The sequence below is a fragment of the Mauremys mutica genome, chromosome 2, assembly GCF_020497125.1.
Source record: "Mauremys mutica isolate MM-2020 ecotype Southern chromosome 2, ASM2049712v1, whole genome shotgun sequence".
NCBI classification, from domain to species: Eukaryota; Metazoa; Chordata; order Testudines; family Geoemydidae; genus Mauremys; species Mauremys mutica.
The window spans coordinates 104,699,957-104,844,135 of record NC_059073.1 but is presented as its reverse complement, the minus strand read 5'-3'; the positions used below and the strand labels follow the sequence as shown (position 1 = coordinate 104,844,135).

Genomic DNA, 144,179 nt, shown 5'->3' with positions numbered 1-144,179 from the left:
ATACAATCCTGCCCTGATATTTCTATCACCTCCAGAGAAAGGGAAGAGCCTAGAAGATGTAAAAGGAAACTTAGTTTGATCGCATCCTGTCTGGCAAGAACTCACTTATCAATAGACAAAGCTGGAAAACCCTTATGTCTGTATAGATGTAGTTGTAAAATCCTCACTTCTGTATTGTTTTGTATGTTTATTTGCATGGTCTCTGTCTGGTTCTGTAATTGTTTCTGTCTACTGTATAATTAATTTTGTTGGGTGTAAACCAATTAAGGTGGTGGGGTATAATTGGTTAAATAACCATGTTACAGTATGTTAGAATTGGTTAGTTAAATTTCAGTAAAATGATTAGTTAAGGTATAGCTAAGCAGAATTCAAGTTTTACTATATAGTCTGCAGTCAATCAGGAAGTAGGGGGGGGAATGGGAACAGGGACTGGGGATGGGGGAATTGGGATCATGTTTTGCTAAAGGGGGAAATGGGAACAGGGGATGGGAACAGGAACAGGGACACAGGCAAGGCTCTGTGGTGTCAGAGCTGGGAAGGGGGACTGTCATAAACAGATAGTTAAGGGTTAAGGTCTCTTTTACCTGTAAAGGGTTAACATGCAGTACCTGATGACCACCTGACCAGAGGTCCAATCAGAAACAAGATAATTTCAAATCTCTGTGGAGGGAAGCCTTTGTCTGTGTTCCTTGTTTGCTCAGAGCTCTCTTTGGATCTAAGAGAGGTCAGTCATGTCTCCAAGTTCTCCTGGAGTAGTTTCTACTATTTAATAGTGAGTATTAATTAGAAAGGCGGATTAGTCTTTTGAGTTGCTTTCTATATTTGCAATTGTGTGTTTGCTAAAGGAAATTCTTTATTCCTGTTTGCTGTTACTTTGCTTTCACTGAGAAAGAAAGGGGGAGGGGGAATTCTCTCCAGAGATTGATAAATTTAGACCCTGTATGGTTCTATCTTGGATTACAGAGACAAGTTACTTTCTTTTTATTCTTTAATAAATTCTTTTCTATTAAGGACTTGGTTGGTCTTTCCTTGGGTGGATTCTCAGGGAAAGAGGAGGGGGAGGTATCCCTCTGTAGTTAGATCCCGGTGTCTCTCCTAGGAAAAAGGAGGGGGGAGGAAGCAGGGGGGAATGGTTTATTTCTCCTGGGTGTAAGAACTCCATGGATTTGGGGCTCTTGGAATCCCCTAAGATTTTGGGGAAGGACTGTGTCTCAATCCACATACCTGATTGAGTGGTGGCAGCTTTTACTAGATCTAAATTAGGATTTTAGTGTAGAGGGAAACCAGTGCAGGTCCCCACATTGGAACCCAACAGCTCTAAGTGGGGGTGAGACCTATGACAGGGACACTAAGGAAGGAAACTGGAATCATGCTTGCTGGAAGTTCACCCCAATAAACATCGAATTGTTTGCGCCTTTGGACTTCGGATATTATTTCTCTCTGTTCATGCGAGAAGGACCAGGGAAGTGAAAGGGTGAAGGAATAAGCCCCCTAACAACAGTGTTGCCTATTCTTGTGATTTTGTCACAAATCTTATAATATATTGTGTTTTTCCATAATCCACAGATCTTGAACAAATATAATTCTGTGAGGATCTCAGCTTTCTTTTAATTGGGGGAGTGCAGGTGAGGGAGGAAGAGAAAGAGGGAAAAAAGCAAGATTCGAGCCCTTAGTGTTGCAAAGAAAAGCTTGAAAATGTGCCACAAGTCCACCCTATAGATTTAAATACCACAAAGAAAATAAAAAGAACTTAATCCTTATTTAAAAACAAAAAAAAATGATTTCTAAGCATGATTTTGAGGGCCTGATTTATGATTTTTTCAATGTTTGGAGTTGGAAGTGTTGAACAAAGCATCTGTTTTAGACACGTGTATCTGTGATTTAGCATTGTCCAGAGATGGACTCAAATCAGAACCACAGATCTGAAACCCCTATGGCTTGTTTTAGTCTTCATTGAACCAGCTACAATTAGAGAAGTAAAAAGAGTGAATGGGAAACAGTTAACAAATTTTAGCATGAAATGGAAGAAACAGCTGAGAAGAAATAAATCTTTCCATTATTTTCTGATTGGCATAGCATAAATGAGATGACCACTTTAATGGAAATGTTCCAAAGAGGGGAGATTAGCCTTAGCAACTGTACCAGTTAAATAGGACAATATTCCTAAAAAATCATTCAGTCAGTGTCAAGGTATCAAATGTAACTAGGTTTAAAAGGGATCTTACAAGTCTAAGACCTACTCTTCCAAAGTGGTAGAAAGGGCCTAAAATCTGGATCTACTGTATCCCAGCCATCAGGTAGTCTCTTTCCTGCTTTGCCCTGGGCAAGAAGGTGGCCCTGTAACCAATTACCTGTTCCCGCTAGGACAGATCTGAGTTTTTCCTCTGGAATAGCATGCTCATCCTCCAATGGGATTAGGCCTGGCAGCAGGGAGTCAGAGGTGGGATTTCCTACCACCCCTCTAAACACCATGAATCTAGAAGGTGGAGAGGCAAACCTCTCCTCTCTGCCTGCCCCCAACATGAGACAGAGTCAGCCCTTTCACAGCACTGCTGCTAATGTGCTAAACTGCTCCACTAATGGGAAACTCTTCTGATTTAAGATCTAGGCAGAAATTTTCAAAGGAGTTTATAGGAGTTTGGTCTTCCAAATCTTATTGAATTTCAGGAGGATTTGGGGCATTTTGCTCCCTTAGGATCTTCTGAAAATCCTACTCTTTGTAATTTATACTAGCTGTATGTTACAATAGTAACCAGTGGTATTTCTCCCATAACAGTCTATTCTTTCCTTAATGAAAAGGCCTTGGCTTGGCAAAATAAATAAATGTAAGCAGAGTCAGGATGAGCCCTACCCTGACATCTGGTGGTACATTATGAGGAGTGGGCAAAGGAATTTTAGGAATGTGCATTTGCATTGGTAAACCCACTCCACTTAGCATAACACACAGCAGCATGGGAAGGTTATTTTCACACTGTGGAATCCCCAATTTCTTTGTTATTGGGGCAGGAAGGAAAAAAAAGGGGCTGTTACCTTAATTATGTGAATGAGGAACTATGAGACTGCTTTATGACAGAAATGACTCAACCTACATTAAATAGTACTTGCTAGACAAGGGACAGGGGTTCCAAAACCCAGTGAAGGGAGAGAGGTTGGGGACTGGTGCGTGTACCTGATGGTATGGGCCCCTTTTGAGGGCCTGGAACACCAATTGCACTTCCTCCTCTCTCCACTGTTAAAGAGCAGAGCTAATTTTGAATCCTTTAGGAGTCCATCTAGAGGTTGCTGACCTGAATTCACGTTGGGCCATGTGGCACTGGGGCTCTCCTACTACAAGTTGAAATCACTAAGAGCTGAGAACACTGAGTGCTGTGTTAAGTAGTGGGAGAGCCTGAAGATCTATCACCAAGCAGCTGGCAGAGCGGAGCAGTCTGCAGCACATTGGAGCAGCCCATGGAACAGTGAGCAGTGTGGAGCGGTTTGCGGGGACGGCTGACGTGGTCCACGGGTCTGCTGAAGGAGCGGCACAGCTGGTGGAGTGGAGCCAGTCGTGGTGAAGGCTGCAGCAGAACTCCACGGAGAAGCGGGGCAGTCGGCCCTGGCCCACGTAAGGTGTCCCTTAGCACCTTGTGTGCGTGACCCCCCCCCCATTTCCACCCAGGCTGGGGGGGGTAAAACTCTGTAGATAAACTTTTTAACTCTGGGGTGGCACTGACCAGAGACTGAGACTTTTGGGTTGTTGGACTTTGGGGTGATTGGACTTAAGACCCTAAGGACAGTGCCAAATGTACTTGGAGGTGGGTTTTGCTTATGGTGTGTGTATAGTCCTGTTTGTGGTGTCTCTCCAACGTGATGCCGCATTGTTTCCCTCCTTTATTAAAAGGATTTTGCTACACTCAGACTTCGTGCTTGCGAGTGGGGAAGTATTGCCTCCTAGAGGCGCCCGGGGGGGTGGTAGGTAATTGTCCCAGGTCACTGGGTGGGGGCTCGAGCCGGTTTTGCATTGCGTTATTGAAACGGAACCCCTGGATACTGAACCCGGCCCTTGTTGCTGCCAACTTAGAGGGGCAGAAGGGTTACATAAATAAATAAATAAAAATAATAAAAGTTAATCATGTAGTGGTCTAAAAACACATTTACAATAATACCATAGAAAATGAGGAAAACCTAATCTGTTTTTTCTTTTGCTGCTAACAAATGTGTGTTTAGAGAAAAAAAGACCATTATAACAGGGTTCAAAAAGGAACTACATAAGTTCATGGAGCATAGGTCCATCGGTTGCTATAATCCAGGATGGGCAGGGATGCAAAACCATGCTCTGAAGTGTCCCTAGCCTCTGTTTGCCAGAAGCTGGGAATGAGCGATGGATCACTTGATGATCACCTGTTCTGTTCATTTCCTCTGAAGCATCTGGCATTAGCCACTGTCCGAAGACAGGATACTGGGCTAGATGGACCTTTGGTCTGACCCAGTATGGCCATTCTTATGGTTTCATTTTCCCCATATTAGCCTCAAATGCTTCTTTGCCCCTTGCACAATAACTTTCAGAAAGTGATGAACTGGTATAATGAACAGCTCACAGGAGTTGAAATTATATTTATTGTCAGGAATGACCATATGTGGTCTTGCTGCAGTTTTTATATATGCATTAAAGTACAGTTAACTAGAATATTCTGAATTCCATAAACAAGGATCTGCCAAAGGAATGCTTTCCTTCCCTGTACACCCACCCCACCCCCATGTTAAATACATATTGTTAGTAGTGAAAGGAAAATTTCCAAGGCAAGCTGTGTCAGGTTTATGGTAAAAGGACTAATGCAATCCTTGGATGTGAAGAGGGAAGTGATTTTAACTTTGTATACAAAGTGAAAACGACTCTGAAAGACTATGCCCAGTTCCAGTATCCACATTTTTTAAAGGATATGGAAAAATTGAGAGGGTTTAGAGAAGAGTCACAAAAATGATCTGGGGGGCAGGGAAAAAGCCTTACATTGAAATATTTAAGGAGATTATGACTGACAGATTATTGATTACAGTGTATACCTGCTTTCAGGTGGAGAAAACACATGGTATTAAAGGGTTCTTTAATCAAGAGGAGAAAGGCATAACAAGAACTAATGTCTGGAGGTTAAAACCAGACAAATTCAAATAAGAATCAGTATTAATCAGTACATAATTAACAGTAAGGGTGATTACCCATGGGAACAAACTATTGAGGGAAATGGTGGATTCTCCAACTCTTGCAGTCTTTGTAGCAAGACTGGATGCCTTTCTGGAAAATATGGTTTAACTAAACAGAAATTATTAGGCTCAGTACAGATGTAACTGGGTAAAATTCATGGGTGTGTGTTATGGAGGACAGACAAGATGATCAAATGGTCCCTTCTGGACTTAAAATCTTCGCTATGAAAAACTAAGTCAAAGCTTTTATTGATAACAGTTTTTAGAATCTGTAATTATCATCTAGGTTTCAAAAGTTGGGTTGTTAGAGGATGCTGCATAATAAGTTTCTTTTTAAAGAGAATATAAGTTTATTTAAAATATTCCTCTTGGTCTCTCTGGAAGTACATACTGGCCAGCTCTGTGTGTAACGTGTGACATAAGCATATGCTTGAAGTTAAGCATATGCTTAAGTGCTTTGCTGAATCAGGATCTAAAGCACTTTCTTTCTTTCTTTCTTTCTTTCTTTCTTTCTTTCTTTCTTTCTTTCTTTCTTTCTTTCTTTAAAAGAAAGGCATGAGGACAGTGTGAAACTAAAAGAATACATGATGGTTGCCATGAACTGGACACTAAGTTATCCCCAATTTAAAAACTGAATCATATTAGAATAGCTGTTTAAAGGGTACATGAAACATACAGTTCATCATACTGTATTGACCACAGTGTTAAGACAAGTAATGAGGACACCAAAAATCACAATACAACCAGCAAATGTTTCAATTTAAATAACGTTCAAGTATTTCAATCAATATTATAGAAGGCTATTTATCGGAAGTGTCCAGAAGTTTTCCAAATGTGGACAGTAAAAAACAACAAAATCAGTTAAAACAAAATAAATATATATATATTAAGCAGAAATGGTCACCAGCTAACAGTGAGTAATAGAAAACCAATAGTTTCTGATAAGAGAAGAATACCTGTTGAGAATGTTACAGCAAAGCACTTTGCTGTGAGTTAATTGAAACATTTTTTGTGACTTTCTGAAGGAACATTCACTTTTTTCATTTGAAATCAATAAGGAAGAGAGAAACCTTTCACTGGCAATCTTGACTTTGCAAGGATAGTACCAGAATGTAGTAATAATGCAGAAAATTAGTAACATCACTCAGGAATTGGGGGACAATGCCATGAGAGATAGCTGCTAAATACAAACCACCAAAATAGGGATATGGACCATTGATTGAAGGCACAGCTATCCTAAACTGACCAAGACCACACATTTGTACGTGAACTAAACTAACAGAATATGTGTTCTGTCTCTGAACAAGTGAGTCCAAAGGTTTTTGAAGGCTTTACCAAATTTTGAAAATTTTGAATTGCAGGTTAAAATTAGCAAAACTCTTCTCATCTCAGTCTTATGAGACACATACACTCACCAAACTAGGAAAATCTCAGATGCAGCTTTCACACTATCATTTACTCTAGCCTTTTTGTTACCAGGCACTGAACCAGAGCAGAGAGAGCGAGAAAGAGATTAAAATAAAATTGTTCCAGGCTTAGCCCACTAAGCCACATTGCCCTTCACACTGTTGTGCCAGCAGCCACATTGGCAGTTTAGCTGTTATAATTAAAAACTCTGAAAAAGAGGGCATTGTCAAGGACTTCTGTAATGCCAACCAAAATAAAGGCTTAGATAATCTTCACTTAGCAAATGTGTCTATATGGTAGTGTTTTTACAGTGTTGCCAACTCACAATTTCTTGGCAAGTCATGAGAGTTTGGTGAGAGCTAGAGCCACTCTAATGATAATGCCAGAAGCTTCAGCCTTCTTAGGAATGTCAGCTCTGTTGTGGGGAAAAAAACAGATTGTCTGTCTTCCCCACTATCCTGCCTCATGGGAAAGAGCACCCAGTCAGGACTGCTGCAGGAGGCAGACAGAGATCTCCTCCCTCCCCTCAGTAGATCTCAAATCACTTTACAAAGGAGGTCAGTATCATTCTCCCCATTTTACAGATAGGGAAACTAAGGCACAGGGAGGGGAAGTGACTTTCCGAAGGTCACACTGCAGGCCAATGACAAGGAACTGACCATCCAGGTCTCCTGAGTCCCAGTCCAGTGTCCTAGCTACTAGGCCACACTGCAAAAATATGCAGTTGTGCACTTGGTGGTGCTCATTTCATACCTGTTGCACTGGGAGCTTTGGTTATTTTGTGTGTTTTCAGAGAAGTTTCTCTACAAATTTAGTTTTTTACTTGAAAGGAAAATAAAAAGTAATCTATAGAACTATGTATCCTTTCTTCAGATACCAGTAGATAGCAACGTAAGCTACTAGCAGCCACAGTAGGTATTGTAATGTAAGGCTAAAACTAACTGATATTTGCATTTGGCCTGGGTGTTCTGGTTTCATTGATGTAAAAGTCTGTTTGAGTTTATTCCTTTTGAAGTAGAGTTTATGGAGGGATAGCTCAGCTTTGCACTGTCAAACATAGATATCAAAGGCTAGATTCTGCACTGGACAGCCAGAGCTTTGCAAAAGGGTTGGAAGGGACCTCAGGAGGTCATCTAGTCCAACCCCCCTGCTCAAAGCAGGACCAATCCCCAGACAGATTTGTGCCCCCTAAAGGATTGAGCTTACAACACTGGGTTTAGCAGGCCAATGTTCAAACCACTGAACTATCCCTGAGATCTTCTGATGAAAAGTGCTAGGTAAGAGCTAGGTATTATTGATTATTATTATTTTTAAAGGAATGTGCCAGTCTTGAGGCTGGTCTCAATGAGATAATTCCTGCTGCCCTCTCCTCTGCAACCAAGGGCTCCTGTAGAGATAAGTCAGCGTAGTCCTACTGTGCAGGGCTGGTGGGTAGGATGGGGGAGCCTGGGTAGATAGTGCAGACCCTCTGCACACTGTTGCGCTCAATCCACAGAGGCTCCCTGTGGGCACACACAGGAGAGATTTGGGCAGAGAGTCCAAGAGGCTGTAGCCCTGCTACCTGTGTGAGAGAAAGCTATTTATAATGTGGCTTCTTAATTATAGTAATTGAAAAGCTGACTGTGTTATTAGTGTCCTCCAGTTAATAGCTGTGCCTTAAAGCATCACAGGGAGGATGAAATATCATGGAACTGACACCATTCTTGCTTTCTGTTGTAATTTTTTAAATCTCACCCCCATGACTAGAGACTAAATTACACCTTTCATTAATTACTAGTGAAGTAACAGGGATAGGATGTGTGGACAGAGAAATAAGGTGATTACGGAAGTGTCAATAGGGACAGCAGTGGTATCTCATTGACTCTGATTTAACGGCTTGATAATCACTGTTGGCATTATTCTTGCTTAAGACCCAACAGGTTATTAAAGCTCACAACAGGACATGAGATTCTATAGCCATATTCATCTCCTATGGAAGTCACAGAAGCATTGCAGACTCAGAGTAATTTTACTGTTTCTTACAAATGAATTGTCAAAGCAAACCCTTTGTACAATTTCTCAGTGCTTGCAGTCCACACACTGTGCAGAGTTAAATGTTTGAATACCTCACCGTGAACTATTCTTACTTTTTTCTAAAGATTACCTAACTCCTGCAGTTTCTTTGATAGATAAAATTATGTTTTCCCCCCATTTTCATCTGTGGTTTTGCTTCTTTCCAAAGGCATGTCTCTGAATTTTTCTGGAGTCATTCTCTTAATAATCATGTTTGTCTAAAAATGTAGATGTCATCCTGAGGGGCTGAAATTCTGCTTTCAGTAACACCAATGTAACTGAAAGCAGAATTTGGGCTACGCTGCTTTATGCAACTCTAAAGAATTCTTCTCATTCTTCGGTGTTTGTTTACAATCTTCCGATGTTCGCCTCTATAATAAAAGAGGGTACAGTGGGACACAAGAAGGAAATAGATTGCTAAGTCTGGACTGATACTGTTTATGGCTCTGGCTTGGTTCCTGCCATCTGCCTCATCCTCATAAAACCCATCTAAGACTTCATCTGGGGCCAGGCTTAGGTACAACTACTGCCCAAATAACAGAAAGAGTGTAGCTGGCTGCCATTTACTACAGCCACAGATGCTCCTTCTTATAATCCAATAGAAGTCTCCAGGGGAAGAACAATGCTAATACTGTTTGGGCAGTACCATATGTTGACCTGCCTCCTTCAGTTCCAGTAAATGTAACCAGCCCATGTTTATTCCTGTTTTCTTCTACAACATCTTCAGAAAGTGGAGATGCCTCTGGGAGGCAAATGTCCTCTGCCTCACTCTGTCTTCCACTATCAATCACAAAAAAAGGGAGTGTGTCTGATGCTGTTTTTCTACAGGTATAAAAGACAGAGCACTTCAATCTCTGTTTAAATTCCTGTCTTTGGCACTTGATGACATATTTTTATGTATCTGGCATTTTCTTGCCCATTTGTACTTACCCTTTCTGGATCAGATTCAGCATTCATTACTCATCCAGTTTGACTGTCACCTCCACAGCAAGACTGTAGAATTCAGACTCTTCATTGTATCCAGCTCTTTCATTTACCTTGTGAATTCTACTGATTTAAGGCACAGAAATCTTATCTCCCTAGGCAACTGTTTTCATTACTTGCCCTTGGTTTCACTACCCATAGCTTTTCTGAGGCAGAGATAGACGGGACTCCTTTGGATGCTTCTAGAACCCTCAGAATTATTATTACCTGTATTACAGTAGTTGCCAGAATCACCAACCAAGATCAGGGCTCCACTATGCTAGATGCCATACAAATTTTAAGAGAAATTCCCTGCCTCAAAGAGCTTACCATCTAAATAGACAGCCTAGACAAACTTTGGGAAGGGAAACAGAGTCACAAATAGGTGAATTGACTATCCTAAAGCACACAAAAGGTCACCAGCCAAGCCAGGGATAGAATGCAAGTCTCCTATGTTCCAATCCAGTAGGCCACACCACCTCTCAGACCATGCTGCCTCTTGGTTATTATCTCTCTGATTCATATCTCACCATCACTACCCCTCATGAAGCTGCCTTCTTAGGGAGTACTGTTAGTTGATATTCTCCTCAGAGTTCTGTATCATCACGCTGCTGTCAGCCACAAGAGAGAATGCACCACTATGTAAGATACTCCCTCAAAGGGCTAAGTGCATTTTCTCTACAATGCTGTCAGTGTGTGCTGTCCTGGGAACCAAAGTCCAGTCACAGTAATTGACCCCAGCACAGACATTTGTGGGAGACATGGACCAACAACTTATTGACATACAATATGTTAGTGGGAACGGTCCTAGGCTTTTAATACCTAAATATGATATATTTTAAATACAGTAGAACCTTAGAGTTATGGACACCTCAGGAATGGAGGTTGTCCATAACTCTGAAATGTTTGTAACTCTCCACAAAATGCAGTTCCGGCTCCAGCAGTTCACACTTCAGGCCAGGTTTCAAAGGCAGCTAGGCAGCTTCCTTGCAGGCAACTTCTTTCCTGGCAAGCCTGTTCCCCTTCCAACTGGAGGTGGGGGGGAAGAAACAGAGTGTCTCCCTCCCAGCGGGATATGTGTGTGTGAAAACAGTGTCCCTCTCCTGGCCAGGAGGGTGGGGGTGTGAAAACAGCACCCACTGCTTACAGGAAAGCAGAGCAAACTCCAATGCTGCCCCTGCTCCGGCTGCCTTGGGCTGGCAGCAGAGGCTCACAGCTTTGCCTGCGAAGCTAAGTGCAAAGCTCAGTGCCTTCAACTCCTAGCTGTAAGTGCGTGCCCCACGCATGGGGATGGTGTTGGGGGTAGGGGTGGGGACAGACAGGCTACATGTGCCTACCTTTAAGATGCAATACTGGCACAGTACAGTATTTGCTATTTTTTCCTGCTCCGCTGCTGACTGACTGGTTACTTCCAGTTTCACATGGTGTCCAGTTGACCGGTCAGTCCATAACTCTGGTGTTCGTATCTTTGAGATTCTGCTGTAAGTTAAAGAGAAATAGAAAAGACACGAATGGAACACAGTTTCCATGACTACTTGTCAACAGCTGGTACCTCTAGACACAGCTGCAGACTTATTCTTATGATTTCAGGAAAGAGCCTGTTAAATAAATGCTACTGCTAGACATTGTGGTCTTATGATTCCTGGGGGAGGAATGCAAAGAGTATATAACGTTTAGGTAAAAAAGCAAAAACACACACTCCCCAATTCACTTTATTACTTAATAAAACATAATGAAGTGGGAAAATTTAGCTTTAACAGATTATTATTTAAAAATCTACTGATAACTAAAAATAACTCTACTGTGTAGCAAATTCTATAAACAGATCATGCTGTTTGTGGTGGAAGTTTTTAATACCAAGCCTATAAATCTTTCAGATACTTTGCTGCATCACGTATTTTTACTATACATAGGGTTCTGTTCTTCCATCATTTTATGTGTGTAACTTCCACAGAAAATAATGGGAGTTACATGCATTCTAGTGACTAGAGCAGGGGACTAGGAGCCAGGAAATGTAGGCTCTATTCCTTGATGTGTCACTGACTTTGACCCAGCACAAATCCTATGCACTACTTAACTTCCATGTTAGCCTTCAAAATGAGATTTAATGCTAGCTTAGTCAAGAAGTCTATGTAAAGAGTCTCCCTTCCTGTGCATAATATTGTGTATGGGAGGTGGTGGGAGGCAGAGTGTGTTATGAAAAATGCATGGGAGCTGTGTAGCTGACAAAGCTCTCTGGCAAACTTTCAACAGCTCAGGTCCCATTCATAGCTTTTTGCCACTATTTTCCACATACGTTTCTGAATTATCTCAGACAAAACAGCATTGTATCTAAGATGAAGGGTGAAGAGGGGAACCATAAGAATTTCAAACTGTAATTAATATCTATTTTATTCTGTGTCTCATATGTTTAAAAAAAGAGCATGTCTGAATACAATACAATACAAGAACTAGGGGTCACCAAATGAAATTAATAGGCAGCAGGTTTAAAACAAATAAAAGGAAGTTCTTCTTCACGCAGCGCACAGTCAACTTGTGGAACTCCTTACCTGAGGAGGTTGTGAAGGCTAGGACTATAACAATGTTTAAAAGGGGACTGGATAAATTCATGGTGGCTAAGTCCATAAATGGCTATTAGCCAGGATGGGTAAGAATGCTGTCCCTAGCCTCTGTTCGTCAGAGGATGGAGATGGATGGCAGGAGAGAGATCACTTGATCATTGCCTGTTAGGTTCACTCCCTCAGGGACACCTGGCATTGGCCACTGTCGGTAGATAGATACTGGGCTAGATGGACCTTTGGTCTGACCCGGTACGGCCTTTCTTATGTTCTTATGTAATAACTTCAGGCCAAAATGGCATCTGCTGGCCACAGACTATAAATGCAAATCTTAAGCAGAAAGGCCTTTCACTGGGGCTTTCAGTGTAGATGTGCCAATCAGATTGATAAGAGAAAACAAGGTTCATCTTGAAAGAGACACCATCAACTTAACTTTGGCCCTAAATTTTGTAAAAATTTTTATAAAGCCTGAAGCCAACAGAAATATTTCCATGTTGTTGTTTTTTAAAATTACAACAAAAATGGGTTTCTTAAAAGGTAAATGGTCCCATTTGAAATTAAAATATGGCACCAATGAAAATTGAAAGCGAAATTGACAGTGAACAAAATGAAATTGAATTTATGGATTTTCATTGTCCAATGGGAACAGCACAAAGCGAAATAAAAGTAGACAAAATGAAGAACACGGGCTTGTGTTCTAAGCAACAAACCACGCAAAAGATCCTTCCTTCAACAGGACCCCTAGGATGACCAGATGTCCCGATTTTATAGGGCGAGTCCCAATTTTGGGGTCTTTTTCTTATATAGGCTCCTATTACCCCCAACCCCTTTCTCGATTTTTCACATTTGCTAGCTGGTCACCATACCCCTTGCAGGGGCAGTGTCACAAACCCTAGCACTGGAGCCAGTTCTCAGCATGCTGCATTTCAATACTGAGGGGATATTGGTGAAGAAAAGGGATACTCCCCTCCACCTAGTTACAAACAGACACTGAACCACCTCTTATCTTGCTTCAGGAGATGCACTCCACAACTGACATGCAATTTTCAGTTCCAGGCTACACTGCCATACCTCATCACCACCACAAGCATTATGGGATGGCATCTTACATTATAGAAGGCCTGTCTGCTGTCACTGTATTGACCCATTGTCCAAATGACATCGTAGAATGGCAGGCAATAAAGGTGAATGACCTTATGCTGATTAATGCCTATAAGCCTTGATCAGTGAACTGACCCCCGCTCTGCCCACCTTTCCAGGTCCTTCCATCTACTGTGGCGATTTCAGTTCCCACCATGTCAACTCGGTATGCCCTGAGAACACTGTAGATGGAGACATTCTAGTGGAGTGGGCATCAGCCACTGATCTACGACTCATCTATGACCCAAAGCAAATACCAAGCTTTCACAGTAACAGATGGGCAAGAGACTCTAGCTGACATCACCTTTTCACCTTACGAGCAATTGCCATCAGTGCTCCTAGACTGGAAGGTTCTTGATGTCTCAGCACTGACTGTCTTTGATCAACACGGGCCTGCAGATAACAAATAACTTACAGAAGGCCCAGTGGAAGATGTTTCAAGCAGAACTAGAGATGTCTGTAAGCAAACTGGCAGTGTTGGACTTGACATGTCCAGCCAATATAAATTAGTTCAGGTAGCTGCTAAGAAATTGATCCCCAGAGACTATCATTGACAGTATATCCCTGGGTGGTCATCAGAGGCAATTAAGCTTGACCAGGAATTCAGATCTGCTGAACAAACAGGAGACCATTAATAAGAGCAGAGAACTCATTCAACTGCTGGATCAAACCAGGTGCAATTGATGGAGAGAGACAGTCACAAAGATAGGCTTGGCTCATTCTAGCCAGAAAGCATGATGCACCATCAAAAGACTTTCTGGAGATTCCAGCCTCAGCAAAAGGAAGTTTCCAGTCACCACAAATGCTGTTGCATTCCCACTAGTGCCTAATGGCCATATATAGAACTTGGATAAGTTTCTCATCCATGGGGTCAAAAATGAGGTTACAAAGAGGTGGCAGGTCCTTAATGTGGATTCAAATTTCATGGCTCTTTTTTCAGACAAAGATTTGGACCAACCCATAAAGCTTATGAAAAAAGGAAAGACCTCCAGGCCTGCATTATATCCATAGGAAGTTCTTATTTCATCTAGGCCCAAAAGCCAAAAGCTGGCTTTTTTCAGTTCTTCAACTAATGTTTACAGGTGCAGCTTCATCCCAAAAATCTGACAGAGGGCAAAGAGCATAGCCATGCCAAAACCAGAAGATCCCAAGAGCTCTCTCCTGTGTGTCACATATAAGCTTATGGAAAGACTGATTCTGATGTGCATCAACAAGGTTATTGAACTACAACTGCCCTTTGTTCAGGCTGGCTTCAGACATTGACAGTGTGCCTAAGATCAAGTCATTTGCCTAATACAAGACATTGAAGATGCCTTAAAAAAGGGCAAGAAAGTTGGCGCCATTCAGGTGAATCTGTCAGCTGCATATGACACTGTCTGCCAAGTTGTTTCAGACTATTCCCAGGAAGCCCATCACATGGTTCATCATGGAAGTGATAATGAATGGGAGCTTCATCTTTCAAGATGGAGACAAAGTCAGCAGGGTTAGGCATCTCTGTAACAGACTCACACAAGGATCTGTCCTAGCTCTTCTCTTTTTCAACATATATACTTAAGATCTACAACAGCAAAAGGCCAGTAAGTACTTACATGCAGACGACATCTGTGTCACTGATGTTGGTAATGGCTATTAGCCAGGACGGGTAAGGAATGGTGTCCCTAGCCTCTGTTTGTCAGAGGATGGAGATAGATGGCAGGAGAGAGATCACTTGATCATTGCCTGTTAGGATCACTCCCTCTGGGGCACCTGGCATTGGCCACTGTCGGTAGACAGATACTGGGCTAGATGGACCTTTGGACTGACCCGGTACAGCCGTTCTTATGTTCTTAATGATCTACACAATAGTGACGAGTCACTTGGCTAGGACACGAATGCTCTGGCCACTTACCTTTGTCAGTGGAGACTCGCATTACATGAGTTTAAGATGATGGCCCCAAACTTCCATCTGAATAATTGCCTGGCCAGTATGTGTTGAGGAACATTCACTCCCTTTACAGTCATCATCATCATCATCATCATGTTCACATTACGCCTCTGGCATTTAGGGCAGCAACGAAGCTCCTCCACTGCTGTCTGTATCTGGCAGGCCTTTCAATGGTTCCCCAGCTGTGCCCCAGGTTTTTCAGATCAACTTCCACAGCTCTTCACCATGTTGTTTTCGGGCGGCCTCATTTTCACTTGCCTTCATGTGTCCATCTTATTGCTATTCTGGGGATGGAATCAGTTTCCATCTGAAGCACATGGCGAATCCATCTTCAATGCCTCACGGCAATTATGGTGCTCATATCTTCTTGGTGTCCTCTGGTATCTGTGCCTTGCCGTGATGGGTCACTTTGCATACTCTAATGAACCCCACAGTCTGTGTTGGCGGGGGCTTTTTGCTCCTGGCAGGTTCAACCATGACAGATTGGTCTGTGGGGGAGGGGCCAGACAAAACAGACACCCTGGTCCTCTAGATTGGGGGTTAGGCATGGGGCTAACAACCCTGTCCCGTAAAAAACAAAATATGTTATGGAAATAGCAATGGAGAAATTGACCATTACTGTGTGTGATGGCCTTCAGGAGACAATGACTCTTTACAATCAGTTGTTGCTTATTTAGGAGTCAAACTGGACTACCATCTAACATACTTGTCCCATCTAGAACACTTAAAGAAAAAGATCACCGCCTTCACTTTTGATTCAGAAGCTATCAGGGTGCCAGGAACATCCTGGGGAGCAGAGGCAAATGTTTTACAAACTTCAATTCTGGCACTGCTATTTGTTCCAATGGAATATTGTGCAACAGTTTGGGGCAGAAGTCAGCATAAGCATCTCATTGATGCAGAGCTAAATACAGCCACCTGTATCTTTAGTGGTTGCCTTAATCACACATTAACATCTAATTTATATGTGTTGGCTCATATAGCACCCCCAAAACTTGGATGAGATGCCATCACCCTTAAAGCTGCATGGAAGGCTATGACAAATAAAAACAGCCCACTGCACACAAGGCTGACAATGGTTCCAAAAGATGAAAATAAGCAACACGCATTTCCTACAGGAAAATCTATCCCCTTCAGAAGAACACACCTTCAGTTCCTGCTGACTTGCCACATCTGGCTTTGAAATATTCTTGTGCAGTGGCCATTCATGCATTCATCTCCAGTGCTGCCAGCCCAGTGCCAATCTCAAATGAACAGCAGCATATCATGGCTGACAGCTATGTCTCTACACAGTGGCAACTCTGGGATAGACAGATAGGCATGCTGCTGAACTTCAGGAGCCCAAACTAACTATTGCCACCTGGGATGCAGATTCTGGACTAGGCTTAATAGGCTGCTGACTGGAACTGCCACAATGAAGAAATTTGGCTTAGCCTAATTTTTGCAGTATGACTGGGGAGCAGTGATGCAGATGGTCAGATGTGGGGGATGAGGGCACAGTTACCATCAATGACACAGCAGTCATGTAACCCTTCTGCCTGACTGAGTTGGCAGCAACAAGGGCTGGGTTCAGTATCTAGGAGTTCCGTTTCAATAACACAATGCAATACCGGCTCGAGCCCCCACCCAGTGACCTGGGACAATTACATACCACCCCCTGGGCACCTCTAGGAGGCAATACTTCCCCTCTCGCAAGCCCGGAGACTGAGTGTAGCAAAATCCTTTTAATAAAGGAGGGAAACAATGCGGCATTATGTTGGGGAAACACCACAAACAGGATTCATAACACCAACCATGAGCAAAAGACTCACCCCCAAGCTAGCTTAGCAGACCCTCAGGGTCTTAAGTCCAACCACCCAAAAGATCACCCCAAAATTCCAAAGTTCGACACCCCAAGAGTCCCTTGAGTCCAGCAACCCAAAAATCCCCCCAAAAGTCCAACAACCCAAAAGTCTCTGTCCCTGGTCATTGCAGCCCCAGAGTTCAAAAGTTTATCTGCGGAGTTCAACACCCACCCCTAGCTGGGTGGAAATGGCGGGTGGGGGGAAGAAAAGGGGCACACAGAGTGTTAAGAGGCACCTTTCATGGTCCAAGGCCGACTGCCCCGCCTCTCTGTGGGGTTCTGCTGCAGCCTTCACCACGAGCCACTCCACTCCACTAGCCGTACTGTGAGCTGCTCCTGCCGTCACACAAACAGCTCCGCTCCGCTCGCTGTCCCATGGGCCACTCCAACTGGCCTGCAAACTGCTCTGCTCTGCCAGCTGCTTAGCAATATATCTTCAGGCTTCCCCACTAGTCAACATAGCACTTAGTGATCTCATGCCCAGCAAGCTTAGCGCTTTAGTGATTTCAGCTCTTAGTGATTTCTGCTTGTAGTAGGGGAGCCCCAGTGCTGGTGCACCATTGGCTCAAAGTGAATTCAGCATAGCAGCCTGTAACTAGACCCTTAATGGAATCAAAATTAGCTCTGGAAAAAATATCCAACAATTTTGTAATGTCCTATTTCCACCTTTTCAGAATGAAAAGTTTTGCGTTTTCAATTTGAAACAACTTTTTGTTTTAAAATTTTTAAATTTTGTATTGTATATTATAATATTGTTCAAAATGTTTCACTTAGATTTGTAAATTTTCAAAATTATGAACAGCTTGAAACATTTTTTCAGAATTTTCCTTCATGTAGAATTTTGAAATGTTCAGGTTTCTGTGCAATTCGGAATGAAGACAAATTTGAAAATTCTTTGTGAAACTGCTCTAGTTTTTATTCAACTACGCAGCAAGGGGGATAGCCATTATAAACACAGACAATATATATCCTGGAGAAAGGCTACAGTCTACAAAATGTAATTTAATTACCACTGAAATTAAAAAGAGGGAAAGACTCTACATCTATCTCCTGAACCCAATTTCTTCTTCTTCTTCTTCTTCTTCTTCTTCATTCTGATTGATTTGGATAAGTCTTCCCATTTCCAAAACTGCCTAGATACCTATGTTGACCCAACTTAATAGCATCTGAACAAATCAGATTTAATCACGAATATAACTAACAGCAGCCTTGGGAGGTAAGAAAGTATTATTATTACCCCTGCTTTACAAGGAGGAAATTAAGGCACAGAAAGTGCATGCAGGAAGATTGAAGTTCATTTCCAAGCACCAGCCCAGTACCTTAGAAGAAGGGTGGCCTTGGTTATCTGCCTTTCTAGCTAATATTTGTGGATATGATTCTTCTTACCTCACTGTCTGGAAGTTTCTTTGGTTATAGGGAATGACTCTTGCATAAGGGGAGAAAGGGGAGAAGGGATTGGAGTTCCACAGAACATAAGTCAAGGGGAAGACCCATAATAGTGTCACATTTGAAACAGAAAATGTGGAGTGACAGTCAGTAGCCTCTGCTGAGACCTGACATCAGTGCAGAAACTTCTATCCCCTCTATTTTCCCAAAACTCTGGTACTGGTCATTGTCAGAAACAAGATACTGGGCTACATGGGCCAATGGTCTGACCTTGTATGGCAGTTCTTATTCCCCTGAAGATACTTGATACTTAGGGGAAGATCCCTCAGCTTCTGCTCACAATCCTGCTACCACTGGAAAGGGCAGGTAGCATGTAATGCCCCTAGACCATCATGCTGCATAGGGATGGGTGAAGAGGGCCTCATGCTACCACTGGAAGGTTGCAAGAGAAATGCCAATCCCATCTCAAAGCTCTAGGTGGCATCAGTTTGAGGGAGAAGACCGTATCATTCCAGAATTTCTGCTGTCGCTATCATTGCACAAGTCATCAACATGAGCATACTTAAAGCATGGGTATAGCAACCAAAAGATCTGCATACAAAAAGCATTTTTTGGTTCCAGAACTATTGTATTTCAGTGATGTGGAAACTCATTGTGGGATGGGAAAGTCAAGTTGTGCTGTTACTGGCTCATGAATCACCACCAGTAAGTAATCAGACACAGCGTGTTGAACTTATCTACTGATGCTATATGAATCAGAACAGAATCCAACTCCATTTCCAAGTGCTCTGTTGTCTCTGCAGCAGTAACAGGAGTAAAAAGCAGTAGAAGCTTGTTTTTATCATGAAAGCAAGCAAATGTGCTACTTACAGAAGGTGAAATCCTGACCCCACTAAAGTCAGTGGAAGTTTTGTCATTGACTTCTTTCAGGCTAGAATTTGACTCAGAGTAGATCTGATCAGAATGAAGATGTCAGCAGTATATGACAACTTATATGCCTACAGTTAATCACCAAAAAAGGATGATGAAATTCTGACTACTGATGATCTTGAGTGGAAAAACACATTCTAATAGGACTTTTCTGCTACTGCAATTGATATGACTTATGACCCATCTTTTTCCTTTCTCTTCAATGAAGATTTTGAGCCTCTAAAGAGGTAGGTGGTTATATCTCAGCAACATTTTATGTCCTGTTTTAAGTTTGGAATTATACTTCCTAGAAGATTTTTATCCACAGAAGGAAGCTCTGGTTTAGAGCGATATGCTATTGCATTATATTGAAAAAGCAGGCATGCAATGTTTGACCTTAGTCGTTTTACCTGTCCTTTGTTATCTGACCCAACAGAGATCTACAGCGCAAAGAAGTCCTTTTTGGCATGGTTCTCTAAGTCAGGGGTTCTCAACTTTTTTTTCTTTCTGAGACCACCCCATCATGCAATAAAAATTCCATGGCCTTCCTGTGCCACAACAACTGTTTTTCTGCATATAAAAGCCAGGGCTGGCGTTAGGGAGTAGCAAGCAGGGCAACTGCCTGGGGCCCCATGCCACAGGGGCCCCCCCACAAAGCTAAGTTGCTCAGGCTTCAGCTTCAGCTCCGAGTGGCGGGGCTCTGGGCCCCAGGCTTTAGCCCTGCATGGCAGGGCTTCAGCTTTCTGCCCTGGGCCCCAGGGAGTCTAATGCCGGCCCTGCTTGGGGGATCCCCTGAAACCTACTCATGGATACCCAGAGGACCCCAAACTCCCCGTTCAGAACTGCTGCTCTACGTGACAAACACTCAAACAAATTGGATAATAGACATCTCGAAATCTCTGCAACATGCAGTTAGGTTTAAACAACCTGATATGCCAACACCTCTTTCGATTATGCTAGATTCTATTAAAATGTTTCATGTAACAAAAAAATGACAGTTTAACTCAAGCATGTCCAGGTGAATATATATGCTGAACTTTTAAAATGAGGGAAACATTTGATTTACATCGACTGTAGTTCAATTATTAAAGATATAAACAGAAGAACGTTCATAACAAATATATGTCCTCTCTAGAAAATAGATAAAGTTAAGTCCACTCCAGGATATGTAGTATACCACAATATGATATACTCTCCTAAAGCAGAACAATACATTTTATTTGATGCCAGACATTTCAAATATAAAACGTATGCCAAAAATAAAGAGAACAGTTAAGCCTTATAAAGACATGACACTGTAGCTTTGAACTCAGCCACCCTGGAAAAGTTTGTAAATTATTAAAGTCAATAAGACACAATTCTAACTAGCTTTAATCACCTATTGGTTCATAAAACCAAACATGGGTGGAATGAAATGGGAAAGAAGGGTTGACAGGGACAAGTTTGGCTTAAGTACATGTTGATTAATTGGAGCATTTAAAATGCCAACCCTTTTCTAACACTGCTGTTTCACAACTATCCTGGCTTTCCACAATTCAGGAGAGCATTTGATTGACTTCAGTGGGCTTTAAGCAAGCACGTGAATAGCAATTAGTTCTGTTTAGTTCCAATTTATAGTGTATTTTGTTATTGTATATTGCAAATCATTTAAAAATTATTGCATAATACAATTAGCTTTTTAAAAAATGTTTTAATATTGATTTCAGGTACTGTAGCACTTTTATTTAACTTAATTAGAAACACTGGTCTTCGTGTAATAGAATTCAGGCCGTACATTACAGATTAATTTGGCATGAGCGAGAACTCCAAGAAGTTGTATCCATATAAAAAGAGGCATTAGCGTAGCATGAAAAGTTCACTAGATAAATTCCTTACTGAACAGAGTGTGCTGTGATTTTGTAATGAAAGTTAGCAATGCATTGGAATGCATTCTACAGTGTTTCTACGTGATATACTATTCCTTTGCTATGATGCATTGAATGTGTTCATTATATATTCTCATTATTTGTTTTATCATGCAGTGTATAAATCTGTTCTTAGGTGAGCTAAAGATGAATTGATTCTAGAGTTATATGAATCTAGTGAATTTCACATCACATAAAACTCTTATGAAATCAGTGAAAATAGCAAAAGCGAAGGTTATGTTGGCAAAACAAGTGAAATCCTGACTCTACTGAGGTCAGTGGCAAAATTCCCTTTGTGCCAGAATTTCACTCCCTTGCGTTTCAAAGCTAGTAGATTGAAATTCTGCTACAGTGTGAAGGAACTTTATGGATTTTGGTGGAATTATATTGTCATTAATCAGAATAGAATTTGGCCCAAAATCTTCATGTTTTGCCCCAAACTGAAGAAAAGGGTGAATTTGCCTTTTTAATACACCTCTACCTCAATATAACACTGTCCTCGGGAGCCAAAAAATCTTACCATATTATAGGTGAAACCACGTTACATCGAACTTGCTTTGATCCACCAGAGTACGCAGCCCCGCCCCCCTCCCCCACCGGAGCATTGCTTTACCGTGTTATATCTGAATTCATGTTATAACGGTCACGTTATATCGAGGTAGAGGTGTATTTTCTTTGTGGGGACGGCAATGTATCACAAAGATGAGCTGGAAATCTCTCTAAGTGTTCTGAAGCCCAAGAAAATGGTGTGCATTGTAAAATAGTTAACATTTGCTTATGACATGAAAACATCAAGTTGGAGAAAGCAACCATTTGAAATGAAGAAAATGTCTCTGTAATTCTCTTCGTAGCAGTACCTTATAGGTGCTCTAGTTCCACATAAGTATGCAGAGTGGATTCTCATTTATTGCTGAAATATCTGGGAGTATATTGCAAAAAATAAGGTAATTGTTATAAACCCCAACTGTGCAAAAAAGCAGCAGCTATCCACACAAAAGGCAGATGCTATAATAACAGCAACAGCTTCTATAGCAGATGGTGTTACATCAATGCCTCCTGCCCCCACTAAGTGCCACTGGCATCATTCCTGGGTCAGGGAGGGAGCAGAATATTAGTCCACTTGCCTCAGCTCTGTCATTTTCATCTACTACTTTGCAGCATATGAATGTTCATTCCAAGAGGCTTCTGAAGTGCCTGTTTCATATCAATTTCATTAGTAGCTTCTATTCATTCCAGGAGATGGTTCAATCTACACCTTCTCTGCCTCTGCACTGACTTAGTGCTAGTATTAGCAGACATAATGTCAAGGACTGAGTAGCTCAAACTATGGAACAGCCAAACAGGAAATGGAGAAAGGAATTAGAGGTGGCAATGACCCTCTGATGGCTTCATGGGCTGACTCAGGAATTCCTTGTCACCCAGAATTACAATGCTTGCACTTCCCATTACAGCTACATTTTTGTTTAGATTGCGTTGCTTCTCTTTTAAACCAGTGCATGTTGTTTTTGTAATAATTAAAATAGGAAACCATGTATTTTATTGTACTGTACATTCAGTTCTAAGGAATAATGCTTTTTCCATGGAACAGGAGCCATCAATATTTATTCTTCATATTGTAGTGGTGCCCCAAATTTGCTAGGTGCTGTATAGGTGAGTAAGACAGAGGGTGTAATCCAAAAAAGGTACTAAGGTGGATAAGTCCCATTTTTAGGCACAACTGTGATCACAAAACTCTTGCTCAGCTGCCACCTAAACTCACTTGGAGCCTAAGTTTTTTCCTGTCAGCATGTGCATTGCAGCTGTAACCCACACACCTCCTGGTTGTGGTGCATTAGGGTGATCAGATGTCCTGATTTCTGGGTCTTTTTCTTATATAGGCTCCTATTACCCCCCACCCCGTCCCGATTTTTCACACTTGCTGTCTGGTCACCCTATGGTGCACTGTCCCATCTAGTGGCACGGAGACCACTTACAAAGAGACTAATGAGTCTGCTCTACAGCCCTAGCTAAGAGCCAGATGGCTTTTAGCTCATGCAGTAGAGGCTCATGCACAAAGCTTCAGAGGTTCTAGGTACAATGCCAACAACCAAGGGTCTGTCGGTGTTACACAGCCTCACTCTAGTCATCTATCTCCTGCCCAAGCATGTGCCTTAATGTTTCCTAATAAGCATCCAGATGCCTATACCCTGCTTTAGCCCCAGAACAATTCACAAACCAGAAAAGAGAGGCAGCCGAATGTATGGTACATGCAGGGGCTCAATCCGTTAGGCAGCCTCTGAGGACTTTATAACCTTTAGCTTACTGGATAGCATTCTCATTCAGGATGTGGGAGACCCCCAGTCCAAGGCCCCCCTCCTCGTAAGTGGGAGAAAGGATCTGAACAGGGATTAGCTACCTCTCATCTGAATGCTAACTACTAAGCTATGGGATATTCTGATGTGGGTCTCCTTCAGTGTCTGCTATTGAAATTGTTCCACTTTCATTAAACAATGAAATAGTTAAATGTTATTTGGGCCAGTAAAAGAGTTAGAATGACTCTACAGCCTCATGGTTTGAGCACTCCCCTGAGCAGTAGCTGACTCTTCCCTTCAACCTCCCTCAGGGGGAGCATGGACTTGAACTGGGGGTTCTTCCACATTCTGGGTTAATACCCTACACACCATCCCTCAACTGTTTTGTTTCAGCCCCTTCCCCCCTGAAACCTAGACAACCAAGTACCTATCTTCTCCCAGTTCATGGATCATTAGCAGCCCAGACTTAGGTGCCTATTTCTGTGAGCGGGATGAGGCTTAGCACACACCCCCCTGATCAGCATCTCCCAAAGGCTAGCTTAGGCAGATCACTACCTCATGTGCTGGCTTTGTGGATAGCCGTCTAAGGCCCATACTTCTCTCCATTCATTGTATGGGGAGCCTAGCAACCTAGCTCAGGCTTTGTGGATCTCATTGTTAATCCGGAGATTTTCCAGGTACCAAAAAGTTAGGTACCATGACTCTCAGCATTGCAACTCATAAGTCCCTTCATGGATCCCAGCCCAAGGGAGCTTGCAATCTGTAAAGATAAGGCAAAGGTGGAGGAATGGGATATTGCATACAGGCAGAGTAGTGAGGGAGACAACGAGCAGGTGTCTTGTTAGTTCTGTGATTTGGAGTTTTCTTGTAGGCTCTGGGGAAGAAAGGCTAGATGGAAGGGTAAAGTTGATGGAGTGAGGAGACAGGAGAAGGAAGGGGTGGGGAAAAGTATAGAAGAAGGGATGGAAGGGGGTCAGAATGGAATGGGGCAGTTGGAGGTTTGTCTGTTCTGACTAGAGCATAGTTTATGATTCCCCCTTCCTGTCCCACTCCCTGTCAAAACAAAAAAACAGTCCCCATAAACCTGGCTAAGATGTCATGGAGAGTCTAAAGGCTATTCAGCTGCTGCTGCAGCTGCTGCTGCATGTGTGTGTGTGTGGGGGAGAGAGACAGGAGCAGCTTCCAGGGGCCCTGGTCTTTCATAAGCATCTCTGGACCCTTTCTCCCCTACTGGTCCAGATCTTGTACCCTGTATAGCCATCTACACCTGTGCAAAGTGGGAGTAAAATGCTCCCATTCATATTTGGTAGCATTTCATACAGCTGCAAGCAACTATACCTGTGCCAAGGTGCAAGACTGCTGAGAAACAAGCCACATAGATGTAATGTGCTCACTTTAACTCATTAGATGAACCACTGCATGAAGCTCTTAAGTGGACTTAAAGAGCAACTCCATCTACAGAACACGGAAGGTGCTGGGAGAACTCTGCATCAAAGAAAGATTGCAACTAAATGACCTAACTGCATATGAGAAAAGCTGAACAAGCCACTGCTGGTACCTAAGAATACAAGAACTAAAAAGTCATGGACTTCTTTTGCAAACGGTGGTCAAAGACCAGCAACACAGAGCAAGGGTGTGCTTGGGGCGGCATGCCGCGGGGGGCACTCTGCCGGGAGGGCGGCAGGCAGGCTGCCTTTGGCGACATGCCTGTGGAGGATCCGCTGGTCCCGCGGCTCCGGTGGACCTCCCACAGGCGTGCCTGCGGAGGGTCCACTGGTCCCACGGCTTCGGTGAGGAGGTCCACCGGAGCCGCGAGACTGGCGACCGGCAGAGCGCCCCCCGTGGCATGCCGCCGTGCTTGGGGCGGCGAAATGTCTAGAGCCACCCCTGACACAGAGAGCAGTCAAAACAGTTCCTTGAACTGCTGCTCCTGGCCATCCAGCCTCAATTCTCTCTTTTCTGGACTGAGCTTTTGTCTGATCATTTTCATCCAGGTCCCATTCTTAGTCAGGCTGTAGATAATTAAGGAAATTACACTATCTAGATCTGTTAAAGGCAGCTGAGGAGCAAAGTCTCCATATGAATGACACTGCTGCTTGAAACACCTTGTGTTGAGTAGTAGAAGACAGCAAAATGGAACCCAGTGGGGCACAGACTGAAAATAACCTTGGGACGGAGCATCAGTTACTGAACAGAATCCTCTGCTAGCTTTCTGAAAGTAAGAAATGGAATAATTGAAGACCACCACCACCACATGCTTTTATAAGCTGCTGATAAAGGAAAATCTGCATGGATTCCTCACATTGTTTCCTTACTGGAAGACTGGAAGGCCTGAAAGCAGAAGGATATTCTCATAAAGTCATACAATTTGTCAGTTGCACACACAATTCTCATAATGGACCACAGAACTCCTGTCCTCCTATATTAAATACCACCACACAATATATTTTCATGTATGTCTGTAATTAAGAAGTATAGGTCAAAATTGGTCTCAAATGCATATTCACCAGACCTAAAACTAATAGTAATCATCTTTTTCTTAAGTTGTTGGGACAATTTTTTTATTTTTTTTTATTAACTAGACATTCAGAGGAACGAAGAAATAAAATGACAGGGAAAAGATTTCCTTATTTACTCAAATGTATTATACTAAATGGACATACTACCGTGGTTTTAAAATGGCTAGAATTGATTGGCATTATACTAGTCATCACAGAAATTCTACATTCGATACATACAGTGCTGGGCATTGGCCTAAAAAGAAGGATGACTCATTTTAATACATTTCTGATTTGTTTTGATCTTGTTACACACTAGATTATTTTCATTACATAGTTCTGAAATGTTGCCAGTGAAGAGGGAGGGGTTCTGGGTTTGTTTGGTTTTTTTTTAAAATAGTACATTTGAAAGGAAAATAATGAAATGAGAGCTAAAGTTCTAAGAGCTTTTTTCAATTACATTGTGTCTGTCTTGGGAATTTTCTAATATATGTTCCCTACATCTCAAGAGTCCGGTCATTTCTTAGTTTGGTTGAGTTATTTGAAAGGGCAACTGGCAAGGACTCAGAGAGTCTTTCTTCAGGAAATGTATACACCAGTAATTGATATCCTCACCCAACTACTACCTATAGTAGAGGTGGACAAACTGTGGCCTGCGGGCCACATCTGGCCCACGGGACCATCCTGCCCGGCCCCTGAGCTCCTGGCCAGGGAGGCTAGCCCCCGGGCCCTCCCCTGCCATCCCCGCAGCCACACCGCTACACAAGCAGTGCTCTGGGCGCCGGGGTTGTGCAGTCCTGCAGGGCAGCGTGTCTGGCTCTGGCCGGGCAGCGTGGCTACCAGACATACTGCTCTGAGCAGCATGCTAAGGGGGGTGGGGAGTTGGATAAGGCATGGAGGTTTGGGGGAGGGGTCAGTCAGAGGATGGGGAATGGGGGTGGGGGTTGGATAAGTGTGGTGTCCCGGGGAGCCTGTCAGGAGCCGGGGGTGGGGGGGATAGAGGTCAGGGGATGGGGAACGGGGGGTTTGGATAGGCAGGGAGGTCCCGGGGGGCCTGTAAGGGGGCAGGGGTGTGGATAGGGGTCAGGAGGGCAGTCAGAGGACTGGGAGCAGGGGGGTTGGATAGGGCGTGGGGTCCTGGGAGGGGGCAGTTAGGGGACAAGGAGAAGGGGGGAGTTGTATGGGTTCTGAGGGGGCAGTCAGGAGATGGAAAGTGGGAGTGGGCGGATAGGGGGCAGGGGCCAGGCTGTTGGGGGAGGCAAAGCCTTCCCTACCTGGCCATCCATACACTTTTGCAACCCCAATGTGGCCCTTGGGCCAAAAAGTTTGCCCACCCCTGCCCTATGAGATCTGTATATGCAAACAGTTATTAATTATGTGGCTGCTGCAGAAGGAAAATTTGGAGCTGGAAAAACAGTAGGGGGCAGTGCTAACTAACTATTAAAACTCTATAGTGACATGGAACTTCAGTAACTACAGAAGTCTAAAGTATATTTTGTTTGCAAGCTTGCTGTGCATTTTTGGTAGAAAAGTTGAGTGTGAATTGCTAGAATAATGAGTACTAGTGAATTTTCCTACAAATGTATTTAGGCATAAGATTTAATATTGAATACAATGGGCTGCTGGTCCGTGACTAGGGCTTCTAGCACTATAGCTACACAAATAAATAACAATAATAGAAATATTTATATGGAGGGACAGCATAGAGTATTGTCTGTAACATAGATTTCTATTGCTTTTATCACATAATGAATGGTTTGTCACAGGGAAATAACATCTAATGCAACATAAAGCGATAGGGTTTCTTTTTTTTAAATCTCTCATAACAAACCCTAATATAAAAAGAATGAATGGAAAACAAACTAAAGAGAAACAAAAATGAAAATGAATATTTGAGATAAGTAGAAGTAGACCATGCTACTGATACCGGTTCACATATGCATGTTCTCTAAGGGCCAGACCAGATTGTTTCAAGCACTGTTGAAGAGGTGTGCTGATTGGGAGGGAAGACCTGCACAAAGGTCAGACATCTGTTCCCCCTATCACTCAGCAGAGCGCAAGACAGCTAAGTTGGTGGGAACATTGGTCCTGTCCCCTCTGCACTAGCCCATTGAGCTGGCTACATATGCATGGAGGAAAAAGACTGCATCCTCCCAAGGGACAGTTCAGTCTATGCTTTCCCATTGCATGCTAGGCAGATCCAGGATTTATCACGCTTCCTATGACAAACCTCTCCCAGAATTCACAAAGGGGCATTGTTGCACCTCAACACTCATAAGTATCTGACTCTCAAGACCAGCATTTTTTAGCAGTCACAGAGGATAGTGTTTTGCTTCCCCCCCCCCAAATATCACAGCAATACACATAGGGCCAGCTTAAGGATTTTGAGGTCCAAAGGTTCTTTGGAATCTACCCTAAAAATATTTTTTGATGTTACCACTGTGCTGTTACAGTTCCTCTAGATGACTACCACAGAGGATTTACCATCCATGTAACATAGACCTCGTTGAGTTATTTTTTCTTAAATGTGTGTTGATGCTCATGCACATAAAGGACTGAGTAATATAGAAAACATAGCTATATCCAAATATATACTTTTACTGTTATCCCCATACTCCAATATATTAGCTGTATATTAATTTAGGTTGTCTCTGTTTTATAAGGTGTTCACCTATCACTAATAGGCTTTGGATACCTAAGTACTATGTAGGTTGAAGCAGTGTTAGACAACATTCTGCTGGCTATTGTTGAGTCATCATTAAATATTGTAAGCTAGCTGGAAAATTAATCATTATAGCAACATGTATTTAGCATCAGCCTGTGTTTGTGAAGTCCCCTTAATTTTTATAACATAAATCATAAGTCAGAGGAGCAGTTTTAGACCATTATCTCCCACTAATTTGAACAGTGAGTTTTTCACTAACATAAACAGAGAAGAAATTAGTCTTCCTATTGATTTTTTTATATATATCACAGGAGGATGGGCCAATGACCCCTGGCCTACCAGTCAGGTCATGGTCTTACAGTTTCTGCCAGCCTAGTCATCAGTCTCAATCACTCCTGCATGTTCCAATTGTCCCTCAGAGATTCTCTCACTGCAGATGAGCAGGGGAGGGTGGCAATTTAGGGGGACCCAGGCCCACACATTCCACCCGGACCCTACCAGGGGCCCTATGGGTTTATCAAAGCATCCAGCCCAGTTACTGAGCAACTCCAAATTATATTTTTCCACTGGGTCACTTCCTACCAGTCTGGAGCTCCTCAGTTTGTAGCATGGTCATTAGCTTAGAAGACTCTCTTTGTGTCAGGTTCAGGGAATCTCTTTTAGGGCTTTCAGAGCGGGAGGGGAATCCAAGTCCCTGCTGCTAGAGCAGCCTTCACAAAGCTGTAGCTACTCCTGACACAGCTCTCAGCCTTGCGCCTCAGTGCAACATGCAAGCAGTGTCCCTTTTCTGGGCTACCAATGTCCTTTTTAATTGATCCTCTGCCGGGAACATGCTCTGTCCCTGTTGCTGGGCAGGGCTTCCCTAGTCCAGTATTGCTCTACTCCCAGTCCTGGTTCAGGGTGGAGCCTGTAGACCCCAGAACAATACCCAAACTTAAAGTGCAACATGGAAGAAGCAGATAAATTATGTGACAAGTTTCTAACAAATACCCTTAAAGGAGGTGAGATTTTATTGGTGCAAAAAGAGAAGTAGAGATAACTGGAGGGCTTCCTACACACTTCTTGGGTTGCATTAGGCGGGGTATTTCTAGTAGGGATAAGGAAGTGCTAGTCCCGTTATATAAGGCGTTGGTGAGACCTCATTTGGAGTATTGTGTGCAGTTTTGGTCTCCCATGTTTAAGAAGGATGAGTTAAAACTGGAACGGGTACAAAGAAGGGCCACTAGAATGATCCGAGGAATGGAAGGCCTGTCGTATGACAGGAGACTTGAGGAGCTCGGTTTGTTTTCCTTAACCAAAAGAAGGATAAGGGGAGATATGATTGCACTCTTTAAATATATCAGAGGGATAAATACCAGGGAAGGAGAGGAATTATTTCAGCTCAGTGCTAATGTAGACACGAGGACAAACGGATATAAATTGTCAGTCAGGAAATTTAGGCTTGAAATTAGACGAAGGTTTCTAACCATCAGGGGAGTGCAATACTGGAACAGCCTACCGAGGGAAACAGTAGGGGCGAAGGACCTCCATGACTTTAAGATTAAGCTAGATAAGTTTATGGAGGAGATGGTATAATAGGATAACGGGCTTAGTCAATAGGTCAATTAAGTGCCAAACTGGTGCTTAATTGGGTCAAATTGGGTCAATAATATGATATTCTTAACCTCTTTCAGAGGGTATGGCTGGAGAGTCTTGCCCGCATGCTCGGGGTTCAGCTGACCGCCATATTTGGGGTCGGGAAGGAATTTTCCTCCAGGGCAGATTGGCAGTGTCCCTGGAGGTTTTTCGCCTTCCTCCGAAGCATGGGGCAGGGGTCGCTTGCTAAAAGAGTGGGTAGATCGGCTAATGTGGCCTGCATCTTGCAGGAGGTCAGACTAGATGATCATAATGGTCCCTTCTGATCTTGAATTCTATGATTCTATGATTCTATGAATGTGTGAAACTCTTTATACTCCTTCACAACCCAAGCAAATCATCATTTACTCGTTTGGCACATGTGCCAATATAATACCTGATTATGAAATAAGGCAATTTGTGAAAAAAAAAATCTAAAATAATCCACTCTTCCCTACAGGGGCTGTTCAGAGCTGATGAAGAGAATATCTCTGAAGAGTCTGTATCAAACTCAAATTTTTATAGCCTAATTTTTGAACTCTGCAGCATCTTTCAATTTTAGCCGGGTGGAACCCGCTTTTCAGAAAGCTCTTACTATACTCTCCGAGTCATTATCTTCCATTATGTACAGAGGTAGGCCTGAGCCTTGCTAAGCTATAACTAATCATGTCTCTGTTTTCTTGCTCTTTAACAAGCCAGAACAGTAGCAGCTTGGTCACTCAAGGATTAAAGTAAAAAATACCATTTTAGTAAAGTATTCCGGTGTACTTCAGCCTAGACAGATGTTCAGTGGCACCTGAATGAAAATAGAGGATTAAAATATATATGTACATGGCTTTGGTTGTATTCTCCTCCCTTCCCTTTTCTAACAGTCTCCCTCACGCCACATGTTTTATTAAGAAGACAGTTCTTGCCCAGCTGCGGAGGGAGCACTGCAAAATTTGAATTACAGATATCTATCAGTCTTAGATACTTATACAGCCTCCATTACCATAGTACCCTATGAACCTAACAGCACTCTAGTGAAGTACCAATTCCCACATTTTACAGATATGGAACAGAGAGACTAAGGGTACGTTTATACTTACCGCGCGGGTCGACGCGGCGAGTTCGACTTCTCGGAGTTCGAACTATCGCGTCTGATCTAGACGCGATAGTTCGAACTCCGGAAGCGCCGCGGTCGACTCCGGTACTCCACCGCGGCAGGAGGAGTTGGCGGAGTCGACCTTGGAGCCGCGGAGTTCGCTTCCGCGGCGTCTGGACGGGTAAGTCATTCGAACTAGGGTAGTTCGAATTCAGCTACGTTATTCACGTAGCTGAATTCGCGTACCCTAGTTCGACCCCGGGGCTGTGTGTAGACCAGGGCTCAGTGACTTGCCCAAAGTCACACAGGTAGTCAGTGGTGGAAAAGCCGATGGAACCTGTATCCCCCAATCCCAGGTCAATGTCCTAGCTACTGGTCTGTCCTTACTCTCTAGATATCATAGATATCACAGATATATATCATGTCTTTATAACCTCCAACAACTGTCAATAGGTTACATTACATTAAAAGACATTTTAAAAGATTGATGATTAAGGAATTAAAAGTTTATGCATGAACTAAAGACCAGATCATCAGTGGGTCTCCCCAAATGCACCTGCATAATTTGCCAGTGCATCATTCGTTGGCATGCTCAGAAACCTGGCCCATTCATATGTGCATGCAAATTGTGTAACTGTCCAGCGATTTGCCTAATTTGAGCCCAGAAATACAAGATTATTCACATGTAGGCAGATGAGTCTGCCTATGTTTGGGGAATGTGAATGAACAGTTGGATCCAAAATCTTAAGTGATAAACATACAAAACCTATGTTTTATGTTTTTGTTTGTTATAAATATCATAATTAAGTAGGATTAGTTGAATTATTCATTGAATGTAAATTATAGTAGGCACTATAAAATGACTGACAAATTGCTAGTTAAGTGTGGACAGGTTTAACCATGTGGCTGTGTTTGATTATTTTATAAACTACCGAGACACAGGTGAACAGCATCTCGGAGTAGTTTGTTGGTAACAGTTGCCTTTCAGAAAAATCATAACAAACTACATTATTTTAAAAAGTTGTATAACCCAAAGACAAATATATTCCCAAAGCGATATTTTTCTCAGCCTTATGCTGTATTTCCCGCTGTGTTATTAGATCAGTCCCTTCTCTTACAGACTGCCCCTTCAGACAGAAGACACACAGAATTTGATGCAGCATGACACATAGAACAAGTCAGAGCAGATAACATATACAAATAATTTCTTTTCCCCCAGAGAGTTCCTAAGTTTCAAAATGTTATCACTGCTTTCTGTGAGCATGTAAGGGAGAGTAAAAACCACAACTCTTATACGCAGGTATTGCCATTTGATACTGTTTTCACTACATCAGGAAATGGCTACCTGCAAAAGTCTTTAACAGTTCCTTGTGCCTGGGAGGGTGCCTAGGAAATCCAGAAAGAGAAAATGAAACCACTCTGAGTTTTAAGAATGTTTGGCCTTATACATGCAACCCCTGTTGGAGTTTGCAAGCTCCGGAAGACAGAGCTGAGCCTCAAAGGGTCTAGGGGAGCCTCTGAACTACAGCAACAATGGCTCTAAGAGCCCTCTGACACCATTTCCTGCCTGTTTAGGGTCCTAGGCAGGGACAGAATACACTGGAAACTTGTCCAAAGTCAATGGGGATATTTGGATGGAGTGAGTTACTTAGACACAGTTTGCTGAGCAATGAGGAGCCAGGACTGATCAATTCCCTCGGTGACTATGGACAAGCTTCCTCAGAGACCAAAGGGTTAATTTTGGTTTGACATTGGGTTGTTTGAGTTTGGAGCTGGGAGAGGAGGGGAAGACCCTGGGGAGTGTCTAATCAACTCCCAGTCCCCACACAAAGCGGGATTTTGAATTATTGTGAAGTCTATGGGAGTGCCAGCCCTGCAGAGACCAGAGGTCAGGGATGCAGAGAACCAAAACATCGCTGGCTACCTTCAGCCAGCCGAGACCTCCCCTGGAATCCAACCCCAAGAGCAAGGAGAGGACCCTAACCCCTTTCTTTTTGTTTAATGCGACCAACGTTCACAGTGCTGCTGCACTCACTGCAGGACTTATCAAGTCCCATCTGCCTGGAACAGTACTAGGGAGGTAGCTAGGGAGTTGTGTACAGTCAGTGATGAATGCAGGGAGGTTGAGAAATTTGTTATATTGTTGATGTTTTAGCATTTCGGTTAATTTTAATCCTCTCCTTCCCTAGAGCGTTTAGTTCTTGTCCTCAACAAAGTTACCTGTGTTCTATTGTTCTTTTTGAGGGTGGTATTTCATTTGTTTGGGTTTCTGTTATTGTATTGTGTTGCATTTTGTATGTTATACATAATAATATATATATACACACACACACACACACACACACACTACATTTATATATATTCTATATTCACTAGGTTATATTCCTTGTGAATAGAGGAGGTGGAGGAATTATTTTCCCAAGGAATAGCTTCCTTGTGTCCCAGGCACAGAGATGTGGAGGCACTGAAATAAAGAAACCAGGACTCAACCCATGCAAGAAGAAGGGGTAGGGGGGGAAAGAAGCCAGTCCAATTAGAAAGCACTAAGGAGCAGGCTTGAGGCACTCCTCCAGAGAGGGGCTACACACAGAGAGATACAATATTAGTTGGGGCCTCTTCTGAATTCCTCTTGGCCAGTTTCAGGAAGTGAACCATGTAACATTGGAGGATATGCTCAAAGAGATGAGACAGACTGTTGAAATTGCGCAGTATCTGAGTTTGCAAGCACATCATTCATCCCGGACTGAAGGCTCCACTGATAACTACTGGCAGCAGCTTAGTGTCATGCTAAGTATTTATGTCTCCATGTCATGTTCCACAGCCTGCTTTTACTTAATCAGCTGAGGCAACAAATACAAGACAGCATTTCAGAATATGCTCATCTTCCATAATGAGTGCAACTGGGATATATCTTAAGTTACCCTGAGCTACTGGTAGCTGGTTAATTGCTTTCGCCAAGCAGTGGAAATGTCTGCAAGTACATATAATAATCCTAATCCTCTTCTCACATACATTGTTTATCAGTGACAAAGAAACTGATCTTAAATTGCCCATCTTCTAGCCATGCAATCCTGATTTCAGGCAAATGTTGATGGATGTATGGACTATGTTAAGAAGGGCTATGCTAAATTAGGGCTGATGCACAGATACTGGTGGTGGAAGGACCAGAGGAGGAAGAGGTGACAGAAGTAACTGGTAGCTCCTGTGAGCTGCCAAGACAGGCATGTATGGAACTCATGCTGAGGACAGCCCGGCAGAGGGACAGTCTACACTTGTAGTTAAGGCGGTAATTTCCATCTTGAGGAAACATACTGGCACTAGCTGTCTTTGAGTTAGCCTATGAAAAATAGTAGAATAGCCACTATAGCACAGGTGGTGGAGTATGAGAGGAGGCACTAGCCATCCCAAGTACAAACCCAGCTGGACCACATGGTACATACTCAGGTGGCTAGTCCACATTGCTGCCCATGCTACTGTGGCTACTCTACTCTTTTTACACACTAGCTCAATAAGAGCTAGCATGAGTATGTCTTCTCAAGCTGGGTATCACACACCCTGCTCCAAGTGTAGAGATACCCATAGAGAGGTTTAGGCAGTCCCATGAATATCAGTCACCAGTGATCAGGAAAAAGGAATCTCATTTTCGGTTTGGAACTCATAATGGTCCATCAGCAGCCCAAAGCCAGTGTCCGCCATAGATGAAAAGGGCTGTTGGGACATCATCTCACCCATCAGCTTTGTGGTTTGCTGAGCAGTTCCTTGAGAATGCCTATACTTTTAATCTTTGCATGAAAGGATGTCATAATGGGATTAACAGGGAGGAGCAATGCTGCTGCTGTTACTATCACAATTATGGATTTATATTGGCAGCTGCAATAGCAGGTAAGGTATCACTCACAGTTGGCCAAGCTCTTTTTTTGCTGGGTGTCACAAGTTTAAGCCTGATGTGTGTGGCAAGTTTACAAGTTTTTCTTGCATATATGATTACACATTGAACTGGTTGTCAAGTGCTGCATAATCGCTAACTCAGCTAAAAGCATTTCTGGAACTTGCATACAGCTACTATGATGATGATGATGATGATGATGAATTCAAAGAACACATCTCAAAATGCCTACATAGTTCCAGCTGCTACATCTTTGTGCTTCTGCCTTGTTGCCCTGCAGCAGTGCTAATTGCAGCTTTTACATCTGGTATTTGTCTTTTGTGGTCCACTTCTTGTCAAGGATGGCAGCAGCAGTAACAAACAACTAGTTTTTTGTGTCCCATAAAAAGAAAACAAACACAAAAAAAATTCTGAACTGATTATAGTTGCAAAAAGAAATGGCGGTGAGCTAAGAGCCCTGTTTCCCCCTCTTTATTGATCATTTGACGCCTCTGAGTCATAGTGACTATTTTATAGTCAGGAGCCAGGCTCTCTCCAAAGCTTGCTGAGTGACAGCAATGCTAATGCAGCCACTGCTGGGCTAGAATTTCAGTATTCTCACAGTACACTGTGAACTCCAGGCCCTTGTAGGCTTCATTTTACCTCATGTTCTGAAATATTTCCACAAATGGCTTATAACATTCAGGGGAGGAACTACTTTCAAACACCTGAGGCCCACTTTTTCAGAAGTTGAGAACATTAACTTTGCTAATTAAAATCAGTGGCCACCAGGGGGATGTTTTTTTCTGGGAATCAGGCTACTTAGCTCGGGTGCCTTAGTTTGGATATAGATGCTTAATTTTGGACAATCACATTTGAAATTTTGGGGTTAGATATCTAAAGTCCATTTCCAAAAAAATGGAGGCAGCCCAAATTTAGAGGCCACTTTTGAAAAAATATGACTCTATGTCAGATACCCAGAATCAGATGCTCCCAAACTGCAAGGACATTTTGATCTCTATCTGATTTTAAATTTTGTAGCTAGACCCTAGCCCGATATTGGACAAATCAAAACCCAGGATCCCACAGTGTGCAGGTTTGTTGTTCATCCTATTGCCTGGAATGCTTGTGGGACTTCATAATCTTCATCTCACCCCAAGCTCCAGGACTGCGTGCACAGATGTGTTTCAGTTTTTTTGACTAATTTAGTCTGTTTGGTTTTCTTGCACCTGTTTATAAGATTCATTATTGAAAGCAACTTGACATACTTTCCATCAATGTTTGTCTTTACATATATCATGTTTTGAAAATTGGGCCAACATATTTTACTCTAATTGTGAACTCAATGATAAAAACGCATATGAAAGACACTTTACCATAGGACTCAAGAGTAGGGTTGTGTTTTTTTGTGTTCTGTCTTGACAGGACCCGGGCCTTTATTACATTCATGTCATTTGTAAAATCCAGAAATTTTCTAAGTCAATCCTGAGTGCTATAGCAACCCCCAACTTTTTAGAACAGCCTGCAAACCAAAAAGTCAGTTCTAATTATGATGTTGTATAAATTAGAAGCTGAAATGAAAAGAGGAGATTCTGAACATGCTATCTGCGTGTTGGGGGGACGACTATGTAATTCCTTTTAAAGAATAAAAATTCTGTATTTCCTACTCCCCATGTTTTTGAGATTTATGAAATATTGATAGCTGCAACCCTCCATCCTTCAGCTCTTCTCTACTTGTCATTGCAAACACATACATGCAGATACGCCCTGGACTTCAGCAGTTTTATTACCAATGATGAGGCAAAAATATTTAGGGAATGTTTGACAGAACAAGGATGCAAGATATCAGCTCTCAAATGATTCTGGTTTCTGGCAAAAGGAAAGAAAAGGGTAGAGGGGATTAAAAGAACACAACTGGATAGACTGATGAAGAGCAAACACATGACTACTGTTTGAATGAGTGGATTCCCCTCCCAGAATGTTCATGACAGGTAATCACTTAGTCTCACAGGTGCTGACAAGCTGAGAAATAGACACTCTTCTGAAAAGGAGTTACAGTGTGTTCTTGGTGAATGAGAAGATGAACTACTAGAGGCTTTATGTGCCTATCTTTACTCATACCTCTTCACTTCCTCTTGTCTTGTTCTCTGGAGGTATTGACTTGTATGACATTCAAAAAGAAAGCAGAGAAAAGACAACTTTCTTTTAAAGTGTCAAGCTTAGAAAGGATATGCAGCAGCTTGCTGAATATATCTGTTTTGCAATGTGTACAATGTTAAAGATACAAGCATTAAAGGGGAGTCAGAGATTTGGGGTTCTTTAAACATGGATTTTTTTTCCAGGTCATGTTGTGGGAAAATGAGGCGATGAGACATGCTAGCATGAATCCCAACTCAGAGGAATTTTAGCTGACTCAGACATTCCACAAGTGTGTGAGAAAGCATACAGTACAGGTAGAGCTCCAGTACTCTTTGGAAGGGTGCAGTATGCACTCTATTCATGCCAGTTCACCTCTACTGCTCAGTGTGAAAGATAAGGCCAAGATTAATCTCTTATACTGTCTCCATGTTTGGGGTTAATACCACCACCAGCGCTATCAAGAGCAGAGCTTTCATTTCTCTTTCCAGCTATTATTATGGCTGGTCCTTGGCCACGGGCATAAGACAAAGGTTCCTTGTACCGCCTCTCCTCTCCTTGGCCACTCTCAGGGCTAACTGCAATCCTGATTTAAGATGGTTAGAGGCCATGGGCATTTCACTGCCTTGACCTTCATTTTGCCTTTGTTTAACTGCTGCCATGTGTTTGGTCTTTTGAATGCATAATCTGCAGAAGCACAACACCTAAAAGTGTACTTCTGACACTGATGTGAAAGCACTGGGAAAAATGATTAGCTCCTGGCAACAGAGGAGTTGTTTTATTGCTCTGGGTAATCTGAGAAGAGTTGTTAGCACAAAGGGAGCCAGAGGTGCTGTTTCAGGTTTGTTCTGTTCCTTCTGTGGGGCAATTATGTGTTTTGCTTTGAATAAAGCTGTAATGATTGCTGAACACTGAATTATTACAAAAGTGCTAATATTATTTCCAGAAATGCCGATTTGCAGGAAAAATGCCACAGTACAACATATACAGTAAGTGGGTGTTTGGGAATGGTGGGGGAGAAGGAGAAGAGCAATATGTATATTTTACTCCATCACCGGCAAATACCTCTCGACTGATGCTATCTCTGTGAAATTCTGAATCCTCAGAAAGTGTGCTAAAAATCATGCAATCTGTTGAGAAATATAGCCGGCAATATCCACAAACATTGGAGCATTTGGCTGAAAGACAGCATGTATATTTATAAATCTACCTGCAGGGCAATGCTATATCACTAAACCCAGTCGATTATTATTTCTGGAAGCAAAGTATTTCTGGAGGCTGCCCTTCCAGAAGTGGTTAAAATTCGAGAAACAGAGGGTGAAACTTGGCCCCATGGAAGATAATGGCAAAATTTGCATTCACTTCAGTGGAGCCAGAATTTCATCCAGAAAAGGTAATTGCTTGAGTGATAGCTGTCCAGGGCCTGACTCACCCTCTGTGTAGCCATTTATACCTGTCCAAAGTGAATGCAAAGTGTGTTAGTTTCTCCCATACTGATCTGATAGCATGTTACATCTAATTTGCTCTGGGGTAAATAACTACAAAAGGGGCAAAGTGATGGCGAATCAGGCCTGTTATTTTAAAAATCAGTGTTACTGTGTGGCAGATTCTTGAATTAAAATAGTTATCTATATTTAAGTGTAGAGGCAAATTCATTGTAGTGAAACTGCACTGGAGTAATATTGTTAACCTAGTAATCAATTTAGTATGGGATAGACAAATATCACAGCTATTGTTTACAGCTATTAGAATCTGATGAATGACAACAGCACTTACTAAATGCTTATGTGGTATAGATTGGGAGGCCTTGCTACAATCATGATTAAAGAGACTTCACAGTGAATTGTTTTACCCTAATTAGAAAGCAGATTATACAGGCTTTGGTATTGAAATACTATTTGATTACTTCCATTGCAATGACAAAATTGCTCACATGTACAAAGTCCTATTATTTTAATGAAGTTTATTAAGCTTTCTTTTGTTCTTTTTAACTGTTAAAAAACACGGTGACTGAACTAGTCAAAACTATTGGACTAGTAGCAAATCTAATTGGATAAATTCATGGTTTACTGATTGCATATTAACTCTACCATGTTCTTGCATTTTAGATGAGTTGTAAATTCTTGATTTGCATTCTTCACATCAGACATTAGGATTTTTATCTGCGCATAAATTAAGAACTACAGCAGGCGGCAGACAAGTCCTGAAAGGTTCTCATGACAACTGCAAGTACCCCTCCATTGTTTCGTTGCAGTCTCTTAAATTAACTCATCAGGTAGCCAGAAATTATGCACTGACAAATAATTACTTCATTTTCTCTGCCCCTCAAAACATGTGATGTAAAGAAGAAACTCATATATCTGCCCCTTGCTTCCTTGTTGATGTTCTCTAGGCTATACCACGTGAATTAGCTTCTTCCTAACTGTATCCTGAGCTATGTCATAAGTCCTACATTGGAAACGAATGGGAGACTCTCTCCAGTGTAACCTTGCAAGTATTCTAACCAGTATTTAACACTTTTTAAAGGATGACACTACAGGGTGGACAGAGCTTTCAGGCTCAGCCCTAAGTATGGAGGGTGTTGCATAACTCCCCATATCTGATACTGGAGTTCAGGGATCTACATGGCTTTAGGTATTAATGTTTGTAGTTGTCATCACTTACCCAGTCTATTTCAGTGCCTCAAGGAGCCAGGTGTATGGCCATATATCTGGTCCTTTCATGGTATTTCATTACAGAGATGGCAGAATACGTTTTGTGGTGCCTCTGAGGCAAAACAGGCCAGGACAATATTAATATAAATGAACAGAAATAAACAAAGAAAACATGTACTTAGAAATACCAACGCCTGATCCTGCCCCTACAGACACTCTTGGGGCAGTTATGGAGGTCTTAATATAAGAAGCAATTGAATAACTATTCCTTAAGTCCACCCAGTTGCAGTTTTATGGACCATGTGGAGAAAGGCTAAAGTAGCCTTCAGTCCCATTGGAAGGAGTTCATTCATCTCAGATACCCTGTTGTGAGTAGGTACGGGAATAGCAGGCTCCCCTCCTCTCCTTTGGAACCTCCTGCCAATGGCCTCTTGAGCCTTGCAGTGGTCTGGATCCTCTTGCGACTCACCATTCCAGCCAGGTCACATTTTATGTCTGCCCCTTTTGGGATAATAATGTCTTTTCCTGAGCCCTCTCGCCAGGCTGTCTCCACCATTCTGCCCCTTTCTGGGAAGGTGGTTAAAACACCTTAAAATCTTCAATCTACTCCACTCACTAATGTGGCACCAGCCCATCCTTCGGGGACCATGTGTCTGGTATTTTTTTGTCACTTCCCTCCCATCTTCATCTTGATCCTGACCCTTATCTCACAGCTTAAATCCTTTTTGTTTTGGCCTTTTCCCAAAGTCCAGATTTCCTAGCCTGTAACCCAAGACTTATTTTTCCCCTGGGCCTCTCCTGCCCTGAAACCCTACCCTTATAATAGTCACCCAGCCCTCCACAGCTGGGTCTTATCCCAGACTGGCCCTGGCCCTTTATCCAGGTGCAACTGAATATAGTAATTGAGTTTGCCAGATTCAATGGCAGTGTGGGGTTTACCTGCTATAATACCGATTAAAATTTTTCTAGCTAGTCTATCTTGTAAATATTGTATCTAGAGACAACTGACTTTTTTTAAACCTAATGAGTTTGGCTTTATTGATGTTAAATAATTTAAGATACAATTTTTTCTGTTTGTAGAAAAATAAGTCATGAAAATGTGTTAATCTGTGTGACTACCACAGAAACACCCACTATATATATTTATAGAAAGTTTCCTCAGCCCCCCAGGAATTTTAAACCCAATACTTCTCTCCTGAACCCCTCCGCTTTGTTCATTAGACTAACAAGGATTCTTTATTTAAGAAAAACCACAAACTTCTACCCCTACACCTTCTACAGTTTTATTTAATAGCTACAAGAATTGACATATTAGATAACTATTCAAATCTATTCCCATTGTATTCCTATTCTCCTATTTTTTCCCCTTTCAAATTGTTTCTTGCAGACCTGCAAACCTAGATAACAATTTGCACAACTTATTTGGTGTCTTCTACACTCTTTTCTAAACTGAGCCCTGATCCTGAAAAGCACATAAGCATGTGTGAAATTAAGCACATTGGTAGTCACATTAGTTTCAGTGTAACTATTTAAGTGCCTGAAGTTACACGTTCTTCAGTACTTTGCTGAATCATGGCCGCCTTGCATCACAACTAGCAATAATCGAAGATTTGTTAAAGTTTTCAGTTATTCCTTTTGAAAAAGCAATTAGACCCACTCTACCTCTATTGCTAAAACCATGATCCATAAGCTAGTCATCACATCCTCCTCACTAGCTTCTCTGATTCTCAAACCCTCCTGTCAAGTACGTTAACTTTAATGAAAATACCTTCTCATATACCACTCTAAGCACCCTCCTCTGATACTTGCAAGGGTGTCTGATCACTTTCTGCATCCAATTCACCCTGCTCATTTTTACTTCCAAGTCTGTGCCTCAATTACAGCTCCTCTCTCCATACATTCCAACTTCTACCCTATGATCTGTCAACCCAGTACACCTTGACACTGTCTTTAGCCCCTTCTCTGAACTAGAATCTTCCTCTTATTCCTGGAATATCTCTCCTGACCCTCTATAGCCTACTGCCCTGTCTGCCTCTTTAGTCAAGTCCCTCCTCAAGATTCATTTCATTCAGCTAACCTCCCAAAAGATCTTCACTTGATTATAGCAATGCAACCTGGGGAAACCCAAAGTCGTATTAAAATAAAAGTAAACCTTCCTTTGTTGAGTAGATTGCTCTTACTGAAATATAGTTATTTTGAGGCTCAGTACAGAATATGAGTGGATTGCAATGATTGGTGAAACATAGTGAAGATGTATTTGGTTTATGTTTTTTATGTCATTTGTCCTTGCGGTTGATTACCAAGCCCAAGACATTTGGGAAAAGTTAATCATCTCATATTAGTTTGTGGTCAATCCAACTTTTTATCATAAAGACTGACTCATGGATGAAGAGGATCTTTAGTCACTCTTTTTCTGATCCACAAAGTATAATTCTTTACTACTTTTCAGACAGTCAGTAAAATTTTAGAAATATCATATGATAAGAAAGAAAAGATATTAGCTGTATATTATTTTCAGTATGGAATTATACATGCTAGGTATAATGCTAGATCATATCAATCTTCCTTATTTTTCTCTTAGAAATTTGGACTTTTTTTTTTGTGAAAAACTGATCTTTATTTTTCAGAAATATACAAACTTATTCTCTCATTTCCCCATCTTCTTCTTCTTCTTCTACTCCTCTGATGTACAGGACATTGTTACACCTTATCAGAACTTCACCAAGGTGTCCTGACAATGCACCATCGATGTATTCTTCTGTGTTTGCAAGCTGCATGTTCATGTAGCCGTCGACAGACACCAGGTAGCCCTTGTACTCCATCCCCCACTTCAGCTTCACCATCACCGGCTTCCTGGTCAGCCCGTTCAGGAAGGGCTTGGGGTTCAGGGGCAAGCTCATGGTAACGCGGCCTGGCACAAGGCAGCAGTAAAAACAAAAATTACTCGCAGTCTAAGTTAAGACCCCCATGCTGACAAACTTTTAATTACACTAATTAAAGTAAAACTTTAATGAGTCTGTGAGCTAACTTAATTATGCATTCTCAAACTGATTGTCACACACACATGGACTTGTTTTGTACTGATCTCGTCCAAAAATATTTTTATATTAAAGTATTGCATTAAAAAGAGAGCTTCATTTCTGCTTGTGACTGTATAGTGTAATCCTGTCAAGAGTACAGGAATATGAATGTACAGGTCTCTTTTAATGAATAACAAAATAATTTTAAGGAGATTAAACTTGTCATATAAACCATAACTGAAATTGGAACTTAGTCATGAAGGTAATGGACAGACTATTTTACAAAATACTACAGAACACAGTCTTTCAATATCTAGCGGTCTGATCAGTCACAGGGCTCAAACATATGTAAAATAAGAGTAGCTCCATTGAAGCCAATGGAGTTAAACTGGTATGAATCCAGAGTGAGATAAGAAATAAAATGAGATTAGAATCAAGATTTTCTACCTTAATTATCTCAAACTATAGGCTAGATTTTGGCCCGGTGTGTGGGAGGCATAGTGCTGCAGTGGGATGTTCTTCAAAGAGAGCAACTTCTCCAAATAGGGTCTGATTCTGTTCCAGTACAATTTAGTGGCAAAACTCACAGTTCTCCCTATGCACTAACCATCAGGGCTGTCCAGCCACAGAGGTGAAAGTTGATTGCACTCTGTAAAGGCAATACTCTTTCTGCCAAGGTGAAACCAAGAGCTTTGAGAGGTAGGATGCTCCATTGCTCCCCCTGCGGCCGTGTGATTCTGTCCCACTGCTTGCTAAACATTGTGAGCTAGATGCCACACTCTAGCCTATATGAATAAATGTAAGCTAATGTATATTGATCGGATTCAGATCTCAGTTACTCCAGTCTGTAAATCTTATTTAACTTCACCCCGGTCAATGGAAATAAATTCAATTTACACAGGTATAAGTGAAAACAGAACCTGGCTTTATGTATCTTTTGTTTGAGGAATATAATCCCTTTATACATATAGTGTGTTGCAATATATCTCCATAAGTTTAAAAGTTAATAAATATAAACAAAAAAATAATTCACAATAGGTTCCAGAGGAACAGAATTTGAAAGCTAATATTTATCCCTTACTGTAGAGATACAAACATTGAATAAGTTCCTTTAGAAACCATAGCTTCTATTAACATTAATTAAATTTTCTCCCTCTGTGTTTTTCAAATTCAGGTGGCTTCAAATTCAAATAAGAGATGGCTTATAGTAAGTCTAATCATTTTCCATTGCATCCTGGGTAATAAGTGCACAGTTAATAAACAGAGGTGGCTTCTAAATTAATAAGATATATTGATATGTTAAGATGTCTTTTTTGTTCTTTTGAGAGGTATGACTCCTTGGATTATTAGTTCTTATTCCGGTTGCTTATTGACTCTTCATTCTGGTTGGTCTCTGAACAAATACAGTAATGAAAAATATAGATTGCTTTGACAAACAGAATGAAATACTAACAGTTGGGCTCTAATAACCTTCCTCAGAAACTTTAGCTCTCTTATCCACATCACAAGATTAGATTTACATTTTAATACCAATGGGATTGTGTGAAATGTTTTGCAGGGCTCAAGGCTGGAGGATATCAGTTTTGGGTTTTTTGTTTTTTTAAACTTGAAAATGTTTTGCACTCAGTTGTTTGGTCATTGCCCTCATAAAAAGTTTCCAAAAAAATAATCTGGAATCACCGTGACCCCAGCAGTATGGTCCAAGGAACCTGCAATTTTCAGACAACTTAATGGTGATCATGATATGAAAACTGAGGCACCCAACATCTTCATAATTTGAGTGCATATATTTAAATTATTAAGAGGCATAAATGCTGATTTAAGTAAGATGATCTTTCAAATTGTTTAAGAAGAATTTTCACTTGATTCAACATGATCAGAATTTCTTAGCCTGTTCATCAAATCATGTCAAAGGGGCACTTTTATAATTATTATTATTCCTCTTTCAATTTTACTTTATTTTTAATTAATGAAAAACCTACTGGGTTTAGCACTATGAAATGCCTGCTTATTACTGCTTTATTTTTCCTATAAAGAGAGCCAAGTGTTGAGGACATTTAAGTTTGACTGTGTTAGGAAAAGAATATTCCTTAGAACACCTTGTTCATTCAGTGTATGGGTTCTTTCCTGAAGAAAGAACCAGCAGTTTCAAAAGGGGTTTCCAGAAGAGGACAAGAGTCCAATCTACTGAAGTTTGAAAGGAAAAACCTCAAGTGAAAAATTCTGAAAGCTCACAGGACCGCAGGGTCTCCAAACCATTAGGGTTTCATATGAATTTAATATTAAAAATTAGAATAGAAACAAATATGAATATGCTATGCTATTTTTTTTTAAAAAGCTCAGGAATTGAATGCACAAAATATGCAGCTGCATGAATAGCTCCCTATTTATGCTCATAGTCAGATATTTTGCATGTTCAATTTTGCTGCCTTTTTTAGAAAATACAGTCCTAAAGATTTTTTTCAACTTGGTGTTACTCTGCTGGGAAGTATTGTTCTTGAGGAAAGATTCTACTTGCACCAAGACTGTAATTATGGCAATCAAGTTATATCACATCTAAAGACCTAATCCTGCAAGCATTCCAGCACACGATTAACTTTACACTTGTGATTAATCTTGGTGAGTTCATTGATGTCATTGGCACTAGAGCACATGCAGAAAGTTAAGCGAATGCTTAACAATTTTCTTGAATTGGGGCCTTTCTGTTTACATAATCTTGTGTTCAGCTCTGATGCAGAATATGTATTTGTATGTATTTTATAAAATCAGTGTGAATATATTCATAAGCAAGTCAGTTTATTTTTTAATATATCCAATGATTCATACTGAGTATCTAAGCTCAGAAAACAGGCCTTTTCTGAGAATGGGAGAACAATATCTTTAGTAAGGTATAAACCTGCTGCTACAAATACCAAAATAAAATTGTCTATATTTTTTATTTATTCAACTGGTCACATATGATGAATAGACTAACTCCAAAAATTGCCTCTGTTGTAATTGTTGGGTACTGTGAAATCACAACCCATCAGTTTGGATTTCCTTAACCAAGCAATTAAATTTTATATAAACAAAGAAAGGTTTATAAGAAGTGATACAAGATTAAAGCAAATAATTTAATCACTTTAAAAGACAGTACATTTCTCAGTAGCATCTCAAACCTGCTCTTCACATCTATTAGCCCAATCATGAGAGGCTGGAGCAAGTGCAACTCCTATTGAAGTCAGTGGTTATGAACCATCTGAGGTCCAATTCCCTTCTCACAATGGCTGTACACCAGTGTGATTCCACTGACTTCAGTGAAGTTTCTCCCAGTGCACTGGTTAAGCATGGGAGTAGCCCTATTGAAGTCTGTGGAGTTAAGTGTTTGCTAGAATTGAGGCCTCCAGTGCAGGTAATAATATTCACCGTTATAACATTTAATGCTTAAAAAAAAAAAGCAAGACAGTGTGTTGGAAGGGCTATATAATTTCATGTTTCAGGGTTTAAGCCAATCTTTAACTATTATGGGTGCCGATTACCTCACAACTGCCTACTGCAAAGTTTCTTGCACTTCCTTCCCAGCTAGCTGGTTCTGACCATGGTTGGAGACAGGATACTAGATTAGACGGACCTTGGGTCTGATCCACTCTAGTAACTGTTATGTTCCTAAGGCTGTAATTGTACAAATAATGACCAAGCGTCAGCTAGTCAAGATCTTGAACACAGAAACACTCTGGGTTCAGTACCTCAAGTTATGATGGAAAACAAGTCCTACCAACTTTGGAGACAGAACCGAGTAGGCTTGTGATTTCAATCATAATACCAACACGTCTAGCTCAGCTGTACTGGAAATGTGATTTAAAGTAGCCCTTTGTTGCCATAACACCAGAGATTAAACTGGAAGATGTGTGTGTTTACAACATGCAGTCCCCCAAATTAAACCAAGTTATTTTTTGAGTTTTGACTCAACTACCTGCTTTCATGTACAAAGCTTCATAACTTGGCTGTTTCATCATCTAGGCACACAGACTATTATACTGGCATCCAGGTCCAGGCTGTATACAAGCAGTGATGACAATTTGTAAAGTGTAGATTTAAAAGTTTAAATTGAGGGCTGTAATAGCTTCCTGGGCTTCAAGTTTTAAGGAAGCACAGTAGCCACTGTCAGGAAGGAGATTAAAGTCTGTTTTCACTCTGAAAAATGAGTGTTAAAATGACAATGTGTATACCTCAACTGCACATGAATTATACCTGTATTAAAGCCTAGTGGTATGCGGTACAATGTTTGCGGGGAATATTGATGAGTGCTTCATGGAATCCGTGTGATTCATACTAATCTAGGGCAACTTTATTTTGCACAAACTGTTAAACCAGTGGTGGGCCATCTGTTTGTATGACATTCAAAATCCCACAATTTTGCTCCTCTGTGCATCTGGTTACCCATCCTTAATATAGACATCCACAAAATTTGAAAAAAAAAAGTGTTCAGTGTTTATTACAAAAGAAAGCAACCATCCCTAAAGCCATTATATGTAAAGGCCCACACATTTGTTGAAAAGAGATTAGCATATAAAGTGTCTGAATATCAATCAATTACATAGTCTCACAAGAGAACTGGCAGAAGCAATCGTATTTTTAAATGAGTCAGGGTGTTAAAAAACCAGATTTGTCACATGATTTAATACCCTATTTGTGTGCACAAATGTGCCTTTTGCGTACTGAAGTTTAGACTTCCATTGAAAGTTTGACCTAATAGGCCTTTCTCATCACTAACGATCATGTCCCAGCTCACTACTTTTCTAGCACTGATCTGTGGTGATGCATTCAGGGCCTGAGCGAAGAGATGTTTCCTGTTTTGTTATTAAACAAATAGAGGAATGTATGATTATGTAAAAATGTATATCAGTCTTAAATAAGACAAAGTGCATGACTGTGCAATCTTCTCTCACTGGCATTGTAATTCCTTTGACTGATGGAATCTAAAGACTGCTTCCTGTCTGTGTCCCCCCAGGGGAACAGATTATCCCAATGGGCCAGGAAGGAGTTGGGGCTCTGGATTTCTCTCCCCATCTCCCCCAAATACACACACTGGTCAATGCATCCTGCTAATGGATGGTCCCTTTTCCCCTGAACCACACCCTATTCAGGATTTTTACTTAATAGCATAATCTGCTTATTAGGGTCCAATTCAGTCCTTGTTTAACTGTAAATCACAAGTCAGAATGCTGTCCTATGATGGCATAGGCAGGACTGAGGCTGAAATATGCACCTCTGAGATGTCATTAGAGAGTGAGAGGTGTGGATGTAAGGACTGAGCAAGAAGGAGAAAGGGGGAGATTAGCCTAAGTAAAACGGGAGTGTATTTGTGGATACAGGGACGGGATAGAGACATGGCAATTAACTGCTGGTGCAACTTGGCATTACAGCATTTAACACAGTGGTGGGCAACTTCTGGCCTGTCAGGGTACTCCGCTGGCAAGCTGCAAGACAGTTTGTTTACATTGACCGTCCGCAGGCATGGCTGCCCGCAGCACCCAGTGGCTGCGGTTCACCGTTCCTGGCCAATGGGAGCTGCGGGAAGCGGTGGCCAGCATGTCCCTGTGGCCTGTGCCGCTTTCCGCAGCTCCCATTGGCTGGGAACAGCAAACCGCGGCCACTGGGAGCTGTACGCAGCCGTGCCTGTGAATGGTCAATGTAAACAAACAAGTGGCCGACCACTGGTTTAACAGTTTGTGCAATATAAAGTTGCCCTAGATTAGTATGAATCACACGGATTCCACGAAGCACTCACCAATATTCCCCGCAAACATTGTACTGCATACTCCTTCTTCACTTAGACATTTTGAAAATTCCATCCCACTATTGTGTTCCATCCAGCAGCGTCAGGAGTGATCATGGCTGCCTGAGGCTTAACTTCCCCAGTGCTCTGCCTGGCCAAGAGCAGCTCTACACTCTCAGGGCTTGTGGCTCTACATACTGTTTGCGAGCCTGCAGACACATGCATTTTAAATTTATTTTGTCTCCTTTCCTTCTGCATTATATTAAGTGAAATAAAATGCTTTCTAAGCAATGGCTTTTTTTCATCCTTCTTCTGAGGTCTAATTATAAGGCTTCCTTCTCCCCACCCTTTCTGTAGTCATGAAATATGGGCTATTATGAAATATGGTCCTGTCCTCCAGCCATTGTTAGCAACTTGCCACCATTATTCAACAGGACATTTCTAATACATAAAACAGTGAATAATATTAAGCTTTATAGTATCTCTGTCCTCTACTATTAGATATTTAATGAGGCTCAAAATACATGTGAGTTAATATTACATTTTAAAAATACCAAAAGGACCAAATTCTGGATGGAGACCATCATGGTTACATGGCTAGCTGTATTTGTGACCCCCTCTTGTGTCTGAGTGCACCCCTTTACAGATCAGGCCTCATGCCTTCACCTCTCTCAGGGTGAAATCCTGCAATTCTCCCTCTCAGACTAGTGCTGGGCTACAGCATCCTGTATACCAATGTTGGTTCCTCAGCAGGTCCAACTGGCTTCAGCACCTAAAAAGTTTCCTCCTGGGAGCTTGGAACCACCAGCATAAGAGAAAAGAGATTTTAAAATACTAAAATCTATACACGTCTGTCTTACTTTAAGCCCTACTACTGTTCAGACCCTCCAGCTGCATCTCTCTCTGCATCTGTCTGTTTTCCACAAACAGCAGTCTGACAACTGCCTCCCACTTCTCTCTAGAGAGACATTTTTAATGGTTTAGTATCCTTTTGATCTTTTAACTCCCTAGCAAAACAAGTCTTGTAACTTGTCTGGTGCCTGGAAGTAGCATCTTCCCAGCTAATAGCTCAGGCACTGTCTCTTAAGGACCTCTATGGCATTTACAAAAAGGTTGCTTATCTAGAGCCATTGTGTTGCCTTCCAACAGCTTTGTTATGAAACTAACCTAACCTATGCACAAAAATTGCAATAACCCAATATAGTCATACAGTACCTATCCCAATAACGAGCTCACATACATTGTTCAAAAATGACGACAAATTAGCTCCACATCCTTCACAGACACAACGAACAATAAGAATCATATAAAGCAGAGATAAAGTTCTCTACCCAGTCCTGGCTTGTGGAGAAGTGTTCCAGAGACATGGAGTCTGGTCAATGTTCCATTCCATGGCTGTGGAGTTCAGGTCAGGAGTTAAGGAGAATGTCATGAGATTGCCAATCACCAGAGGCACCTTCCAGCAGCAGGTCACACCACAGGTGCACGTGCCTCGGTTTCCCCTTCATTCACCCATGCAAAGGAATATGGTCTCTTTCAACAGCAAATTCAATCCCTTTTTTTCATAACAACTGTCAACATATCAATAATAAAAACATTCCTCTCAAACCCCTAAAATAAAGCAACACAGCAGCCCTGCCATCCCATGCAAAGGTCACTGTTTCCAGGCTATCCATTCAAGAATCATTAGCCACTTGGTCACAGTTCTTTTAGCTCCTGTTTGAGGGCCCCACTCCACAGGCCTTCTGCTCAAGAGTTCCAAGACCCACTTCCCTCCCACAAGTCTTCTCCTCTAGCCTGAAGTCAGGTCTCCTGCAACAGAACTCCCCACAGGGTGCCACCCTGCCTGTGAGTCCTACACCTGCTCAGGGAATGTCTCTCCAGGGCCAACCTCTTGGTCTCAGCTCAGCTTCCTATAGGAATCCATTCAGGCCTGCTGCAAAGGGGCTTTCTGCAGCGTTTCACTCAGCCAGGCCTCCCTGCCTCTGAGTCCCACCACTTCTCCTGGAATCCACCCTCCAGCATCAGCCCTCTTGTTTTGGGCTCAGTTTCCTCTAATCAGGCTGGTTCTTTCCCTTCTTCCTAGGACCTCTGCCTGAGCTCTCCTTTAACTCAGCAGGGGTTACTCAGCTCTGGCCAGTGCTCACCATCAACCTTTCGGTCTCTCCAGTGGCTGTCTATACCAGCTTTCCTCTGCTGCTGCTACTTCCTTCTGGGTTTTCGCTTTCTCCTTCAGGCAGCTCCCACCTACCCTTGTCTGTTTCTCTGAGACAGCTTTGACTCACCAGGCCTCTCTCCCTTCCTAGGCCCAAAGGCCTTAAATCCACTTAAATGGGAGATAGCTAATGAGTCAAAGATGCACTGGACCGTGCTTTCTCTTAAAGCAGCAAATCACCCTGTATAACTCTATATAGAGAGATAAGATGATATCTACCGTTGCTAGAGAGCCAGTGGCCTCAATTAAAAAAAATCCCCTTTGTTATATCCTTGGGACAACCAAATACACAACACCCTTTATATGTATTAATCTTGTCTCTTCCAAAGGGCACATGGCTCATAATGTTTTTAACAATGCAATTTCTGCCCTAGACAAGCCCCTCATGTGCACCATGAAGGAGAAAGGGTAAATGAATGTGTGTCAATGTACATACGGAATCAGGCATGCACTGAAAGTGAATTAACATAAATCCAGATTTTGACCCTAAGTGTTCTTCCTATAAACACAGAAGACCAAATATTGTAGTCCTTCCCCAAACAAAACTACCAGGCAGTGGGAATTTCACCTTAGGGAGGCAGTTGTCAGTTTACTTTTGAAAACACATAATAGCTTTAAGCACTATGCAGATTTATGGATGCATTTTAGTTAATTAGCTTGTTTAGCACCAATAATTTATCAGTTGCTTTATGATGCATTATTCATACTTTTATACATTTTAAGGTGATTTCTTTATCTACACTAACCCCAGATTAATGTTATGTTTGAATGGATACAGTTATCTGAGAAGTAATTGCATATTACTTGTTTATACAGGTCATTAACCCTGTCAAGTTTTAACTCTGGAAAAATAAAACCCCAAATGAAAACTGCTGTCTGAGCATGTTGGTTATTGTTGAAGAAAGGTTTGCATAAAGCAACGTTTCTAATAAAAAAACAAAAACCTCTTAAATCCTGTATTCAAAATATGGTTTGACTAGAAGCTGACAAACGAATCAACGTACGCCTTAGTGAAACACCTTCAGACTGGGAAACTGAATCAGTTACCATGCAACAAGATTTTTCAAATGTGAAAAAATATTATTTTAACATTTGTTTACAACATTCTACAACACAGTACCATAGCAATTGCTGTACCAGATCAGATGAGTGATCCATCTAGTACAGTATCCTGGCTTTGATAATGTCCAGTATCAGATGCTTTGAAGAAAGGTTTAAAAAACAAAACAAAAACAACATACTGGACAATTATGGGATAAATTGCTCATAGCAAAAAAAAAATTCCTAGCCCTTAAATTAGTGGTTGATTTACCTGAAGTCTGAAGATTTATATCCATAATAATTTTTTGGTATAATCCTATGTAATACAATCAGGTGTTCTCATTAGCCATATAAGGACCGGATTTTCATTTACACTAAGGCCACTACAAACCACTCTGGGAGTATAAAGGGCACTAAAGTGAATGTCAATATAATTTATGTTCACTTTACAATCCCTTTACACTGCCACAGTAGTGCAAAGGGGCCTTTATATAAATGATAATCAGATCCATACATATAGCTAACGTTTTCTGAATTCTACTAAACTCTTAGCCTAAGATACCTTGTATCAAAGAGTTCTATAAATTAATTGTTGTTTTTTAAATCCTATATCCTATATAATTGTTGTTTTTAAAATCCTATATCAGTTTTGAATTTTTTTACCTCTCATATTCACTGAATGTTCCATTATTCTTGTATTATGAATGAGATTAAAGAGGAGTGCCTAATTTACTTTCTCAATTCCATTAATAATTTAATATACCTCTGTCATGTCAGCTCATATCCATGTTCTCTAAAAAAATAAATAGTGCCAGTTTTACAGCCTCTCTTTATAAAGAAGTCTTTCCATATCGCTAATTCTGGTCACCCTGTTTCAAAAAGATATAGTAAAAAAGATTAAACATGATATATAAGCTGAAGTCATATCATTGATTTATATGGCATTATGGTATTTTCAGGATTATTTTTATCTCATTCTTACATACATGCTTTATTGACCACAACTACAAACAAATCAAGTAAAATTTTTCATTGACCTGTCCACAAGGGTGCCAAAATCCTTTTTCCTGAGCAGATACAGTCAATATAGAACACAGAAATATATATGAGTATATATTATTTCTTCCAATTGCATTTACCTTGCATGTGACAAAACTGAATTTCATCCTCAATCATGTTGCCCATTTACTTAGCTTCGTTATATTCCAATGATGATCCTCATGGTCTTCTCACGTCCTGACTATCCTAAGTAGTTCTAGGTTACCTGTGTATTTTGCCATTCCACTGGACACCCACAATTTTAGATGGATAATTAATATTATTTAAATAACATTAGTCCTAATATAAAACTTTGGGACCCTCATTATTAACTAGAATTACTCAGGAAAAGATACGTGTATTTCATACACACAATAAAAATAAAAAATTGAAAAATAAACATTATTTCATTTTGGTAGAAATTTTCCAAGACATTTATTGTTTTCTCAGTGAACATTTTTAAATGATTTTTTTTAATGTTTCAAACTATACTTTTTTTTCTTGTTTCAGTGAAGGGTCTGGGTACAAGCCCAAAATTTATGTTTTTCAACAAAGGAAAAATTGCTTGGAGGGAAAACTGATAAAAAGAGGACCTCATAGGGTCCTAGCTTGGGATCCAGCCCAACCCTAAACAATATTGGGGGGAGGGATAGCTCAGTGGTTTGAGCATTGGCCTGCTAAACCCAGGGTTGTGAGTTCAATCCTTGAGGGGGTCACTTAGGGATCTGGGGCAAAAATTGGTCCTGCTAGTGAAGGCAGGGGCTGGACTGAATGACCTTTCAAGTTCCCTTCCAGTTCTAGGAGATTGGTATATCTCCATTTATTACCTTTATCTATACAGTGGAGCTGCACAGATTTACACCAGGTGAAGATCTAGCGCTTTATCTTTAAAAGAAAAAATATCATAAAATTCTCAAGCTGCAGTATTACTAAGTAAAGCAACCATGTGATTTTATTGTTGCTAAACTTGTCCCCTTACCTTTTAATTCCCCAGCATTTGTTCTTGTTGTGTATTTGGTTGTCATGGGTTTTGTTACTATGGCAACTGAGTTAGACTATTAAGGGATAGCTCAGCCGGTTTCAACCGGCGGAGTGAGCTCTCTGTTTCTGTAAATAAAATGGAGGTTTTGGTTAGCTGTCTGCTCTCTGGCCTCAAGTGATTGCTTCCTACACCGGCTGCCCCTAGGACTTAACACTGGCGACGAGGGTGGGATCCTGGTGCTGCTCCAGTAACAGAAGGAAGTAGAAGTCAAGGTAAAGACCAAACAAAGAAAAAAAGCTGCTTGTTTGCACTGACTGTGAAAGTGAAACTAAAAATCATGGCTACTCTGACCAGGCCCCTGGAGCCTTTTGATGAGAATACAGAGCAGTGGCATGTGTATACTGAGCGTTTTGAGCTTTTTGGTATTGCAAATGACATTACAGAAGCGAAGAAGGTGCCAATATTCTTAACTGTTGTAGGGGCTAAAACCTACTCTCTGCTACGCAGCTTACTACACCCTGTTAAGCCTGAGACTAAATCTTACAGTGACATTGTGGAAATCCTGGGGTCTCATTTCTCCCCAAAACCACTGGTAATTGTTGAAAGATATAGGTTCCACAAAAGAGACCAAAAGGAAGATGAAACAGTTGTACAATTTGTAGCCATTTTAAAAAAGCTAGCAGAACACTGTGAATTTAAAGAGATGTTAAATGATGCCCTGCGTGACAGGTTAGTGTGTGGCCTCTGCAGTGAAGCTATACGGAAGCGCCTACTGACAGAGGCTCAGCTTACATTACAGAAGGCTGTTGATATTGCTGTCTCCATGGAACTGGCTACAAGGGAGGCACAATACATCGGTGCATCCCCTAGGGTGCAAAAAGTGTCACAAGAACTGACCCACAAAACGGTGCAGAGTCAAGAATGTTACCGCTGTGGTAAGCTGGGTCACCAGGCATCAGAATGCTGGTGTAAGGACCTGGTGTGTCGACACTGTGGCAAAAAGGGACACATTGAGTATGCCTGTAAACAAAAGAAAAAGAGGCCTGTGGTCTGGCCGACAAAAAGAGGAACCTTGCATACCCTAGACCAGACCCAGGATGATCAAGGTGACACCTCATCACAAGAGGAAGTGCCACTGCATGTTTTGTCTTTGGCAGCGGGCTCACATGAATACTGGGTAACCCCCTTATTGGAGGGCAAACCTATACGCATGGAACTAGACATCGGTGCAGCTGTCTCGCTGGTTCCTGAGACTGTGTATAAGGAAAAACTACGAGGACTCTTTAGTCGTTTTGCTCTGCCAGAACAACTTGTGAGCGACAACGGACCGCAGTTCGTCTCTCAGGAGTTTCAAAATTTTATGAAGGCAAATGGGATACACCACATCATGTCAGCACCATATCATCCGTCCACCAACGGATTAGCTGAAAGATTTGTGCAGACAATGAAAAACGCTTTGAAATCAGCAAAGGGACAACACTCCATTCAAAAGCGTCTGGATACCTTCTTACTTTCCTATAGAAACACACCTCATGCTACGACCCAGGCTTCCCCAGCCTTTCTAATGATGGGACGACAGCTGCGCACTTGCTTTGATCTGCTGAAACCTTCTGAACCCAGACAAACTGTGCAACATCAGCAGCAATATCAAGTAATCAGACGGGCACCCAGAGCAAAAGACCGAACCTTTAGCCCAGGGCAGCCAGTTTTGGCTCGGAATTATACTTCCAGAGCTAAATGGGTCCCAGCCACAGTCATCACTCAAACAGGACCTGTTTCCTATACAGTCCGGACTGCAGAGAATCTTACCTGGCGGCGACATGTAGATCAGCTGTTGCCAGGTCATGCCAGTCTTCAGGACCCATCTGCAGTTGAGGGGTCTGACTTCACCCCTCCTGGTGAGACACCGAATCATGAGTCACCTGTTCCTGACTGTTCTCCTCCATTACTGCCGGCAGCTGAGATACCCCTTTGCCCAGCACGAGCTGATACCACCTCCTCACCTATTCGTGCTGCGGACCCTGAGCCCCTAGTACTTTCAGGTGCAACAACACCAGAAGTTCGCCGTAATCCACCTAGAGACAGAAGGCCTCCTCATTGGCTGGATCTTTAGTTAGGGTGAACCCACGGTTATGGGACAAAATAATCCCCAGGGTTTAGCCGGGAATGGAGGCAGTCTACCCTCCTTCTCTAGTTTAGTGTGTGTTTTATTTAGGGGATGTTCTTATTAGGGGGGGAGGAATATGTTGTGTATTTGGTTGTCATGGGTTTTGTTACTATGGCAACTGAGTTAGACTATTAAGGGATAGCTCAGCCGGTTTCAACCGGCTGAGTGAGCTCTCTGTTTCTGTAAATAAAATGGAGGTTTTGGTTAGCTGTCTGCTCTCTGGCCTCAAGTGATTGCTTCCTACACCGGCTGCCCCTAGGACATAACAGTTCTCACTGTGTCTCATATCTTCATTTAGGCCTTGCTCCTGCAGTATGATCTATGAGGATGGAATCCTACATACATGCAGCGATTAATTGAACTAATCAATGCTCTGGAAAGGGATAGAAATGCAATTGAGTGATCATTTGTTTTTTGGTTCTGTGGCCAAACTGAAAAATTTGAAAAAAAATTGTTTCAGGTCCACCTAAAATGGATTTTTTTATTTTTTCCCACTGAAACAATCCCATCCACTCCCCAAATTAATTTTGGGTTGAACAAAATGTTCTGCTTAACCCTTTAGTTTAACTAGTTAACTTTCAAAATGAAATGTTCTGAAATGAAAAGTCAAAACATTTCATTTCAAAATGTCAAAATTAAATTGTTTTGATTTTTTGACGTTTTTTCATTTTTTAGCCAAAATTATTCTCTGAATTTGACCCAAAATCATGAATAGTTTCAGCTGACCCAGAATAAATTTTTGTCTGAAATATTTCACCATGCTCTATGCAGGAATTCATGTACACAGTTCCAGTTGTAGGAGTGGGGTCTAAGGGCGTGTGTATACAGAACAGCAATGAACATTGGTGGGAGGAGGGTGCATGATTTCTAAACTGCACCATCGTGTTACACATAACTAGCCCCAAAATTCCCTAGTGCACATAAATGTAGACCTGTGCACTAGAAAACTTTGTTTGTTACTGTACTGAAAGAAGAGAAGCATTGCCATTTAAAACAAGAAGCTTCACCACCTAAATCATAACAAGTTAATAGAAGTTTATGTAGGAAAAAAACACATAGCACTTAGGAAGGCATAGAATGTACTGATAACTTTACACAGAAGCTTTTATCCAGTGAGTATAAATTATATTTTAATTTCACCCACCTGCTAAATACAGCTAGATCGAGGGCAAAACACAGCACCTGTTTAACAACATATAGCAGGGATCGGCAACCTTTGGCATGCAGCCCATCAGGGAAATCCGCCTGGAATAATGAACCGTGGGCAGTGGGAGCTGCGATCGGCCAAACCTGTGGACACTGCAGGTAAACAAACTGTCCCGGGCAGCCAGCGGATTTCCCTGATGGGCCGTGTGCCAAAGATTGCCAATCCCTGACATATAGCAACTTTTTAGGGATAGAAGAATACCACAGACAGTTAAAATTGCAAGAGAAATCTAGGTAGGCAGGTGGGAATTGACTAGGAAGCCAAAGTAAACAACTTCAAGCTATTGAAAGCAGCCTTGGCCTCAGTCTTATGTTTCCTCAGACCAGTGTGCCCAACATTAGGCAAGGGCACTAGAATTTTTGCCAACTCTTGTAATGTGATTGCAAGTCTTGTAATATCTGGTGTAATTACTTAAATTTCCAACTGCTGGAATCAAAAGATTGCAGAGGAATCTCAGCTTTCATTTTTAAACAGTATATTTCTAGCCCTCTTTGCCATAAAGAAAAGCTTGAAAACATGAAATGAGTGACCCCTATGGGTTCAGAAACAAGAAATACAATAAAAAGAACCCATTTATTTTATTTATTTTTAAATCTCATGACTTCTAAGCAATCTCATAATTGTTGAACATTTGGAGTTGGCAATGCTGCATTAGGTCAGCAGTGATTCATAGGGAAAATGCTACCTCTGGGATGACAGCCCCACCCCCATGATATTGCCTTTTACTGAAGCACTCTGCAGGTTTAAGTGATGACTCAGCCCAGCTTGTATAGCTGGGGAGATCTGACAGGAGTACAGTTGAAAGTGGAATATCTGCAGATAAAGGAATAAATATACTGTGGCAACAGTCTCCCTCTTTTCTACATTTCCTCAGAGTTGAGGTGTATATATATATATATACACTGTGCTTTCACAGTGAAGTGATTAGGGAGTGGTGAGGGTAAATCTTTATTAGAAAAGCTCAGTTTTAACTATCATTGAGGTGAAATTTATGCTGCCAGGAGCACAAGTTATATTACACATTGCAATAGAAGAGGAGGAGAATGAACTATAAATTATACAATTTTAAATTCAATACGTTCCCTTTTTACAGTAACAGTATTATAGCTTGTCATATACACTTCCAAAAGGTTATCATAATCGTAATTAGGGCAGTTATAGATGATCAATAATGTTTTGCCTCTAACCCATTTCTTCTGTTATAAATAGGCCTATATTTTTTTTCATTTTCTCCTGAATAATTTAAGGAAAGTGTTTCCTGAACTGTACTGTATGTAATTGGGGCTCTTTTCTGCAGAGAAGCCCTGGAGAATAAAAGATTTGAATTGAACAGCTAACTGCAGATTGTCTGAGAAAGTGTCAAACTTGATACACCTCCTCTCCCTTCCTTATAGGATATCACGAAAAGTAAGGGACACCAGCCAGGGATCAGAGGGAGTTGGACATAGGATGCATCTCTAACTAAACCAAAACATACCCGACATATTCTTTGGAGAAGAACCATTGATCTTAGACAAGGAGAGGTAATGATAATACAATTTTCAGACTACTTACTTATTAACAGCAAATTTAAATTCGAATGCAATTAATCCTTAGCAGATGACTGGAAAATAACAAGAATTATTTTTACTAGACAATACAAGTACTTGGCTCAGCATGAGCTAGGACAGGGGTCGGCAACCTTTCAGAAGTCCTGTGCTGAGTCTTCATTTAGTCACTCTAATTTAAGGTTTTGCATGCCAGTAATACATTTTAACGTTTTTAGAAGGTCTTTTTCTATAAGTCAATATATAACTAAACTATTGTTGTATGTAAAGTAAATAAGGTTTTTTAAATGTTTAAGCTTCATTTAAAATTAAGTTAAAATGCAGAATCCCCTGGACTGGTGGCCAGGACTTGGGCAGTGTGAGTACCACTGAAAATCAGCTCGCATGCCACCTTCGGCACGTGTGTCATAGGTTGCCTACCCCTGAGCTAGGACCACTTCTTTTTGTATTTTACTTTAGGTAGTAGAGGTGCTGCTAAGTATCAGATTCCTTTGTTCTGGTGTAAAGATGACACTACTGCATCTTACATTTGCTGTTGAACTAGCTAGGTATTTTTCTGACCTGGTGCTGGTAGAGCATAGACTTATTTTTCTGGGTGACTTTGACATCCATGCCAACAATAACCCTTGTAAATTGATTCAGGATAGCATGGACAGCATGGTGACCATGGAACAATTCCAGGTGGTCTGGCTGGTCTCATACAGTAACTTCTCAGCAGCATTCTTGGTATCATACTTTGGGGCTAGGACTAATGTCAAACTCTTGTTACTATCTCATTTATGCTAAGATCAAGGCTCACTCATGCTTCCAAATTAATTCTATCCACTTTTCAAAGGTAACCATCAAAGGTGCACCAAGAAGTCTGTTGCTGAGTCATCTACTTCCCCATCTCTAAATTATGTATCTAGAAACTAGAACAGCAAAAGGCATGCACTCTCTTCAACTTTTCTTCCTCTTCTCCTAGTAGATTCTTTCCTTGCTGTCTCACATTCCCTGCATATAACAAAGCACAATTCAACCAACCAGTATTTCCTTCCTCCCATTTCCATGATGCCGCTGGACAGTTCGACCCAAAGTTTTCCCCACTCCTATAGCTCTGCATTCTGTCTTACAGTTATTTTCTCTGCTGTCTCTCTACAGGAAAGCACAGATGCACAGCAAGAAAGCATGTGTATAATGAGTGCTATTTGTACTACCCAGAACTCTTCTACTAGATGAATATACATGGAAACCACTTGTACAACATGAGCAATTTTTTCAGGGGATTACTCTTATGCCCTCCTCTTGTATGCCCATGAGCAATGGGCCTATTATGGGTTGGTGGCAAGAATCTGGTTGAGTTGGAAGGAGCAATGAAGCATGATAGAACCATTTGTGTAAGAGGAGAAGGAAAGGAAAACAGGAACTTAAAAATTTAAAGCAAAGCTTTGGATGATCATAGAAAATTTGGATGCTTATCAGAATTCAGCCTCTTGATCTTTGCCTAATTTTTTCTAATTCTGCCCGGAGTAATCTCAGTTTAAAAAAAAAGTCAGCAGGCATCATAAGTGTTTCTTGTTTTCTGTCCTTCATTTTGTAATCTAATCCACTGAGAAAACAAGAAATTTCCACAGAAATATGTGGAAGAGGTGCTGTTGATTTTACAGACAGAAAATTAAGGAAGAAAATATTACAGTTTCACTGTAAAGCTTCCCATATATGTACATTCTGATGTGATAAACTTCCTTTTGGATACCAAAATAAAGTTTACAAATGGCACCATTTTCCATTCACATTGAAATTTCAACATGATAGAAGAGCTTGTGAAAAGCTACAAAACTTTCCAAGGTTAAAACCAAGGCTTCCAAGATCATCTTCGGTTCCTTTTAAAATGTAAGAGGTAAGGAATTAGCATTTTGAGTTTGTCCAAAGGTAGCTGTTAGGGGATAGCATTTATTTTAATTAGATATTTTTTTCAGGCCATTAAAAGCGGTTCACAACTCCTAATTCCTCCTATCAAATAATGAAAGAAAAACGGGAGAATTCTCCATGTGTATGTGTGACAGGACAATGCTATGTCCCATCCTCTGATACCCCAGAAACTGCTCAGACCCACTTTCTTTAGTGTTCTGTCTGTATTTTATTCCACACCTCCCCACCAACATCAGTTGAGTGCATCACATTTTTTAATCCTTACATCTTTCAATCCCTCTTTACCAGGGGTCTAGGAGAGAAAGCGATCTCCCTGTCTTGGGAGTGTTCTCACTCAGTCCAGTCCAATCCATAATTGCACTATCCCTCCAACCTTGTAACACTTCTTTCCTGGCTTTTATCAGGTTAGCCATCTGAGGTCTAATTAGTTCCTAACCTCCCCAGCCTCTCCCTCTGATTAGCTAATTTCTCAGTGAGACTGTGAGTAGGGAAACTAATTGAGGCTACAGTGATCAGAGTGCTCACCCTCCTGTCAGACTCAGTAATCTGTCACAGTATGTATTCTGGTGAGAGTCTTAGGCCTTGTCTACACTAAAGGGAAAAGTCGATCTAAGCTATGCAATTTGAGTTATGTGAATAGCGGAACTCAAATCGACATAGCTTAGATCTACTTACTGTGGGGTCCACACTACGCAATGTCGATGGGAGAGTCTCTCCTGTCGAGTCTTTTTACTCTTCTTGATTAAGTGGAGCACAGGAGTTGATGGGAGAGCAATCAGCAGTTGATTTAGCAGGTCTTGTCAATCAAATTAGAGGGTCTTCACTAGACTGACTAAATCAACTACCGATGCATTGATTGCTGTAGTGTCGATCCTCCCGTACATGTAGACAAGCCCTTAGAGAGCTACGAGAACTGCAGGGAAGCTGACAACAACTATAGTTCCAATATGGCAATTGATGGGCTTACATATGTGCCCATAGAAATCCCAGTGACACCATTGTGGCTGTCTTTGGGTTCAACAGTCCTCTCTGCCCCCAAAATGCACAAATCCGGGATCGAGGCTTAGGGTTCATCTCTTGTTTATAGAATGCTACATGTAATGGTCTTTAAAAAAATAAAACAGAAAACAAAAACTTTTCCTCAATTAAAATGGCTTTTTTCCCCTCAAAAATGAAAACTTTCACAATAATATTTTGATAGTCTCTAAAATTTTAATGAAAAACCAGAACATTTTGTTTATAGTTTTAATTCACCATGTTGGGGCTTTGCAGTCTTTCATAATGCCAAATCTGATTGTTCAGTTTGGTCACTTGGAGGGGTTTTTCAAAATAAAATCATTTCAATTTGGAAAGTATAAAACTTTATTTTCAAATATTCCAAATGTTGAAAGCAAACAAAACAAACAACAAAGTCTGTGAAAAACTATGGAAAATAAAAAATCAGTCCAGCCTCAAAACTAGCACAATCAAATTTTTGGTGATTTTTTAAAAAAGTTTACCTCTCTAACCAATAGTAATGCTGCTCCCAGTAAGTTCATAATGGAAACATATCATTGCAGTCCAGTGTCAAACAGTCAGGACTTGTGGATTCTATTCCCTAGCTCCATGAACTCATTAAGTACCTTGCCCAAAGTTAGATAACTTCATTAAGGTTAAACACAGGTTTTCTATCTGTAAAAGAGGGATGATAATACTTCCCTACTTCAGAAGAGCAAGAGGGGAGAAGTTAATGTTTGTAAGACACTCAGACACTATGTTGATAGGCACCACAGAAATGCCTATAAATCAATAGCAAAACTTCATAATTAATGTTATTTAGTCAACAATTGGTAGAACAAGTGATTAAACCCTGTGCATTCTGATTAAAAGAAACATTGACCATGTTTCTTTGAAGAAAAGTATAGTGGTTCATACATTAAAGTTGATGTGCCTGCAGTTACACATTTTGTTCCTGTATACTTTCATTTAATGTTGGCATTCACTGCAAATTCCCAGCTGCCTTTGATGTTAATGTATCTCACACATTTTATAAGCACTGAAGAGAGTTCATGTCTTCTGCTATTATCGTCTCTAGTCACATACTTCAGAACTGAGGAATGAGATGTCTCAGTAATAGACCTACTGATGCACACTGCATTGAAATGTGGATGGAATATAGCAAAATCCAATTGGTTATTGTGGAAAAGTCAGTTAATCAGTAATGTTTCTGTACTGCAGAATCCAGAAGATCATTGCAGAAAAGTCCATTAATTAATGACTTTATGTCCTCAGAGTTATGAACATCAATAAAAATGCTTTCACTGTAATGGGGCACCTTTCATCTGAACCTCTCAAAGTTCATTACAAATAATTAAGTCTCACAACATACATTTCAGGTGGGTACGTATTTCGTTACTGCTAAATTGATGGGGAAACTGATTTACAAGAGAAAGTTCTGACTTCCAGAGCAGTCCTCTGTTTTAACCACCAGACAGTGGCCCTGTTCTGAAATGCAATTCAAAAGGCACAGCCTCTTCAGAAGAGGGTGGGGGGTGAAAGTGGCTTTAAGCCATCTTTGTGCCCTCCAAATTCTGGGATCTGCCCAGTGCAACCTTGAATGGACACTTATTGCTTGCTCCACCAGCCCAGAATAGCCAGAGTGCAATGCACTGCAGCCATCTGCTCACCATCCCACCACAGTGCTTGCCATGGAAGGTTCTTCTGACCACCTATCAGTGGAGAATGCCCCTGTTATTGATGTCCATGTGTTTTATCTCCACATATGCCTGTATGAACTTTCTAGAAATCTTCATCATAATTCTTAGTCATATGTATATGATATAATAATAACCAACAGTACTGTAGGTTTGCATTAACACTCTGAACCTTGTGATTACTTTGAAGGTACTTGGTACCTTTGTAATTGATGATCATAAGTACTAAAGTTAAGCATGAAGTAATGTAAATTTCAAATGACAAAATCAAATTTCAAGAAGTGCGACATCGAATTCTACAGTTATCAGGTCTCTGAGAGACTTGTGGATGTCAGTGCAGAAATTAACAGTGCATTTTAAACTAATGTATGCCCACATCTGAAGGGCACAAAGAGGTCTAGTATTTCCACAAAGCAGATTATGTCAAGGCTGATGTTACTCTTTTTTAGCATTGATCCTTCAGACACTTATGCACAGGAGTATCTTGACTCACTTAGAAAATGCATGTGAATACTGATATTGAAATAATACATATTCACAGACAACGACTTCTTTAGCAGTGTTTCTCACAGTGACAATCTTTTCATTATTATTTTGTGTGTGTGTGCACCTTCCTGAAAATAACTAGTTTCAGTTTTATTGTTGTATCTAATTTTCAGTCACTATAAAGGAACTAAAGGAACTAAAAATATAATTTTCCTTTGTACAGCACAACTCTTGAATTTGGTTGGTTAGAAATATGAGGCATGAGAAAGCATTCAGCTAACAAAGCATTTGTATTTCCTACAGTATAATAGTAATTGACTGTACATGAACCAAAGTTAAAGCTTCTTTTTCCCCATTATTTTTGCTTTGTGTATCAAAGACTATTATTTAAAGCAAGACATTCGTGTTGTTTTTTATGTTCATGAAAAAATGAAGAGCCCGATTCTCCTTTCACTTTCCTACAGGTTTACACTGGTATAATGGCATGTCATCAGTGGAGGTACTCCTCCTGATTAACATCTGTGTGAGGAAGAAAAAAAATCAGGTCCAAAATGTTTCTCATTTCTTTCATACTCCTACAGAATTAAAAAAAACATTGACATTGAGATAAGCCAGATAGATATAGCTGAATATGATAAATCCCACACCACTGGCCGGTCATGTTTATTTTGAATGATTAAGAATATATTTGCGTGCTTCAGGCTGGCGTTCTTCTTTTGCAAAGACAATAACAAGATTTTATATTGAGTGCCTGATGGCATTGTTTGAGGTTTTTCTAAGCCCTAAGGTTTGGGCCTGGCTGTCAGGTGATAGGGAGAGATTGCTCAAGTGTAGGGTATGGGTCTAGCATAGATCTTGAAGAGGAAGGCATACATCATACCTTAACTGCTCCTCACTACCCTTGAGTTCAGGCTACACTGAAGTTCTAATATGCTGTGCTAGTGTTGATTGTTTACTGAACATCTGTGCATATGATAGCCTATGGCTACTGCAAGTTTATGCACAGGGTGGAAAAGACATGATTGCAATATGGAAAACTTGTGGATCCTTTGAATTTTATATTCAGCTGTGTGTGCTGAGGAGTGACTAGACTAAAAAATCACCTGTTATCATGCTTATTGATTGATATGGGATTTTGCAATAGAGTAGACTGTCTTGTTCTCTGTTGTATGGCTAATATAAATTTTGGACAACTTAACTAGTTACCTGGGAATCTGAAGCAATGTAGCAAATTGTTTCTCTTTGCAGCTCTGAGTATGCACTGCTTAGTGAAAAAAGGGCTGCAAGAACAGGTGAAGACGACCATTATTATTATACCTATGCAACTGAGTGAGCAGAATCACTGGGCGAATGAAGCCTTAGCAATGTACTCCTCCACTTTCTTTGAAAATAATTCAGTAGTCCCAGATAGTAGCTCGAGGGATGTGAGAATAGGACATATGAATGAGGAGGAAGGATAGTCCAGTGTTTAGGGTGCTAGCCTGGGATTCAGGAGACATGAATTAAATTCCCAGCTCTGCCACAAACTTCCTGTTTGACTTGAGGCAAGTCACTTAATCTCTCCATGCCTCATCTGTAAAATGGAGATAATAGCACTTCCTGCCTGACAAGGTGTTATGAGGATAAATGCTATTATGAGCTGAGTGAAACTTTGTTATGGATAGAGTTAAAACCTCTTTGAAGCTATTGTCCCTGTTTTAAGATGTAAGAGACAGTTAAGGGACCATACCTAAAACAAGGCTTTCATAGAGTCTGCTCAGAAATTATCACCATGTGAGCAGAGAGTGCAACTGGGTATTGTGACCAAGAATATGTGAGGGACAGAAACTCAGAACACAGAGAGAGCGAGAATGGAAGAGTCAAGAAAGCCAAGCAGAAGCCTGTGAGCACAACATAACCCTGAAAAAAGCAAGAGAGCTTTTGGTTCTGGTGTTGGCTAAAGAGGCTTTGGGACAGCAAACTAAGAAACTGCTCCTTTTGTTCTTCTGCATTCAGATATACAGGACTTTGTACTTTCCTTGGAAATAAACAAGATGGCATCAAAAAGAATACCAGACTCCATCCATTTCTACTTCCAAATGGAACAGCCCCAGGGCCCTGAACTTTGACTAGCAGTCCAGGTAAAAAAAGGGGCAACATTACCCTAAACATTGGGTAATGGTTAGACACTATGGTAAGAGGTAATGTATAAGTACCTAAGATAAATAGATAATGTGTGTGATGGGTTGGACCCCCTTTTTGGGGTGCCCCCAGCTGTGTTAGGGTCCCACTGAGCCCACCTGTCCCATCAGCCTGGGTTTCCCTTACTCTGTGTTGCTGTGACTGGCTTTCATACCCCTTTCCTGCACACACACAGGTAGGGACATACCCACCTGTAGAATCACACAGAGCCTGCAATCAGCTCTCTGTGGGAGGACTCAGCTAGGGGATTGCCCAGCACTCACATGCTAACCTCCTTTGGTGTCTTGTCTTGTGCTGTACAGAGAGATCTGCACAGCACAAGCTCATAAAAATCGCCCCTTACCTCAGTGTGGAGGGAAATATGCACAGCTTTTTGCCATTCAGATATGAATTACAAAAACTGGGTTTTAAAATAAACAAGAAATAAGTTTATTAACTACAAAAGGTAAATTTTAAGTGAGTATAAGGGATAGCAAACAGAACAAAACAGATTATTGAGCAAATAAAACACGCAGCTGAAGGCTAATTCACTAAAGAAACAGATTACAAACAGAAATTTCTCACCCTAAATGTTGTTTTGAGCATGTTGCAGAGTTTCTAGAGCTCAGAGTTCCAATTATTTCTCTTTACAAACTAGACCCCTGTCTCAGCCTGGACTCAGCCCCTGCCTTTCCCCAACTTAGTTCCTTTGCTTCTTCAGGTGTTTTTAGCAGTCTTCCTTCTTGGGTGGGGAAGCAATAGAGAAGAGCCCTGATTGACTCACTTCCCAGCCTTAGAGGAGGATTTACATAAGGCAGGAATCCTTTGTTTCCAGTGGAAAAATATCAACAGTGTCTAAGGTGGTACTCCATACCAGGTGACATCACATGACCATGCAGCATCAAAGCAACATCCCAGGAAGCTCCTCAGGAAGGTTGGAGATTAGTATCTTAAAAGTTCTATTGTCCTTCTTAAATGGCTCATTCAGGCTGATTGTGTGGTGGGCAGTCCCCCAAGCACACACACAGTTGTAATTGTTACATAGTCAATATTCCTAACTTCAGATACAGAAATGATACATGTATACAAATTGGATAATCACATTCAACAAATCATAACCTTTCCAGTGATACCTCACATGACCCATCTTGCATAAAATATATCTTAATTATGCCATATTCATATCATAACAATATTTCTATGAAGCATATGGGGTGTAGCATCATAATATGGTCCCATAATTAGTACTGCTTCTTAGTTATATTCCTGATATCCTTGCTGGTAGTGTAAGTGTTGGAGGCCCAATAGTAAAATTCTTCTATTTATTCACCTTGCAACTTTTGGCACAACACACCAATGCCCAACACAACATGGAGAAGATACCAATTCTCTAGTCAAATATCTGTCCAAACAACACACTCTCTAGTTGTCTGCAATGTGCCATAGTGAAAGTAAAGGAAAAAATCTAGCATTATAAAAATAATTGATGCTAGGTTGAAATGGAGAAAGAAATACAACTTCCTTTGTGCTTTCATTGGTTGTTTTCTCCTGTGGAATCTTATCAATGGCACCACTCAACCTCAACCTCTCATTTGCTTAGAAAATCTAAGGATACAAGCAAGAATTTACTGACATAAGTATCTCACACACAATTTAGAAATACCCTTGGAAAGTTTCATTGACCTTTTCCTTTTTTTAAAGCAATCAGTTCTCTTCATTATTCATTTTATCAAAATGATAAAATTATACAAGTAACTGCAGAAAGTAAATAGTACATTTATATTGAAAGAGAGAGAGAGTGAGTCTAATAGAAAAAGAGAGTAAATATACTATATAAAAGCCACTTGTTTGGGCCAGCATAGCTTTTCAGGAGTTTGGCTGTCCCTGGTAAATAACACAGTAGCTAGAAAAACTTATTAGAATCGTCCCCTCAAGGCTCTGGAAAGTCTCATCTGTCTCCCACAAAGGACAGGTGTGAATTGTCATAAATACAATTATTATGCACTTTGTGGCAAATCCAGCTCACTTTTTGAAGTCAGTGGGATTTTTCATGTGACAAAGAAACAGGTTTGTCTCTTTGCTATTATGTGATATTTGTTAAGTGCTGCTGATGCGCTCAGCATTGTACAAGACACAAAGAAAGACGGTGCCTGACTCCAGGAACTTACAGTCTACAAAACAGACACAGGGGAGGCAAGAGACATTGGGAGGCTCCCAAGTTGTTGACTTAGAACCCCGAAAAGGCCCTACTTCCATGAACTCATCCTTAACTTTCTTCTTACCTTTTATGGAGCTCCTAGAACCTGTGTCAGTGCTGGCATCCCCCAGTACTTGTATAGTGAATGCTCAGGCACCAGAACTGTTTGGCCTGACGTAATATAGCCCTGTTTTAATAAATTGTATTATTATTTATACAGAAAGCTGGAAGGCTGATCTGCTGTTATCTCAGATTATATTAAACATTAACAGTCATATGTTCAGACTTACAGTACAGGACAGTGGCTACTTCTCAAATAAGGTTTCAGCATAATCAACAGCAGAGGAAAAAAATTGCATCCAACAGTGCGCCACATCAGATTTCTGTGGAAAAAAGAAACTTACATTTCTTTAAGCAGAGCCTTCCTTGGCTAATACACATCTTCTGCTCATCTTATCAGTATTAATCCACCAACAAAGGGTTATTAAACTCAGGGGCGGCTCTAGGTATTTTGCCTCCCCAAGCATGGCAGGCAGGCTGCCTTCGGCGGCTTGCCTGCGGGAGGTCTCCGGTCCCATGAATTCGGCAGCAGCCTGTGGGAGGTCCGCCAAAGCCGCGGGACGAGCGGACCCTCCGCAGGTATGCCACCGAAGGCAACCTGCCTGCTGTCCTCGCAGCGACCGGCAGGCCGCCCCCCGTGACTTGCCGCCCCAGGCACGCACTTGGCGTGCTGGTGCCTGGAGCCACCCCTGATTAAACTAAACCAACTCAGAGCCACTCTGTGCAAAATCGATCTCTGAGTTCATCTGAACTGTATTGCTTGTCTATTTTGACTGTAAACTCCTTGGAGCAGAAATCATATCATCCTTCCTCTGTGCTGTGAGTATTCAATAAATAAGTAATAAAACATATAAAATAACTGTAACTAGAACAAAAGCAGGTGTGGAGTAAGATTATATTTCTCATTATATTTACAACTTAAGGGCCTGTAACTGCTACCACTGAAGACCATGGACGTTTTCTATTGACTTTTATTTGGGGCCAGCTCCTGCTCCTGTAATAGACAGATATCTTTACCCTTAAAGTGTGGGCACTTATCAAAGTGAGATGGTACCAGACATATAGCTGTAGATATTTCATTGCTTCAACAATCATTGTACAAGTATCTGCAGTATATAAAACAAATTAAAAAAGAAGAGCTGTAGTGGACATTAAAATCCATTACTCTTCACTGTAATTTAGCAAGTTTTGCACTCAAGAAATTGCTTGTTATCTGTCCACTTCTTACTGGAAAGCTGCGTACATCACAAAAACCATCATTATTATTTGCACCCTTCTTGCCCATCAGCACTGAAGCAAGGGATTAATTAGGTGTGAGGAATGATCCGTCCTCTGACACTAAGTCATAGTCCCTCAGGAACAGATTTGTGGTGTAATGTTGAGAATTTTACATTATCTCTGCCTGTGTACTTGTTTTGTTGGATAGAGAAAATCAGTCTCCAAGGCTGTCAAGTCAGTATCTTTCATCAGCACAAAATTCACTTTAGAAAAGAAATAAAAGTTTGTCAGATCTTTCCTTCGCTGGCCACAGTATCTCTGATGTGAAGGGAAGGTCAGTAACCCTTAATTTCTTGGAGACATTTACAAATCAAAGGTTTGTGTATTTCTGACTGAGAAAAAGTGTGCATGAGCAAAACTTCCAGTTTCTAGGACATCAGAAATGTAATTCAAAACTTTACCTGAGTTTTTGGACACTGCAGAATATGTCATTGTAGCAAAGACGGCAACTTTCATTTTGAACTGAGCAGCATTTTTAAAGATATAATCAAGCAAATATAATATATAAGCAATTGTTGATGGATTGCAAATGAGACTGGTAAGCACAAGAGACTCATCTTATAACCAAAGTCTATATTCATGGCACCACCACAGAAATAAATGAAAGAAAGAAATCAGTCTAACCCTGCTCTCATTGAAGTCAATGACAAAACTCCTACTGATTTCAGTGGAAACGAGACTTAGCACTAAAAATGTAATCAAACACATTGTTTGCTGAGGAGTTCCAGATTCCTAAAATTATGGTAGAAGATGACAGAACAAGGAGTAATGGTCTCGAGTTGCAGAGGGGGAGGTTTAGGTTGGACATTAGGAAAAACTTTTTCACTAGTAGGGTGGTGAAGAACTGGAATGGGTTACCTAGGGAGGTAGTGGAATCTCCTTCCTTAGAGGTTTTTAAGGTCAGGCTTGACAAAGCCCTGGCTGGGATGATTTAGTTGGGTTTGGTCCTGCTTTGAGCAGGGGGTTGGACTAGATGACCTTCTGAGGTCCCTTCCAACCCTGAGATTCTATGATTCTATGATTCTATTCTCACTTCTTTATTGATTTAAAATCTTGGACACAACATAAAATTCAAAACTTATATTCAATAATAATGTATTTGCTAGGCTTTTGCCACTGCAAAAATATTATGGTCCCTGTCCAAGGACGCATTTCAACTTGGGACAGCATGCACTCTCGTCCCAACGAAGTCAATGGACCATTAGGAGGAGTCATACACAGGAAAAGCTCTGAGCATAAACACCAACCAAAGAACCAATTATAGTAGACAAATTATGGAGCAGAAATATTGTCACCAACCCGCATGACTATATTAGTACATAAACTTATCACAGTCACTATCATTTACCCTTCCCCTATCCTTTATTGTTTTTTACTCTCATATGTCTTGTCTTCAACTACATTGTAAGTCTTTGGGGCAGGGAACTTGTTTTGTTTTATGCTTATACAGTGCCTCTCACTTGGGTGCCCTAGATTTCAGAGTGTTATTATATTATTAACAACAAACCACACCTTCCCCCAAAGCTTTCGAAAAGGCTGCTTTGCAAGCCATGTACAAAAGGAGCTGCAGAGAGATATATAGCCTAAGAGTCAGAGAGCATGGACTACGTCTTCTGTATATACACCGGCTAGCCCAGAAACACCTCCTATATGGGCTTGATTATGTGCCATTTGAAGCCAATGATAAAGCTCTCGCTGAATTCCATGGATCAAGCATTGTAATGAACTACCACAGAAATTAAAGACTGTCACAAACCTCACCATCTTCTGCTCTAAGTACAAGACACATTTCTTTGACCTTCCCTTCTTTAACATAAAACACATAGCAAATAGTGTGCGTGCATATATATGTATAAATTCCAAAACAAAACAAAAAAAACACTTCACGGCACACATATCTACATCAGGGGAGAGCAAACACGGGATAAATGTTAGTCACATTGCTTAATGTGCTACTGGAAGATGCTCAGATATCATGGTGATGAGCATGGTTATAAGAACCTTTATAGAACTGAATGAAAATGAGGAACTATACCTGCTCAAACATATACATTTTTTGTAGATTTTCCTTGTACATAGTAGCAATGAATGCATGGAGGGAGAAACTGCAAACAGGGCTGCTGGTGACAGGATATGGCTGCGTATTAATGCTGCTTTTGCAAAATATATTTTTGCCCACTTTGAGGGCATTTATTTATGTATTTGCATTGTTATGACACTCATCACCAAAGCAGCTGAGTAACCGTAATAGTTCTGTGGTGAGCCTGAATTTTGGTCCATCAAAGCTAGTGGAAAATAGAAACAATCCTTTGTTTTGGTTTCATACAACTAACTGATAAATCAAGATTTACAACATTTAGGTTAGAATGGAAAGGGAAACTGAACAAGGTGTAATGGTGTTGGTGATTTCAACAATTTTTTCCTCAAGACACAAACTTAGTCATAAAGTATTATCAGATCTTAAGGTATCAAACCAACTAATGATAAATAAATTTAAATTAAATAATTTTCAGTAGCTTTTGCAAAGCACAGTTCATTTATAACTGGGACAATTTTTCTTGTAATGTTTTTCCTTGGGGTCATTTAAGTGGAACTGAACAAAAGTTAGGTTCTTCGTAACACATTCTGGAGCTTATTTAAAAATACTAAAACGAAACAGAGGAATTATGAGAAATTTGATCAGATTCTAATCGAGATCACAGGGGTACTAATGTGTATGCTAAATAGTGAGTTACGTGGGGAAATAAATGTTATTTAATAGCTGACTTTTCATACCCCATTCCCATGTGTAGAGAGTTTGTTGTAAAAGTTTTCCCAAGGCTAAGTCACTTCCCACTTCTGTTACTCTGCTCTATTAATATAATTTTGAAAAATAAAGTAACAGGAAGCAAACTTCAGCTCAAACAAACAATTTCATCTGCTATGAAGATGGCCACCTAAAGAACATGTTAATTAAGCAGCTTAGTGTTTTGGTCTTTCAAATACTAACATATTTTTATTCCTTTTTTCTTTCCAATTATGTGATTTAATTTAAACACTCAAATACTGTATCCCTTCTGATATGGCATAAATTGCAAACATTATGAAAGTAAACAGAATTCAAAAATTCATAACATCACAGGGTTTACAAATCCCTTTAAGATTTTAGCAGACACAGTTCTGTGAGAACAGTCTTTAATTAAAAAAAAATCAACTAACCATACTGTAAAACAAAAACAAAAAGGGGCATTACAAAAATTGAGTTAATTATTAATATAAGTATTACTGTTGAATCAACTCTTCAGGGAACTCAGTGGAGAAAAAAAAAGACCAATCATGTAAAAATGTTATAAAAAACCAAAATAGAATAAAGTCTAGCCATTTACCTTTTCTCTTGTAGGATCTCGGGGCTTCATCTAAAGCTCTTTGAAGTCAATGGGAACCTTTCCATTGACTTTTGATTAGGACCTTAAAGTGCAGTTCTACTCTGAAAATTGACTATGCAAAAATGATACCTTCTTATTCAACATATCTGCTCCAAGTGTGTATTCACATTCATAATGGTATTTACTGACATTAATAACCAAAAATAAATGTTGCCTACTTTTTATTCCTGCTATCTATGCACAGCTGGCAGAGATAAGAGAGACTGAGCTGGATTCCATTACTTTTTGTGCACCATCAACAGAATTGTTTAATAATTTCTAATCTGTTGTACATGAGCATAGCCATTTCAGGCACAGGTCACTTTCTGGAGGATTTTCTGCAGCTTGAGGTCTTCAAACCACAATTTGAGGACTTCAATAACTCAGACATAGCTTAGGGGTTTGTTACAGAAGTGGATGGGTGAGATTCTGTGGCCTGCATTGTGTAGGAGGTCAGACAAGATGATCATAATGGTCCCTTCTGACCTTAAAGTCTATGAGTCTAAAACAGGGTGGCACAATTGTAATGGAGGGCATAACCTGGTTCTCAGAACCTTTATTACTGATGTGTGAAAAAGAAAGAACCTTTGTGTTAATAATATTTATGTATTTACTTGTGAACTGAGCGCATTTGACATGGAATTCCTAGGAAGATAATATACCTGGAGCCCCATTACAGTCATTGTATGAAGTCATTTTTCAGACAACCATATCTAAATTTACACTTCACATTTGGAAAAAAGGAAGCACAAAGATCCTAGTATTCTTTTTGTAAAGCAGAAGATTCCAAGAGAAAAATGATTGTTGGAAGCTTTTCTATTGGACATGGAAAACAAGAAAATATGCTACTGGAAAAATAAGGTCCTGATTTTATGAAATAAAGGGCCTGACCCTCAATTCCTGGAAATTCCCATTTACTGACCAAAAACTGAGGATTCCCATTTAGCATACATTAAACCAGCTGCAAAGATTGTCTAATTTATACGAGGGAAGTCAGTTTAGGAAGGGAAATCAGAAGGTAGAAGAAAGTCACTAATTACACCCTCCCTCTCCAGTTACACTGAGTGCTGCCCTGGTTTCCTTGGGAAACTGGCCCAAAGTCTGTACTCTAAGTCTAGAGCTGGTTGACATTTTACAGGTTTGTGTGAGTGTGTGCACACATGTGCACATGCACAAGGAATGGCTTTTTTTAATTGGAAGTTTTTTGTGGTTTTGTTTAATAACCCATTTTGGGATAAAATAGGAAAACAAGAAAGTTACCTCCTTTGTTGTCTCTCTTTTTTTTCCATTTTTATATTTTTCAGGTTTTTGGTTTACTGCTTTTTCTTTCTTCTCCGTTTTTCTCATGGCAAAATGTATAAGGGGGGGAACATAAACAGAAAATCATTTTGGTTTTTTTTTAAAAGCCTGCAGGATGAAAATTACTTTGGCATTCTGTATGCTATGTTGTTGTAGCCATGTCAGTTCCAGAATATTAGAGAGACAAGGTGGGTGAGGTAAAACCTTTTACTGGACCAACTTCTGTTGGTGAGAGAGACAAGCTTTTGAGCTTACACACGGCTCTTCTTCAGGTCTGGGAAATTAACTAAGGGCAAGTCTACACTGCAAAATTAAGTTGACCTAATTTACATCAACATACAGCCACCACAGTAACTGAATTGCTTTTGCATGTCCACACCACACTTCTTTGTCGGCGGTGCGCATCCTCACCTGGAGCAGTAGCACCAATTTAACTGTCAGTGTGGGGTTGTAACTGTGCCTTCATGGATCACACCTGAGAATACCAAATTCAGGACAAACTGCTGACAAATAGGGCAGACACACTCCAAAACTGGTGGTTATTCTCCAATAAGATATACCAAACCAGCAACAAAAGTAAACTTCTGTTTCACCACACTAGCTAACAAGAAGACAGAAAAGCAGTTTCCTTGGGCATTCCAGTCCTTGTATCACTACCAAAAAGTGTAGACTTAAAGAGGAGTGGTTCTTCGAAGCCAGTTTCATCAAATAAAAGGTTCTTCTGATCCCAAAGGATCAGCCACACACCCAGGTAAATATATAACTCAGATCTTACCCAATAATCACGCTGTTTCCAGTCCTTTAGTATCTAAAATCTAAAGGTTTATTTATAAGAAAGAAAGAAAGAAAGTTAAAATTGGTTAATGGAATCAAATACATGCAATAATTAGAAAGTTCTTTGTTCAGGTTTGTAGCAGTGATGGAATAAACTGCTGGCTTAAGTCAAGTCTCTGGTTGCTTCCAAATCATTGGAAGGTCCTCAGTCCTTTGATTCGAATGCTTAATATAAGTTCATAATCCAGAGGCTTGACCAGGCAAGAGGCAAAATGGAGATGTTTCCAGGGCCTTTTATAGCTTCTCTCATGTGGAGGGAAACCCATTGTTTCAAAAAAATCCCTCAACACAGTTAGTGGAAAATTCTGGTAAAAGATAGAGTTTGGAGTCACATAGGCACATCACATGTCCATGCATGATTTCGCTTAGTCACAGCAGGAAAGTCTATTAAGTGTAGATAGGCATCTCCCATGGTACATTGTGAATTAAATGTTTTTTGATGAGCCACTTCATTTGAATACCTTGTGTACGTTACCCCAGGAACAGACATTTGAAATCCAGCTATAGAGGCAATACAAATACAAAAACTTCAAATACAAAAATGATACATGCATACAAATAGCATAATTATATTCAGCAAATCATAACCTTTCCTTAGACACCTTACTTGACATAATTTATACAAGATTTGTTGCAATTATATAACAGTGGTACCAACAATGATCTACATGGTTATATTTTATCAGATAAAGTAACAGGGGCATTGTGGGATAGCTTTTAAAAGGCTGCAACAGTCACTGTAAGTAATGCAGTGTCTACACTGATATTGAGTTAACCTAACTACATCAATCTAAGCACTACGCCTCTTGCAGAGGTGGAGTTATAAAGTTGGTGTAGTGGGTAAGTTAGATTAGTGCGAGTGACATTATAATGTAGATGCTTACAGAGTTAGGTCAACGTAAATTGCCTTAGTGTAGACCAGGCCTAAAAGTGGCACAGCTAAATACAAAGTGGAACAGTTTGTTTAGAATAAACAGTTAACACATATTCAAGGGACCATTCAAGGTGATGTTGCCCATTAACATTCCTCCAGTCATAAGGAGGAAAGGAAGTGGCGGGGAGGGAAAGCAGCTGCACAATGCTTTCAAAATAGCACAGTCCCTTAAATGCATAATTTTGCTAGACACTAAAAGTCATGGACTGAATAGAGACACTGGATTTATGGTTTATTACAAAAATCTGTAACCCACTAACATCGCCCTCCCCCGCAGCTGAAGTTAGTCCAATAAAAGACTGACCTTGTCTCTTTGACATTTCTTACATTTTTAATTATTAAGTCCTCCCCAAAAAAGTTTGCACCAGGTCAGCCTAGCTCCCTGGCATTCCACAATCCAAATGTTTCTTTCCAGAAATTCACTTAGTGCACATAGTTTTTCTAGCCTGGTATAGGAGAGGCCCAGACCTTAGAGGGTGAGGAAAGCCCATGTACAAGCTTTCACTCACATTCAGAATGCTAAATTGCAATGGGGCTAAAGGAAGAAATTCTTCGCCAAAGCATATGCAGTGGCATGTCTGTTACTGGGACTATCAGGCCCTATCATTGGGTAGGAGGAGAATTCACAAATGCATCTTGATTCTACTCCCTTTTAATATGAGATTTTGTACCAGGTCTGCAAATGGACATCCCATTTATAGATAATAATCACCATTCCCCTGCACAGACATGTTACCAGGGGTTTTCAGAACCCCCAACAGGGGCAACTTAACTATTTCACTCCAGGCGGTGTTAGGAATAAATCAATAGGAACACAGCGATTCTGTCTGATCAAGGATTAAATGCAAGTCAGCATGCTCTTGTCTAACACTGCAGTTTATTTAGATTTAAGCACAGATAGACATAAGCAATAGGTTTAGAACACCCCAGATATTTTTCTATATTCTGAGATGGTATTGAATAATCAACAACAGGTCAAACTCTTCCCTGCCGGAAAGTAACGATATCAGGATAGCTCCACAGGCCTGCTCCAAAGTACACTCTATTATCTAAACTTTTTATAACTAACTCTACAAAACACATAAGTTATAATGACCCCTACTAAATCATCAGTTTTCCTAACTTTCAATAAACTTTTAATAGCAAAGGTGTTTAGAGTCAAGGCTGTTCATCTACATATCTTCTTTCATTCTCAGTTATTTACTTTTTTCTCCCCTCCTCCCATCCTGATTAGCAAAACTACCAGTAGTTATGACCTTGCCTCTGAAAGCCTGTCTCCAAATTAACTCTTAACAATGTGATGTTCTTTTTCATTAATTCATAGTGGCTGAATGCATCTGTTATGGTTGCAATTAGCTTGATCACATTCTGGGGCATATACAACCCTCAAATCCAGGGCAACAAGACCTACCATGTACATTACTTCCGAGGTGTATAAATGGATGCAGAGTTTCATCCCTCTGATTTCCCCATGCTGAGAAAGGGCATTTTCCCACTTCATTTGCATAAAAGGCCTCTATATTGGATTTATGTTAGATAATATTATAGAGTTAAATGTACAGAGATGGTGGTATATTGTAGTGTTTGCTTGTTTACTTAACACCTTTCTAATTTTGAGGAAAAATAGTGAAAAACAGAAGTCAGAAGAGAACAGAGGAGAAGGAAATCTAAAATCCTGTCAGGCATAGAAAGACTAAGAGGTAATCCCAAAGACAAAGACTACCTGAAAGGATTATCTGCTTGCACAGCTTCCATGATCCGGCTATGGGATTAGCAGAACTCTCAGCCTTTTAATATTCTTACTGACCTCTCACCTTCCTCGCTGGGTTTAAGAGTACCTGCAAGAGTTCTTTAAAAAGTGAACTGCATGGCTTTTCTCATTATTATTTATGCAATACTTTCTCACAGTTTCCATCCTGTTCTTTCACATGATGTTTAACATGCTGTTCATTCCGTGTTAATAATAACTGCAATATTAAATGTTTTTCTATATTTTATCACCAGAATCTTTCCCCTTGTACCTTTTACTTATCTGTCTGCAGTGATCAATGATTGGTGATTTTAAATAATATGTGTAGAGACAAGCAGTTAGATTTTTTTCAGGAGTTTGTGAATTCATGCTCTCTATTAATATAGATTTTACAGTATCAATACAGGGTTTTGTTTTGTTTGCTAATACACTTCTATCTCTGTGTTGTCAGTAAAGAAGATACCTTGTGGAAAATTAGTTGTAGTGGAAGATTATATAAGTCTTTTATAATTTCTGAAACTACATATTGCAGTGTATGCAGAGGATTATTAGACCAAATGTGTTCTGCTAAATAAATCTCAACCATATCATTTGACCAAGAGATACCGATAGCCCCACCCCAATCTGCTTTTATGACTCAAAAGTGGTTCTCCACGTTTTATATTATGCCTTCTGGTCTGCATGGCACTCTAGAAAATTACCAGTGACTCATAGATTCATCATTGACAAGTCATAATCAGTAATGGAGCTGCCTATTTCAATTATGCAATTGATTTTAATCATAAGAAGACTCTCTCTATCCAGATCTCTTAGCTCTGTTTTAGGGAATGCTCAAATTCAGTCAGAGAAGAAGATAGAGCTACTGATGGAGAAATTCCCCTGCTATTCAAGACAGAACTGAGATAATTTATAGGCTAAAGCAGGGGTGAAAGTAACCTAAAGGACTTACTGGTACGCCAGAGTCCTGAGTGGGGGCGTGGCCTCAACCGGAAGAGGCAGGGCCTTTCACGGTATAAAGGTCTTGGGGCTCCGGCTGTGGCTGGGAGCCCCAGGGCCTTTAAATCACCCCAGAGCTAACAGCTGCAGAGGCAACTGGGAGCCCTGGGGCTCAGGGGTGCATTAAAGGGCCCAGGGCTCTGGCTGCCACGGAGTTCTGGGCCCTTTAAATCACCACGGGAGCCCTGCCGCTGCTACCCCAGGGCAGCAGGGCTCGGGTGGGGATTTAAAGGGCCCGATGCTCCTGCCACTGCAGGGGGGCTTGGGTGGGGCTTTAAAGGGCCCAGGGCTTCCAGCAGCCGCCAGAGCCCCGGCCCTATAAATCACTGCCAGAGCTCTGCCACCGCTGCCTTGGGGTAGCAGTGGCAGGGCTCAGGCGGTGATTTAAAGGGCCCAGGGCTCCCTGCAGTTGCAGGAGCCCTGGGCCTTTTAAATCCCCACCCGAGCCCGGCTGCCGGAGCCCTGAGGCTCCGGCAGTGATTTAAAGGGCCATAGGCTCTGGCTGCTGCTGGGAGCCTCAGGCCCTTTAAAGTGCTACCGGAGCTCCAGCAGCGGGGTTCGGGCAGTGTTTTAAAGGGCCCGGGGCTCCCCACAGGGGCCAGAGCACTGGGCCCTTTAAATCACCACCAGAGAAGCCGGCCCAGTCCGGCACGGTGTACCGGCTCTTGTCGGTGCGCCGTACCGGACCATACCGTCTTATTTTCACCTCTGGCCTAAAGAGATGCATTTTCATGCTACAAATTAATAATAATTAAGAACTGCGTCCAATAATCCAATCCAGTAAAGTTATTATGGTTCACTGTACAGAATTTGTGTATAGAGAGGCCTTTTCCATATACAGTTAATCACAAACTTGCTCTGTTCAGTGCATGCTTGGCACTGCCCTAAATTGATCAGTCCTTTATTAGGCAAAATGATGCCTGCAAACACCACATTCAACTGATGCTTAAGAGAAGTGGAATATTCTAGCCCATATGGCATTTGTTCCCACAAGAACAAAAATGTTTGACTACAGTGTTGCACCTTATGAAAAGAAAGAACTGTAATGTAATGAGATGCCATTTTGTAGACATTGGGTTGGATCAAATACCTCAAAAAACTGGTTGATCCAGGTCTGAACTTTGCAGATTTCACTGTAACAGGCTGTCAGGAACCAGGGCCTGCAGCAGAACTAGTGTCCAGGCAGCCTCATGAGTACAGCTGGCCTTCAGGAAGCTGCCTGATTAGCCATACAGCTGACTGACTGCCAGCTCGCTGGCATCTCAGCCATGGTACCTTCTTCTGTGCTATCTTGTTCCTGTTGCTCCTGTCTTTCACCCAGCCTGGCCTCTGGCCTGCCCGTGCCTTGAACCTCTCCTTACCTAATGCCCTGCTCATTCCAGTTCCCGCTTTCCAGTTTGTCCCTTGGCTTTGCCTCTGGAGTCTGGCTTGACCCTTGATTCTGCCCTCCTGTTTGACCCTGAGCTTTGGCTCCTGGCTACTGACTCCAGCACTGACCCTAACCCTTGGGCATAATGCTCACTCTGACCACTAGGCCTGATGCCAGCTCTAACCACTAGGCTACACTGCCCTCATCCCAAGTGGCTGACATAGACTGACCCAAAATCTCAATATACATGGGGGCTGTGTGTATCTGAAATTTTCTGCTGAGATCCCAACATCTCGAGTTTTGGATTACATGCATGATTATTCAGAATGAAGCATGGAATTAAAACCATGATAAAAATAAGGATTTAGAAAAAGGTTTACTTAAAAATAAAAAAAAAGGAAACTCTTCTTAACTAGCCAAAGTGGAGCTAACCAAGATAACAGACCTGATCCCGGAATGTTCAAGCCCTGCTGCACAGGGAGTGAAATGGATGAGTAGTCTCAAAGCATGCGCAACTCAGGAGAGAATGTCGGACTGTATTTCAGTTGTGGTTGTGGAATAAGCCATAGAACTGATTTTAGGACTTATTAAAGTGGTTTTAGTGCAAGTTAGCTTTGAGGAAAGAAGAAAATATGAATATCTAGGTTATTTAAAGAGCATGATCCCTGTGAAACAGAAAGCAAATTAGAGATAGGCCTGAGATAAAAAGTTTGGATCTGAATTTCCCAAAGGCTCAATGATGTTTGGATCTGAAGTTCTAGTTCTAGTTTTTATCTAAAATGGTAAAAACATTGAAAAGTGTCTGACAAGGAGACACAACTGTGAGACAGGAAGAAAATTGTGTTATATTCGTCTTCTGCAAAAACAACAGAAAAAATTATGAGGACATAACATTGAACAGACATTATATAATTTAGAGTGTCACTGTGGTTTTGAAGATAAGTATTGAGTCATAAGCAAAATAAAATCGACATAATTAAATTGTTTCCACACAGATTGGCATCAGGGTAGGTATGTTGAGTTTCGTAGGACCTCAATGACTTGCACAACACAAAATCTTGTGCAAGTGCAATCTTAGAAAGTGCAATGACTTGAAGTGAGAAAATGTGAGCTACTAAGGGTTTGATGAGTTTGTAATTGTCTAGTCCCAGATGAAGAGGTTCTGCAGTAAAACTTCTGCTGCAGCAGCACTCTGTGAATGTTATTCTTTGAATTCAGGCTTCCTCTACCGCAAGATAATCTATAGTGTTGGGTAGAATTCTCAGCTCATCTTTTTTTTAATCTTTGCTGCGTAAATCATGTCCTCATCAGTTCCACAATTCGGCAAACATGGGCATACACTACTCATCACTCATGCTGTTGCCTTTGCTACGGTTAGGCATACTAATGCCTCCTGAAGGCTTCCTATGTGACTCATGCTCCTAATAGGTTTGTATTCTCTTATTGCCTATTAACTCAGTTCCCTTGTTTTCCTTAAACCCATAACTTTTTTCTTTACCCTTGGTTTTATTTTATGACTGTTTCCCATTTCCCCTCCCAAGAGGAACTATTTAACTAAAAATCATATTGCCATCTTTCTATCTACTCTTTTTTCTACATGATCCTCCTGTATCCATGAATAGTTACTACAGGGCAGCAGGAGAGTGATTTTGACATCACTGGTTGATTTTAGGACTTATTAGGGCATAAGATACAACAATGCACTGTCCCTTGCTCCTGGCAACCCATGATTCAACCCTTAGATTGTAAGCTCTTTGTGGCAGGGACCGTATGTTTATGATGTGTCTGTACAGCACCTCGCACAATGGGGCTCTGATCCTTGATTTTGACTTCCAGGTGTTACTGCAATAAACATTATTAATTATTATTAATACATCATAAACAATAATAAATAATGAATGAGAGGTTAAGTACGGTGCCAAAGACACACAGTGACTCACTGACAGAGCTGGAATTAGACTCTAGGAGTCCTGATTCCAAGTCTCATGCTAATGTTTCTTCTCAAGAACGGTTAAACTTGTTGTTAAAAATCAAAGGCATTAAATAAGAAGTGGCCTTTTTAGTTTTTATACAAGAAATTGGATTTTTTTAATAGAGTTTAGAAACGCTTGGATAGCCTCTTGAAGAATTATTAAATTAAAAATATGGAAACCAATTATACTATGCTGACAGCAAAGTTGTAATTAAATTTAAAGTGTGTAGAAAAAACCCTCTAGAAAAACTCATGCAACCACTGTCAGTTCTTCCTGAAAATACCTCTAGCAGTAGATTAATTAATATTTTACATGAATTAATTATTATGGACACTACATGGGGTACAAGCTGTTTCAGTGGAGACTGGTTTTAGTCATTGTGAAATTCTGTGTACCACATGGGTTCAGCTGAGATTTACAGGAAAGATGGGGAAGAGAAGAGAATGACCAGCCTGGATTTGAACTGCTGATCTAGTGGTGAAAAGTTCTATTTTAATCAATTTTTTATGGTCAAAACTCTGATTATTACAAATTCATCGTTGAATGATCTGTGAGTGATGTGGGCAGAGTTGGCATCGAGGTTTGTTGCATGGATTGGTTCCTGAGTTAGAGTAACTATGGTGTGGTGTGTAGTTACTGGTGAGAATATGCAGGCCAGTCCTCACCATAACCACACCATAGTAACTCTAACTCAGGAACCAATTCATGCAACAAACCTCGATGCCAACTCTGCCTACATATCTACACCAGCGACACCATCACAGGACCTAACTAGATCAGCCACACCATCACCAGTTCATTCACCTGCACGTCCACCAATGTAATATACGCCATCATATGCCAGCAATGCCTCTCTGCTATATAAATCGGCCAAACTGGACAGTCCCTACGTAAAAGGATAAATGGACACAAATCAGATATTAGGAATGGCAATATACAAAAATCTGTAGGAGAACACTTCAACCTCCCAGGACACACAATAGCAGATTTAAAGGTAGCCATCCTGCAGCAAAAAAACTTCAGGACCAGACTTCAAAGAGAAACTGCTGAGCTTCAGTTCATCTGCAAATTTGACACCATCAGCTCAGGATTAAACAAAGACTGTGAATGGCTAGCCAACTACAAAAGCAGTTTTTCCTGCGTTGGTGTTCACACCTCAACTGCTAGAAGAGGGCCTCATCCTCCCTGATTGAACTAACCTCGTTATCTCTAGCCTGATTCTTGCTTGCATATTTATACCTGCCTCTGGAAATTTCCACTACATGCATCCGACGAAGTGGGTATTCACCCACGAAAGCTCATGCTCCAATATGTCTGTTAGTCTATAAGGTGCCACAGGACTCTTTGCCGCTTTTACAGATCCAGACTAACACAGCTACCCCTCTGATGGGAGGTTAAATGAACATTGTATGGACATAAAGAGAAGCATTTGCATGATAAAGATAAAAAATAAAAGGATTGTCTATAAAAGACTGGAGAAAATAATTTAGGAGGTGCTATTAAAATAATTTGATGCACCACAGGATAGCATGGGATCATAGAACAGGTCAAGCTTATTATCTTCTTCAACATGACTGTAGGGTAGATGGCCAAGAGGACATGCAATGGAGGTTTGATCCTCTGAATGGACATTAAAGATCTGTTTGCACTTTTCATAAGAGTTACTCTACTGTATATGACCAAAAATTTTCCTCCTCTCATTTCCATTCGGTTCAGTGCACTTAGGGTACAGCTATGAAACAATTAAAAACCTGCAGCTGGCCCAAGCCAGCTGACTCAAGCTCACACAGTTCGAGCTGGGGCGGGAGGGGCTGGTTCATTGCAGTGTAGACTTCTGGGAACCCTCTCGCCTCACAGGGTCCTAGGGTCTGGGCTCTAATTCAAGCCCAGAAGTCTACATTGCAATTAAGCAGTCCCTTAGCGTAAGTCCTGTGAGCCTGAGTCAGCTGGCACAGGCCAGCCACAGCCAGTGTCTAATGCAGTGCAGACATATCTTTATGACCTGTTTGGATGCTGTTCTCCACCCTAGATGACTGCATTTTGCTGATGTGATACATACATACGTACATACTGTGGACTGTGAACCATATTGGAATCTTTCACTATGAAAGATGTTATATAGAGGTAAAATGGTATTATTAATGGATAGGATGTAGTCATTTTGTAATAATAGTAGTTTTGTTGTTGACCACAAAATGTAGTATCCTGGAAAACTACTATCGCTCTCAGGCTCAATTTCACTGTCAGTTATGCTGGTATAAATCTGCACTAAATGCATTTGATTTCAGGGGATTTACTGGGAAATAACACAGGATTTCCCCTTTGGAGTTAAATCCTGGGCTGTGCCAAAGGGAAATGCTGCATTGTAAGGAATTTAAAACTGTACAGAAAATGAGATTGTCTAGATCTTAGGTACTTAGTTTATCTTAATGACATATTAACACAGAAAACTTTCAGTAATAGCTAGAAGCCAGACTCACCATCATGTTTCATGCAAGTATAATGCCATTAAAGTCAAACTGGGCTGAAGTAAATTCACACTAGTAAATCAGGCCCCTAGAGTTAGAATCATTTATATTAATTTAATGACTTCTTATTTTACAATCTTCTGTTTGAAACTATTCATTATAATATGGTCGATAACAATATTGCTGATTTTTCTGTCAGACTGGTTCGCTCAGGACATGTAGGTGAATGAAAGACCAACACCAGAATGCATGGGGCATGGGTCACATCCTGCTTTGAACTAGAATAAATGGTAGATTCTCTGTAACTTGAAATTTTTAAATCATGATTTGAGGATTTCAGTAACTCAGCTAGAGTTTATGGGCCTATTACAGGAATGGGTGGGTAAAGTTCTGTGGCCTAATGTATTTTAAACAGCAGACCTCAACTTTATTAACTTAACTTTGGGTAAGCATATGTACACCCATCTCACATGCCAGGCATTTAACTGGATCCAATGCAGGGTCACAGACCTCCCACTATATAACCACTAGCCCAGGGTAGACCTCCCAGCCTACCCTTAGGACTCAACTCACTTTTGAGTTTTCAATCCTTCTGCACTACCACCACCATGAGGGTGGTAGAGAGTACCAAAGGGGAACCCTGGTCTGCAAAGACTTCAGGCCTCCCCTTCTCCTTACAGGCACAAATTCCATCCATGAACATCCCAGGTCTCTGGGAGCTGGTCCCGTTAGCCTTTATCTGCACTGAACACCGGCCACAAGTTGCAACAAACTACACATTCTTATATTCTCTCTTAACATTAGCCTTCCAAATTATCCCAACTGAGCCTCCACAATGCTGTGAGGAAGGCAAAAAACCCATCAAACCTTTGCCAGTTTTGCCTAAGGGGAAAAAATTCCTTCCTGATTCCAGAAACAGGCAATTGGTCAAACCCACAGCATCCTGAAAGCATGCAAGAGGCTCTAGCATCATAAGGAGAAGTTTACATTTTGTGGATGAGGCAGGGAAGAGCATGAGAACCAAACAGCTATCACTCTGCCCTGGCTGGTCAATGGATGCAGTGACATCCCCCCTGCCCCAGACTTTATCAGCGAGGATGTGCCTTTTTCAAGCACTAGCTTCCCCACCACCACTTCCCTTCCAATGCATTCTCCCTGCAGTCTGACCAAATCCCCCCACCCCCTGTTGAGTTAGGGGTAGTGGGGGAATTCAGGCGGATGCACTTCTATTGTAGTCATCAAAGTCTCTCTTGAATTACACCAATCTTAGTGAGAGGAAAATTAAATCCTTTATATTGGCTACAGTGATGACTCTCTTGTGTAATTTTCCCCACTGTAGTTCTCCTTTTCCCCCACTCTTATACGGACGGCAGGTACATTGTATTTCTTTTAAAATAGACATTAACATGAAAAAGAAAAATGCCAGCGTTTTTCTAAAACAACAAAACATCTGAATTTTCATGATACAGAACATGTCTCAAATGGCCAGGTGAGTGCTGCAGCCCAAGGATATATACTGTATGCTCTTCAGGAAGCCGAAAAAGAAAATGATCCAGGATAAGACTGGCAGAAATATTAGTAAGTTGTGTAGGTTAAAACAATATAAATGTGTGAAATGAAAGGCAACATTTACACTGTGATGGGATAATTGATTACGGGGTGAATGAGGGCAGAGACTAAGCTGGGGAATAGGCAAAGAAGGGCACGATGCAGCGAGAAGGCAATGATGAGACAGTGCAGACTTTCATTGAAACAGAGGCACGTTGAGGGGCTCAGCTGAATTAGAAAGAGAGAAGAGGAGAGAAGAACAAATCAACAGGACAGACTTTACAGCCAGGTAGCAAACTGTGCAGGAAAAGATTGGGGAGCATATGCCTCCTTGAGCACTGGTTCCAGAGCAGCTAACTGCTCTCCTGAAAGAGAACTGTATCCTAAAGATTTTTCAGATCTTGCATATAAAACATCAATTTTGTACTTGTAGATATCACACAAAACTACAGGAATGGCCCTTCCCATATACTGACCGTTTGAAAACCTTCTGTATCAGTCGGAACTCAAATAAAGATGATAAATTAAATTCCTTGGGACAAATCAGGGTGGAATTGGCATTGGGATTGCCTTACCAAATCAAATACCCATTTAATCCAGCATCTTGTCTCCCACAGTGGTCATGAGATGCCTCAGATGGAGGTATAAAACCTCTACTGAAGGGACATCTATGTATTAACACATACATGAGGGAAGTTTCTTTCTAACTCTGGGCAATTAGTGGTTGGCTTATGTCCTGGATTTATGTTCTGAAGCATTAAATCCTGTATAAATGTTTACCTGACATAGTTTATTTTCCTTTCTATTGACTTTACTGTGACTAGCCATTTCTTGACATCTACCTGTTTAGCTGTTTGTACCTTGCAATGAAGCACATTGATTGTTCCTTGCCTTCCTGAGTCCTTCTATATTTAGGATGCTTCTGGGTCTCCACTGTGACATGCTGAAGCAGCCTCCAAGCTGATTCTAAGAGTTTTTAATTTTAATGTATTAAAATTTGTCTTAAAAGTACTTTAAAAAACCCTTAGACCGTACTTAAAGTTAATCACAGCACCCCTAACTTGGAATATAAATTATGCCAATTTTTTTAAGATGTGTGGCTAAAATGTCAGGGCCATATTGTTACACACACAATTTACGACTCCCATCCTTCCTCGTGGATACTCAGGGCATACTATAGGGTTCCAACCCCTACCTGTCCTCGTGGGTACTCAGGGCATAAGGGACTCAACTTTACTCGTCCATGAGCTCAGGGCAAACACCCACTCCCAGTGGACTCAGGGCTCTACCGGTCTGCGAGGCCTTTTCCCAATGAAAGAGCCTTCACACAGTGAATATCCTTAAACATGTTCAACTATTTATTAACAATTAGCAACAAATAAACAGAGTAGACCAGGGGTCGGCAACCAAAGGTGGCATGTGAGCCGATTTTGCCTGGCATGCGGCTGCCAGCCGGGATTCCAGCGCCAGCCCCACTCAGCATCCTGCCAGCCAGCAGGAGGCTGATTGGGGCCAGCGGCCGTTACCCCAGGCCAGCAGCAGGCACGCCCCCGACTCTCCCCTCACCACGCTTGGGTTCTGCGGCTCCCTGGATTGTGAGCCACCGGGGCACGGGGCCCTAAGCCTGCTGCGGGAGGGGCGGTGGTGGCAGTGGCTCACACTTCCGGGAGCTGCAGATCCCGAGCACGGTGAGGGAGTAGCCAGGGGGTGTGCTGAGCTGCGGCCTGCCTGAGCTGCGGCCCAGTGCCCCCCCAGGGGGCTCCTGCAGTGGATGCATGCAGGCAGCGGTCCCCGTGTGCCCCCCGGATACCTCCTCACCATGCTCAGGCTCTGCGGCTCCTGGAAGTGTGAGTCACTGCCGCCACCGCCCCTGCCCCTCCCGCAGCTCCCCCCCTCCCGCTGCCTCAGCACTCTGCGGGGGAGGGGCAGTGCACGCAGCAGCTCGGCAGCGTATTTTGCCTCCACATGGAGCGAGCATCTGACCAGAATGGGCATGGTAACGGGAGTCCCGGGGGGGCAGTCAGGGAGAAAGGGGAAGGTTGGATGGGTCGGGAGTTCTGGGGGTCCTGTCACGGGGTGGGGAGTGGTTGGATGGGGTTGGGAGTCCCCAGGGGGTCTGTCTGGGTGCAGGGGTGTGGATAAGGGTTGGGGCAGTCAGGGAGAGGTAGGGGGTAGGGTCCTGGGGGGGCAGTTAGGGTGGGGGGGTCTCAGGAGGGGGCAGTCAGGGGACAAGGAGCAAGGGGGGTTGGGGATTCTGACGGGGCAGTCAGGGTGGGAAGTGGGAGGAAGTGGATGGGGGCAGGGCTCTCCCCTCTTTTTTGATTGTTGAAATATGGTAACCCTAGGCGAGAGGGGAGCCAGGGGACGCATGGGGGCTGGCGCCCGTATACATCCACTGCAGCCTGCAGGAGCGCCCTGGGCGGCGCCAAGCCACAGCCTGGGCAGGAAGGGTCGGGGGGGCATGACTGCTCCCCGCTAGCAGCACCGCCTCCTTTGCAGGGCTGCTGCCCCCCTGCACCGTGCCAGCTCCTCCATGGCTGGAGCTCGCTGCTGCCGCAAGCAGGGCACTCTGGCTCTCCGGTGCCTCGGGAAGGTGCCTCCGGAAGGTGGCTCCTCCCTGACGAGCTGCTGCAGCAGCCCAAGCCCGGCAAAGCCAGGGAGTGGACTCGGAGCAGGGGCCACCGAGGTGGGGTGGGGAGGGGAGGGCTCGCAGGGGGGCTGTGCACCCTCCAGGGAAGTTCAGGGTGTGGGGAACCTGGTCTGGGGAGCAGCGCCTGGGCACGGCTGGCCCCTGGGCAGGCTGGCCCCTGGGGTCTATAAAGGCTCGTTGGGATTTGCCCCTCAATGAACCGATGTGCAGGGGGGCAGGGAAGAGGCATAAGGTGGAAGTTTTGCCTAGGTTTTGCAAAATATCCTTGCACCGGCCCTGCCCCACGGGGTGCGTTCACCCCAGGTTAAGAACCACTGCACTAAACTGATAAGATCTGCATTTTAATTTAATTTTAAATGAAGCTTCTTAAACATTTTAAAAAAACTTGTTTACTTTACATACAACAATAGTTTATAGACTTATAGAGAGAGACCTTCTAAAAATGTTAAAATGTATTACCGGCACACGAAATCTTAAATTAGAGTGAATAAATGAAGACTCGGCAAACCACTTCTGAAAGGTTGCTGACCCCTGGAGTAGGCACTCCAAGCATCTGAGGCTCACCACTCGCAGTAAGACGGACAGCTCCCAATGGCCAGTCAGGGTCATGTCGTCTGGGGTCTAGCTTCTGCACAGTCTAGTCGTGCCAGGGTTAAACATCCTAGCAGCTTTGGTCTTGAGCCGTATCCCAGAGCTAAGTTCCAACAAGCTTATTTTCTGACTCTCATTATATAGTTAAAATGAGGCTCTCTTTTATCCATGCCTTAACCAATTATTTTACTTAAAAACATAACTATGCAAAAAAACAATAACCAATTACTTTCACTATACAGGAGTTCACATGCCTGAGACCTCCTACTCATTAGTTTTTGTATTATTCAAAGTTAATAAAAAAGTGCTCAAGGTCTTAACTTTAGGTTTCTTTAGTGGAATACACCTGCAACAGCAAAACCTCATCCTTTTTATTATCAGGAAGAAACTGCAGAAACTCGGGGTTAGCTTGTCCATTCTCATGACTTTGTGAATGCATCTCTCTTCCTATTAGTAATGCTGCAGCTGATACTTTTCTGTCTGCCTGCCTCAAGGCTGCATTCTCCTGACTCTATAGTTTCTGTTTCCAACTTACGGTGGCTGAGTATATAAAATGGCTTTGGGTTATGCTAAGTCCATACACAAGAATGCTGTGGGTCATGTCAAATCTAGGCCTCTCATTATAGTATCTTGTTTTGGTCTCCAGGCTTCTGGCTGCAATTTTATTGGTATATAGAATTATATAAAACCTTAACTCAAATGAACCACTGAATTAAAAAAAAGATTGAACTCCATTGACCTCAGACCTGGCAGCCTGCTATACCAGTAAACCTTGAAGGCTCACAGACACCCTCAGGCTTTGGCTACACTTACACTTCAAAGCGCTGCCGCGGCAGCGCTTTGAAGCGCTAAGTGTAGTCAAAGCGCCAGCGCTGGGAGAAAGCTCTCCCAGCGCTGTCCGTACTCCACCTCCCTGTGGGGAATAACGGACAGCGCTGGAAGCCACGCTCCCAGCCCTGGGGCTTTGACCACACTGGCGCTTTGCAGCGCCGCAATTTGCAGCGCTGGAGAGGGTGTGTTTTCACACCCTGCTGCAGCGCTGCAAATTTGTAAGTGTAGCCAAGCCCTCTGTGTACAACCACCTGGGTAGACAGTTCCCCATTAAGCTGCAAGCTTCCATCTAGCCCTCCTCATAAGTAGAGATTTGGGTTCACCTATGTGGATACCTTATGAGTCCACTCTACACATTCAAACCTTTTCTTATCCTTAACCTCATCTTTTCCCAAACATTGCCACAGAATTTGGAACAATTGACTAAGATGTCTGTAATCATCCCGCAAGAACACCAACCCAAAGAAGTGGCAAACAAGTTCTTCTGAAACTGCCTGTACAGACTCCCATGGATGTGCTTCCTTGTTCCTCAGCTACTGATCTGATTCTGGGAGCGGGCTGTTGTCTTCCCAGACTGTGAACTGTGATCAGGAAGAGCTGAAACCCACAGTGACTCAGCCAGTCTGACACCAAGGGAAAATTCCCCGTAAAAGGTGATCAGACTGGCACTAAGCAGAGTGTCCCTGGGAGGATCACCAGGCAGTCTCCACTCTTATATTCCAGAACACTTCACAAAGCTGAATTCAGCTCTTGGTATGGCAAATACAAAATCTTAACAAGTACAAAACCTGCCAGAGACAAGATACATTACTATGTCTTGGTATATGTAGGGAGTGCTTTCACAGCCCGCCAGAGTCTAGAATGTGGCATCCAAAAACAAAGATAGAAAAGGAACCAGTTGATACAAGAAAACAAGACAAAAAGCTGATTGGTGGGTGAAGTCTCAAGTGACATGTAAAATGTTCTCTAACATGTAAGCAACCATACTATACATACAGCTAGCTTTGAATGCATATTTTCAGGGCAAAATTGAATGCTGTGAGACTCCACTCTCTAGACTGCATTGTTTAACTCTTTCCTTCCTATATTGTACTACTTAGTCTTTGACTAATAAAAATTGATTAAGCTTGGTTATTTGGTCTCTTCAATAATTTTCAATATCAAACCAAAACTGTAGTCGAACAATTGGCTATATTTTAGTCAAAATGAGGGCAGCAAATCTTTCACCCATCTTTAAAAAAAGATGATACAGGGAGGTAAAGACCAGAATTGCCTTACTTCAAAATTGCTTCTGCCAGGACTTTATTTGGGCCTTTGTGTGTTTTGTCATAAAAATATTCAGTGCAGTTTTTCCTTTTAAAAAAATCATTTATGATCATTCCTACGCATTAACCGGTCAGTATGAACTTGTGATTAGGTACTGGGACGGGGGAAGGATATTTGATAATGAAACAGATTTCATTTGGAGCTTCTATGAAAATATTGTCAGTGATTTTTGTTGGTGGTGGTGGTTTGATTTTGTTTTTTTAATCCATTTTCCAATCAGAGAAAATAAATTCCACACAGTAGGGCCTGTATACAATATTGCATACAAAAAGTCAACATTTAAAGAATGTTATTTAGGGATACTCATTGTGCATCCATCCTCTGCACTGAATGAAGCAGAGGTCCTATGGAAAAATAGTATGTGACCATGTAATAAAAGACTAGCATAATGCAGAGGCAACCAAAAGCAGAATTAAAGTTACACAAACAACTGCCAACCAGTATTTCCAGGTTTCCAATTGCTTGACTGCACAACCTAAATAATATTATGATGTTGTTTTGTTTTTCAAGTAATTTCCTAGGCTTAAAGGGAAAAAAACCAAATTATTTCATGTACAACTGTAACAACCTTCTATCATGCTTCATCCGTGGGATATAAACCCTGAAACTCCAGTATTACAACACAGATATATACCACTCAAGCAATAAGACTCACTGTATCAGATGGCAGCAGGAATAGACTGTTATCTAAAAGGAGGATGGGATGATGTATGAAGTCTGGGGCATATGTGATCAGAGGAGGGAGTCGAACCAAGCCTGATTCTCCCCTACTCTTGGCTGCCACTTCAGCACTTCCCACATGTTCCCAGTACAGTGTAAGCTTGCTGATGCTGCCTTTTTAGAATGTTCATGTTCAGTTATTATTTTGGCACTCTAACTCAAGTTACGGTAGGGGGATCAGTGATTTTTAATAGTTTCTATCTCAGCCAAAGGCTATCATAAGACAAGAGAACACCTCAGGGGGTTGTCCCTGTCAAATTTCATAGGCCTGCTGCCTATGAAGGCATTTTAGAGGCTCAGAAAAATGTATGAAGAGTCTTTTATAAAAGAAAGTGTCATTACCATCACAGCTCCTCCCATAGTGTATCAAATACCCATGGTTTTGAAAGCAATAATGAAATACGTTACTATGGAATATAATACTTTATTGCAGATTCTCAACTGTATGTACAATAGATTTGCATTTGCACAAGCAAAGCAGGCACTCACATGTGAAAACAGATACTCAGTTATATAGTTATCCAACTTTCACATGCAAATACCAGGGTCTGCTTCTGTGTTGGCTTTCATATATGATGTTGCTTTTCTTGTGCCAGACTGCATGTATTCTTCATCTGTTTTAATGTTTCCTTTGGGCTTCATCTCTTCAATAGTTATTTAGAGTCTCTTACTTATGAATGACTAACCAGTTCCGCTGCTGTTATTTTTAAATTGCAGACAAACATAATATTTTGTGAAATGGTTATTTGCAAATTTGTAACACTGCATCAACTCAGATTATTCCATTTTGTTGAAATCCCAGGGTGTTTGCTATGGATTTATCGACTATGGAGGCCTTCAGTATTATTTTACATTTCATAAACCATACTAATACAATTAGGGGAAATTAAAGTATCTAAAGGGCTTCAGAATGCTGAAGAAATATAAAAGACAAACCCAGTGCAAACAGATGCCTTCCTAAATTACCTTCCACTAGGAACGTGCTTACCACGGTTGCAAGGAGAAGATCCACTTGCTATGATCCAGCTTGCCTGAGGTTTCACAGTTGACTGGGAGTGCAACCAATCAGGGGCATATACTGGGGCCCATAGGTAAAGGGAAAAAGTCTTTCTTATCAGCAACTGTGCTCTGGAAGTTTTTAGTCACCAGTTTTTACCAGCACCTTTCCACAAGGAAGCTCCACCCATAGTGCACTACCCAGTACACTGGGGGTTAGGGGCAAGAAATAATGGAAAAGGAAGGCGAGGAAGGTGTTATTGCATGCAGTGTTTTCAGGAACACTTTGTTCCATCTTATAAAGGTGCCCTACCATTTCTTCTGGTAGACTTTTCCCCAGACCTCACCATTAGGACATTGCATAGACTCAGACTTTTAAGGTCAGAAGTGACCATAATGACCACCTAGACCAGGGGCAGGCAAACTTTTTGGCCTGAGGGCCGCAGCGGGTTTTGGAACTTTTATGGAGGGTCAGTTAGGTGATGCATTCTCCCACCCCCAGCTTTTTGTACATTTAAACGAGAATTGTTCTTTGGCTTACTTATCTTCCTCTAAATATTCAAAACTTCTTAGGGGTAGCAGGTCAATTATCATCCACATAAACCGAGAAGAGAAGGGTAAAACACTGTGTTATTACCCTCAAAACCCAAGGGCAATGACTATTTTAAAAACAAATTAAAACTGGAAATGAAGATTGGAATGTAAACCCAGATCCACCATGAGTGGTAATCAAAATACAGGCCAAACACTCAAGTTTGATATCTCTTTCCTCATAGCCAGTTTTATTATAAACAGAAGAAGAAAGACAGCTTAAAGACACACTGGTAACAGAAACCTGTCTTTCTTTCCACAAGCTGGAAGAAAAAGGTCATATTCTGCAGCCTAAATAGCTTTTTAACCATCTCTTGGGCCTTCTATCAGGTCCCATGGAGGGAATTCCCTCAGGGCTTTTCCTCAATCCTCATCTTCCTAAAATCAAAGCCCAGAACATTCCTTTGTATACTCTCCAGCAAGCAATCATATGATTCTTGGTCAGCAGATCCCTTCCCTATGTCTGGAGATTTACAACTCCTATTAAGCTTCTAATTTTAAAAGGCCCAGGGCCCTGTTACCTAGCATCAGCATTTTGGACATATTTTATACAACAAAGAATGCTAGTAGTTAATTCTTGTGGATTTTCAAAACACTAGAGTTTATATAAAGCCACTAATGTGAATTTGCATATGATTTGTTTATGTTTAGTACCAGCTGTTTTTCATAACCAAATATATAAACTTTCAATTTGAACCTATGATAATACATGAATACAGAATGACACTAAATTAACTATGATTTTTACTGCCAAGGTTGTTTGAAATAAGTGGGAAAAATAGAAAAAAATATCAGCAGGCAGAATTTATTGCTGAAAATTTGAATTCCTCACTGGCCTTATTGCTGAAATATTGCATTCCACACTGGAAATAATAGCCATCCTTCTCAGATATTAATTACATTTTTGTTCCCTCAAAAACATTACTGGTGCTCAAGCCCATAAAAAATTAGCTGCAGAACTATAGTGTTTTTAAAAGAGTCAAAACTTATATGAAATAGACTCATTTGAATATTTGCATATTCTCTTTTAATTTTCATCTCAAAAGAGGAAATAGAAATAGATTTTTAAATATGAAGAATGAAAAATGCTGTATCTTGTGTGGGAATCAAACTAGAGGTAGAAGAGTTTAAACTAAATCATTATCACATAAGTTTGAATCAATGTGCCATTCATAACTAGAGATGGGATTGAAAGAGAACCATATGTCAAAACTCCCTTCACTCCCTGAATTTTAGAGAGTTGAGGGCAGGTTTGGATACCCAGATCCAGAACTACATATACAGCTTTGCTTTGGGGTTCAAGTCAAAATTGAAAGGTGCCTATTTTCATACATCCAATTTGATGCAGCTCAAGATGGAGTGTTTATTTCAAGTAAAAATGTGTCACACTGCTATAAATAAAAATATACCTCAAAATAAAAAGACATCATAAATAGACATCTCTACTAAGCAGAAAAGCTTCTGGGGAATATCTCTCTATATAAATCCCTTGCAAGGGAAAAGGTTTCTGGGGAATAACTCTCTGGACAAAAAGCCTGCAAAATGAAGAAAAAAAAACCCTATTGCAGGAAATGTTTCTGGGAGAAGCCTCTCTATGCTAAAAATTTGTTATTGCATCTCCCTGAGTAAAGTGAAGCTTTTATCATTTCAACTAGATCTTAAACCCCCTCATAGATTAATTAGCTTTTTTATTACTCCTCCTCCAATCAGGTCAGAGAGGATCACTTATAAAACTGAAACCAGCTGCTCTCACTCTTACTAAACTCAAACTGTTATCTGCTGCAGCTACAGAAATTGTTAATGCAGGATGTGAGACACACTGAAGCTAGAGGTTTGTGAAATACTTGCAATAAAAAGGCAAAACTACAATGAGTTTTTGTATTTATTATTGCCACAAGATGGCCTTTTAAACATAAGACATTACATTTTATATTAATAGTTATTTTTGAATGAAGATATATTTTAAAGCTAAATTTGAATTATCATATGCTTTGATGCACAAATAGCCTGTTTCATTGAAATGTGCAGAACCAAAAAAAACAAACAAAAAATGAGTTTATCTACAGGAAGAACTCTGTATAGCTTGAAAGCTTGTCTCTCTCACAAACAGAAGTTGGTCCAATAAAATATATTCCCTCATCACCTTGTGTCTTTACATTCAGATACTCAGAAAAGTTAAGATGAATTAACTGAAGGTGTAAAGTTAAACTACAGTAATTAAATTGCATTAAATTCCTGTGCAGATGATTCCTCAGAAGTAAAGTGGTCTTAGTAGCCTTCAGAGGTAATTAAGCTACAGCAAGCCAAGGTCACTTTACTTCTCAATGAGACCATCCATGCAGAGTTTTAACATGTATTAACTAAAATGCTTTAGCTTCACACTTTTAGTTAATTAATTTGAGTGTTCCTGAGTGTCCCTGTAAAGACAAGCTCTGAGGTTTGCAAAATAGACTGAAATTAAATGGCAAACATGTTTGTGGAAAAGGTTCCACAACTGTATCTATTGCTGATTCTTGAACAATGTACTCTTAAGACCCAGAACTTCTCCCAGTGATTTCAATGGGAGCAGGACTGGGCCCCCAAAAGTAACAATAGGTATATACATTGAATAGTTATTGAATAGTTGAATCATCTAGCCAAGGGAAAGGAAAAATGAGTAAATATATTTATGGATTTCTGATAGTGCCCTTTTCTTGGAATTTCCCAAGTGCTTTGAATCCATAAAGAACCATCTCAAAAATCTCACTCCTTGCTATTTAGTCAGTGAAAAATAGATAGGCAAGTGTGCTCCAAAAGATGATCTTGTAATTTATGGGAGGGTGGGGGGAAATGAAGAGACCATAAAAAAAATCAATAATTCCCCAATGCCACAAAGTTTAGTGTTAGGAAAAAATAATTATTTGAGTGGAGTTGGAAACAAAGTAGTTACAATTAAAAAGTCAGCATTTTTCCTACATGTTCTACAACAATCTGCTAACTGCTATAGTATGCTTATTTCCTTATGTAAACAAAGAAGATGGTGTTAAAACTCAGTTACAAGATGAGTTGCTGATTGTGCTGTAAGAATAAGTCTTATTTCTAGATGCCATGCATCTCTTAGGCTGAATGTTTTGGGAAAGTTTCCACTAAAATGGTTAAGCCAATTCTGAGAATGGGATTAGGGGATAACATATTGATTTGCCCATATTAAAAAAAAATAATCTTGTAGTCATCATTGAGATGCTCAAGCCTCTCCATGCTTTGTGGCAAGAGCTTGAAATTTTTCAGTTAAGACTTCGCAAACTGAGACTTTTCACATGTTTAGAAGTGATTTATTAGAGTTTGGCACCTAAATTCTCTGAAAAGTCCATCTGGCTTAGTGTCCTCCTGCTTCGCACAGCTCCTACATGCTGAGCGCCAGCCTGTACATGTGCTATCCCCACAAAGCAACCAAACATAATTCTGCTCAGGGGGGCAAGGGCTGAGCAGGACTTCTCCTGCAGTTGCTCCACCTCTTTGCCAGGAGCCATGTGCACCAATCAGACACCACCTTCTTCAGTTGCTCCCCCTGTCTCCCCATCTCTCTCTATATGCATGTGTATTTATGTTACCTCCTCTTTAATGACCTGGCCAGAAGGATGAGTCACATAGTCCTTCCCTTTCCTGAGTATCAAAGTCCTTCCAGATCCACAGTCCAGCTGGCATCTCCCACAATCCTGTGCCATTTCCCACTGGCTGGTAGGGGAACCCAGACCCACCCACTACTCCAGGTTCCAGTCTAGACACCCTACAATCAGCAGTCAAAGGTCTGCACAGTCTCTAACATCACTGTTCTTTCCCTGGTCTGCTTTCTACTCTGCCTCCTACAGGCTTTCTTCTCCATCTTACTGGGTAAAGTCTTCCCTCAAGACCAGGATCCCATGGCATATATACATCTCTCCCTCTCCCTCTCCCTCTCCCTCCCCCCCCAGAAAATGACTGCTATGGAAAAGGGCTGTAATGTGGAAACTCACAAACTTCCTGGCTTTATACCTTAGCCAGCTTCTGCCCCCACCTGGGTTTTATCAGCCATTAGTCATTTTCAGTCAAGCCAGACTCCACCAGATGTGGCCCATAAAGTTAATTGGTTATATCTGTGCCACCTTAACCCTTCAGGGCTGGTGTTGGGTGAACACCCCATCATAGGCTTTAAGTACAATAAAATACAAGTGAATTTTTTGTACGGGTATATACAACCCCTAGCTCTCAGGGATCTCAGAAAATTCACCTGTGCAGCCATAATTAATTACAGCATTGCGATCCAGATTTTCAAGCAAGCATTACATTTTAAATTGACAATTGTGGCTGATAGTGTAACAATAAACCTAGATCTCTTAACCACCTTCACAAACCTGTCCTCTTTTTCAGATATTTAGGGAAATTATTCCAAAATACACAGGAATGCTTCAAGGGTTATTTCCTTTGTTCTGTAAATAAGTATGAAACATATTAGACTGTATTATATACACAAAGTTATTAGTATTTCATTCATCATGAACTTGGTATACAAGATAAGTTTATGATCCCATTACTGTAGTACCTGACACTGAGTGCCTCACACTCAGCTGAATGAGTTTTTATTTTAACACCAATAATTGCTTTACAATACATTGAGATGAAAATGTAATACTAAAACAAAATGAAAAGATGCCATGGTGAAGTAGAATATTTTTTCTTGGAATTGATTTGGAAATCTGTGCAACAATAAGTTTGTCTGTATATTTAATCCACTATTACCCTAAAAGTTATCAGGCTGGCACAATGAGTTACACCAACCCTTCCAAGATACTGTTATACCTTACATTATATAGCTGTATCTGTCTACAGTATTACAAAGCCTGTTTATAACAGGAATGAATCTTCTCTCTCTGAGCTTCTGTAGGCCATGAGCTTTTCCTTGCTGGTATATTTTAAGTGTAATGCAAAGTGTCATTTTAGCAACATGGTAATATAAACTGCGAAATGTAGTGTAATTTGTCAACCTAATTGACATCTGAAGGCTATGTAGACTCTGTAATTTTTCCTCAGTAGCTCTGATTAGATCTCATGCCTGGACTGTGTGATCTTGATGAACCCCAAGTAATTTGAAATCTTGCAATCATTTATGGTTTAAGCATTTCATAGCTTCTCTAGGCCTCATTCTAATGGACAAAATCATATATTTTAGGAATGTTTTCAAATTGGTTCTAGCCACAGTTACTGAGGTTTAACATTATACATAGGGTAAATTGTATCTTCAGTTATGCACATCCAATTACTATTAATTTCAATGCTAGTTGAGCGTGATCAAGATCTCAGTCCTGAAAAGTGCTGAAACCTCTGGATTGAGGTCAAATCAAATAACCATGTGCTTAAGTATGAGGGTAGTCAGAACTGTGGCAAATCTAGGCCTCCAACAGATGATGCCTTATATCAATTTCTGGATTAGTGCTAGAGTGCTTATTGCCTTGGAGGATGAAGCTTTAAGGCCCCAACCCTGCAAAGACTTATGCCCATGCTTAACTTTGCTACCATGAATGGCCCCATTGCACTTAATGGAGCTACTCATGGTCATGAAATTAAGCACATGCATATGGTTTTTTTGGCACTGGATCCTAAATGAAGGGAAATCACCAAAATCAGATAGAATTACAGCCAACTGCATTAACTAGTGTCTTAGTTAAAGTTTTGGTGGCAAAAACTAGGCACAAATTATCTAAAATCAATATGAATTTTAATAAAGTATATGCAGATTATAGTAGTACTATTGTATTCAGTTTTATCTAATTTAAGAGAAAAGAATATGGTAGATTGTGTGTAAGTGGAAACAAAAGTTTGAAATAATTGCTCACTTCTAGAAACTGGAGACTACTCACTCCTAATGAGTAATTCTGTTTATTTTCACGTAGCTACTTCATATTTCAGTGACAGTACATAAGAGAGCTTTGGGGGTTGGTCTGGGTTTTCTAGATGACTTCACTGATGATGGAAATAGGGAGAATGCAAATCTCCTAGCTGCTGCTAGAGACTCTTGGCAGAAAGAATGCCTGTAATGACAACTACTATAAGTATTTTCATGAAACAAATGCCATCATTTTTTCCCCTGTATATGTGTACATATCCCATTGTCTGCAACGTACAGGCATCTAAGGATAGAATTTGATCCTTTATTTTAAATAATATCCTAAAAACTAAGTTCATATAGACTGTGATTGTTTGTTTTTAGGAAACTAACAGCCCAATCCAACATACTGCTAAGCACCTCTCAAGAGATGCTGAGTAGCTTCAACACCAGTAGCTGATGCATTCTACACCTGGCAGAACTGGGTCCTACTTGGCAATAGCTCATTCTTTTCTACACTAAGAAGCTTTCTTCCTCCCCTCTTTACAACATTAAAAGCCCAGAAAGTAAAAGCTACTTTTTAAAAAATTCCAGATGTTAGATCCAGAGAAAAAATATGAAATGGAACATGTTTAGAAAAGTCTACTTTTGGCCACGACAATTGAGTCTTCATTAACCATTTTCATTCTAAGTAGAATGCACTAAATAACAAAACATCTGAAACAATTACATTAAAATTCAGCAGCTAACACAAATTAGGATAGTTTGCAAATAATTTCTATAGCTCTGAGGCAGGATAAATACTAAAAGGAAATAAATTTACTTGATGGTTAGTAACCTATTAACTGACACCAACTGTTACATCCGCAAATAAAACAAATGCATGATAAAATTAGATATGTCAATTGCATCTGGCCATCTACACCTTGCTATTTAACATTAGGATTGTGTAATTTACAGTAGTGACTGTAATAAGTGAGGAGTAACTGTTTTTCACCTTTGGTAAACAATGAAGAAAAAACTTTTGTGCCATTTGTAAGAACTGATTTATTTTTCTATATAGCATTAAGTTTTGCCTGGTATTTGATCACTGATTTACAAGACGAAAAGTGTCAGTAGAACAAACAAGGTGGTATCTCACTTGTACATGTTGATTTACTCATCTGCATCTGTACCTTTCAGCTAAAGACAAACAATTGACATTGAAATTACCTATGGAATTTTGCTTTAAAACCTTATCTTCTTTTTCTGCCTACATTTTAATAACTTGTTCACTATACAGGTACTGTGGTCACTTTCTTAAAGTTTCTTCTGTTTGGAGAATTATTAACAGTTCCAGCAATAATACTCCATGTTTTAGTATAGGGGATATCTCTCAAACCTGCAGAATCTTGTAAAGTGACTAATGTATACCCATAACCTGACCCATACAGGAGCAACTCCCTCCTCATCTCTATAGGTGAAGGTTTGCCAAACATATTAGAAAGACAGTGGTTCCACTGCATAGAGATGAGGATGTGTAAGATATTGGCAGCCAGGGCAGGGTGTGCAAAACCTCCTGCACAACATGGACCACAGCTCCACAGGGGTTTCCAGCTGGCTGATATTGGAGGGGTTGCGACAGAGCAGGGGATGTATGGGAAAAATGGGGTAAGGCTAATGGGTCTGCCATTATGTATTCTTTCCACTGACCACTTTGTCTATGGAGCAATGGTGCAGGAGCTTCACACTGCAGCAGCAGGCATGGAACGTCTCTACTTCCAATCTTGGGCCTGGAAGGAAGGACTCCTTTCCCGTCTCCAACTGTGGAAGCCTTTATTGTCCACCCTCGCTAATTGTCTGTTTGCATGGAAAAAATTGCCTTTCAATAAGTATTCAAAAAGTAGCTTTTTGTCTGGTGCTGCACTTGTAGAATGGGTCCTGCTAAACATTTGTGTTCATAAACTTCCTTGCTGACAATCAACTTTATATCAACATTCAAATAGCTATCACAGTTTACTGATATGTCCATTTTCTTCACACACCTTTTCCTAAAAGTAGGAGATGTGAGAATCCTCTGCAGAAGGGCTCTGAATCTGAACTTAAACCATATGAGTCATTAATTTTCTTCAAGATATTAGATATCATGGGCCAAATCTAGGGACTTACAGTTTTCTTCACAAAACAGGCTTAAAATTGTGTTCCCATAATCTAAATGTCAACTCAATCTACACAGTAGAAGGGTGCATGGAATCATGGCATGGCCGGACTGGTGTCCTTTACAATGCATGGATCATATCTTCAGCTCTCTAGAGCCTTACTCTAACATATCGCCCCATTCATGGAGCAGGAGAGAAATGGCACTCGTGAAAGTTTTGGGGAAACCACAATCTAAGTTCTCTTACATTGTCCCCCCTCAAGCTTTAGCTTTTCTGGTTACAAGGAAGCACAAACACCAGCCAGAATTCAGCTCTAGGGGCTTGTTATACAGGACAGGTCTCCAAACTTATAGAATAAATGTATCTATTAGAGTGGAATGAAAACAAAAAACATTGAAATTCTTTTCACTACAGCAATCTGGAAAAAAATGTTTTAAAAAAATCAAAACTTTTCAGTGCCAGAAGCTTCGGGGCCCTGATTCCATGGCAGTTTGCCTGGAGGGCTACCACAGACCAGGTGTGGAAGGTGGCTCCTGTACAGTGGCCAGGATGCACATGCAGAAGAATTGCTGGTTCACAAGAGACAAGCTTGAGTGACTTTTCTTGTTGATGTTGGGTGTCTTGGCCAATATCCATCTGCTCAGGCTCTGTTTGTTATTCCTGGGACCAGCCAGACATTGATGGTTTTGCCCAATAGTTCCTACCTCTATTGGGAGACATGATGCTTATTGTCAATTCCTACTTCCCAACCCCAGCAGATTGCTTTTGGGTATTTCCCAATATATGGTCAGGTGCAGTCTTTGGCTTGTGCATGCTCCATCGGGAAGAATGGAGAACAGTGATGCTCTGACCATTTAGATTAAAGGTACAATACCACTTAGGTTGCGCATGAGCTGGGAAAATGGAAAAAATTTACGTCACTTCATTTAGGCAAGAGCCTCAGGTGCTGTTATTGATTGTCATGTTCCTTGTGGTTTGATGATGACCGTATTAGCTTCTGCAGATTTTAAGCTTAGAATTTTTTTTTTTTTAAATTAAACTCGTCTACTGGCAAAGATAATCTCCTGCATTTGAACAGTTGTTTATCCTTTCTGAGCGGGCAAACAAGCATCTTGAAAAATCACCATGAAATGGCTTTAGTCTCTCCAGAAACATTGAGGCTTTTCATCAATGGGAATTTAATAAAACAATACATACTTGTTGCCAGATAGAGTTGGGCAAAACTTTTTGGCTGAAGTGTTTTTTCACTGAAAAATGCAGATTTGGGTAGACAAGGATTTGACAAATTTGTGTTGAATATGTGCAGTTGTTTTAGTCAAAACAAAAAAAAAATAAATCTAAAAGACGTAGTTTAAAAATTTCATTGTTTTCAAAACTTTAACATTTTGATTTTTTGATTCAAAACAATATTTGTCTTGAATTTTACTTCAATGTCAAGTTTTTATAAGATAAAAGAATCTCAGAAGTAAAAAATGTTTGGAGCTGAACAAAACATTGTGTTCACCCCAAAATGACTTGCTTTCTGCATTATTGGTTCATCAGAAAATTTTTCTTTATCATATTTAATTTTTCAGTCCTGCAGTGAATCAATTTGCACAGCTCTATTGCCAGACAAAATTGTGTCATGAATCAGCTCACAAGTCTGTGAATTTCAGACTAAGCAGAATGACTCTCTTACAAATGGACTCTCTTCAAAGGATTCCCTTGCAAAACTTGCATATATCACCATAAATTGAAACAGTTATTGCAATGTTTGTGATAATTCCCCATCACAAGTACAGTATAAGTAATTGGCAATGATTACAAATGCTAAATATTTAAGAACATCCACTATACATCAGATGACATCATATTACTGCTGAAGAATATATCAAAGAAACTTCTCTACTCCTTGACATTCGGTCTCAGAGCTACTGATGTATTTGTCATTCAGATATTACCGGTATTTTGTCTTTACTGAATAACAAAAAAACAAAACAAAATTAAAATCTTGCAGTGTATGATGAGCTTTTGGGTCTAGCTTCAATTCAGTCCCAACTAAACTCTTTGACCATTTCAAAAGTTGCAACACATGGAATGTCTGGATAGATTTGTTCAAACATGCTAGCATCAGACAAATGGTGCTTTTTAAAATGGTCAAAGCAAATGATGGTATGGAGACATTTCTCATAGTCCATCATGAGTGATCAAGAAGAAGAACTGATTAAGATATGGTCATGCCCTTGTCCTAAATCACGGACAATTTAAAGCTTTCCTTTAGAAAAGCAAAGCTGATGTAAGGTACTATGCAGAGGTCAAAAGAAAGAAGATTCTGGCAAGGTTTGTCTTTTTTAAACCAAAGCTTACAGGTTCAGTCACTGATGAGGCCCACAGCACCTCCACAGGAAACATTTTGGCAGGATAGAGGCTGCTCACAATCAGCAGGCATTCCTGCGGGTTTGGAAAGTTGTTGGCAGTACATGTTAATGGGAAGTGTACTACTTGGAGAAGAGACAACTTGGAATTACGTGTTGCTGACAGTGTTGCTTAATGGCAAAGGTGCCAGTGACAGAAGGATTGATGCCAGGCCCAGATGCTGCACTAGAAATGAATCCTTTCTGTCTCAGAACTAATCTGGCCTACTCTAAATAGGATTGTCTGGCTCTTTCTCTAACAGGTTGCCGCATATTGATCAATCAGCAATACAGAGCTAGTGGATAACAAATCTGATTTATTAACATTTTTGTGGATAAACATGTTGAGTTTGATTCACTATGATTTGTGGGTCATTATCCCAGAGGATTTAAACAGCCACCCACTAGTCACATGAGTATTTGTGAATCTTTCAAGTTTCATGAATTTTATTATTATGTATCTGAATTCTCTCATAAACATTCTTATTTGTTGTTCAATGTTTACTTCTTTAAAATGTTCCAGTTATCCAATCAGGAAGCAGAAAGAATATCATGTGACACACAACAGCGACTGCAAATAGGGAAAAGTGAACAGAGAGAACAGTTCACACATAACCCATTGGGCCAAATAAAGACATTTAGCCATTGCTAGGAAAGCAATGCAGAGCTTCACCCCTTCATGGAGAGTGGGGAACTCATGCAGGGCTTCAGCCTACCTCCTCAGGTGAGCTGGTGCTCTGGGTATATGTAGTGCACCATTCTCCTGGGTAAGCTTTCCCTTCGCTTTGCCCTCTGCCCCCCAGTGTGATTGTTCAGCTTCATGAGTCAACGTGGATGAGAGCATGTCTCTTCTTCCACCCTACTGCCTCTACCAATTTCTCTCTGGAGCACCATGCATCCCACAGCTGCACTGACGGAGCAGTTTGGGCAAAAATCTAAACTAGAGTGTAACATACTTCGTAGATTTTGTAGGTTGAGCTACACACACACACACACACACACACACACACACACACACACACACAGTTCCTTCCCTTCATTCCCTCAAACTTCCTGTGAGTCACTCTCTGAATCCCCTCTATTTCAAGAGCTCCCTCCAATTCCCCTCACTCCCTCATGCCATAGGTTTGGTTCTCCCCATCTCCCCCATTGGCAGGGACTCAGTTCCTCCTCCCCTATCCCCACCACATGCCAGAGTCCTTCAATCTTCCCCTTGCTAGGGGTTCTCTCTGCCCCCATTCCCTCCTCCTCCCATCCCATGGTTCCCCATTATCACCATGTCAGAGGCTGTGTTCATGTCCCCAAACCAATCTTCCCAAATATTCTCTTTCTTCCCTCCATGCCCATTATTATTTTGCTTCCCTCAGTCAGAGAGATGTGTCAGTCAGGGTGTCAGTATGTTAAGCTGTATTGGGAGGAAGGGCGAAGATAAAATAAGGGTGTTATATTGGACGGCACTAATGGAGACCATCAAATGGTTCTTTGATCTACAGACAATTGCAGAGGTGCTTGAAGCTGTGGATCTGCTAAATAAATGACCAAAGCACCACACGTTCCTCCATTTTCCCTCTTTTGGTTTACCAATTTCCCCCAAAATCATGTCTTGGTCTCCATGTGGAAGATGGATGAAACCTGGTAAGTTAGAGTTATTAGGATATTTGTTCAGAACAAAAGTGTTATAGAGAACACATAATACTTTGTTTTATGAAGGCTGACTGGTTACAGATAAATCCTCTCAAGTCATTGCCCCAGAGCAAACAGCACGGCAGGTGCTGAGCTGCTGAGATAGCCGGTGAATTGCCAAAGAAACTGCTACCTAAATCTCTTGTCTAGAGACAAGACAGTTGGGGGATCCTGCCCAGAGAAAGGTGATGGTTAGAGGCCTGACCCTTAAGTAGAGGGCCCTCAAGAAGGCCAGGAAGGGGCAGAGGTACAGTTACCTCAGAAACTGTGATAAATTGATTGTTAATTTGGGAGTTACCCAATCAGGGAAACAATAAAATATGACTTAGAAGACAGTCACACTGGGCGACTAGGGTAATAAGAACAGCAAATTCTTCAAGCAAGAGTAAAGACATATATTCATTGAACAATATAGTCACATAAACTATTAATTAAATGATTTCAAATATTCAGCAAAGAATGTGTTAAAAGAATGGGTTTGTGTTTAGTGTTTGATCAGAACAAGGGATTATATTGATTGAATAAACTGGTTGTTGCAAATAGTTCTCTTAGCTGCAGTAAGGACCAATGGACAAGGCCTGTTATGTCTCAGTACTTACTCTGCTCAGTTCCAGGGTTGGATTAACCAATCACTGGTCCCTCAGCAAGCATATGCTTCTGGGCCCCTATTTTCTCATAAACAAGAATAAGCAGCCATACAATACACTCACCACAGCCAGGTTGGCAATGCTGTGGATCTACCGGTGCTGGTTGCTCATTCTGCTGCTGCTTGGGTTACTACTCCCATGACAGAAGGAAGGCCAAATTTGAGTGAGTGGTGTTGTGACCTGGCACACATGGTTGATCCACAGCTCAGTCCAACTGCAGTCAGCCTACTGTATGACACTTTGTTGCCTCCCTCCAGGAATTTACTTATGCATTAGTTTGAAATGCAGCCATGTCTGTGGTGGAACAAATCTGCTGTGTAAAGAACAATTTAGGACAGCAGATGAAATTGCAAATTTTCACCATTAAAAAAAATTGCCCCCATTTAAAAAGTCAATACTAGATGACAGTTACCAGAACGAGGTACTGGAGATACAGCAATTATTCCCTATTCTCAATAACTGTTATTTCAGATAACATTCTGAGATAACACTGTAGGAAAATACTTATTTTTTTAAACCATGGCAATTAGGGGGATGCTTCACTTTTAGTAAAACCATGGAAAGTAGGATAATTTTTGAAAACCAGTTGTCAGTTCATTGGAGTGACATTATTTCCCCTCAGTTAGCTCTTTCAAGTATTTTTTATAACTAAAAAAGGGCCAAATACATGGCTAATTCTCAAATGTGCACCATCATGGAAATGTTTGTATTATCAAACAAGTGCCCAATATGTCAAATCACTTTTGTAGTGCATCTACAGTTCACTTGGCTGACAGCAAAGTGAAACATTTGAATAATTCATATAGTTAATGATGAATACTAATAGAGTTGTTAGTGATATAGTATACTTGACTGAACAAAAGGTCCTATAAAGACCCAGCGAGAAAACATGTACCAAACATAGGAAGTTTTTATGGCCTTTTTGGGTTTTGTTTTTTTTAACAATTATGTTGAAATGCTACCTCTGATCACTATTAAAAATGGTATCTATAGTTTCTAGAAGCAAACTGTGTTACAGGCAATAGCTGATAGCAACCGATGCTACATCCTCTTCTCACTGAACCATCACATACAGTACTTGCCAAAAAAAATTCATGGGAGTAAAAGTTTTCCAATAACCAACTGATGAAGTCATTTGTTCTTATATCGCATAAATTCTTTCAGACAGAGAGTGAACAGGATGCTGTGAAAGATGGCAACCATTAGCGGGTGGTGTCCCACATTTCCTTATGTGTAAATGAACCACTGCTCTCTGGCAGATAGAATCTTAGACCTGTTCCAGTGACTATGTTGCTCCCCTGTTGTCTGGCCAGAACATTATAACATTCAAATGATGATTTTTAGTTAAAGTAATATGAACTGTTTGTGGGAGAACAAGTCCTAAGTTGTTCTAGCCTCACTAATAATTCGAAGCTGACATGACCATGTAATGGTCCTCACTTGGGACCATTACAAGTGCCTCTGGTTTGGGAGCGTGGCTTCATGATCATGGGAGCAACCCGACTGCCAAGGGAGTTGTGGGGAGGGGAGCCCAGGCCCTTCCACTCCACCGGGCTCTGACCCAGGGCCCTTTGGGCTACTACTAGTCTGGCAACCAAGGTAGTATTGCCAACTTTCTAATCCCACAAAACCGAACACCCCTGCACCACCCCCTGTACTGCTCCTTCTCCGAGGTCCCACCCCTGCTCACTCCATCCCCCCTCTCTCCATCACTCACTATCCCCCACCCTCACTCACTTTGACTGGGCTGATGCAGGGGGGTGGGTGAGGGCTCTGGCTGGGGGTGTGGGCTTTGGGGTAGGGCAGAGGATGAGAAGTTTGAGTGCACAAGAGGGCTCAGGGCTGGGGAAGGGGGTTGGTGTGCAAGGGTATGGGCTCTGGGCTGGGGGTGTGGGCTCTGGGTGGGGCCAGAAATAAGGGGTTCAGGGTGCAGCAGAGGGCTCCAGGCTGGCGCAGGGGGTTGGTGTTGGGGGGCATGAGATTCCAGCTGGCAGTGCACTCTATGGGGTGGGGCAGGGATGAGGGGTTAGGGTTCAGGAGGGGGCTCTGTGCTGGGGCCAAGGGGTTCGGAGTGCAGGAGGGGGTGTGGGTTACAGCAGGGGGTGTGGACTCTGGGGTGTGGACAGGGATGTGGGATTTTGGGTGATCTCTGGGTTGGGGTGCAGGGGGGTGTGGGGGCTCCAGCTGGGGCTGTGGGCTATGGGGTGGGGCTGGGGATGAGATGTTTGGGGTACAGGAGGGGGCTGGGGCGTTGGGGGGGTATGGGTACTGGGAAGGACTCCGGGCTGGGGCAGGGGGTTGAGGTGTGGGAAGGGGCATGGCAGGGAGTGTGGGGTCCTGGTGGCGGTTACTGAGGCTACCAGGAAGTGGCCGCCAGGTCCCTGCAGCCCCTAGATGCATAGGCAGCCAGGGAGGCTCGGCGCACTGCCCTCACGCCCGTAGGTGCCACACCTGCAGTTCACATTGTTTGCAGTTCCCGATGGAGGCGAGGCAGAGGCAGCACATGCATCGAGGGGCTGCAGGGACCTGGCGGCCACTTCCAGGAGCCGCGCACAGCTAGGGCAGGCAGGGAGCCTGCCTTAGCCCCGGGCCCCCACTGCACCGTCAACCAGACTTTTAATTCCCTGGTCGGCGGTAACGACCAGAGCCACAAGGATCTCTTTTTGACTGGGCTTTCCCATCGAAAACCGGATGCACTGGCAACGCTGTTTCAGGCCCACCCCTCCCAGGTGTCTGTGGAGGTGCAGCTCCTGGAAGCTTCCCAGCCTCAGTAAGCTCTGCCGCCTTCCTGGAGCAGAGGCCACAGGGTTGCTTTCCTGAGCTCCCAGTCCCTTGCTCCAGGGACTCACCACAGGAGCTAGCTCCACTCCAGTGCGGCTTTCCCTCCCCATGGTTCAGCCTGTCTCAGTCCTTCCTCCCCAGTTGACAACTAGCAGCCTTTTATAGTCCCAGGTGTAGCCCAGCCCTCTTTAATTGTCTGAATTGGGCTCTGGGCACTGGGTTAGTCTCTGCATGGGGACCAGCTACCATGTGACAATAACATTTAGCATGGCTTTCAACCCTCATCCTGAGGATGAGACTACTTGGTAGTGAACTACAATTAATGCACACATTAGATTTGGACTCTGCCAAAAATAAGATTTAAAGAGGATTTTTTTCCTCATCTTGTTCTGCATCACAAATGTAGGAATAATATCTTAATATTTCTGCTATTATTATTATTAATATTTCCCACACTTAACCAGAAGTTATTAAAAAGGAAAATAATGGGAACCTATAAGTAATGGTAAAGATTGAGCCCTGCTGGAGCAGGAAGATATAGACTACACTTCCCTATACTATCCTATATCCTTGGGAGAGGTACCCTGAGAGAACATAGCAAAGCTGATGCCACCTGTCTTCTCTCATGGTTTCTACTGGAGGAAAGTTTTGATATTCAATAGTGAAAAGAGGCTGCCAAGAGGAGATGCTGAATGAGTGAATCACCCTAGCCATGCTCATCCATGGCCAATGATAGCCACTCTGGAACAATTTTTGCCCTGTGTTGGATCCTTTGAACCACTAAGGCCTTCTTGAGTGGCTTTTTCCACCACCAAGTGGTGCATTAGTTTCTGCTGGCTTAGACCCTAGGCTAAATATAGCCCAGTGAAAGCAGAACACAGCCTTAGTAAGGATGTTAAGATGGATAACTATGTAGGCAATTTAGGCAACATTTTAAATTTGTTTCCTGCATAAGCAATTGTCTGTATCTTGGCTATTACCAGAGAACTCTGCCCAAACTGTAAATTACCTAAAACCCAAAGAAATGAGTTGCAGTGCTTTGATCGAACTCTGATTTGGGCAGAAGATTTCTATGCAGACAGGCCATATTACTTTAAAGATAATAATAAATATGTCCAAAGATAGTTGCACACTAGAGTTTACACTCCTCTGGTGCAGAATTATACACCATGCAAAAAGGTCCTTTTTTGATCTCTTGAAACTACTTACTTTCAAAACAATAGTTTTTCAACTGGAACTATCACAAATTATTGTATCTACATAAAGGTAAGGAAGACAAGATGAAATAAGTGGCAATGATTGGCTTCTTCACTTGAAACCTCTCAAGAATCCTGCCTATCAACTGACAAACCCACTGCTGTCTTACTCCCCCACCAAACAAAACTAAACAGTGGTCACAATTTAAAATAAACTATTCAGATTTATATAAAATAATTAAATGAGGATAAACAATACTTTTCAAATGTATATATGTGTAAGTGTTTTGGGCCCTTTAAGAGAATACTGGGAGGTATAGATCCCAGATAGATTCTTCTAGCAGTACATGCTGGGAAAGGGGGAAGGGCATTAAAAGCGCTTCCTGATCCACAGTGTGAGAAAGATTAAGGAGGAAGTAGGATCTGCAGAGGATCTTCCTCTCTAAGGCCCAGGACAAGGGCCAGGCTATGGTAGAGTACAGGAAAGAACATGGGCAGGAAGAGGGTGAATGGAAGGATTCCCAGATTGGTTAGGGCCCTGGCCAGGGTCTGGGGTGATCACCGTTCAATTGCTTGCTCTGCAACAGACTACCTTTGTGACTTGGGGCAAATTACTTAATCTTCTGTGCCTCAGTTCCCTTGCTGTAAAATGGGGATAATAATGTTTCCCTACCCTCACCGGGGTGTTATGCAGCTAAATACACACTACAAGGTGGCTAGATAATATGATTATGCATTGCTGCCCATCCTATAATTTCCAGCATCCCTCTGTGTACCACATCCTCCAAAATTCTCCTTAAGGGCCATCTTCTTAGTAAACACCTCCCTGCTTCTGGGCTTCTTATATATTGAAAGACCCAGAGCTTCTGTCCTTTCTTGGTTTTGTCTCTGCAGAGACCCGTCATAAACATACCTGTAAAGGGTTAAGAAGCTCACATAACCTAGCTGACACCTGACCAGAAGGACCAATAAGGGGACAAGATGCTTTAAAATCTGGAAGGGGAAAAAAGTCTTTTGTCTGTGCGGGGTGTGTGCTTTTTGCCGGACACAGAGAAAGAAGGCGCCATCCCACTCCTATAGGGTAGTGAGTATTTAGAGATTACTTTTATTTTCTATTTGTGATTTCTTTTGCAAAATAGAGGGAGGATAAAATTGGGTTGTGTAACTTTAAAGTTTTTCCCAGAGGGAAACCCTCTGTGTTTTGAATCTGTTTGTCTGTGAGATTATCTTGCATTCTAATCTCGCAGAGGTATTCCTTTTACCTTTTTCTTTAATTAAAATTCTTCTTTTAAGAACCTGATTGATTTTTCATTGTTTTAAGATCCAAGGGTTTTGGATCTGTGTTCACCAGGACTAGTTGGTGAGGGTATACTTTCAAGCCTACCCAGGAAAAGGGGTGTAAGGACTTGTGGGGGAGGAATTAGTCTCAAATCTGCCCAGGAAAGGGGGGTAAATAAGTTTAGGGGGCCTTTCATGCAGGTCCCCACATCCGTACCCTAAAGTTCAGAGTGGGGAGGGAACCTTGACATGGTGGCAGATCGGTGGGATCATTCTGAACCAAAAGCCCAGTAAGATTTTTTTTCTTCCTCTTTTTTTAGCAGCTTGGAAAAGCAGAGCTGAAAGGGGAGACAGATCTTATCTCTCTTTGCCTGAAGGCAGAGGTGTTAAGTTTTTTTAACAAAGGTCTTTGTTAGAGAAAGGTTTCAAGCTGTGAGCAACTAGCAAATAATCTACAGTCTCAGGAACAACTCTGACATCATAATCAAAAAGGCTGACAAAGGAGGTGCTGTCATCATCATGAATAAATTGGAATATGACCAAGAGGCAGCTAGACAGCTCTCTACAGGCCATTATCCTCTGATCCCACTGAGGATTACCTAAAGAAACTACACCATCTTCTTGAGAAACTCCCTGAAAAAGCACAGGAACAAATCTGTACAGACACATGCCTAGAACCCCGACCAGGGATATTCTATTTGCTACCCAAGATCCAAAAACCTGGAAATCCTGGACGCCCCATCATCTCAGGCATTGGCATCCTAACATCAGGATTGTCTGGCTATGTGGACTCTCTCCTCAGGCCCTACGCTACCAGCACGCCTAGCTATCTTCGAGACACCACTGCCTTCCTGAGGAAACTACAATCTATCAGTGATCTTCCAGAAAACACCATCCTGGTCACTATGGATGTAGAAGCCCTCTACACCAATATTCCACACAAAGATAGACTACAAGCTGTCAGGAACAGTATCCCCGATAATGTCACAGCTAACCTGGTGGCTGAACTTTGTGACTTTGTCCTCACCCACAACTATTTCACATTTGGGGACAATATATACCTTCAAGTCAGCAGCACTGCTATGGGTACCCGCATGGCCCCACAGTATACCAACATTTGTACGGCTGACTTAGAAGAATGCTTCCTTAGCTCTCGTCCCCTAACGCTCCTACTCTACTTGCACAACATTGATGACATCTTCATCATCTGGACCCATGGAAAAGAAGCCCTTGAGGAATTCCACCATGATTTCAATAATTTCCATCCCACCATCAACCTCAGCCTAGATCAATCCACACAAGCGGTCCATTTCCTGGACACTACTGTGCTAATAAGCGATGGTCACATAAATACCACCCTATACCGGAAACCTACTGACCGCTATATTTACCTACATGCCTCCAGCTTCCATCCATGACACACCACACAATCCATTGTCTACAGCCAAGCTCTAAGATACAACCGCATTTGCTCCAATCCCTCAGACAGAGACAAGCACCTACAAGATCTCTATCAAGCATTCTTAAAACTATAATACCCATCTGCTGAAGTGAAAAAAACAGATTGACAGAGCCAGACGACTACCCAGAAGTCACCTCCTACAAGACAGGCCCAACAAAGAAAATAACAGAACACCACTAGCTGTCACCTTCAGCCCCCAACTAAAACCTCTCCAGCACATCAAAGATTTACAACCTATCCTGAAAGATGATCCCTCACTCTCACAGACAGACCTGTCCTCGCTTACAGACAACCCCCGCAACCTGAAGCAAATACTCACCAGCAACCGCACACCATATAACATAAACGCTAACCGAGGAACCTATCCTTGCAACAAAGCCCGATGCCAACTCTGTCCACATATCTATTCAAGTGACATCATCATAGCACCTAAGGGTGGCAATTGTGCAGCAGAAAAGCTTCAAAAACAGTCTCCAACGAGAAACTGCTGAACTTGAATTGATATGCAAACTAGATACAATGAACATAGGCTTGACTAGAGACTGGGAATGGCTGAGCCATTACAAACATTGAATCTATCTCCCCATGTAAGTATTCTCACACTTCTTATCAAACTGTCTGTACTGGGCTATCTTGATTATCACTTCAAAAGTTTTTTCTCTTACTTAATTGGCCTCTCAGAGTTGGTAAGACAACTCCCACCTTTTTATGCTCTCTGTATGTGTATATATATCTCCTCAATATATGTTCCATTCTATGCATCTGAAGAAGTGGGCTGTAGCCCACGAAAGCTTATGCTCAAATAAATTTGTTAGTCTCTAAGGTGCCACAAGTATTCCTGTTCTTTTTGCGGATACACACTAACACGGCTGCTACTCTGAAACCTAGCAAATAATTAACATTCTGCAAAATAAATTGCAAATAGAAAATAAAAGTAATCTAATACATTCCTTCTCTAAATACTCACTACCCTATAGGAGTGGGATGGCTCCTTCTTTCTCTGTGTCCGGCAAAAAGCACACACCCCACACAGACAAAAGACTTTTTTCCCCTTCCAGATTTTAAAGCATCTTGTCCCCTTATTGGTCCTTCTGGTCAGGTGTCAGCTAGGTTATGTGAGCTTCTTAACCCTTTACAGGTATGTTTATGACAATACCCAAATCCCACACAATGAAAAACTTGTTTCTGCCCCAAAGAGATTATAATCTATGTAACAATCTATATTACCTTAGAGTTATAACCGCTTCTTCTACAGTCTATATACACTACACTGTTTTTTAAACTAGACTGAGTGGTAACATTAATCTACAGCAAAATAAAAATTTTGCCCAGCATATAGGAAGTGGAGTAAGTCATGGTGATGTATACATTCTTTAGGAGAAAGTTCATCTAATAAATAGAAAACCATATTATCAAGATTAAGTTGGTCTAAATTATCTAACAAAGTTATGGGCATTACTTCCTTTACTAATATTGGACATATAGTCTTGCCTTTGTATTCAGTGGATTAGGATTTTAGAAGAAGCAAAAGAGTGTTGGATTCGGAGATTATCCAGATGTTTGTCAAAGGATATCATGTTTGACTAGGTTACCAGACAAAGATTAAGGGAATGTTCTTGTAATTTTCAGTCAAATAAAGCTAGCATGGTAAAGACAGGAAGAAGTAGGGGGGGTGGGAAACAGTAAGATCAAGGTGCGGGGAACTATCAAACCCGAAAGTAGTATTTGTGGGGAGTGTAAAAGGCTCTTGAGAAGAAGATTAAAATGATCAAATTTGTTCTGGGCATACTTCTAATATTAAAATGCCAAACAGTGCTGTGAATTTTATGAATAACGTAGCCAACCTGGTAGGCTCTGTGCTAATTTGATATAACTGCATACAAAAACCTATTTTGTATATGAAAACAGCAAATGATCACACACTAACAAAAATAGAATAAGCTGTGGAAGAAGTATACACATTTTATAGTAATCAATGTGAAGGGGAAGTTTCCCCAAAGGATTAATTATTATCTAGTATGTCAAGGCGTCACCTCAGATTCCTGACAGATATATGATTTATTAAGTGACCCAATTAGAGTTGAAGAGGAGTAAGATACTATATAGCTTTTGCATGATGGGGAGAGGTGGGAGAATCACTGGCCACAGAGCCACAGAGCTTTAAACCAGAGCATTCTGGTTGATTTCTAGATATGTTTTGTGATAGATAAGAATATAAAATCCTACAAACCACATCATGGGAAGCAAACATCATTTTGTTTCATAAATCACATGAAAGCCAATTACAGTGGGTCCTTCTTAGAAGAGATCTTCTGCATATTAGCTAACCTTGTGGAGGCAGGCTTTGTGTACCAGGGACATGCACTTCAGACAACTAGCGATTTTTAAATCTCATCCATTATGCCTATTTTTTAAAAAACATCTGTCTGTTTTTATTTTCAGAGAAAGGAGTCAAGGCAGACAATCTGGTCAAATGCTGTCTTTTATTTTAATCTTTCAACCAAGGAGGATTTTTTTTTTAAAAAGTAAGTAGATACAAACCCAATAGTTTAAGCAGCAGTAAATTCCTTCTACTAAGAGGGTTCAGCAGGGGTATGCATTTTATCTGATAAGATTGTGGAATTTCTGATATTAGCCATATGCTCCCCCCTTCTGAAATGAGAAGTCTATTAGTCTGAGATGAGAAACGCTGTCTGGCCCTATGTGCAGATGATTTACAGGCATTCAGAACAGAACTAGGAAATTCAATATCTTCTTTGATAAGATTCATTGACAGATTCAGCAGAATATGCACCTAGTGGATTAGCTATAATAAATCAGAAGTAACGCTTTAAGGATTTGCAAAATCTCCAGACTTGGCCCCATTTTTTAATCAAGCAAGTTTCAAAGCAAATAAAGTATTTCAAAGTGTTAGCATCTATAGATGTCTCAGACTCTAAGGTCAGAAAGGATCACTGTGATAATCTAGTCTGGCCTCCTGCATAAAACCTCACCTACCCACTCCTGTAATAGACCCATAACCTCTGACTGAGTTACTGAAGTCCTCAAATCATGGTTTAAAGACTTTAAGTTACAGAGAATTCACCATTTACACTAGTTTAAATCTGCAACTGACCCATGCTCCACACTGCAGAGGAAGGCCAAAAACAAAAACAAAAAAAACCAGGGTCTTTGTCAATCTGAGGGGGGTGGGGGATTCCTTCCTGACCCCAAATATGACTATCAATTAGACCATGAGCATGTGGGCAAGACCCACCAAGCAGAGACCTGGGAAAGAATTCTCTGTAGTAACTCAGAGCCTTCCCATCTAGTGTCCCAGCTCTGACCACTGGGAATTTTTGCTACAGGCTGTCTCCGATGGGCCACATGCTATTGTAGGCAGTCCCATCATACCATTCCCTCCATGAACTTATCAAACTCAGTCATGAAGCCAGTTAGATTTTTTGCCTCTACTGCTCCATTGGAAGGCTGTTCCAGAACTTCACTCCTCTGATGGTTAGAAACCTTTGCCTAATTTTGATCCTAAATTTGTTGATGGCCAGTTTTTATCTATTTGTTCTTGTGTCAGCATTGGCATTTAACTTAAATAACTCATCTCCCTCCCTGGTATTTATCCCTGTGATGCATTAGCGAGAGCAATCATATCTCCCCTCAACCTTCTTTGGTTAGGCTAACCAAGCCAAGCTCTTTGATTCTCCTCTCTTAAGGTAGGTTTTCCATCCCTTGGATCACCCTAGTAGCCCTTATCTGCACCTGTTCCTGTTTGAATTCATCTTTCTTAAGCATAGGAGACCAGAATTGCACACAATATTGCAGATGAGGTCTCACCAGTGCCTTATATAATGATACCAGCACTTCCCTATGTCTACTGGAAATACCTCTCCTGATGCATCATAGGACTGCATTAGCCTTTTTCATGACTGCATCACATTAATGGCTCGTAGTCATCCTGTGATTAACCAACACATGCAGGTCTTTCTTCTCCTCTATCACTTCCAACTGATAAGTCCCCGGGTTGTAGCAAAAATTCTTGTTGTTAGTTCCGAAACGCATTACCTTGCACTTTGCACTATTACATTTCATCCCATTTCTATTACTCCATTTTACAAGGTCATCCAGAACTTCTTGTATGATATTCCGGTCTTCCTCCGTATAGGCAATACCTCCCAACTTTGTGTCATCCACAACTTTTATTAGCACACTCTCACTTTTTGTGCCAAGGTCAGTCATAAAAATGTTAAATACTAGTGGAATTCCTTCGGGATCCAATCTTAACCTCCCTCCAGCCTGACAGTTCATTGTTCAGTATGACCCATTATAGTATCTCCTTTAAATAGTTCCTTATTCAATTCTCATATTAATCCCCTTTTTTCTCAATTTAACTATTAATTTCCCATGTGGACCTGTATCCCATAAATTAGATCGACTGCATTTCCTTTGTTTAAAAAAAATCAGTTACCTTTTCAAAAAAGATCAGGTTGTTCTGGCATGATCCACCTTTTGTAAAACCCTATTATATTTTATCCGAATTACCATTCACATCTATGTCCTTAACTACTTTCTCTTTCAAAATTTGTTCCAAGATCTTGCATACAATTGTGGTCAAACTAACAGGTTTTCTGAATCACTTTTTCCCTTTTTTAAAAAAATAGGAATTATATTAGCAATTCTCCCATCATAAAGTATGACCCCTGAGTTTATAGATTCATTAAAATGCTTACTATTGGGCTTGCCAACATGTGCCAGTTTCTTTAATATTCTTGGATGGAGATTATCCGGGGCCCCCAGTTTAGTCCCATTAAGCTGTTTAGTTTGACTTCCACCTTGTATGTTCCAATTTTGACCTCCATATCCCCATTGCCATTAGCCACCCTGTCACTACCCGTAAACTCTTAATTAGCTTAATTAAAAACTGAGGCAAATTGTTTGTTTAAGTGTTGGGCCATGCCTAGATAATCTTTAATCCCTACTCCATCCTCAGTGTTTAGCAGTCCCACTTCTTCTTTCCTTGCATACTTTTTAATTATATGACTATAGACTCTTTTACTATTGGTTTTGATTTCATTTGCAAGGTCCAACTCTTCTTGGTTTTTGGCAGTTCTCACTTTCCCCCTGCACTCTCTGACCTCCAAGAGGTAGCTTTCCTTGCTGATTCATGCCATCTTTGATTCCTTTCAGGCTTTCTGCTTTCGCTTAATCGCCTGTCTGAGATGTTTGCTCATCCAGCTTGGTCTGCAATCCTTCCCTATATTTTTCCCCCTTGCTTGGAATGCAGGTTTCAGATAGCTTCTGCAACTTTGACTTAATTTAATTCCAAGCCTCCTCCACATTCAGATCCTTGGATTCTTCAGCCCAGTCTACTTCCCAGGACCATTGTTGCAAATCTATTTTTGTTTATGCTTATTAGCCCATGATCACTCAAACCAAGGTTGGTATGTTTCCAGTGGGGTTTTGCAGGGCTCAGTTCTTGACCCAATGCTATTTAACATTTTTATCAATGACCTAGAAGAAAACAAAAGTCTTCACTGATAAAATTTGCAGATGGCATAAAAACTGGGGGAGTGGTAAATAATGGAGAGAACTAGTCAGTGACACAGAACAATCTGGATTGCTTGATAAGCTGACTGCAAGCAAACAAAATGCATTTTAATATGGCCAAATGTAAATGTATACTTCCAGGAACAAAGCACATAGGCCATATTTACAAAATGGGGAATATCCTGGGAAGCAATGACTCAAATAGATTTGGGGGTTGTGGTGGATCATCAGCTAAACATGAGCTCTCAATGTGAGAATGTGGCCAAAAGAGTTTATGTATCCCAGGATCGCATTAACAGGGGAATCTTGAGTAGAAATACAGAGATTATTTTACCTCTGTATTTAGCACTGGTGTGATCACTGCTGGAATATAGTGTCCACCTCTGGTGTCCACAGTTCAAGAAGGATGTTAATAAATTGGAAAAGGTTCAGAGAAAAGCTATGAAAATGATTAAAAAGCCAGCTGGACAGTGACAGACTCAAGAGGCTCATTTTTTTAGCTTAACAAAGATAAGATTATAGGTTGACTGTATTAAATATTTGTTCCCCATGTACATACATGCAAACTGTAATAATGGGCTCTTCAATCTAGCAGAGAAAGGTATAACGTGATTCAATGTCTAGATGTTGAAGCTAGACAGATTCAGACTGGAAATAAGACGTAAGTATTTAGTGGTAAGAGTGATTAACCACAGGAACAATTTATCAAGCATTGTAATGGATTATCCATCACTGACAATTTTTAAATTAAGATTTGATACTCTAGGAAATATTTTGGGGAAGTTCTAGGTTGCCTGCATTATAGAGGATGTCAGACTAGATCAGGGATCGGCAACCTTTGGCACACGGCCCATCAGGGAAATCCGTCGACGGCCTGGGACAGTTTGATTACCTGCAGCGTCTGCATGTTCAGCCAATCACAGCTCCCACTGGCCAGGGTTCACCATTCCAGTCCAATGGGGGCTGTGGGAAGCGGCGTGGACTGAGGGATGTGCTGGCCGCCACTTTCCGCAGTCCCCATTGGCTTGGAATGACAAACTGCAGCCAGGGAGCTGCGATTGGTCGAACCTGTGGACACTGCAGGTAAACAAACCGTCCCGGACCATCAGCGGATTTCCCTGATGGGTCATGTGCCAAAGGTTGCTGATCCCTGGACTAGATGATCCCAATGATCCCTACTGACCTTGGAATCCACGAATAAGAATGAAATCACCAAAGAATCAAGATATTTTAAAACTATTGTTAAATAAAACTTCTAGGAAGTTTATTTTAAAAAAATTGAGGCTCCTTTTCAGAGAATTGCTTCTGGAATTTCCACCACATGAATTGTGTGCAAGGCCTTGAGATTCCTCAATTAGCTAACTATTCTGGGGAAAGTGACATCAACACATGAGGTCTAATGTTCTAAGTGAGTTCATGGAAGACCTACACTCCCAACAAACATTAGATTCTTTCTACCGACAACACAGGGTTATAGAATTATGTCTTCCTGTCGTGTTCTATGCCTTTTCCATTTGTTCCATAAATAATTCTTAGTTTATATAAATAATTACTGTTTTTAGTTTAATATTTGTTACATTCAAACTTCGCTTGTGACCTTCTTTTCACCTTTACATAAACCACTTTAAGAATTTCCATAAGGATAAGGTGGTATTTGTTATGTTTCATGGCATAGACGCAAGGAAGTTTGATAAAGACAAATACTCATGCTGGAAGGTTGTAACGTAACACTATTTTATTTCTTAGAATTCAGAACACATAAGAACCCAAGAACAGAGAGTGTGACATCTCCCAGGGTGCAATCAAGACTGTAGGACAGCTGTGCCCTCTTATTTCTGCAGTCTGGTGTGTACTATGCCCTGCTTTGCTGTATGAGCTGACACACTGCCACCCACCCCAGCCTCCAGCATGCAAGTCATCCCCAGGTATGTATCAGAGTGTTATGCCCAGCCACTCTTCAATTATATAGAGAGCGACACCCACATATCCCTAGTCCTAGTCTTGTACTCCCGGAATGTACTTCCTTGTACTGTTCAGATATTCACTGAACAATACAAACTCACTCCCATTCAATCAAGGGGAAATGGATATGCACTAGCCTTTGTAAACTGAGTCAATTCCCCAAACACTTCACTCAAAACCACACTGGTTTCAATAAATATAAAATAGACTTACCGACTACAGAAAAATAGGTTTTAAGAGATGAATCGGTATTGGTATAAAAGGTGAGAATTGGTTAAAAAAAGAAATAAAATAGAAAACCATAATCTAAATCCTGTACTTTATCAAGCCTATAATTCCAAAAGTAAAAGGATTTCTCTCACCCAAAACTTGACAGCAGTTCATGCTAACTAGAATGCCTTCTGGATAGGACCAGCCACTCCCAAAGTCCAAATGGAGTTTTCATTGTCTTCCTGGATATCTTGTTTCCTTGTATAGAGATGAGGGAGGGGAGGCAGGAGAGGTTATGAGGTCATTGTCCCTCATTTATACTCTTCTCCAGATGCTGGAAGATCCATGCTGTGTCATGGCGTTGGGCAGCCTCCATAGCATATGTGAGCTGCTGACCATCCTTCAGGTAATCAAGAAATTTACAATTCACAACTCCCTGGTGGTGAATAGCCAGTTAAGCAAACAAGGGTCTCTTAGCAACTGGCGGGGTATTAGCCACGCCTGGTCTCTGAAGAGCTAGACTGTGGGTGTTCCCTAGAATTATAACATGCTCCAGTTACAAACATATAGCAAACTCTTATAACTCCATATATATTGATGATACACACATTTAAACAGGATAATGATTTTCAGCAAATCATGAGTTTTCAAACAACACCTCACAAGACATACTTTGTACAAAATATAACCATATACAAGTGGTCATATGGGGGTTATAGTGTGTTATTTTGGGGTTACAGTATGGTCAGAGAGAAAAAACAGGCTGCTCCTTAAGGCAGTGAGGCACAACTCACCTCATCTTGTATTAAGATGGTTCTTTCCAGACTGGCCTGGACTGCACATTTTGCTACAGAGTCTTCTAGCCTGAAAGTAGGATTGGGAACCACTCCACACACTCGTGCTCATGAGGGGATAGCTTGCATTTCCAATGCCATTCTCAGCGCACCACAGTATTATCTGTATTCCCCCACATACCTCCCCCAGCAGTTTCTGAATTTCAAGGGAATCAAGTTTTTACTCTGCCAGCTTCCTTCCTTCATGAGAAGATGTGTTCAAGGAAGCAGATCCCCATAATCTGGATATAAAGAGAACCATAGTTTATTGTGGAGGCAGAACCCATGCTTCAGAAAGTCAGTCCATCATAGTGTTTTGAGAGATGTTCACGGATGAAGGGATCTCGAACCAAAGATTGTCTAAACCAGTGGCTCTCAATCTTTCCAGACTACTGTACCCCCTTCACAATTTTAGACCTGATCTTTGCAGATTCTACCAATAAGCCTCATCTTTTTTTATCACTAAATGCAGAGAAAGCTTTGGACAAGGTTAATGGGCAGTTCTTAAAAGATACTCTAGATACATTTGTTTTGGGCCCCAAGTTTCAAAATTGGACACTCACTTTTTAGAGGCACAAACTTAGGGTGCCCATTATATCCTCTTTTTGCCATTTTAATGGAGTTGTTTACCCAATCAGAGATAACCCTATAACATACAGAATTACAATAGGAAAAAGGGAACACAAATTAGCCTTATATGCAGCCAATGTTATGGCTTTTTTTTTATTAAGCCAAATCCAGCTCACATACTAGTAGAATTCCAAGGAGAAATCTTAAAATTTGACAAAGTGTCAGGATTTAATGGAGGTGTGGGCTCTGAGCTACAGAAAGCTATCAAAGATACATACAAATGGGTAATTACTTTAATAAAATACAGAGGAATACACATTTCTAAATGATGTCAAGACATGTAATATTACCCCTTGGATTAAGAAAATATAACAGACCTGGACATTAGTCAAAATCCAAAATGTTATGGTTAGGCATAGACACCAAAATTAAGGAATGTAGAACATAAGGGGCAATGGGTTCCCACAATTCAACAAATACATTAATAAAAGAAAATTACATTAAAATTAGTTGTGTTTTACTCCCCTTAAATTGAAACAAATTTATGGCACAGGGACCGGAGAATTTCTCCATATTATGGACAATCTAAAAAATTAAGACATTTTGAAAAACTGTTGGAGACGTCATAAGGGTGATAACAGGGGGTCAGCTGTCAGATAGCCTCTCAGTATTTTCATTAAATTGTCCTAAAAAAATCTGTCTTGTGAAAGCCTTAAAGAACTGAACACTCATCTCCTATTTGCTGCTAGAATTACCATAGTCAGATGATGGAAGAGGAGTGACTCCCCTAAAACTATAGACTAGTATCAAACTGTGAGATATTCTGGTACTAGAAAAACTAACTCATCCAGTCAGAGTTCTACAGCAGGGAAGGAAAAGAGAGAACTTACAAGGCTGGTACACCTTTTTGGCGCTTACTGAAGGAAAGTCATTGTCCATCACTAAACCTGGTAGTTTGAGAACTTTGATTACTAAAGAAGGAAAAATCCCTTCAACAGTCAAAATTAAACTCAAAAAGTAAGATAATAAAATAAGGAAGTTAGGAGGAAAAGGAGAAAAAGCTTAATATCACAGAGTTATGATAGGAAAACTAACAAATAGGTTATATCTCGAAATGTAAGAAAAACAGATGTTTGGACTTAAACATGAGATAATGAAAGACTGTAACCAACGCTACCAACTGATAAGACAGACGATAAAGACAAAGAGTAGAAACGCATCAAACACAATACATGATAAACACCACAAAGTTGGAGAATGCAACTTGTAACAGGTCTTATCAATACATCTTTAGTGACTTAGATGGGCCAATTTATAATTCTGTATAATACTGTTTAAGTTGTGAAATGAGTTCTATGCCATTTCTGTTATATGGATCTGTTAATAAATAAATAAAATCAGAAAAAAATTAACCAGAGGTTAATCCATTAGCAGCACCATGTCTGCATCTTCAGCATGCCTCTGCAACTAACATCACTTCTTTACAAGATGCCCCATGCATTTCAATTCACATTTATTTTAAATAGTGCCTCAAGTGTGTGCTAGATGTTTCCTGACGCAAACAAGAAATGCTATAGTTGCCCTGACGTGATCATGGATTTCTGGGTCATACTATGCATGTTTGGACACTGCTGCTTCCTTTCTATGATAATACTGAATTTCTAAATGGTGACTACTCTCAGTAGAAAACCTTACATTCCTATTTACATACACTTGAACATTTATGTGTAGCTACTATATTATTTTGGTGATGGTTTTGCAAGCAACATTAACCTTAAAATCTTTAAGGCTAATATGTACAATTCGCATACTTTTCTGATACCTAAGCCATATTACAAATATTAAATAGAACATACCTTCAAAAAGCTACATCAAAATTGGCTAATTTAAGAAAGTAGTTTAATTCCATATACATTATATAGTTATAGACCATTAGCCACTCACCTTTTAACTTTGACAGTTCTGTTTAGTTATTCTCTCCTCTTTTCTGTGGAAGAGACAAACAGTCTCATTCAGTTACATTGAAGAGGATTTTTTTCCCCCAAAGATGAAAATTTGCAGAAGGCCCTTCAAAATGTTCCTGTTACCACAACAGATTGCATTTCTGCCTCTGATGTAGAAAGGTAATTTGCTTCAGGTTCAATTGTGCAGGACACAGTGGGGGCGGGTAGGATGCAAGCATTGGCACAGTGGCAATTCTTACATTCCCTTGAGTACAAGAACTATTTGCACGTTAGTGATACTACTTGTGCTAGCCTTCTTAGACAGGGTAGGGAAAGACCATTGAGTTACCCTCACTCCACAGGCTAGTGAAGATGACTAAGTATCACATACTGTACTTAAGAGTGACATAAACACCACATTTCCTTAATGTTCCTGATGGCAATTATACCAGACTGTGCAGTGGAGAGGAATTCCTCCTTGGGCAGCATGCTTCCACATCACCTCTTGCCCTCTTGAAGATTTGTGTCAGCATAGAGACCTTCTGTGATGTGCTCTGTCACTCTAGGACAGGATAATTAAACATTTTTTAGTTGTAGCACATTTTGTTCTCATGAGAAGTGACGGCCCTGGAAAGCTTAACACAGCACAGCAATAAGAAGTTCCTCACACTAGTCTTACATTGCTTCTCAGTTTTACCATTTTAGGGAATGGCCATTAGAAGAGGAGCAGTCAGCATTGCCACCAAGCCCCCCCACCCCGTTTTAAGGCATTTATATCATACGTTCACACAGCATTTTGAGGTGAAACTTGACATTCAGACAGCCTGAAAGCAAATGTTATTACTAAATTTGTCAAAACGGAGGTAGCTGTTTTAACTAAATAAAGGATATAAAATGAATACAAAGTTAACCAATTTCAAGAGTCATAGAATCCACAAGAAAAGCCCAAGACAGATGTAATGATTATGAAAAGTGGTGCTTTAACAGCCTTGGAGACTGAAGTCCTATCTATCAACATAACAGGCACAGCCCAGATGGGAGTATGCAAGCTCCCCCAGACACACTGTTCTGCCAATTTTCCTTAAACTTGACCTGGAGGGGCAGTAGTTGTCTTATTCAGTCCTTGACACCTCTGATAAGCCTGCCAACATGGGTGGCATTGGCTGATATGGACTTTTTTTATTGGCACTTGTCAAACAGGAACTAGAGTAACCCCCTTATTTTGGAAAGTAGTAGGGTAACCTCCTCCTTATTTTAGAATGTTCCATTTCTATTACTTGTTCTCTGCTTGTATGCAGTATCTTTGTAGCCATGTCAGTCCCAGGATATTAGAGAGACTAAGTGGGTGAGGTAAAGCTTGTCTCTCTCACCAAGCTGGTGCAATAAAAGATATTACCTCACCCAACTTGTATCTCTGTTCTCTGCTTGTCATGTGTCTTATTGATATATTCAAGGCTTGATCCAGTAAAGTGATTAGCACCTTGCATGATTGGGTCTTAGATTTATATTTATATTAGATTAGATTTATATTACACAAGTTATAAATAAGAATCTTCTTTGACAATACACAGAGCCTACATTATCTGGTAGCATGTCACAGATGAGTTATTGCTGATTCAGTGCACAAGCATTCTGAAAGATCTTACTGCTTTTCCCTGATGATTAATAAATATACTTAACCAGAGTACTGTACTATAACCCCAGTTCTTTTCTCAGCTGCCATTCAGAGTAATTATAAGACAATCCTGGTAATAAGTCACCTGTGCTGTACAAAAAAAAAAAGAGAAAATTAGATTATTTGTTTAGCAACATTGCAGTAGCTGAACTGTCAGACTAAACACAGAGGTGTTGTAATTATCTCCTGTGCAGTCAAGTCTCCTGTAAGTAACGTTAACTATATGGCTGCCTCTTCCCTTAGTGCATATGGATAATTTCTCAGGGAAAATCAGTATAGTTTGCAGAACCTTTACTACAATTTTGTTGACTGTTAAATATCTGCTTTTTTGGTAACATTCTAATCATGTTTTTAAATGAGCAGATACATATTTGGATCTATCTCACAAACATTTTTGGCTAAGAAATTGGTACAAGATGGTCTACCTTGGTATTTTTCCTGAGAAGGCTGTTGTGAGCCAATGGTTCTGAAAAAATAGATTGAGATCCACATAGTGACAATAAATCTCAAAAATTAAGTCCTAGGTGGCTAAAGCTGGGCACAGAAAGTTAGAAGCCTATATGAAAATGAAGCCATTGGGTCTATTCTCTAGTTTGTCACGGCAAACTAATGCATTTTAACTGCTGATCCAATGTAATGTTGTGGAGTAGCATTTAATCAATAAATATAACCAACATTAGTAAAAGAGGGTGACTAACAGTCATCTAACATTGGGGAAATACACTCACCCATTATCATTCTGAATGCCTACAAGGAATATAATGAATATGGCTATCTCCCATTCAAATGTCAGTGCTTGTGAAAGCAACACAGACATAATGTCTGTGGTGGGCAGAAGAGTTCCAGAGAATTTGATTGACTTTAGACTTCCCTTGTAAAAAGCCTATAATTATAGAATGTCAGTAAATGAGATTATGGAATTGACCATATACATGCAGAGTTATTATTCCAATTCTTCACTTTCATGAGATAAAAAAAAATCTCTTGCAGAATATGCAGAACGTTTAAAATTGAAGTATGCTAAATGTTGGTTTGCAATAGAGTAATAAAACCAGGGATTGTTTCAGGGCCAGTTTTGTATGATTATTATAAAATGAATTTCAGATTAACACATGATGAAAAGGGTTATTGCTTCTGAAGGAATCAGACCAGCAGGGTTTTTTTTAATTACTGTGGTTCCATGCAAGACAGTTTAAAAACCTGCATATTGATATTTGAGAGCTTTCTGCTCCAGATGAACATGTTAAAGTACTGCTATTGTTGATATTATTGATCATTTGAAATACTTAAAACCTTACAGTTCAAAATTCATGTTCAGCTGCAGAAAATTTAAGATACTATGGTTAGATAATAGAGTCAATATATCAAGGACCAGTTTAAATAAAAAAAACCTTTTTCTTGCTAAGTTCAAACAGATTTTATTAAAATCAAATCATTAATTGACTTTAAAACAATCTGCATAACTTGGAGAATAAAGAAAGCTGGATCTCAGCAAACAAGAGAATGAGCTGTAAATAAAATTTATCAAACTTAGGCAGAAAACACCTTCTCCCCAGCCCCTTTGATGTACTAAACACTATCATTTGTCAGAGAGTTAGGCTTTCCTAGAAAAAAGTAATAACATTTATGGTAGTATCAGCATTACAGCTGATCTAGCTATTAGCAGACACAAATGCAGTCTTTTTATTTGCAAATAGTGAGCAGATCCATTTTTGTAAGTTTGCTTCTTGCTCATAGTTTTTGATGAATAGCTTACACAAACATAACTGAGCATTGGATTGTTGTAATGAATATTCGTTTCTTTTATATTCAGCATTTGCTATTTGAGATTTGTGACTTGTCACCTAAGTTTATGTTACTGGTTCTGTACCCTTATTGGGTGATTTAACATTTACATACACTACTTCCACCCAAAATTAAATGGGTTCAATCACACATTGAGTGGATGTTTCAGAGAACTATCCACAATGACTCCAAGATCTCTTTCCTGAGTGGTAACAGCTAATTTATACCCCATCATTTTATATGTATAGTTGGGATTATGTTTTCCCATGTGCATTACTTTACATTTATCAACACTGAATTTCATCTGCCATTTTGTTGCCCAGTCACCCATTTTTGAAAGATCCTTTTGTAGCTCTTCACAGTCTGCCTGGGACTTAACTATCTTGAGTAGTTTTGTATCAGCTGCAGATTTTGCCACCTCACTGTTTACCCCTTTTCCCTTATCATTTATGAATATGTTGAATAGGACTGGGCCCAGTACAGACCCCTGAGAGACACCACTATTTACCTCTCTCCATTCTGAGAATGGACCATTTATTCCTACCCTTTGTTTCCTATCTTTTAACCAATTACCAATCCATGAAAGAACCTTCCCTCTTATCCCATGACTGCTTACTTTGATTAAGAGCCTTTGGTGAGGGACCTTGTCAAAGGCTTAAATACACTATATCCACTGGATCCCCTTGTTCACATGTTTGTCGACCCCCTCAAAGAATTTTAGTCAATTGGTGGGGCATGATTTCCCTTTACAAAAACCATGTTGACTCTTCCCCAACAAATTATATTAATCTATATGTCATACAGCATCACAATCAAATGTTAAGCATAGTGAATCACTTGCGTTATGACATGTTTAACTAGTTATGTTTGATTAGAATTTTAAGAAGTTGTCACATATAATAGCCCTGTCATTTAAATTTACCATACAAAGGTCTGTTTGTAGATTAGCGATTCAATACTACCTGATTTCTTTGGGGGTTTCTAAATTTTGTACTATACAAACTTCTGTTGGAGAGGGAAGCTTTTCAGCCACACACACGTTCTGGCTTATTTCTCTCACCAAATTGGAGAATTGGTCTGAAATCAACAAGATTCAATCAATAAAGACAAGTGCAGTGCTTTGCACTTAGGAAGGAAAAAATCAAATACACAATGAGGAACCACTGGCTATGTGTTAGTTTTGCTGAAAAGGATCTGGGGGTTACAGTGGATCACAAATTGACTACAAGTCAACAATGTGATGCAGTTGCAAATAAGGCTAATACTCTGGAGTGGATTAACAGCAACGTTGTACGTAAGCCACAGGAGGTAGTTGTTCTGCTTCACTCATTGCTGGAGAGAGCCCAGCTGGAGTATTGTGTCCAGTTCTGGATGCCACATTTCAAATAAAGAAATGGACAAATTTCAATCAGTCCATAGGGGAGCAACAAAAACGATTAAAGCTTTGGGAAACCTGACCTACGATAAGAAGTTAAAAAAACTGCACATGGTTAGTCTTGAGACACAAAGACTGAGGAGGGAAGCCCAATACGTTAAGGGCTATTATAAAGAGGACAGTGATCAATTATTCTCCATGTCCACTGAAGGTAGAAGGTAGAATAAGGGGTTAATCTGAAGATTTAGAAGATATTAGGGATATTTAGATTAGATATTAGGGAAATGTTTCTAATCATAAGGGTAGTTAAGCACTGAAATAGGCTTCCAAGGAAGGTTGTGGAATCCCTATCACTGAAGGTTTCTAAGAACAGGTTAGACAAACACCTGTCATGGATGCTCTAGGAGTACTTCATCCTGCCTCAGCACAGGGAGCTGGACTAGGGGATCTCAATGTCCCTTCCACCCCTACATTTCTGTTATTCTATGACTCTAGCGAGTGACTTTCAAGAAAAACTCTCCTGGCTGAAAGCATAAAAAAAAGCAAGTTTGTTCATCAAATTAGTTTTCTCTAAGCAGGTCAGAACGCTGTGAAAAAGCTGATGACATCTTATTAGGTGTTCTGTTTTGTTAAGGGTATTATTAGTGTTATGAATAATGGTATTATTACTGGTATAAACACCACTTCCACAAAACATTAGTGTACTTTATAGGGAGGGGTTGTTGAAAGCTAATTTACAAAGAACATAGGTCTGTTTAATTATGTTATCTTATTTCCTGTGGATGCCACCCCTTTATCCAGTGAGAAGGACATAAGTAATGGCTAACCTTTGGGAAGAGCCATGCTTAATGATTTAATGAGCCTGGGTTTCTGCCACTCTGTTGTATATGGTTTCTTCATTAAATAAAGTAAAGGCATAAATGTGCATTTCACCTACAAGAGCAATGGCAATGAGTCACCATAGCAACCATGAACAGCTTAGCATACTTATTTGATCTTGACTCAATAGCATTTAGCACTCCCATCACAGACATTTACAGGAGAAAGGTAAACTTTCAAATGGAATAGAGTTATTAGAGATGTGCAACCATTTTGCAATGGTAGAAAAATTGGTTAAATTTACCTCTCTTCTATTCCAAGAGAGATCAGGTAAATATTCTTATTCAACTAATGCAGTCTCTCAAGATTAGCAGTAAGATACAATGCTGAAAAAAATGGCTTTTAACTTAGTTTAATTACTTTATAAATTGACTGTGTGGCATGGCAAGCCATGTGATATGATGTGCAGTGTGGGTGTACATGTGCATATATAGTTCATAGCAGACTTGGGTGGAAAAAGATCAAAATGTAACTACCTGTGCTATTACCACTAAGTTTGATAGCTATTAAATACTGTGGTCCCGATCCTCCATTCCTCTGGAGCTATGCTCAGCACAGGAACAGAGGGGAGGCAAAGTTAGCTTTAAGTCACCTATATACCTCCTATATTCTAGCTCAAGCCCCTGGCATAAACTAGAGCAGCCATAGTACTGCTGTAACTTACACTCAGCAGCATCTGCCCTAGTGGCCATTCCATAGCCGAGACTAGCTACAGAACTGCTTTCCTTGGCACGCTTCATTCTTTCCCTCACACATCAGCTGATACTCTGTCAGCTCAGCACTGTGTGGGGAGCCCCCTGACCCTGGGATATTTCCCAGGGCCTATAAAGAAGCCAGAAAATGTTGCCTGTGACTTGGTTGTCTTCGTCTGGCTCTTTATAATATGATCAATATCAATTATCATCCTAATTAAGGACAGAACAAAACTAACTAAAAATATATATGAATCTATTAAAGTTGGATGAACAATGTTTAATTTAAAAAGCAGACAATATGTTGTACGCAGGGCACTTGTGGTTGGGAAGGGAACACAGGTTTCTATTTGCAGGTCATCAGTTTAAATCCAACCAGGATTTTAGCAATAAAAGTAGTTCTATCTGAAAGGAATATGATGGTCCATTTGGACTGAGCTTGGGTTTCAATATAATTCATAGTAGACATATGTCCATGTGCATCATAAATACATCCCTTACAATTAGCATCCTTGTCAACAGTCACAGCAGAGAGGCCAAGGATAAAATAGGCTCAGTCCCAGTCTCCACTTAAAAGTTAGATTGACATTGCTGTGTCAGTCAGCACCGAGGCTGTCAAACTGTTTTTAAAAACACCAACGCTGAACTCATGTAAGTATTTTAAGACAATAAATTGTACTTTGTATTACTAGTCTTTGTTATTGAGATAAATAATAATTTCACTGCAAACATGTGCCAGGGGATTTGAAAGATTCAAGATGGTCCCATAAAAATGAAGTGGACAATTTGCAAAGCTATAATCTCTCAAGGTAACATGGGCTCAAGGTATAATATAAACATCACAATTAGGAAAATAGTCTTGCCACACTGAATCAGACTAGTGGCCCACGTAGTACAGTACCCCGTCTTCAACAATGTCAGATGCTTCAGAACAAGTGCAAGAAAAAAAAACAGCAGTAAGCAAATATGGGATAATCTGCACGCAGGGAAGTTTCCTCCCACTCCCTGCTAGTCAGAGGTAGTCAAACCCTGGAGTCATTAACTATGTACAAATCAAACACATGAAATTATACTGATAGATAGCTCTTGAGTTCAAGTTGAAAACCTCCTCTGTGATCTAGGGCCGACAAATGAGATGCTTTCAAGAAAAATCTTTCAATGACTTCTCACTCAGATAAGTGAATGCAGTTTAGAGAGAGAGAGTGACAACAGTTCAGACTGCAGATCTAGAAAAGAGACAATATTCTAGCCCATAGAAATTGGAGACAAAATGACCTCTTAGATCATTTACTCTATTTCCCCTGTCAGTGCAATATTATTCCCTACAATATACTTTCCAGTAGAGTCCAAACTGTAGGCAACCCTAAAAAAGAAATATTTACCATGATGCAGTTTAGGCTTCACTTTGCATCTAGGCAAATCTTCCTTTGGCTTCAGTGAGTAAAGGCAAACCAAACACATCAAATTCCAGTATTTTCCTATACTGAGAATATGACTTTATGACGAGGGCTTTGCATTGTATCACAAGTAGGGTGATGATTCCTTATGTAGTTCTACTCTGAAAAAGGATTTTGTACAAATGGCATCCCGGGGTTTAACGTTTATTGTCTCTAAATAGTAGGCAGAACAAATGTGCTCACTGGGCCTGCTGCAAATGTTTCAATGAAAAATGGTTTTGTCGAAACCAATTTTTTTAGTGAAAACAAAAATGATTGGGTTTTTTTCAAAAGTTTTAAATGAATTTAAAAAAAAAATCAAAAAGCTTCAGTTTGACATATAGTGATATTTCTACTTCCCTGGAGTTTTTACTTTTTTAAGTAGAGAAATCCCTTAGTCATCTTCTCTCCCCCAAAAGAAAAAGGAGGGGGAAATTAAAGAAAGAAAGTGAGAGGGGGAAAAAATTCTCATTTACTTTCCTCTCCGTTGAAAAAATTTGGAAAAAAGTATGAGTGTTTTTTTCACACATTTATCCCCACTTTTAAAACTATTTTCCCTTGGAAAATATTAAAAAAAAACAAAGTCAGGGATAGCGTCACTTTTGCTCACTTTTGAACATATATTTTACTCCCCACCACCACCTTTTCCAATGGAAGACAATTTATAAAAACATTAAAGTAATATTGTCTCTTATTTTTTTCACATTTGCAACGGGGGAGGGAGGAGTTAAAATTAGCATTTTTTCCCTGAGAAAAAGGAAAACATCAAAAATTCAAAACAGTTTATAAATGAAAAGGTTTTTTAAAAAAAAAATGCTTTCACTGAAAAAATATTTTAAAATGAAAAATTTAAACAAAATAACTTCTTTCTTTTCAAAAGGTTACATTTTGATGCACTTTAGTGTTTATTTTCTGAGTAATAGTAGTCAATGAGGTTAATCCGAGGCGCGATTATTGCTAGTTGAAAACTTTTTTCCCTCTGGTTACCAGCCCTGTAAATGCAACGTGGGATCTGAGAATCCAGCTGGGCTTTTTCTTTTGCATAGATCGTCAAGTAAAATGAGGTTCTGCAGACCAGAAAGGGCCTTTGGTTTCACCTGTGTAACTCCATTGTTTTCCAATTATGCCCTAAATGACATCAGTTCAATAACAGTGGGGTTGCACAGATGTGATTGATTTGAATTTGATAAACATGTTTGTTAATGATGCTCAAGAACAACAGAATCCATTTCACTCTCTTAGTTGCATTGATGCCGATACGCTAAAAGGAATGAAAAGCAGTGAACATTTTGATTTTTGTCACTAAAGTCTGCAATTGTGACTCAGAACATATGCAGGAAGCAGATTTACCGAGCAAGCTGATGCCAGTTTTACATAGTTGCTTTTCAAGGGAGAGTTCCATTTTAGGGAAATCCAATATACATCTTTCATAACCCTTTAAGAGGCAGTGTAGACTTAGAGAATGAAGGCCATCTAATGTCATTGCATGCAGTTCCAGCATGTTAACATACCATTCCACTATTAAACTCCAACATAGAATTAAAATTCTGCAATAATGTTTGATTCTTTCAGCACCAGTTGCAAATTAAATAGTTGTCTCCTGCGTAAGTTCCAACTTTATAGTAAGACTCAAAGGGAGAAACAGCCCTCATTATTTGTAAGGAGTGGGGGAGGAAAAAAATCACTCACTATGACATTGTGTACTATATGCCAAGTTTCAGCCCAGAGCAAATTTAGAAGTCTAATTTTATGTTCCTATGAAAACAGATTTATAATAAACAAAATGGATACAAATTAACCACAGGGATGTAAACTGTACCACAATAACAACATCATAAACTGTGTGCTGGATTAGTTATTAATTGGTTGACACATGGGTTATGTGTTTTAATTGTAAACCTGCCAGACATTTTATGACAGGCATAGCTTATCTATAAGAAATACTTTAAAAAACCCTTACTGTTTACTAGGTACCTTATTACCCTTAGAGCAATGAAGCTGAACTGTAAGGCACTGTAACAGAATATTCGGACAGTGAACTTTGATTATAAAAATATTTTTGCACTAATTAAATTGTGGGGAAAAAAATCAAGCTAAATGCACATTCTAGAACTGAGCGCCTGGTATCACTGGGCCAGAGCAGCTCTATCTACGCCTTTTGAAAGCTGTGCTTTAGAAATCACACTCCCATAATGTGCATTGCTGCTTGGTGTAGATAACCCCTCACAATTGAACTGGTGGTAGCTCTAATGGGAATGTTTGTTCTTAAAATTCCCTAGCGTACAAAACACCCTGGAGAACAAAAACTATAATTGTGACTAGCCTCTCTGCACCAGTTTATGATGGCAGGGGAAAGGTTTCTTGCACACTGTCCTGCATACCCCAACTTGTAACCCTGCAGAACCCACTCAGGGGCTAATCACAAACCCATTATTTAAATAGTACACTTGAAAAGATGGAAATGTGGCAAAGATTTTCAAAGCAACGCATTTAATTCAAATCAATAGAATGTGTCTAAATCCCTGAGATTGCTTTACTGACATATTGCTAGCTGAGTAATAAATTATGGACTGAAAATATCCATGTGTGAGCATTAAGTCAAATTCACCATCTACCATGGTGAGTTGTGGGAAGAGGGAGGAGGGAAGGGATTTGAAAGTGTGAGCCAAATTCTACTCTGCCCTGGAAATGGATTAGTTATTCCAGAATAAAGTCATACTTATTCCAGAACAGAATGTCAACAAAAGGGATTCCTACTGGAATAGCCATGGTAGAACATTTATTCTGCTATCGCTATGTCACTTAATTTCTTCATATAGTCAAATCTTTGTTTCAGGAGTAGCATTACAGTCAAATCAGTGGAGACGGTCACATGGAAGTAAGGCCATTTGTCTGAATAAAATTTAGCTTTACTTTAATTCCTGTGGAGAAAATGAATTGCAGTAAATATAGTCTGAAATTCTCCTTTCCTAAGAATGCCTGTTACTGGTTCTGCCAACAAATTAATAACCTGGGGCTATGTATCCTTCCCCTATGACATCAGAACTATTATTTGCTACATTTTTCTTTTTGCACAAAAAAGATATTTTCTAAGTGAACATAATAAAAATAATTGATTGATTCTAGTAAAGAGGTGTTATTTGTTTGGTGGCTCTCATCATAACTTGTTAGAGGATAAGAGCTTGTCAGAGAGAATATTGTTCTGGCTGTGGGTCCAGATATTAAGTGGGGCTGCTGAGTGTCTTGTGATGGCTTTAGGAGACTTAGCAACCTACAGGAAGAGGTCAGCTCCTCACAAGCTCAGGCTCACTGTGGATAATGTGATATATTGTGAGATTTTTGTGAACACTGTTCAAACATATCACAAGAATTCCAGAGTTGCTAGAAGAATAGCAACAGTGCCAATCTTTTCTTCAATGGTCTTCTGTGACTGAAATATGTGTTTATTACTGAGGGCTGAGGTAAGATTTGAAAAGAGGTACTGTAAGGGTCCGGGTGCGGGTCCCCTTGTCAGGTGAGGGGTCGCTCTTCGCCTTCGGGCGCCTGGGAGCCAGGCCACCTCACTACAGGAGGCTTGAGTAGCAGTTCAGTCACACAGTCCGCGCCCTAGTTCAGGGCGGGGTAACAACAAGTATAGGGCTCAGACCCTCAGGCAGGGCTGAGCAGCAGTTCAGTTTATAAAGCCCAAGCCCTAGCTCAGGGCGGGGCAGCAACAAGTATAGGGCTCAGACCCTCAGGCAGGGCTGAGCAGCAGTTCAGTTTATAAAGCCCAAGCCCTAGCTCAGGGCGGGGCAGCAACAAGTATAGGGCTCAGACCCTCAGGCAGGGCTGAGCAGCAGTTCAGTTTATAAAGCCCAAGCCCTAGCTCAGGGCGGGGCAGCAACAAGTATAGGGCTCAGACCCTCAGGCAGGGCTGAGCAGCAACCGGTAAGTCCAGACCTTTGGGTCGGGGTGCTGGTGTGAGGGGGCGGGGGAGACTGCCACCCGTGAGTGGGGTGGCAGGGGGGACACAGGCCCACCCACTCCACTGTGTCCCAGCCCGGGGCCCTAGCAGCGGCGTGGATCCGCTGCAGTCAGTGGGGATCTTGGCCGCAACACACTGACATAGGCTCAGGGTCGGCGGCAGCCAGACTGGGGTTGGCTATCCCCGGGCCACTTCCAATCTCCCCCTCCAGTGGTACCTGTGTCCTCGTGGCTTCAGCAGGGGGGTCCACCAGCATGGGCTCCTCAGGAGACGGGTGCACAGGTGGGCTCGACTCCTCCTCGGGGTACCGAGCTTGGGGCAGGTTCGGCCAGTCCTCCTCTGGGTACCGGGCTTGGGGCAGGTTCGGCCAGTCGTCCTCTGGGTACCGGGCTCAGGGCAGGCTCAGCCAGTCCTCCTCTGGGTACCGGGCTTGGGGCAGGTTCGACCAGTCGTCCTCTGGGTACCGGGCTCGGGGCAGGCTTGGTTCGGCAGGAGCGCGGGCACCAGCGTCTGTCCTCTCCCGCGGCCAGGCTCCAACTGAGCGCTGGGCCCGGGCTTTTATACTTCCTGTCCCGCCCCTTGACTTCCGGGGGGCGGGGACAGGCGGTGGTGGCTCCGCCCATTGAGGCAGCCGGTCTGGCTTGTCCCTCTCAGGTGTGCCTGGGAGCCAGGCCGCCTCACTACAGGTACACATCCCCTCTTCAAATCATTTTAGATTGTGGCCCTTGAAATAGACAGCCCAAGCCCTCTCATGGAATTAGAGAATGACATCAAAGAAGTATGACATCAAAATTCTAGAACTTGGGCACCTGAAGTTAGCCACCTGAATTCATATTCCGCCTCTAGGTGTAGAGTATCTATGGCTCCCACTGAAGTAATCTGACACTATGGTTGCTCAGCACATCTGAAAAAAAATCAGTCCAGTTACCTAAAAGCCTGAATGTGGATTTAGGAACCAAGCTTCACACACCCAGGTTTGACAATGATACTCAGTCCTAAATGTCATTGCTACTGCCACAATTGTACTGCTTCCTTTCTCTGGGAGATTGTATATTTGTCTTTCCTTTAATGTTGTTTTCTTTAATCTAAAATGAAATTCTAGATCAAAGTACAAGGTATGCTCTTGTGTCTAAAAAAACCAAACACTCTCTTCAAGAGACAGGATCTAGTAACTGGCACTGGTAGTATGGCTGGTAGTGATGCACTCCAGCAAGATATTTTATATGCTTTTTAAAACTAACAAAAATTGTAATATTGCTATGAATTTTAATTAACTTTTATTGCTTTAGTACAAGGAGCAGAAGAATGCTGGGTCAGAAATAATTAGGAAGACACCCTGAATGGCCAAAAATCTGAGGAATGCAGGAGAGAGAGGGGCAGAGGGCATCATGAGAAGTGGAAGACATTTTAAATGGAAGAAAACATTCTGATCCTGCTGATAAATCTCAGATATACATATCTTCTCAGTAAACACAGTTTATTATGTTTTGGAATTTTCCCTGAAGCATTTGTGTTTTAATTCTGAAGAGAGTAGACATCATATGGTTTCTCAAAACAGACTCATTGTAGCAGACTAGTGAAATAAACTTAATTTGCACAATTATATGTTCAGTTATGTACCTCTATACTTACCCACTAGTCAACATTTTATCGGCTTAACAACCTTGTTCACCATCCAGACTGCTGTGTTAATCAGCAAAAATTTGGAAATTCCTATAATGCCTAGATTTAACTGAGTATTTTGAAGACTGATGACCAAATTCATTCCCAATGTAGCTATGTATTAGATTAAATTTGGATTTGCTTGCTTACCTACCTAGCATGTGGGTTTACTGCAGATATTTTGATGCTTGTTTTGAATACAAGCATCTATATTTTGTGTACAGAATTTCACAGGCAGAAAATTGCATTTGCAAATGGTCAGATAGTTGGAAATCATCCTATGTGAAAGTGCTTTTTGCATATAAAAATGTGGGATTCTATCTGTACACAAATTTGAGTTGAACATTTGGAGTCTAACAGTGTAACAGTTAGTGCATGATAAAACTGAACTTAAATATTTGAATCCAACATAGACTATGATTACATTCACTAAAATTAAGCATTCTTACTGATACAGATACTAATATACCACTGATATTAATAATTTCTCTTATCTGTTCCAGTAATAAAAATGTGAGTAATAAAAAAAATCTAAGGTAACCAGATAAAGTATCATAGAAAGAGTTTAACAATCCTAGGTCTGATCCTGCAACCCTTTATTCACATGAGTAGCCTCACTGAAGCCAATGGAACTATTTGTACACTAAGGAAGATTACTCATGAGAGTAATCATTTATAGCACCAGGCTACTTGGGGCTTCAACAAAACTGAAAAGAAGACTACCAGCTTGAGATTCTTCAAAAACTGTTTTTTATACTACAGATGACACACACTTCCATATATGGCAAAGGCTCTGTGTCCATATCTTAACAATTTGCGCAACTGATCTCCTGAGTTAATGAGTAAAAGACTGAACTTTTATTTTTCAGCAATGAATTCCTGCACACTAGCTTGGAAACAAGATGCCATTTATACAACATCAGGCTTTCCAAAATCATCTTCATATTTTCTGAACAGTTTTGCTCCAACTGGAAGAGCATGTACTACATCAACGAAAGGAAAGGCAGTGAGAAAAGCCAGAATGGAAGTGGGGGCTGGGAGGGGGAGAAGATGACAAAACCAAGCATATCCAGCTTGTGCACTCTCCTACCATGAAGCAATTTTTACTAAATCTGGTGACACTGAATTGAAGGAAACTGAGCCTTGGAAAAAGAAACAGATCATATCAAAGTCCATACCACAACTGTTTGCCTAATACAGTAAGATGCAATTTAGAACCGTAAGATGGAATTTCTCCTCTGTATTTAAGAGAATCTCATTAAATATCAAGATTTCATGAGACTGCTGCTTCAGGGAAGCCACCACTGGCCATAAGACCAACATTCTTCCCAATAGCTGCATAATGCTGTAATGGAAGGAAAATATGCAGTATGGAACATGCTGACTTTAATGGAAAATAGTTATTTGAAGCAATTTTCATAATAACTTAGAAAAACAGGCCCAGAATGATGATGAATGTGCCACTAAGGAGGCTGTAATGTCCCTAACAGCCATAAGCCAATCTGCGGTAGTGTCTCTAGCAAAAGAGTATACGGGTAGCAGCTGTGCATACACTGGGGCTGCACTCATACCTTCACTGGCTTTCTGCCTCTTTCCCCCCCCCCCATCTCTTAATTCATATTCCTTGTTCTCCTTTTCATCGCTCTACACATCACTGCATCAACTCAGTCCTCACTTCTCCCTATTCCCATTCCTGGTGGCTACTCTTAGTTCACCCCCCTCGGTACTTATTCTCTCGTTTTCACACTGGTGCCGTTGTGCCTCCTCTCCTTGGAACACCACCTCTGTGCCAAGCAACATCATTCTCTTCTCTCACCTACCCCCAAAAACTCACTTCTTTTGATTAGCTTTCTACTACCGACCGCCACTTGCTACAGATTACCACAATTACACCTCCTGTTCTCACTCTGACCATATGATCTTGGGAGGGTGAGGGGAACACAGGAACCTACCAAGAGACATCCAGAATTGAACAGCTCTCCTGATCTAACCCACCCTCACTCTCTGGTACTATGTTATATACAATTCAGATTGTCAAGGGGAAATGTTCAAAGGCACAAATAGGAGTTACGTGCCCAACTCCTATTGACTTTCTGTGGGAGTGGGGGATTAACTGTCCTTTGAAAATCAACCCATAAACTGCTTCAGACTGGGAACTTTCTTACTGTATGCCTATAAGGAGCACATACACATCTATGGTGCTTTATGAAGAATAGATAGTAGCCCTGTATGTTTATATTTCTCAGTTTCATCTGTTTGTAAAAAGTACCATATAAATTCTGTGTGGTACAAAATGTAACAATTATATTAAAAGCTTTTTAGCAACTTCTTTTTACTGGTACAGTGTTTGTAGAGGTTTAGCCATAGTTGCTCTAGGAATAGAATCACAGAAACATAGGACTGGAAGGGACCTTAATAGAACATCTAGTCCAGGCCTCTGCACCAAGGCAGGGTTCAGTATTATCTAGACCATCACTGATGGGTATTTTTCTAACCTTTTCTTAAAAGCCTCCAATGACAGCGAGTCCATATACTCATTAGGTAATTTGTTCCAGTGTTTAACTATCCTTAAAGCTAATGTCCAACCTATATCTCTCTAGCTGCAATTTAAGCCCATTACCTCTTGTCCTGTCCCAAATGGTTAAGGAAAACAATTTATCACCCTCCTCTTTGTAGCAGTCTTTTACATACCTAAAGACTTATGCTACCCCACCCCTGGCTTTTGCTACCACACAGCAACAAATACAAAAATTGGAGGCAGGGGATTCTAAACATGAAATACTGCAACAAAGAAAGATTAAAATAGACTTTATAAAGTACCTGTAAAGCAAAACAAAATAAATGAATTTCTCTGGATTACAGGAAAGCTTATCAAGAAGCAATATTTTTTTCACGTGTGGTTTTGTTGACTTGGTACCCCATTCAGGGACATGAAAAAGATGTGATCTCCAAAGTTACAGATCCTAATTTCTTATTTATGCATCAGGCTGATTGTTTTTTTTAATTGGCCTGGTTCCTAAAGGTTCTATGATTACTATAAAGACATCTAGAGACACAAGGTGGATGACATAATATCTTTTATCAGAGAGGTAGCTGTGTTAGTCTGGATCTGTAAGAAGAGATCTTTTTGGGGGTCTCTTTTTATAATATCTTTTATTTAACCAACTTTTGTTAGTAAGAGAGATACAAGAGACTGAAGCTAGTCAACAAAAGATATTACTTTACCCACATGGTCTCGCTAATATCCAGGGAACCACACAGCTTCAACACCACATAAAGACATAGGCAGTTATATAATTTTAATAGCAACGAATGTCGTTGTCGGAATAATTACAGACAATTTGGTATATATTTTCCATGGAAACACTGTCAAACTTAGACAAGTATCAGCAATGATTATCTACAACATCTTGCTCCGTGTTTCACATTATACAGCCGTTAAACTGTCTGTATTTACCTAGAAAACAAACAATGGTAGGCATATCTTACAAAAAAGTATTTTATCTGAAAGAAATCTATAATGTTTTGATACATTATAAAATACTGCTGTCTGTAATACTAACGTCACTGTTTTATTGTTTATAGATTCAGAGCATCTATTATTACAAAACAGTATTTTATAACAATATCAATAAACTGTGGCTATTTACCTGTTTGTAAGCATTAGCCAATATTTCCAAGAAAATAAGGGGGAACCTTCCTTTTGAGCTTTTAGAAGCCTTTCTTCAGGCAGTGATTCTGATCAGACAATGGTCCCTCTTTACTTTAGCGTCTAAGCTTTTCTTTTATATATGTGACGTCAGATCCTCAGCTGGTGTAAATCAGCATCATTCCATTAGCTTCAAAGGAGAGATTCTGATTTATACCTGCTGAAGAGCTGGCCAATCAACATCAACATTTTGAGCTTCTTTTTCTTACAACGTAATTTCACCTGGATTCTGGGCATCTCTACAGGATACAAATGAACAGTACAGCTAGCTGTTTGCATATGGCCCAAGGGAAAAGTGAAACATGGTCCTAGTTTATTTTTGGTAAGTGTGGCTTTATGAGTAAAATCCATTATAAGCTCATGTTAAATGTTTAATCAAAAGTGGTTTCAGGCTTCAGAAGATGATCATAAGCTGTAGCACAAAAATGTGATATTTTGTACTTCCCTTTAATATCATCATTTCAATTTAGATTTGTTGCAGGCTTAGAAAATGAATGGCCTATAAATTAGCTTCAAGCTTTATCACATTTTGACAGAGGCTGCCACTATGGGAAAAAAAGCGCAGTTATTAATTGTGCCATTACAAGTTTTTTGACAGTGTTTACTTTCACTGGGATTGAAATGCACCTCTGATGGGGGAGGCGGGAATCTAGTGCTTCTAACCATTCAAAACTACTAGGGAGCTGAGCAGTTTGTTTTGAAATATATTATGATGCAATGGCAGTTGCGCCATAAGAAAAGCCCTGATTTCTTAAAACATCCCTATTTAGGAGTGCTTAAGTGCTTTCCTTAATCAGGGCCTACAGTTGCAGCAGAGTCCCTGATTCAGCAAAGCACTTAAGTACGTGCTTAACATTAAGCATGTGAGTGATCCCATCACTGCCCAGAAAACACATTTCAGCATGTGCTTGTGGTTAAGTGTGTGAGTCATCCCATTTGAAGACAGTGGGATGATTCATATTCTTAAAGTTAAGCACTGCTTAAATGCTTGGCTGAATTGGATCTGAGTTTCCTTTATAAACCCAATTTTAGCCCCCTATTAATATCTACAGTAAAAATCACATTGGCCTCAAAATTGGAAAAGCTAGACCTAGAGCTAAAATTGAGTTTTGTATTAAGTGAATAAGGCCTTTCTGAATTATGAAACTACAAATAGAGATGTTAAACATAGCTATAAATTCTTTTAAGTTTTTTATCCCTGTGACCCTACTCTATTCATTGGTCCCTCTTGCAAGCCTTAGGAGAATTAATAGTGTCTCTACAATGGCAGAGTAAGTACCTTGTATGAGAGGTGCAAACTTAGCATTTACTGTTTTTCTAATGTTTATCCATTTTTTTAAAACTAGCATTCATTACAGTTAATATGCTGTCAGACCACTCTTATATGCCTGCAGCCTTAAACTAACCTTGATGAAGTTTTTTGTGAGGATTCTAAATATATCAAACCAAACAGCAGACTGTTAGGCTTTCTGCAGTGCGGGTGAGGGAAAAACACAACAATTTCATAATGAAAAAAACCACAGGGTATCAATTTCCATTACTGAACAGGCTGATGTGAAATGATCCCAGCCATCTGTTGCAAGTCTAAATTTCCCCTATATTGTAACGTCTATGGAAATCTAATGTCACCGCCTTTGCCTTCTTCAAAAGAACAGAAGTCATCTCTCTCTCCTGCCGTTCATTACCACCCTCTGACAAACAGAGGCTAGGGACACCATTCCTTACCCATCCTTGCTAATAGACATTAATGGACTTAACCTCCATGAATTTATCCAGTTCTCTTTTAAACCCTCTTATAGTCTTAGCCTTCACAACCTCCTCTGGCAAGGAGTTCCACGAGTTGACTATGCACTGTGTGAAGAAGAACTTCCTTTTATTTTTTTTAAACCTGCTGCCCGTTAATTTCATTTGGTGGCCCCTAGTTCTTATATTATGGGAACAAGTAAATAACCTTTCCTTAGTCACTTTCTCCACATCACTCATGATTTTATATACATCTATCATATTCCCCCCTTAGTCGCCTCTTTTCCAAGCTGAAAAGTCCTAGCCTCTTTAATCTCTCCTCATATGGGACCCGTTCCAAATCCCTAATCATTTTAGTTGCCCTTCTCTGAACCTTTTCTAATGCCAGTATATCTTTTTTGAGATGAGGAGACCACATCTGTATGCAGTATTCAAGATGTGGGTGCCCCATGGATTTATATAAGGGCAATAAGATATTCTCAGTCTTATTCTCTATCCCCTTTTTAATAATTCCTAACATCCTATCTGCTTTTTTGACTGCTGCTGCACACTGTGTGGCCATCTTCAGAGAACGATCCACGATGACTCCAAGAGCTTTTTCCTGATTAGTTGTAGCTAAATTAGCCCCATCATATTGTATATATAGTTGGGGTTATTTTTTTCCAATGTGCATTA

The 144,179-nt window shown here is 40.8% G+C and overlaps 1 protein-coding gene and 1 long non-coding RNA gene across 10 annotated transcripts; one reads left to right on the top strand and one right to left on the bottom strand.

The window, feature by feature from the left end:
• Positions 1–42,698: 42,698 nt before the first annotated feature.
• Positions 42,699–137,113, bottom strand: LOC123365248 (small nuclear ribonucleoprotein F-like). 9 transcript variants are annotated; one of them, XM_045007960.1, is made up of 4 exons: positions 124,934–125,027; positions 124,586–124,628; positions 122,033–122,313; positions 42,699–42,982 (listed from the first exon to the last, which is right to left on the bottom strand). In XM_045007960.1, the coding sequence occupies exon 4, from the start codon at positions 42,969–42,971 to the stop codon at positions 42,711–42,713; it is 261 nt and encodes an 86-aa protein (XP_044863895.1). In that variant the 5' UTR covers positions 42,972–42,982; positions 122,033–122,313; positions 124,586–124,628; positions 124,934–125,027; the 3' UTR covers positions 42,699–42,710. The 9 variants fall into 9 exon arrangements, 6 of the variants coding, with proteins under 6 accessions (XP_044863895.1, XP_044863897.1, XP_044863892.1 ...); XM_045007962.1 differs by lacking the exon at positions 122,033–122,313 and adding an exon at positions 52,869–52,974; XM_045007957.1 differs by having other exon boundaries at positions 124,729–125,021.
• Positions 120,819–140,274, top strand: LOC123365249. Its single transcript, XR_006577496.1, has 3 exons — positions 120,819–120,991; positions 121,570–121,644; positions 138,922–140,274. It is a non-coding gene; the product is annotated as an uncharacterized LOC123365249 (long non-coding RNA).
• The last annotated feature ends 3,905 nt before the right edge of the window (positions 140,275–144,179 follow it).

What these genes read in the sequence shown, in the direction of transcription:
- LOC123365248 (XM_045007960.1), bottom strand. Translation starts at nt 42,971, where the DNA reads ATGAGCTTGCCCCTGAACCCCAAGCCCTTCCTGAACGGGCTGACCAGG.